Source organism: Crinia signifera, chromosome 6, assembly GCF_055691185.1.
Source record: "Crinia signifera chromosome 6, ASM5569118v1, whole genome shotgun sequence".
Lineage (NCBI taxonomy): Eukaryota > Metazoa > Chordata > Amphibia > Anura > Myobatrachidae > Crinia > Crinia signifera.
The window spans coordinates 225065966-225210144 of NC_139222.1; the positions used below are offsets into that span (position 1 = coordinate 225065966).

General features: G+C 45.2%; 1 protein-coding gene across 1 annotated transcript; it reads left to right on the forward strand.

Annotated features, from left to right (window-relative positions):
* The first annotated feature begins 104350 nt into the window (after positions 1-104350).
* FGFBP3 (fibroblast growth factor binding protein 3) lies at positions 104351-106728 on the forward strand. Its single transcript, XM_083149016.1, has 2 exons — positions 104351-104506; positions 105135-106728. Exon 2 carries the CDS (start codon positions 105238-105240, stop codon positions 105976-105978), a length of 741 nt encoding a protein of 246 aa, XP_083005142.1. The 5' UTR covers positions 104351-104506; positions 105135-105237; the 3' UTR covers positions 105979-106728.
* The last annotated feature ends 37451 nt before the right edge of the window (positions 106729-144179 follow it).

Sequence of the window (144179 nt, forward strand, 5' to 3'; positions counted from 1 at the left end):
TTGTTCTTTATATCTGACGAGAACTGTAGTTTAAAACAGATACATGCTTCATTGCTATTTACAGAGCACAAATCACAGAGCTAGACTACAACTCCCAGCAGCTCCCGCAGTACTAAGCAACGCACATCCAAGCTGTGTTAGCAGCTATGCTGTGTTAGAAGCGAAGTCATTGTGGTGTTATTGGTGACAAGCTCTAACCAGTGCCAGATTAAGGTCTAAATGGGCCTGGAGATGAAAATTATCAAGGGCCTATTATGAGCAATAATAGGGGTTGTGGCCAACACTTAATAATGTGGGAGGCGTGACCAGTGTTCTGTTTGGGTGGTCTGCTCATGGGTGTGTCTATATTTGTGTAAATACTTTCAACTAATTATATATGCCTGGAAAAGGCAGGGAGACATATTGCCAGGTGCCCTCCAAAGGTGCACCCGCAGGATGCCGATGTCCTAAGATACTTGCGGGGTGAGGAGGCACTCCAGTCATAAAAAAAAATACTGAAAGCTGAAACTTGGTAGACAACATTTCAACACCTTTTATGTGGTCACCTAAGTTTACCACACCATATACCCCTTATACAAATCATGCAACACAATAGTAACCCCCTTATACTGTACTTGCCTCTTACACATTATGGAATGAGCCAAAATTCACACCGACTGATCCAAAATTCACATTATGGCACACAGTTTGAGTCAAAATTCACGTTATGCCACACAGATTAAGGCCAAATTCACATTTTGCCACATGGATTGAGCCAAAATACACACTATACCAAACGGATTGAGCAATAATGCACAATATGCTTCATAAACAGGAGCATTGCACATTACAAATTTACACATAATGCCCATTACATGTTAAACCACACACCATAATGTCCATTATGTATTATGTCAAACACCATAATGCCTATTAAAATGATGCTACATAAGTGCTGCTTACCTACATGCTCATTGCCAGGGGTTCCATGCTCATTGCCAGGGGTTCCATGTTCATTGCCATGTGGGATTACATGCTCATTGCCAAGGGGGAATACATGCTTCATGGTAACTGAGGGACAGCCGCCGCCGGGCAGAAATTACAGCCATTGACAGCCGGGGAGAGAGCAGGGGGCTGCCCTGCGGTATTCAGAGCACTGCAGGTCCCGGCTATTTGAAATAATACCCCTTTCACACCAGAAAATGCAGAGACTTACCCGGGAATATGGTCCCAAGATCATGCAGCGACATTCCAGATCTGGCCCGTTTTACAACAGCCTAGTCCCTGCATTTTTTGGTGTGAGGGGGAGAGAACCCCCCCCCCCTTTTAAACAACCAGCTATCAACTGACCCATTTACATGTGGACTTCGAATGATTTTGGTCACGTGAAACTGGGCCATTTGGTTCCATAGAAATCTGTCCTCAAACAACATGAACAGCCATGAAATTACATTTCAGAATTGAAAAAAATCGGCAATATCTCTAGAACCAATGAACTCATATGGACCAGCCTGTTATCAGATTGAAGGCCCAGTGATTTGGGTTTGACGGAGATCTTCTGTGATGCCGGAGGGGGAACTGGCAGCCATTGGAACCGGGTGGGGGTCAGAATTAGCAGGTCCCATGTTAACCTATGTGGAAAACGTTCCAGCTTCGCCTGGTGGTATTACTGGTTCCCAGGGGGCTAGCGACGTGGGGCCGGGCTCGTTGGAAAGCCCTGGCCCTCAGCTACAAAATGGACCTATTTGGAGAGTGGGCCTGAAGCTGTAGCTCCACCAAACCCATTGTTAATCTGGCCCTGACGGTCCGTAACCGTGCTTTCCAACATCTACAACCAATCTACAGTCTTCTTCTGCTTTGTGGTCTTTTTTTTCCATGCCTTTAAGTTTCTAATTTCTCTTCCAACCTAACCCCCCTCCACCTTATCTCTGTTCTATTTCTCATTTATCTTTGTCGGTTCATTCATATCTATAATCTGATGTTATATTCTAATATTGTTATTTTCTTTTCATTTTACTTACTATTGAAAATATAACGCCAGATTCAATCTCCTATTCTCATCCATACCTCTGTTTATTTTTTTTATGACATACTGTATTCTAAAAACTCAATTAAAAAATACTACAATTACAAAAAATAAGGTTCTGTCTAAAGTTTGGAATTTTATTAAAGAAACATATTGTTGTATTTATTGTTTTACTCTAAGCATAACTTATTTTTGCCCAGCTTGCTTGTTACTTGATCCGTCTCTCTTGCTCAATATTAAATATTCCTACATCTCAGGTCAATTTTCTATTTGATGTCTTATGAAGGGATTATACTTTTATGGAGCTCTTGCTTTTCTTCCTCTGGATCAATAAAAGATCATCATAAATAATGAATGATTCTCTGAGGGGAATAATTTCACCAAAAGCTTGGATCTGTGGACATCAACATTTTTGTCACCATTTATATTTTTTCATTATTCTTTTTAGCAAGTTCTCGTAAGCTATTTATGAGCTATTTTAGAGGGGAATTGAATTTAGAATAAATAAGGACAAAGGAACAAAAAATATAAAAAATTGCTACATTCACATAATAGTAAAAGAGTTCAGTAGCAATAAAACTAATGTAATTCAGAAGCAGAACACATGTACTGTAACTTATTCACAAAGAATTCCATTACCCAGGTAGAAATATTCTTACATGGGAGTTCTATATGGAAAAAGTTGTGGAAGAGATTATTAAAAACAATAGTGGAAATTAGATAAAAGGGGAGCAGTTAAGTTGTTAACTTTTATAAACGTCTTTGGAGTGGGAGGCGGTTATTAGGTCCACAGTGTCTTGGTCAACAGTCAAAAGGTCAACCACTATTGGCCAACAGTAAAAAGGTTGAGATGCATTAGGTTGACACGGTCAAAAGGTTGACAGAAGCAAAAGGTCGATATGAAAAAAAAGAGGTACGTGATATTTTCAAGTTTATTTTTTCATACTTTACCATCCCTGTGGATATGGAACATAATAGTGTGGCGAGCACAGCAAGGGGATGCAGGACATTTATACGGTGTCTATGTCGATCTACTTAAACAAAGACACCATTTTTAAACCAAAGATCATGTTGACCTTTGACCATGTTGACCTAATGCATGTTGACCTTTTTCATGTGCCCCTTGGAATCTGGTTTGTTATGTATTGTGAAATTTATTTACAGCCAGTGTAGGACTGGGGCATAAAGGGCCCCCTGGGGAACTAAGTTAAGGGGCCTGCCATGGAATTATTTTATAGTGGCCCACATTAGGGGTGTGGCAAGTCTCCAGAGAGGGTGTGGCCAGCTGCCACAGAAGTTTGGCTAACCAGTAGACAAAACCAAAAAAAGTATAGTAGTATAGTGAATACTGTTAGTGCATGCATGATAATGCACCGCATGAATATAGTCAATTCACTGTAGAATATACTGTACACCATAGTCCTGTGTAGTATAATGTACAATGTTATAAATAAAATTCATGTGTACAGTATGGGACCTGAGCCCTATAATTGAAGGTGGGCCCCCAGGCTATGGGGCCCATCGGGAGTTGCCCCTGTGGGTCATTCCAACACTGTATATGGAATAAATTAAGTACTAATTCATTGTGGCTTCCTAATAATTAGTATTTAATTTTACAGTACAATCATAAAGACTGCTAGCCAAACCATTTATTATTTACATGGCCGTGGAGAACAATGCCAGGACCGGGTGATGGGGGAGGCATGACCAAATACTGGGGGCATTGCCATACTTAAGAAAACAGCCATGTGTTTTGCCTCGTAGTGACTTTCCGCACCTCGAAGGGGGATTCTCCCCACTTTACAGCTGGCCCTTTAGACAAGCCTGAATCCAAGTAATTATTACATCCACCCCCCCCCCCCCCCCCCCTACATTCCTGGTGCCCCTGATCATTTGAGTACAGTTGGGCGGATGTATTGAGTCTTAAAAGAGATAAATGCAAGGGTGATAAAGAGAGATAAACGTCCAGCCAATCAGCTCCTTACTGGCTTTTTTCAAACACAGCCTGTAACATGGCAGTGAGCAGGTGATTGGCTGGACGTTTATCTCTCCTTATCACCCTTGCATTTATCGCTTGTTAAGGCTTAATACATCTGCCCAGTGTTTCATATCCTTAGTTACAATATAAGATAATCAGATATTCAAATCTAAATAAATTGCATAAGAAATGCTGTTAGAGCCACTATATTATTGCATTATCCCTGTGTCATATTAGTTAAAGGAATTGCACACTTAGTAAACATAAAAAGAATCATTTGCAAAATGCTATAATGTATATGGTGCAGAACTCAGATGTGGTTCTGTAATTCATGCCCTTAAGGGAACTTTTCTTTAACTATTTGCAAATGATACGATCAAAATGTTTTAACATTGCAGCTGTGCTGTGGCGGGATATAGAGAAGATGCAGTTCTGAAGAGCTCCCGAGAGAGCTGCTGCCCCCTGAGAATAAACTGAGAGACCAACATCTGGCATTCTTAGTTATTTGCATATGTTTCATTTCAATCTCCCAGGAAATAAAATCACGGCAATAACCCAAAATGGCCGTCTTAGAGAATAATCAGAAATACGTTTGGTGCAGAGAGAATATTTTGCACACAGAGACAGATGAGATTATTAATGTATTTATTTAAGTTATTTATACTTTACACTGTAGAGAGAATATTCGGTAATTTCCATCATTCTCTACCCCAGTATCCTTCCTATCTATGTCCCCTAGCCATCACACACTAGGAGGTAAATTCAGGTAAGATGGGATGTTGCTCATGGAAACCAATCAGATTCTACTTCTTATTTATTTATCACCTTCTAGAAGATAATAGATAGAATCTGATTGGTTTCTATGGGAAACATCCTATCTTCTAACGAGCTAGCACATACCCCTTTTACACCGCCGCAAAAACCTGGGTTTTTTCCTCGTGGACCTGGGTCAGCAGCGGTTTAAAAGGGGTTAACCCATGTCCCTTTACACTGGACTTCTACCCAGGCCCTGACCACAGGTGATGACAATCATACATTACCAGGGAAGTCCAGGAACAGAGCATTGTGTACCGAATGCAATGGGTAATTTTGGAGGGTATGCTATGGGGGTTATTCTGGTTCATTCGCAAAGGCACAATCACTCTCTAATGGACAAAACCATATGCACCACAGGTGTAACATGTGCAGAGAGAGAGTTAGATTTGGGTGGGGTTTGTACTTCAAACTGATATCTATATTGCAGTGTAAAAATAATGCAGCCAGTATTTACCCTGCACAGAAACAATAAAACACCCAAATCTAACTCTCTCTGCACATGTTACATCAGCCCCACCTGCAGTGCATATGGATTTGTCCATTAGAGAGTGATTGTGCCTTTGCGAATGAACTAGAATGTATGTATGAATTATGGTATTATTTAAATTTGTTACTTATTTGACAGATACAGACTGACTAAATGACTAATTAATTAATCTTATTAAATAATATTTTATACTGTAAGGTGAGGTGCACACTTGGATGACAGAATCACCAGCCGATGGACTCAGCTACCGTGCGACCAATTTGTATAAGCATGCACACTTATCAATCAGCCATACAATGGGCCTTATTCTAGTTCACTCTTAGATGCAAATTCCTTCTTAGCTGGACAAAACCATGTGCACTGCAGGTGGGGTAGATGTAACATGTGCAGATAGAATTAGATTTGGGTGGGGTTTTTCTTCAAAGTGAGATCAATATTGCAGTGTAGAAATAAAGCAGTCAGTATTTTCCCTGCACAGAAACAAAATAACTCATCCAAATCTAATTCTCTCTGCACAAATTACATTTGCCCCACCGGCAGTGCACATGGTTTTGTCCATTTGAGAAGGAATTTGCGGTACTTGTTTCCTAGCACGGCCACACCGATTTAGATCGGGGTGGTCGTGTCGGAAAAATCGGGTCGATCGCATCGCATGCGATTTGGTCGCATGCGATGCGATCGACGCGACCGACCGATTTTGGACCCGATTTTTTTCATTGAATCCAATGTAAATTGGGTCCCTGGGACCCAATCTTACATTGGATTCAATTAAAAAAATTCCCAACCCCCCCAAATGTAAGCGCGTAAACTCCAGCCCACGATAGACGACAACCCGAAGCGTGGCGAGCGCAGCGAGCCCGCGAGGGGCGGCGGTACGCGTCCTCCGACCTTTTCATGCCCTACTATCCACTAGGGCGTGGAGTGAGAATAGAATAGTGTGGCGAGCGCAGCGAGCCACCGAGCCCGAAGCGTGGCGAGCGCAGCGAGCCCCGCGAGGGGACGCGGATACCTTCACAGGTAAACGCGTCCCTTCGCGGGCTTCACAGGTGTCCGCGTCGCCACGGACACCTGTGAAGCCCGCAAGGGGACGCGTATAACTGTGAAGGTATCCGCGTCCCCTCGCGGGGCTCGCTGCGCTCGCCACGCTTCGGGCTCGGTGGCTCGCTGCGCTCGCCACACTATTATATTCTCACTCCACGCCCTAGTGGATAGTAGGGCATGAAAAGGTCGGAGGACGCGTACCGCCGCCCCTCGCGGGCTCGCTGCGCTCGCCACGCTTCGGGTTGGCGTCTATCGTGGGGTGACGACGGGGACATCTATAATGTGAAATGGGTCATATTGGCCCATTTCACATTTTTTCACATTTTTTCACCATTTCAATGTTAAAAAATATTTTAACATTGAAGCCTATGCAAAAATCGGGGGCATCGCGTCGGGACCAATGTTAATGGTCCCGACCGACGCGATGCCCCCGATATTTTAACTTTCCCGACAAGATTTCAATGTTAAAATATTTTTTAACATTGAAGCCTATGGAAATATCGGGGGCATCGCGTCGGTCGCGTCGGGACCAATGTTAATGGTCCCGACCGACGCGATGCCCCCGATATTGTATCCTAGCCGGCAAAATGGACCTGATTTCAAAAGAAATCGGGTCCATCGGGGGTAATCGTGTCCCTTAAGTAAGGGACACGATTACTCCAGATTGTGGCCGTGCTAGGAAACAAGTACCGAATTTGCCTCTGAGAGTGAACCAGAATAAGGGCCAATATGTGAGGCCAGATTTCACAACTGGGTGGGCATATGGTTCTCTGACTTGGTTGGTACATTGGCCATGTGTAGGCACATGCAGATGTGAATGATATGTGTTTCAGATATAATGTATCTCTTCCTTCCATATGGCCGAAAAGATACATCTGTGAAAAACGTCATTCAAAGATGTTTCGTGTCTACAAATGAACTGATGCATGTAATGATATCCTGCTAATGCAGTGAAGAATTTCTATAATGCATAGTGTGTTCCCACCAAAAGCCATAGGTATTGTGTTAAAAAAAGGGGGCAGTGTTTTATCAATTGGCACTAATGTTTTTGTTATTGACATTTACTTGAGCTGCAATATATTTTGACTATCTATCTATCTATCTATCTATCTATCTATCTATCTATCTATCTATCTATGGCCCTTATTCTGGTTGGTGCGGTCGAGCCGCATATGCGGCTCCGACCGCACCAGACGAATCCCCGCCCACCCTACGGATCGCCACGGCCGTCCGTACACGGACGGCTGGCGAACCGCATAAAAATGGTGGAGGCTACGCCTCCACCATGGTGGGAGCTGCCCCCTGCATTCGATGGTCGTCGACCATCGAAGGCAGGTCCGCACGCCGCGGCAGCTCCCGCAAGCTGAGACCACACGGACAATCGTCCGTGTGGTAGCTTGTATGGGGGCTGAAAGCTGACATCCGGCGACGTCAGCTTTCCGCCCCCATGAGTTGCGTCATGGCCTCATTACCATGCGTACGCCCCGCGTTTGCATGGGAACGCCCATGAAACGCGGGGCGTACACATAGGGAAATGAGGGCATGATGCCTCTCACGCCCCTATACGCCCCCTTTGCGGCGGACGAAATACGTCTGCGGCGAAGGGGGCTGCACATGCGCAGATTCACCTCTGCGCATGTGCAGAGTAAAAACATCGGCGGTACGGCCGCACGCGGGCCGTACCGATCCGATTAGAATAAGGGCCAATGTGAGGCTCCATTATTTCATGTAATACAATACCCTAGATTTTATTATGGAGAGTAGACCATGAATTATTTTCAAATGAAATAATTTGAATTGATTTCATGAGCTTTATCTCCAGATACAAGACACAACCATGGGGACAAATTTTACCCCAAGTTGTAATTATTTGTTCATTGGAAATGTAATGACCTTTTTTTTGTTATGTGTTTTTAAAGCTGTTTTGAACCCCTTCAGTGGCACTCCCGATTGTTTCCCAGGTTATGCTCCAGTGCACAGACTGGCAAACCCGGAAAATTCTCGAGAGTGCCACTGCCTGCGCTCCCTCCCGCCAGGCAGCGCCACTGAACTGATCGCTGAGATTTGCGCCGCGCTCAGTTTCAGTGGCTACCCGGCTCCTGCTGCCTGGCCCTGCCTTCTTCCCCGGCTGTGTGCGGCGTGACCTTGCAACGTCATGTCACACACAGCCGGGTTGCCGGAGGAAGGGCCAGGCAGCGCCTGATAGACTGTTCAGCGGCGCTGCCGAACCCAAAGTTGCAGTGGTGGGGGTTTTAAGGGAGCGCTCCCCAGAAAAAACTGTCCCAGTGGGGAGTGGTCCCTAAAAAAAAACCCACCACTGAAGGGGTTAAAGGAAATGAAAAACATTTATACAATTCAAAGCTTTGCATATACCTCAAGCCAAGAAAGAATGATATGCTTGTATCTAGAAATATAGAAAAAATGACATAATTAAAAAAAGTAAATGCCAAATCTAACCATTTACAGTAACTTCCCTGCATGCATTTTATGCAATTCAAACCACACAACTAGAGAGCTAGATTGTGGGAGGGCTGATACATTCTTTTTTAGCCAACGTTCAATAAGGGCATGTTCATGCAAATAAAGTCATAAGCCTGTTGGAAGGCAGGTGTTTTTGCACCCAATGATTTGCCATAAACACATCCTACTAGTGCCGTGTTCTCACTGCGGGAGAGAAAGACACGGCTTTTACCCGGCATTAAAATGAAGGGGACTGCCGTGCTGGACCCCCCTTCTCACTGCAAGGCAAATTCCGGGGTGAAGAAGTTCTACCCGGGAATTTGCCTTTAAACGTGGTTTTTCGGCAGTGTGAACGGGTCAACCCGTGTCTGCATACCCGGATCTCAAACACAGGTAAAAAGAAGGGTTTTACCCGTCTATGAGATCCGGATATGTGACCCGTTCACACTGCCAAAAATCCTGTGTTAAAAGGCAAATTCCCGGGTCCACATGCTAGACCCGGGAATTTGGCTGCAGTGAGAATGGGGTATAATGCACAGGCTCATATCTATACAAGATACCTATAGGTGTACATGGGTGGAAATATGCTGTTTTTGCGTGCTCATTTATTTCTAGCACACTACAATAGGTTTACATCTATAAGGAATTAAAGGTGAGCAGTGCGCACAGACGCCTGGTTCTAACAGGCCTTACATTGCACACCCGGCAGAGTCTTGTGCTGGCTGGCACTGCAGTCAGGAGTCAAAGGGAAAATGTCCCCGAAATGTCCCCAGGAACAATGCGTGGGCACCCTGGGCCTTATTCTAGTTCACTCTTTCTGACAAAATCCTTCTTAGATGGACAAAACCATGTGCACTGCAGGGGGCAGATGTAAAATGTGCAGAGAGAATTAGATTTGGGTGAGTTATTTTTTTTCTTTGCAGGGTAAATACTGGCTGCTTTATTTTTACACTGCAACATAGATCTCACTTTGAAGTAAAACCCCACCCAAATCTAATTCTCTCTGCACAAGTAACATCTGCCCCCCTGCAGTGCACATGGTTTTGTCCATCTAAGAAGGATTTTGTCAGATAGAGTGAACTAGACTAAGGCCCTATGTTCCCGGAGACTTGTCTTATGTTCTTGTCAGGTGCTGCGGCAGAGGCGGAACTACCATTGGTGCAACAGGTGTATTGCACCGGGGCCTCTGAGGACTATGGGGCCCATTGCTGCCCAGACAAGCAGCTTGTACCCCTGTCACCCACTGGTGCGGGGCCTAAATTATACTTTTGCACCTGGGCCCACCACTCACAAGTTCCGCCACTGTGCTGCGGAACCCTTCTGGTGCCATATAAATAAATAATAATAATAACTCTATCATTCTGAATTGAATGCATTTTTCTGCAGATTTTAAGAAAATAAACCTTTCGCAGTTAAAATTTTTCTTTAGAAGAAAAACGTGCAATTCTATTTTATATTTTTAAGACAGTAAAAAAAATCTAAAAGATTTGCTGTTAAAATTGTTAAATATTCTGCCTATAGACTTACAGCACACATGTAGGTTTAAATACAAATATACTATATACTCCTGCAATGGTGTGTAGACATATGGGTAATTCTCTTTGCATGGAAATCATTTCTAGGGCTTGTGTGACCCTTACAGCCAGATGGATCAAGCTTCAAAAAGTGATAAAATGGAAAGGGATAAACAGCCAGCCAATCAGCTCCTCACTACCATGTTAAAAGCTGGGTTTAAAAAATGACAGTTAGGAGATGATTGGCTGGTTATTATCACTCTCCAGTTGATTACTTTTTGAAGCTCAAGCTTCATCTGGCCATTAATAATTAATGAGACACCTCATTGGGCATACTGAATATTTGCCGTTACCCAGAAGCTTATAATGTACATATGTGTAGAACAGGCTTATTTGCTTTATGTCCTCAGGCTGAAGTTTTATTGACATTAGTATAAACTTTTGTGTCATTTCTCAATGCTGCCTTGTCATGACTGCCTACATACCTGTATTACAGATATTATATTTGACATTTATTTTTTCAGCATAGATGTCTGTGAGTGAGCAATATTTAATGGTGATCTGTCATTAAATTGTTTTTATGGAGAAATCTATTTCAAATATTATGTAGACTACAGTTTACAATACTGCACATCTGAATAGTTTATGGCACCAGAAATGAAAAAAAAAAAGATTCATTATCATTATGTAAAGTTTGTTTAGAGAAGACACGAGCAATGTATTCTGCTGTGACGTCTTGTTGGATGCTTTTTTCCAGATCAGTTGGAGGCAATTATCAGATTCCAGATGTACATCGGTATATCAAAGTTGCCTGCATCAAATTAACATTAGCCCAGAAGGCAGAAAGTAGGGATTTAGGGTAATAGAAATAAAATGTGATCTGCTATCACTGCACCAAACTAACAACTATATCACATTTACACAGATTAAAAGCCACTACATCAGCATTCTCTGCCATTGCCATTTGTTTTCCAATAAAGTATATAAAGTCACCAGATGTTACTGATTAACAGGCATCTCTTCAGCATAATTTACTAGCATAGAATAAACATTTCTAATACAAAGAAAATACATTTTCCTACATATGCCAGTTGGGGGAGAGCAAAAGAAAAACACAATTAAATAAATTTTCAGGCCGAGATTTATCAGAGCTTGGAGATAAAGATAAAGTACTAACCAATCAGCTCCTAAAAGTCATTTTTCGAACACTGTTTGGCCAGATGTACTGTACGAAGCCTTGAAAAGTGATACAGTAGAGCGTGATAAAGTTCCAGACAATCAGCTCCTGCCATGTTACAGGCTGTGCTTAAAAATGACAAGAGCTGTTTGGTTTGTAGTTTATCATTCTCTGTATTATAAATTATCACTTTCACGGCTTAGTACATCTGCCCTTCAGACTGTAAAATTATAGGAGCTGATTGGTTGGTCCTGTACTTCATACTTATCAACACTAAAAGTTTCCATGATGGAAGAAGCTTGGAAAGGAGAAGCAGGTGGGCAGTGATGGGGACAAAAGTAGTGGATCATTTTGCACTTCTGGGGGTCCCGAGTATCGATGGCCATCCACCATCGATGATTTTAAATCATCAATGGTTTATGGCCGGTGTTGAATACTTTTGCCATCGATGTGGGAGAACCAGTTGGTTTCCCTACATTGATGGAGAACCGATGTTTCCCTTTTTTCTTCCAAGGTGCCAGGACACGGAGCATAGCTCTGCCCCCGACACCCGGAAGTCCCGCACCTGAGTTCTGATTGGCCCACGGGCCATTCAGTCAAAGATAATGGATGACCATCGATAGCTAAAACTATCAATGGTTATCCATCGAATAGTTTATGACTATCGATGGCTGGGTGCAGAATTGCCATCGATGGTGTCTGCAGCGATGGCCATTCAAAGTCCCAAGGCTATCCCACAGGTTCTTGAGAGATTAGGCAAGTGTACTGTACTTTATTTCTCTCCAAATTTTATAAACCCCCTTGAGTACACACTATGCTGCTATAAAAATATACAAATGTATATCTATATATAAAAAGCTAACTACTCCTCACCTCTATGAGGTCAAGTACTGCCACTGACCACTAGAGGCCATTTAACAGACCAAAGTGAAAGCAATTTTTGCTGGGACACTGATCTGTTACAAATCTGCTGGATATGGAGAGAGGGAGCTTTGAAGACAGAGATTGGAGGTAGGAACTGGAGGTAGGTGGGCTTAAAACTGTCACAGTATGAAGTGAAATTAAAAACCGTCACAGCTCGAAGTGAAAGTACATTGCAGAAGCTGTCAATCTGATGAGCTTTTAACTAGTTTTGTATAATTATTCCTAAGAAAAAAATGTCACTTGTGTAATAGCACGGCGCCCGTTACGTAGTTAGCGTAGCGTCCCTGTCAGAATCAGCGTAGTGTTCGCGCGGCTAGCGTAGTCAGCCAGAAGTAGCATAGTGTTCTCGCAGCCGCTTAGCGTCCCTGTCAGAAGTAGCGTAGTGTTCCCTCATCCAGCGTAGTCAGCGTCCCTGTCAGATTCAGCGTAGTCCGCCAGCGTTACACAGTTACCGTAGTCATTTAGAGGTGAAGGTGAAGTGACTGCGGCTCTATTATTTCTGACGCTCGTATAAGCTACTTGTTAATTAGGAATTGCTGCAGAACCTTTCACGATGTTTAACCTGCCGCAGACAGAGGAGGAGTCGGTGGCATTTTTCCAACAGCACCATTTGCTGCCACTGACACAAACCTGTCTTAATGGCCACCCAAAGCGCTTAAGTCTGAAGGAGTTAATGTGGCGCTGCCGCATTAAAACGTGCCGAAAGTCTCCGTGCGGCACATTGGTTTCTGGGCTGTCGTATCCCATTTCTTACCCTCATTCGTTTTATATTTTCATGGGCAGAGGAGCTCACAAGCATATAGTTTTGGGAGCGACAACTAAAGTTGTCGAACAAAACCACCATGCTGTATAAAAACTTTATGCGGGAGCCGGAGGCCTGCACCGTGGATTTAATGTCGCAGCCCTAACGCCAGATTGGCAGTCCAGAAAAATAGTTGAGGTGGATGAGAGTCTCTTTGTACAGAGAAAAAGTCATGTTGGATGCGTGCTGACTCAACAGTGGTTGTTTGGAGGCATATCCAGAGACACCGGTGAGTGTTTTGTAATGCCTGTGGACAGACGTGATGCCAGCACCCTGAGGGCCGCCATCAACAAATATATACAACCGGGGACGACTATATATTCTGATTGCTGGTGTGCACCTAACACTCAACAGCTGGAGCAGGCAGGGTACCACCATGCACGGGTAAACCACCGCTATAATTTTGTTGATCCGGAGACAGGGGTTCATACCAAAAACATTGAATGCCTTTGGGGATCTTGTAAGTGGCGTAACAAAAGGCAAAGGGGCATAGCGCGACAAAATCTGGACTCCTATCTTCAGGAATTTATATTAGCGAAAAACTGTTGGCGCAGAAAACGCTTTCCAGCACATTCTATATGCCCTAACTCTGCTCCAAAAGGCTGACAAAGCAGACGACACGAAGCGTGGCAAGCCCCGCGAGGGGACGCATTACGCTTCCCCCCGACCTGTATATGCCACCACTATCCACATCAGCGTGGAGTTGATTTTATAAAGTGTCTCAAAATCATGAAACATGCACCTAAAAAACATATTCAAAATTCACCCTTACCTTACACAAGACACTGCAAAAACTCTAATCCATGTTCTCATCATCTAACGCATTGATTATTGCAATAGTATCCTTATAGGCCTTCCCCAATACAGACTCTCACCACTACAGACCATCATGAATGCAGCTGCGAGGCTAATCTTCCTAGCCAGACTGTCATCGTCTGCAAAGCTACTCTGTCAGTCACTTCATTGGTTACCTGTATTCTACCATATTCAATACAAAATCATTTTACTCACACATAGCCATAAACCAAACTACACCAGCATACATCTCTTCTCTTATCTGAAAACAAGATCTAAGTCTCTCATCCACACTCATTACTCTCATCCGTTTCCAACTGCAGGACTTTATTCCATGCACAATAAGACTCTCCTTCAGTCTCCAAACCTACAAGCGTTCCCTGAAAACTCACCTCTTCAGGCAGGCTTATAAAATTCCAGAACCAGTCACTTAACCTTCAGGTGACAAATATGTCTAGATTATTTTTATAGGTACAATCGTAGGAATCAGTGGCTGATGCTGACTGTAACTGTCACAAACTTCAGTTACTGTATTGTTTGGTTCTTACCTGGTTTGTGGCTTCTCCTGTCAGTTCAGCTCTGCTCCATGCTGCAAGGAAGTTCTGTGTGGTCTGAGCTTTGCTAATTGATCACAGATGAATGATCACTGGATGAATCCATGCTGCCAGGCAGTTCTGGGTAACCTGACCATGGCTTATTGATTAAAGCACCTGAGTGAGAGACATGCTTAGTCCTCATTGATTGAGGCACCTTTGATTATCCAGTTCCTTGTGCTTCCTATAAAAGGCAGCCTCTGGCAGTCAGACTTTGCCAGAGTATAGGCTCACAACCTGCTCCAGCGTCCCTTGTACTTTTACTGTGTTCCTGATCACCAGATACTGACTTTGGCTTGTTTCCTGACTATCCTTCGGATTAATCCCTGTGTACCGTGAACGTGGGTTACCTGTTTATGACCTCAGCCTGCCTTTTAACCACTCTCCTGCCTGATCCTCGTGTACTGTACCCAGTGATTACCAGTGGATGACCTTGGCTTGCCTTCTGACTACTCTCCTGTCTGATCCTTGTGTACTGTGCCCCGTGACTACCAGTGTACGACCCGGCTAAGATGACTATGTGTAATCCTGAATCCACGCTACCTGTTTCCAAGCGGTTACCAGTGCCACATGTGGAACCTGCTCAGGGGACCGTGACCGTCATGTCCATAGCAGCGAAGCCCAAATCCCAACTGGAGGGGTCACTGGTGAACACCTATGGCGTGGTAAGACTGAGCACCCCTGTATCAGGTCTAGCCAATCCCCGGCCTGGTGACCAGCGTAATGTACCTGAGATCGTGACAGAATACTCTGGCCCAAAAAAAGGAGCTATGGGAGCAACTGTCTGCTAGGGTTTGTAAGCAAGAGCAGAATCAAGCTTTGATCATACAAAGCATACAGACTCTGCTACAATGGATGGACTTCGCTTCATCTCCTCCAATATCCAGTGTCAGAGGCATTAAAGGTTCTTCACCTTTTAATGCAGCAGTTGCAGGAGCTACTGACTAAGGTGTTTTCAGTGATTACCGTCTTACTAGGCAGTCCTTCTAGTGGCACGGTACCTTCCACTCTAGGTTCAGTGTCTGTGAAACCCTCTGATACAATTCTGGGCACTCCAGTGGCATCTGCATCTGTGCCCTGTAAGGACAGGTACCTGAGTCATCCTCGTCCCCAGTTGTCTGATGAGGAGCGCCAGCCGCATAGATCCCTCAGCCTATGCTTTTATTGTGGAGCCCTGGATAATTTCATCTGGTATTGTTCTTTACGTGGGACCCGAAATAGAGCAGTAGATTCCGTTCTAACCTAGAGGAAATCATATGGTTACAACTGGGACCAAAATTTCTTTGATGAAGAACTGTATAGCCCAGGTCCAGCCCCAGGAAGGTGTTCATGGTCGCAAGCCCCAAAAGGAGGTCCTGTCCGTCCAAGCCCAAGAGAGGGCCCAGTCAGTCTCACTCCAAGAGGGGGCTCTGTCAGTCCAACCCCAGGAGTGGTTCCTGTTCGTTCAACACCAGGAAGGGGTTCTTCCAAGTATCTCGTCCCAGGATGGGCTTCCTAGTGTTCTTCCCCAGCTATTGACAGCCGAAACGCGTTGGACCTCTAAACAGCACCACCCGCACAAGAGGGTACATCACCATCTACAGGACAAGTCTCCTCCGTCGGGAGTCGAGCGCACCATTCTGAAGGTGACGTCACCCGGGAATCGCCGCTGGTCTCGCGAGACCCGATACCCGGAAGTGACGCCGCTGACAGAGTGAGTGGAACCGTCCGCACAGACCCGGCACCGGGAGAAGCACGCTGCGGCTGCAGCGTCACCCGGACAGCATCACACAAACACACCAACCTACAAGGGAGGAGGAACGACCGGCTTCCCAGGACTGGGAAAGCCGCATCACCCGCACTGGTGGTCCACCCAAGGGAGGATCCAAGTGCTTGTGCACCGTGAACTACCGCACAACCCCGCAACGCTGACAGGGTAAGAAGCAGGCCAGCGGGACGCCGCTCCCTGCTTATCCCCAGCACGCACCCAGACTATAACCAAGCCCCGCTTAAGGTTACACCTGCTGAGAGACATAAGCCCTTTTTGGGCTTATGGTACAAAGGGATCTGTTGATACCCCAATACCCTCAGGGGCTCTCAGTAGTGGTACTCAACGGGCCACCCAACCCATTATCCCCACGAAACATCATTGCACCCCTTGCAACAGTTTATATCTATTGTATTCATTATTATCATTGCACTATTTGTTATTTACTTAAATAAACATTTTATGCACCAAACACACCCTTTCTCTTCTTTCTTCTATTCACTGTATATAGCATACCCAGGCAGCGCTTCAGCCCAACCCAATTTCTATTGCATGACCCATAGGGGGCACGGGACACCCCTTAGGCTAAGCAGCGCCAAAACCACTTCCCACAGGGGAGCGCAGTATACCCACCTCGAACACTTCTTAGTGACTTGCCCCATGAGGGGCTTCCAAGTGTTGTACTCCAGGAGGAGCTTCTTAGTGACTTGCTTCAGGAGGGGCTTCCAAGTATTATGCCTCAGGATTGGAGTCAAAGTGCTAAACAGACCGATCACTGATTGGCTGATGCAGTGAAAATACAAGCTGGTCACTGGTTGGATGCTAATAATAATTTTCAGAGTCTGTACTTTATATTTTTGTGTTATGTGTCCTTTGATCTGGAATTTCGTATACAGAATTTTTTTAATCTAGTCATTAAAAGTTATATTTTAGCAAAAGAGTGCCCCCACAAAAAGAAAGTGCTTGTCTTTCCTAAAGCTATACTTTTGGGGTGTTGCCTAGCGACATGATGTGTGGCCTACAAACTGCATCACTCCAACAAGGCCACGCCCCCATGTCAGCCTCTGTGGGGCATGGCCAGAGGCTCTGTGAACTGTTGGCCATGCCCTAGCCCCTCTGTCTCAGGGAATAGATGCTGTGCGCATGCATACAGAGTCTATTCACCACTGGAGTGTTGGGCAGGGGGAACTCCTAACTACCCCCACTGTGGGACACTGCCAGCTCCTGGCAGGACGTAGGACCATCCCCCAAAAATGTGATGGAACATTGGGAGTAGGGTGGCCAATCCCGGGATCGGGATCGGCGGGATCCCGGGATTTGGCCTCAAAAAGTCCGGGATTTCAATCCCGGGATTGGTGTATCCAATTCCGGGATTTCGGGATTATACTGCGCACGTGCAGTCTAATCCCGGGCAGCGTCTGAGCACTTGCTCAGACGCTGCCAAGCTGTTCCTGAATCCTGACCCCTGTGCGGCCTGCGTAGCGTGACAGTAGAGGCCACACCGCCCACTCTGACGCAGCCTTGTCCTATGCTGCCGCCCCCTTCCACTCTCCTCCACACGCCCGCCCGCCTCTGCTCCTCTGCCCTCCCGCCTGCCTCCTTTCCGGCCTGACTCTTCATTCTCCGGCTGCTGTGCATTCTGCTAAGAAGGAGGTGCACGAGCCTGGAGGCACCGTGCACCTCCGAATCCACTCCCGGCCGTGTGCCCGCTAATGTAAGTAGATATGCGGGTTGGCCGGTGTGGGGGTGGTATATGAGACACGCATGACACAACTAGATGAAAGAATGCCCCGGGATTGGCATCCCTAATTGGGAGGTATGGTGTGTTGGATTATGCAAAAACAGCAGCATAACATGCCTCCAAATAGTCCTGTTGTCCGCCTTAAACATAGAAAGACTAGTTTAAAAGGCTAGTTAAATATAATTTAGACATATCAGGCAAATAAGTAAGGATAAGTAAAATAAAAATTCACAAATATAAAGTTTTAGGGAACTGAACCCTTTGCAGTCCAATTTTTATTTTTTTTACAATTCAAACACTCTGGTTTAAATGTTTAAATTAATTGTAATTTTTTTTTAAATAAAAAAATGGTCTACGTTGAATGTTGAACGATGTTAATGTTCTTATTTTAAAGTGGCTCACCACTGGATTTGCTACTAGTGATAGAGCTGTTGAGCCTGACTAGACTTTGGACCTGAGAGGGTTAACAAAAAATAATATTTTTAAAGTTGCAATCATAAGTGTAGATATTTTCTGTACATGGTAGGTATCCTATTAGTGATACCATAAGGGTACTGCCTCAGATGGCCACAGGTCATGGAGAAAGGTGTTTTATATTCAGCTGAACAGCAAATGGAAATTTAATGTCATATCGCAAGTTCTGTCAACCCTGAAATATTCTGGAATTTTTTAGTAGCTATATTTGACTCGAGTCTTAGGTTTATTGGGGTTATAAGAAGCAGTATGTGTGTGACAGGTGTATTAAAACCTTTACATTAGAATAAAAATAAAGTGAAATTTACCCTGGGAAATAAGAACAGTTATGTACCCTAACATAAAAATTATATATATATATATATATATATATATATATATATATATATATATATATATATATATGTACTTGTGTAATAGCATGGCGCCCATTACGTAGTTAACGTAGCGTCCCTGTCAGAATCAGCGTAGTGTTCGCGTGGCCAGCGTAATTAGCGTAGTCAGTCAGAAGTAGCATAGTGTTCCCGTGGACGCTTAGCGTAGTTAGCGTAGTCAGCATCCCTGTCAGAAGTAGCGTAGTGTTTCTGCGGCCAGCGTAGTCAGCGTCCCTGTCACAGATGCATCAACTTCAGCTGCAGTTTCTGTGACTGCAGTATCAGAAGAATAACTGTTTAATGGTACTTGTGTATTAGCAGGGCGCTCACTAAGCTAATTGCTTAGTGGGCTGTTCTGCGTAGTGAAATCGCATTTTTCTGTGCAATGCGTTGCGATTTTTCATTGTATAAGCACCCATACCATGAAATGTGATGGTACTTCATTTTAAATGCACCCATGCACACCTTCACTATCCACATCACCCCGAACAGAGCCAGATTAAGGTCTAAATGGGCCTGGAGCTGAAAATGATCAAGGGCCTATTATGCGCAATGATAGGGGTTGTGGCCAGCACCTAATAATGTGGGGGGCGTGACCAGTGTTCTGGTTGGGTGGTCTGCTCATGGGTGTGTCTGTATTTGTGTAAATACTTTCAACTAATTATATATGCCTGGAAAAGGCAGGGAGCTGGCATAAGAAAAATGCAGGGAGATATATTGGCGGGTGCCCTCCAAAGGTGCAGCCGCAGGATGCCGATGTCCTAAGATACTTGTGGGGTGAGGCGGCACTCCAGTCATAAAAAAAACATGGTAGACAACATTTCAGCACCTTTTATGTGGTCACCTAAATTTACCACACCATATACCACTTATACAAATCATGCAACATAATAGTAACCCCCTTATACTGTACTTGCCTCTTACACATTATGCCACATGGAATGAGCCAAAATTCACACTGATTGAGCCAAAATTCACACTATGGCACACAGATTGAGTCAAAATTCACGTTATGCAACACAGATTAAGGCAAAATTCACATTTTGCCACATGGATTGAGGCAAAATACACACTATACCAGGCATGTCTAAACAGTGGACCTCCAGCTGTTGTAAAACTACACGTCCCTGTATGCCTTGACATAGTTTTTGCATTCCCTAATAGCAAAACTGTGGCAATGCATGATGGGACTTGTAGTTTCACAACAGGTGGAGGGACATAGTTTGGACATGCCTGTACTATACCAAACAGATTGAGCAATAATGCACAATATGCTTCATAAATAGGGGCATTGCATGCCAAAGGCGCACATTCAAAATTTACACCATAATGCCAATAACATTTTAAGCCACACACCATAATATCCATTACGTATTATGCCAAACACCATAATGCCTATTAAAAATTATGCTACATAAGTGTTGCTTACCTACATGTGTGGTGGCCGGTGCACGAAGGGAACGAGTTCCCCTTACCTTGCTGCTTCTGGTGTGGATCAGGTTCGTCGACTTCTCTACCATCCGGTGGGCAGGAGATGAACACTTCAATGAAGGGAACAATGGTCTGCGGTACAACTCAGGTTTATTGAAAGTTGGGTGCAACCCGTGCCCACTGACCCCCCCTGACCGAGCAGTGGATAAGGGTGAAAACACTTTGTTAAGCAACACAATCGCAAACAGGTGTCCTGAGGACTAGTAATTATCACGTACAACAATAAGAGCAAATAACACTCTGCTAAGGTATACAATTATCGATCATACCCAGTAACATCGAACACAGATAACCTCTGCACTTACAAACGAGCCCACTAGGGCTTAGGAGATTCGCGTGTTCAAGGTACCGTCGCGGCATTCCGGGTCAAACACCCCCGCTTTTATCTTACTACTAGATTCAACTGAAGCAACCCCGGTACCTTTAACACTGAAATATATTTCCTAACTCTTCACGAATCAAACCTTACATAAAACATATCACTATTACATAGTCAAGACAGTAAACAACCATAAGCAACTGGTGCACCAGTATAGCCTGCTGACACTTAACCTGAGGTGACGTCACCTTAATAGTCACTTAGCCTCGGACAACCTGTATACAGGATTTCACTAGACGGTAGGGCTCTGAGAGGTTAATGACCCTGATGCGGTTTCAGTCCCTCCTAGCAGACCACAAGATGGCGCTGTTCCCTTGTACACTGGAAGTCCCTGTTAGCGTGGAAACCTGGCAGTTAGTGGGTCCTGTCGACTTAAGGTAGCAGGGTATAACTGGGAATGGAGGCAGTGCAGCATGGCTGTATATTCAGGGCAGCAATCCTAGATGGGGTCCCGATACTCTACAAGCCCCAGCTTGGGCAGTATTGCCTCACTCCTCCTGGGATGGGTAGCGTGGCTGGGAATAGGGCCCAGGAAATGGGTGCTCCAGATTTAGTGGGGCCACTGCGTGGGTACAGGTGGGCAGGGGGCAGTATGTGGGTTGCCGGCCAGGGGAACAGTACCTGCATTACTCAGTCACAGTTGCAGGCTCCTGCCCGTCACGAATCGCCGCTCCTGCAGTCCGGTCCTCGACTGGAGTGCCCCTGCCGACTCTCCTCTTCAGACCGGGATGCACTAGTGTGGGCGCTGCAGCCGCAGCGTTGCCACACTCAGTGCCTTCCCGATCCCGGGCCTGGGGTAAGCTGGGCGCTCTCCGGCTTCTCTGGTCGCCGCCGCATCCTCTCCCCGTCTCCCTGGCGGATCTGGATGACGCGTCACTCGGCGTCCCTCCACTCGGCTGCTGTTGCGTATAGGACGGCCGTCTGTCACGCGGCTCCTGCTCTCCTGCTCACTGCCGCCCGGATCTTCCTCCGGACAACACCCACGCCGTCCTCTGCTTCCACGCTGCCTCTTCTCCTTCCCAGCCCACGCGCTGGACTCTTCCTCCGTCCTGAACCTCCACGTGCCCCGCACTTCCTTCCTCTCTCTCTCAGCCAATCCGCACCCTCCTCAGGCTGTCACTCAGGATTGCTGCTGCGGCAGCAGTCCATTAACCCCGCATGTCCCAGCCTGCTATACTATTGGGGGAAAGTATTTTAGGAGCTGTCAGGGCACCACATTCACCCCCGCTTTTCAAATGCGTGTCCTCGCGCATGAAGACATAGTGGAGCATTGTCCTTTATCGCACCAATCACATTTACAATGGCAGTATTTTACAATTGACAATATATGTATACAATAGACTATAGATAGATATCTAATCTTGGTACCGCCGTGGAAGTATACCCCGAGTACTCCTTTCAGAGCGCCTTAGCTCGGACCCGGGGGCCACCTCCACGGACGCGCGAGGCGCGAATAACTCGACTGGCGGCCTAGGTCGGGCCAGCTGTGGCATGGTGGACCAGCCCACCGCCATCAATAGCTCGAGAGGGTCAGTGAGCAGTGGAGGCAAGAGGATCGCTTCACCATCCGGCTCTTCATTCCCCTCATCCTTTGATGCTTCTTCTAGCTTTTGATCCGATTCTGGGCGGACGCTGCCGAGCTTCGAGGTCTGGCTACCCGCCATTGTCAACATGGGTTCGACTGCGTGCAAGTTCAGCCCCCGCTTGGGGTTCACTTCGTTATGTGACCGCTTCTTCCTATTCGGCTCACTCTGTACTCGAACCGGAGAGCTCTGTTGGCCACATCCGTACACTTTCCCATTACTCCTTCTTACCCCATCTTCTGGTTCTTCGGGGTACCCACCACTCCGTTGGGGTGGATCTTTCGGGGGGTAGTACCGTGGATGACTTCTGTGGCTTGGGTAATTCCAACGGCGCACTCTTCTTGCGGCATATTGAGTGCCTCTGACTGGAACGCCACCAGGGCCAGTAACGTTGGCTGCCCGGAGGCCCTTTCTTCCCCTGATGACGTCGAATTCCACCGGCTCCCCGGCCCCAAGACTTCTATAAAAATCCCTTGCATTCTTCTTCGGGATAGCTGTGAAATGGACGAAGATATCCTTTTCTGTATCGGCACAATTGATAAAACCGTATCCCCGTTGTACATGGAACCAGACCACCCTTCCCTGGTTCTTTACGCGGGCTGAAGGGTAACGATCCGATGTGGCAGGTAATTTGCTTGCACTGATATAGCATTGTCTGCCATAGCAAGCCTGCCCATCTTCTGGAGCTGGACCTAAGCTTCCCGTCCTCCCCGAGGTTTGGCCCTCGACCTCGGGGCGTTGGGGTTTAAATCTCCGTCCTGGTTGCCGTCTCTCTCTGTGCTTCCGACCTCCTGGCTTCGGTAGTACGTTGGACATCCCTGCCCATCCAACCGGTCGGGAGGCTGCCATCCATACTCTCGGGGCGGTTCCCACCTTCTTCGGGCCGGACTTTGTCTTTCGGTTCTCCATCTCGGTCCTGCATAGCTCGGTGTCGGTGCACTTGCCATCCGACGCATTTCTCTCTGCATCTCCGCCATCCCAACGGCCAGTTCCTCCATTTGTTTCTGGAGCGTCTGCATCGCGTCTCTGTCGGGCTGTTGGCCACCTTGTACCACCAAGTCTTGGGTCCGTTTTGAGTTCGCTCCTTCTTTGAAGCCGATCAGTTCTGGATACTCCTCTTCCCTATTTTTAGGGTTACCAATGATAGCGAGGGCAGCCGTCTTGAAGTCCCGGAAGGTCTTGCCAGGTATCTGCGACCTCAGCAGCCGTAACTGGACCTTGACGTTTTCTTGGGCCACCCCTTCGACAAATTGGACTGTTAAGGCCTCGTCGGCGTTTCGCACCTCCTCCGGGTCCACTGCTTGTATAGCCTTCAACGTCTCCTGTAGGCTCAGGGCGTAGTCCCGTAGGGACTCATTTGGCTGTTGTTTGCGAGCATACAATTTCATCTTCAGCTCAGGGATGGTCTTCGTTTCAAATGTCGTGAAGATTTTCTTTAGCATGTCTGTCGCACTTTTTCTATCTTCCATTGACCATGAGGCCACTTCTCTGCGCGCCGATCCAGTCAGCTGCCCCATCAGCATTTCCACCTTCTGTTGTTCGCTAGGCTTGTACATCCGGAACGTGGATTCTATGTTGTTCCTGAAGTCCGCAAATGGGGTTTTCTGTAGCTGGTCATCGTCTCCGCTATAGGTCAGGAGCCACGGAGCTCCGAAATAGTACGGCAGGGTGATGGCCGCGGCCGGTGTTGCATCTTCTGCGTCCTGTTCTTGATTCTGTGGGCTTGGCGGCTGTGCCGCCCCTCCGTCTTGTTGCTGCTCCATCCTTCACCGAGTTGTCGCTCTCCTGATGCACCCGGATCCTGTTCGGTGTGACGCCAAAAGAGATGTGGTGGCCGGAGCACGAAGGGAACGAGTTCTCCTTACCTTGCTGCTTCTGGTGTGGATCAGGTTCGTCGACTTCTCTACCATCCGGTGGGCAGGAGATGAACACTTCAATGAAGGGAACAATGGTCTGCGGTACAACTCAGGTTTATTGAAAGTTGGGTGCAACCCGTGCCCACTGACCCCCCCTGACCGAGCAGTGGATAAGGGTGAAAACACTTTGTTAAGCAACACAATCGCAAACAGGTGTCCTGAGGACTAGTAATTATCACGTACAACAATAAGAGCAAATAACACTCTGCTAAGGTATACAATTATCGATCATACCCAGTAACATCGAACACAGATAACCTCTGCACTTACAAACGAGCCCACTAGGGCTTAGGAGATTCGCGTGTTCAAGGTACCGTCGCGGCATTCCGGGTCAAACACCCCCGCTTTTATCTTACTACTAGATTCAACTGAAGCAACCCCGGTACCTTTAACACTGAAATATATTTCCTAACTCTTCACGAATCAAACCTTACATAAAACATATCACTATTACATAGTCAAGACAGTAAACAACCATAAGCAACTGGTGCACCAGTATAGCCTGCTGACACTTAACCTGAGGTGACGTCACCTTAATAGTCACTTAGCCTCGGACAACCTGTATACAGGATTTCACTAGATGGTAGGGCTCTGAGAGGTTAATGACCCTGATGCGGTTTCAGTCCCTCCTAGCAGACCACAAGATGGCGCTGTTCCCTTGTACACTGGAAGTCCCTGTTAGCGTGGAAACCTGGCAGTTAGTGGGTCCTGTCGACTTAAGGTAGCAGGGTATAACTGGGAATGGAGGCAGTGCAGCATGGCTGTATATTCAGGGCAGCAATCCTAGATGGGGTCCCGATACTCTACAAGCCCCAGCTTGGGCAGTATTGCCTCACTCCTCCTGGGATGGGTAACGTGGCTGGGAATAGGGCCCAGGAAATGGGTGCTCCAGATTTAGTGGGGCCACTGCGTGGGTACAGGTGGGCAGGGGGCAGTATGTGGGTTGCCGGCCAGGGGAACAGTACCTGCATTACTCAGTCACAGTTGCAGGCTCCTGCCCGTCACGAATCGCCGCTCCTGCAGTCCGGTCCTCGACTGGAGTGCCCCTGCCGACTCTCCTCTTCAGACCGGGATGCACTAGTGTGGGCGCTGCAGCCGCAGCGTTGCCACACTCAGTGCCTTCCCGATCCCGGGCCTGGGGTAAGCTGGGCGCTCTCCGGCTTCTCTGGTCGCCGCCGCATCCTCTCCCCGTCTCCCTGGCGGATCTGGATGACGCGTCACTCGGCGTCCCTCCACTCGGCTGCTGTTGCGTATAGGACGGCCGTCTGTCACGCGGCTCCTGCTCTCCTGCTCACTGCCGCCCGGATCTTCCTCCGGACAACACCCACGCCGTCCTCTGCTTCCACGCTGCCTCTTCTCCTTCCCAGCCCACGCGCTGGACTCTTCCTCCGTCCTGAACCTCCACGTGCCCCGCACTTCCTTCCTCTCTCTCTCAGCCAATCCGCACCCTCCTCAGGCTGTCACTCAGGATTGCTGCTGCGGCAGCAGTCCATTAACCCCGCATGTCCCAGCCTGCTATACTATTGGGGGAAAGTATTTTAGGAGCTGTCAGGGCACCACATTTGTTCATTGCCAGGGGTTCCATGTTCATTGCCAGGGGTTCCATGCTCGTTGCCATGTGGAATTACATGATCATTGCTAAGGGGGAATACATGCTCGTGGTAACTGGGGTACAGCCGCCACCGGGCATTAATGACAGCCATTGACAGCCGGGCAGAGAGCAGGGGGCTGCCTGGCTGTATTAAGAGCACTGCATGTCCCAGCTATTTGAAATAATACCCCTTTCACCCCAGAAAATGCAGGGATTTACCCGGAAATATGGTCCCAGGATCATGCAGGGACATTCCCGGACTGGCCCCGTTTACACCAGCCTAGTCCCTGCATTTTCTGGTGTGAGGGGGAGAGAAAAAACCCACGTCCCCCTTTAAACAACCATCTATATCTTCAGAACCAACTGACCCATTTACATGTAGGCTTCAAATGATTTTAGTCCCATGAAATTGGGCCGTTTGGTTCCAGAGAAATCTGCCCTCAAACAACATGAACAGCCATGAAATTACATTTCAGAAATGAAGAAAAATTGGATTACCTGCAATATCTCTAGAACCAATGAATCCATATGGACCAGGTATCAGATTGAAGGCCCAGCGATTTGGATTCGACTGAGATCAACCTCGAGCTTCTGTAATTCCGGAGGGGGAACTGGCAGCCGTTGGAACCGGGTGGAGGTTGGGAATTAGCAGGTCCCATGTTATCCTATAGGGAAAACGTTCCAGGTTTGTCTGGCGGTATCTCCGGTTCCCAGGGGGCTAGTGACGCAGGGCTGGGCTCGTTGGAAAGCCCTGGCCATCAGCTACACTTTGGAGAGTGGGCCTGGAGCTGTAGCTCCATCAGGTCCATTGTTAATCCGGCCCTGACCCTGAAGCGTGGCGAGCTGACGCGATTACGCGTCCTCCTGACCTTTCCATACCTGCTGGTGAGTGCAGCGAGCCACCGAGCCCGAAGCGTGGCGAGGGGACACGTAATACATGTAAAGTAATCCGCGTCCCCTGCGCGTGCCACGATTCGGGCTCGGTGGCTCTCTGCGCTCACCACACTTTATAACATCAACTCCACGCCAACATGGATAGTGGGGGTATGAAAAGGTTGGGAGGACACATAACCGCATGTGCTCGCCACGCTTCGGGGTGGCATGGATAGTGGGGGTGTGCATGGGTGCTTTTAAAATGAAGTACCATCACATCTCATGGTATGGGTGCTTATACAATGAAAAATCACATTGCATCGCATTGCACAGAAAAATTGTATGCAATGCGATGCGATTTTCCTACGGTGCCGTTCATATGCAATTTGGGCGCCCTGCAAATACACAAGTACCGTTTAATTATTTTCTTTGGTCTTAATAATTTGTTAAGTTGCTTATTTCTTCTTTATTATTAACTAAAATCCAATTAACAGTTAACACATGTCAGCATTACTGTCTCAGATGTATGATATGGCAGGTGTGAATGTGTTCCTGAAGCACCCCCACTATCCACACCAGCCGAAGCGCGGAGAGCGGAGCGTGCCCCGCATGGGGATGCATTACGCGTCCCCCCGACCTGTTCATACCCCCACTATCCACGTCAGCGTGGAGTTGATTTTATAAACTGTAGCGAGCCATCGAGCCCGAAGCGTGGCGAGCGCACGCGAATGACTTTACATGTATTCCGCGTCCGCTCGCCAGTCTTCGGGATCGGTGGCTCGCTGCGCTGGCCACACTTTATAATATCAACTCAATGCCGAAGTGGATAGTGGGGGTACGAACATGTCGAGGGGACGCGTAACGCGTGCGCTCGCCACGCTTCGGGCTGGCGTGGATAGTGGGGGTTTCAAAAGGAGGTGTTTGAACCAGTATGTAACATGGAGCACTGGCAAATGCCTCCTTTATTGTGAATAAGATGCACTTGCGCCCGCATATCCCCCTTTGTGCACGAGACGCACGTGCTACCGAAGCCCTAACCCCGTCTCCCTGAAGCGGACACAGGCAGTGTTGCCATACCCTGCCGCAATAATTACTGAGACGCAGGAGCATCTGAGATGCACCTGCATCTCAGACAGCTGGAGCGCCTCACCACCGGTGCCCGCATGATCCCCCCTCGGCCAGCATCCGCTAGCACAGGGGATCTGGCGATTAACGGAGATATGTGAGAGGCGCTCACTAGGCTTGCCATGGATGCAGGGGACAGAGCTATGGACACCGGGGACAGAGTCATGGATGCCGGGGACAGAGCCATGGACACCAGGTACAGAGCCGGGCTGCCGCAAAGTCACTACGCTAAGTTCGCTAAGTACGCTAGGCAGCCGATGGCCTGCCACGGAGTCACTGCAGTAACTACGCTAGGCAGCCGTTGGGCTACGTTGACAGCGTAGCATAGCCAACGCTGAAAACATAGCGTAGCAGGGCGCCGTGCTATTACACAAGTACCTACTGTATATATATGTCAGGCTGGGGTCTGGCACTCCAATAAGCATAATACAACAACCGCGGTGCCCTCCTGGTTCAATGTAATATACAGGTAAGTATCCACAGTTACAATGGGGCGGCACTCAGACCGGATTTGCAGCACAATAAATAAATGCAGACTGACAACTGCTTCAGGTCTGACATTTCGGGGATGTGGGCATGGAGATGCCAGAGGTCAGCACATGTGGCTTCTGAGTGCCGGTCTGAGTGCCGCCCCATTGTATCTGTGGAGAATATATATATATATATATATATATATATATATATATATATATATACACTCTTATTACACAAAATGATGGAAAATACATAAATGGTAAAAGATAGACCAATATGTAAGGAGACCTGTGTTTCATCAATACAAAGTAATGTACATACGGATTATGCCTGAGTACAATCAGTACTGACTGCTAATAGGGCTATGTACTCTGTAATACCATTAATGCTAGTTATTCCATTTCACATAAAAGTAATGATTATGTTCCAGCTTTTAATGTAAGACTAAATTCACTATTAGAAGGATGAATGTATTGTGAATGATACTGTTACAAAATTGTGAAATCATTTGAAAAGCACAGAAAATTCTGAAACAGGACATTTTATTGATAAGATCTGAATGGTATTCTGATCAATAAGAAGCTTGTCATCAACTACGAAATACAGACAAGCAAAACAGTCACGTGGAGCGTACACACTATTCCCAACCTTCATGGTAGCATTAATTAGTATAGGAAATAATCATTAAGAGTTCTGTTTAATTAGAACAATGTTAATTACAGCTATTGCCTTATATAATATAGTAATATTACTGTAAGTATTGCAGTTTACCTATTATTGGAAGGCTAGTAGACAAAGAACCACAGTGACAGTCAGAGGTGTAGCTAGGTGCCGTGATGCCATGGTGGCCGGAGCAAGGGTATGATTTTGCGCCCCTCTACCTGTACTAAATTGGGGGTGTGGCCATGATACATTTGAAAAGAGTAACACCATGCATGCATGTCACACCCATGGCGAAACTGAGCCACGAAGAGCATTGCAACATCTGTCTGTGTGTCAGGGTTTATCAGAAATATGAAAACTAGTGAATATGCCCCTATGTGTTCCTACTCTGGCTGCCTCCGTCCTAACGTGGAAATCTGTGCCAATGTGTGCTGTGATAGCATGTAGAAAATATATTCTTATGCATCTCTCTGACCCCAAAATAATAAATACAGGGTAGCAAAGACCTGCATTTGTAATTCATGCCAAAAGCATGCATATAGATCACTCTTGGTCACAATGGGTGTCATAAAGGTAAGTGACACCCATGCCATTAAGTGTTATAAAGACGATGGTTTGCTTGCTTTTTAGTAAAAAAAAAAAAAAATCTTTGTGGAATAGGAAACAACACTTATTTTTATAATAGCTAATTCCAGTGGCTTAACAATAGCACCTGCAGACCCCGCAGTGACTTGTGGGTACTGGGGGTCTGCAGGAGCTATTGATACACCCCAGCCTCACCTGCAGATCCTTGTCTGCGGTCCCATTGTGTCTGCCCCCATTGAAAATGTGTCTCCTAAAATGACTATCACCTCCTTTAGCATTGTTAGTAACTGTAGATTTATTAAGCTCAATGAAGTGATAAACTGTCTGGTTTTTATCACCGACCAATCAGCTCCTACCTCACATTTTTCAAACCAAGCCTGTAACTTCACAGGTAGGAGCTGATTGGCCGGTGATAAAAACCAGACAGTTTATCTCTTCACCAAGCTTAATAAATCTGCCCCTGACTCCTGTCAGAGCCGAATTTCCCATTAGGCACGTGAGGCACCGGCCTAGGGGCGGCACATGTTTGGGGGCGGCACTTGGATGCCTGTGATAGTACTGTCAGCCCAAAATGTACCAATAACTGCAAAATATCCACTGTACTGTACTATATTCCATCTTAAATAGAGTGTAAATGGATAGGACATGCAGATACTGCCCCTATAAACTGTCCTACTTAGTAAACATTATTGTTGTGCCTAGGGGCGCCCTCATCCCTAAATCCGCCCCTGACTCCTGTGAGACATTTTTACTGGAAGCAGGACCAACAGACCTGACAGTGGTGGATGGAGTTGGGAGGGGATCCCCTGACAACCAACAGAACCCCTCTGACAACGAGCAGGACATATGGCAGTGGCAGTGGCCTGACAACGAGGAGTTACCATGAGGAGATGCATGTGGAGTGATGCCAGGTTTATAGTTACGCCACTAGGAAAGACGTACTAAGCTTGAAAAGTGATAAAATGGAGAGTGATAAACAGCCAGCCAATCAGCTTCTACCTGCCCTGTCACAGACGGGGTTTGAAAAATGTCAGGCAGGAGCTGATTGGTTGGTTGTTTATCACTTTTCATTTTATGACTTTTGAAGCTTAGTACATCTGGCCCATTGTTTCTGAATCAGACTAAAGGTGAGAGCTGAAAGGAAGCAGCAGAGATGTGCAGATATGTTAATGTAGCAGGAGGCATCTGATATCAGGCCAGCACGTATGGTGTAATGGTTAGCATTACTGCCAACACTGAGATCATGAGTTCAATTCCCACCATGGCTCTAACTGTGCGGAGTTTGTATATTCTCCCTGTGCTTGCTTGGGTTTCCTCCGGGTACTCCAGTTTCCTCCCACAATCCAAAAATATATAGTTACAGCAGGTTAATTGGCTCCCAACAAAATTAACCCCAGCATGAATGTATGTGCTTGTACATGTGGTAGGGAGTATAGATTGTAAGCTCCACTGGGGCAGGGACTGATGTGAGTGTACAAATATTCTCCATAAAGCGCTGCAGAACATAACTGGCAATAAATAAAGGTAGATACCTTGGGTGACATTCTATGGGATGAGATAAATGTGCATTTTTTTTATCGCACCACTTCGCACTTTTTCAAATCGCAAGATTGCCCCGTTTTTCGCATATTTAATGAGATGCGAAAAACGGGCCAAATAGTGCGAATAGGTGCGAGGTGGTGCGATGTCTTTAGTCCTGAAAATGTGCGATTTTCATGTCTGAAAATCGCACGTTTGTAGGAAGGCGCAAATAAAATTTAAAAAAACGAGCGCGGGGTCCCCCGCCAGAGCATAACCAGCCCCGGGCTCATTGAGCCGGTGCTGGTGACATAAAATCAGGGTCCCCGACAAATAGGGGTCCCCTTGATTTCATGAAACCAGCACCAGGCTCAAGGTCCGGCGCTGGTTCCCAAAATACGGGGGACAAAATGACTAGGGGTCCCCCGTATTTTAAGAACCAGCACCGGACCCAACCAGCCAGCGGGGTAATGCCACAGCCGGGGGACACTTATTATATAAGGTCCCGCGGCCAAAGCATTATCCCCGTGGCTGGTCAGCATGGGCAGGGGTCCTGGGGAAGTGGGGACCCCCCCAATGAAGGGGTCCTCCCCTCCAGGACTTACCAGCCCATGCTGAAAGTCCGGGGCTGTCCCCGATGCCCCTGGGCGGTGGGCATCGGGCTGATGGATTGTGTAAAAAAATGCAGAAAAACTATTGTTTTCTACTGGCGAACTATGAGTCCCAGCAAGCCTCCCCCGCATGCTGGGACTTGGAGAACCACAAGTCCCAGCATGCGGGGCATTAAAGGGCCCGCTGGCACTTGTAGTTCTACAGTACAAAAAATAGTTAAATAAAACACACTGACACCCTGAAAAATAAAAGTTTAATACACACATAACACACACACTGATACTTACCTACCTTGAGCCCATCGGTCGGTCCCTGGATCCTGGGTCCGGGCTCCGGGGCTCCAGGGCAGAAGAGTCCGGTTCCGGGGCCTTGGTCCTGGTTCCGGGGCTGGTCCTGGGGTTCCGGGGCTCCAGGGCTAAAGAGTCCATTTCCGGGGCGTTGGTCCTGGTTCCGGGGCTGGTCCTGGGGTTCCGGGGCTCCAGGGCTGAAGAGTCCGGTTCCGGGGCCTTGGTCCTGGTTCCGGGGCTGGTCCTGGGGTTCCGGGGCTGGTCCGGGGTCCAGGATCCGATGAAGTCCACAGGGGTACCTGAGGAAGGAAATCCTACTCACCTGGTCCCCGGCGACGTTATCGGCATCCTCTCCGGCAGACGCGCTGCTCCCGGCTGCTGTGGTACCCGCTCTCGGACTGAAGAGGCGAAGAGATTTTCATCTTCCGCGCCTCTTCTCAGAATGATTCCATTGGCCGCCTAGCGGCCAATCAGGAGCCGAGAAAGTCGGCTCCTGATTGGCCGCTAGGCGGCCAATAGAATCATCCGGAGAAGAGGCGCGGAAGATGAAAATCTCTTCGCCTCTTCAGCAGCTCAATGAGCCCGGGGCTGGCTATGCTCGGGCGGGGGACCCCGCGCTCGTTTTTATTTTATTTTAACTGTTTATTTTATTTTTTCACCAGAAACCTGCACAGAACATTGCGATCTGTGCAGGTTTCTGGCTAATTAGCCCATCAGAACCTGGTCTGATTTTTGGGCGAATTATAGTCACACTTTATACAAATCGCATACCATTAAATATGCGATTTGTATACTTTGCCATGTGAAAACATCTGGATGCAATGTGCTGCGAAAAGCAGCCATCGCATTTCCAGTGTGTCCAACTTGTTGGCAAAAATCGCATTTTTTTCACATTTTCGGAGCTCATTAAATATGCGAAAATGGAAAAAAATGCGATTTCGGCCGTTTTTTCGAGAAAATTCGCAAAAGTCTAATTATCTCATCCCATAGAATGTCACCCCTTATGCTTGCATTTGTAATTCAGTGCTGCAAATTTGTTAATGTAAGTGTGGAAACTAAATTGAATTGAGGAACAGTCTTATTTTAAATAAAATAAACTGTATTGTTTTTTGAATACCTTTGTGTATAAAAAAAAAACCTTCTTACCTCTCTGGGTAAACAAGAGAAACAGGCAACCTGTCGTGTTATAAAATAATAATACTCACATCTAATTTACAAAGCAGCGGCTATCAGCGGTTATTCAGACTTGATCGCATGGCTGCAAGTTCACTGAGCAGGCAATTACCAATAGCCAGCGCATGCGAACTGAACGTAGCACCCATGTATGAGGCCGTACTGCAATAAAATCCTGCTCATTTTTTTTAACGCTGGCCATATGCAAGTTGATTGACAGAAAGCCGGCGTTTGTGGGTGGTAACGGATGTTTTCTGAGAGTTCCATGGAAAATGCAGGTGTGCCTAAGTGTTTGAAGGGAAGTCATGTGACCTCAGCTCTGACCCCAATCCGACTGATCCTATCGAAGCCGCCAAGTAAGTCCTGGGCTACGCACAGACTGCACACAGTAAAAAAAATTATTTGATGTTGAGCAGCTTGCACAGGGTGGCGTTTATCTGGTCGCCAGGCTCTGCAGTGTAGCAGAGCTGCGGGGAGGTCTGAATAAGCCCCATCAGCTGAAAAATTAAAATGCCACTAACATTAACATTTAAGTAAAACGTTTCCCTCAATGTTAGCGCCAATTTAAATTGTCATCTAAACCCACTAGAAGCTGCTGCTTTGTAATTATAAAGAGACACTTTGTAAATAAAATAAATATATATATGCTCCTTTTTACCCGAGAACCCTTTGCATTTAACCCTTTGAGTGCCAAGGGAATTTGTCAAAATATCCATGAAAACAGCCAAGCAAACCTTTTTATTAAAGCAGCTATGGAGAGAATGAATGAAAGGTATGTTTCAGATGTTGCCTATTATGCACTTTTTTCATCTCATCTCCATAAGTAATATTTATTCTATTGTACATCCACAGAAAGGCCAATTTATAATGGACAAAAATAAAGTACCTTTTGCTTAGTTAGGCTGCAGAAGAAAAAAAATGAGTTCTATTGAAAAGAGAACATCACCAATAAAAATGCAAAACTTATTTAGGTAATTACATGGCTGTCATTATGGAGTGGAATCATGAATATGTACGCTGAATGGAAATAATATACAGGGAAAACATTATTATTGCAATTTACAAGGCTGTAAGAATAGCTTTGGCTTAGAACATCCTAAAAATAACTTGTTCTGATAGACAGAAATGCCAAGTACAGTGTATATTGGAAAAGAACACATTTGCAGCTGAAAGACTCCTGGCTTAAAAGCACACTTATCCTCTAATAACGAATGTGCTACATACTATACTGTAGATATGGTGGCATTAGTTATTTTTTGTATTATTATTATTATTATTATTAAAAGTTATTTATATAGTGCACACATATTCCGCAGCACTTTACAGGGTATATTTGAACAGTAATATAGCCCATACACTTCTGAGATATTCAATATGAAGAGATAAGAAAGAAAATCAGTTTGTTTAGACGCACTCCACATCCACACAGTCTAATGCGACCTAAAAACACAATTTAGGTGTATGAAGTGTATGTCAGATCTAGTCCCAGATTACTGCGGACCTTTCAGTGTGTTTATCCTTTCTTCACACTGAAAGGTCCGCAGTAATCTGGGACTAGATCTGACATACACTTCTTTCTCTATAAAGCAGCATAGCGTGTATAAATGAACATACATTTGGCACATCTAATGGGATAAGGCATCATTAAAGTCTTCCTTCTAATATTGGAACCAACTGAGTACAGAGACCTTAATTTTAATCTTTTCTAATTTTCTTTTTCCTATATCTATTATCTTTTTTCCATAAATTTTCGCCATATCAATCCCTGTTACAGGAAATTATACTATCAGGTCCAACATAATTAATAAAATTGTAGAATATACATTATATTTGATGGCCTGTTAGCTATAGAAGTGAAATATAACTATCTATAAAATTAAAATATACACCTCTAAGGTATCACACCATTGTGTTTTTAGGTCGCATTAGACTGTGTGGATGTGGAGTGCGTCTAAACAAACTGATTTTCTTTCTTATCTCTTCATATTGTATACCTTAAATTCTAATCAGTAGGCAGCACCCTAAGCCAGGGAGGGAATATATATGCTCCAAATTCCCCCTGACTGACAGTTTCGCCATCCACAAATTGTTAAAAAATTACAAAAATTTTTTTGGGTGCGGGTCCCCCCTTTCCCCTCTTTCTTGTGTCCAAAACTTCTGAGATATTGCATACAATCATTCGATTTCGTCCACATCTGTTCGATAAATTAAATGATTGTTTGCACATGTTGTGTACCATGTGACTTACGGATCTCCTTCCAACGGAGCTGCCCGTCGATACCCGCTGCCTCCCCGCCACCTCACCCTGCCCATCTCCCTGAAGTAGAGACGGCATGGTTCGCGTCCCCCGCTGCCCAAAAACTGGGACACGCGTGCGTGTGAGACGCTCGCGTGTCCCAGTCAGATGGAGCGCCTCTCTGTCGGCAATCGCCAGCGGAGGCATTCTGGCAAGCCCCGGTGCTCCATCTGTAAATGAAGTGGGCAAATATGAAGATTTATAACTGGTACAAAGTGGATCATCACATAGCTAGAAATAAGTATTATAAAATATAACCAATGATAATAAAGTCATAAAAAATGAAAACAAAATTAATATGAAATAAATATAGATTTAAATATTGTAGAGTTGAGAGGTATGATATTCTGGGGTGAATTTATGAAGCTTGGAGAAGTGTTATCTATCCCCATAAAGAACGTTATGAGCAAGGTGATAATGGTTCAGCCAATCAGCTACAATATGTAAATTGACAGGTAAGAGCTGATTGGCTGAACCATTATCACCTTGCTCATAACGTTCTTTATGTGGATAGATAACACTTCTCCAAGCTTCATAAATTCACCCCTCAGTCTTTTTAGAACTTGATGACACAATCTCCATCCCTTTCCTAAAGTATAGGGACTGTGGAAGATGTAACCAGGGCACAGATTACACTGGTGATGAATGGCCCTGAACCTTCATTTCTATAAAAGTAGGTGAAAATTATACTTTTCATCTACTTTTGTAGAAATGAACAGATGATGAATACACCCCTATTATAGTATGTTTTACTTTAGTTGCATACATTTGAAAGTAAAAGGAGGTCACATCTATAGCCCCGATCCATGTTAGAATTATTTTTGGTACTTATGTACTATCTGGGCTCCCATGTTAAATGCACCCCATTTTTTCATACCCCTACTATCCAACTACGCATGGAGTTAATTTTATATAGTGTGGCGAGTGCAGCGAGCCACCGTGCCCGAAGCGTGGCGAGTGCAGCGTGCCCCGCAAGGGCACGCGGTCTCATAAGAAAAACGGGAGCCCAGATATTACATAAGTACCTTATTTTTTCCTTTTTTTATATAGTGCAATTAGATGTTCTCTACCGATCTAACACAGACAAAAGAATAAGGACAAACCTGTCATTTCATCTATTACAGTATGATCCAATCAGGGTGATCAGGATTTACAATCAGGACCCTTTGCCCATACAGTCATTATTATTATTATTTTAAAAATAACACATTTTTGACTCAAAGCAATCTTCTATTATTTATGGCTACTTTAGATGTCTCCAAAGCTGGTACTCTGTTTAGAGTAATAAATAGCATTGGTTGGATAATCAGTTGGACCCAAATGGAGGAATCACCCTCAGAACATTTCTGTTGTTGCACAAAACAAATTTCTCAGAAAACTAACCTTAACCCTTCTTGTTCCCTATGTCTCCCTGCTTTCCATTCGCTACCAGCTGCAACCAGTTTGCCCATACCTTGTGTATCTCGCTCCCCCTTTCCTTTTGTAATATAATATTACAAGAGGAGAAGAAGAAGAAGATTGTATACATATTTTGGAACACCTTTCTGGCTCATTGGGAGCATAGTATTTTTTCCTTTTAAAATATGCTGTAATTAAAAACAATAGAAAATCTTTATATTACAAACAGAATACTTGCTGTACACCAGTGGCAAATTGGCCCACTGGGGCACAGAGCCAGGATCCAGTGGGCTAGTCCCATAATCCCTTCGGCTGGGGCGTGTAACCTAGCTACATCGGCTGGCTAATGCTTCTGGCCACTGCAGTTCATTTTAAACAAAAAGTTGAAGTAGTATGCTTAGGCAAGCTGGCACTTCCGGGTGGGTACTAGGAAGGAGCTGCTCCAGGTCTGGAGAGGTGCCATCCCCTGATCCTGTGCACTGGCCTCATACTGTGCCGACAGACCTGTAAGCTATATGTGACAGGAGCAGCATCAGACCTGGGTCATTGGACTAAAGAGAAACTACAAAAAAAAAAAAAAAAACAACAAGGGATGCGTGGGAATTGGAAGTATGAAGACCTACTGCTGACTGTACTACAGAGACGTGGAGCATGTCCAGCTGCAGCCAGGGCTGAATTAAGTGAGTGCATTACCCCATCCTTCATTAAATGCCTCACTAGGTGATGGGAGTGTTCAGGTAAGGCTCAGTATGTGTAAGGAGCACCACAGGAGTCATTATGTGCAAGTATTACCACTGGGGGCACTAGGTGTAAGGAGCACCACTGTGGGCATTAAGAGTAAGGACCACCACTGTGGGCATTAGGTGTAAGGATCACCATAGGGGTCATTATGTGCAAGTATTACAATCGGGAGCACCACTGTGGGCATTATGGGTAAGGAGCACCACTGTGGGCATTTGGAGTAAGGAGCACCATGGGGGGCATTATGTGTGAAGAGCTCCACTGGGACATTAGGTGTAAGGAGCACCAGGGCAGGTATTATGTGCAAGGAGCGCCACTGCGGGCATTAAGTGTAAGCAGCACAACTGGGGGTATTATTTGCAAGCAACATGTCTGCAGCCATAGGTATGAGAAGTACCACTGTAGACATTAGGATCAAGGGGTACCACTGTGTGCATTAGGTGAATGGTGCACTAATGTGGGCAATTTTGTGTAGCAGTAGTCAGTACAGTGGGCATTATGTGTGTAATGTGCACTTCTGCTATTGGCAAAATGTGTGTAAGGGTGCTCAGTGTAATGTAATGTGTATAAGGTGTACTACTGTGTGTCATTAAGTAAATTAGGGGCACCACATGTGGTGTAATATCTCAACTGCAGTTATTAACCCACTTAAGATAGTAGAGTGTTGGTGATGAACTGGGCATTTGTTACATTTTCATATGCGTAGTGTGCTGCGTGTAATTCTTGCTGCCACGTGTGTACTGTGTTGAGTGTGGAGGTAGACAGTAGATCAATGTAAAAATACTTGGGGTAGGCATAAGGTCTTGTGGCACCCCGCTCCACCCCTTTTATTCCTGTGCCCCCAGGGAGTTAACATTGCAGCCAATGCTGCAATAGGTCCTTTCCCCTGTCAGCACGGTTGTGAGGGGTTTACAGACCTAAGCTAGTGTCCCAGCTCCCCTGCACATGTGACAGGAAGCTGGGAGGTCAGAGGTGATCCCAGCAGCAGTGTGTGAGAGAGGACATGTGGAGAGAGGAAAAAAGCTTTGTGAAGAAGAGCTGCTACAACTTCAGTGTCAGAGAGAAAAGGAGAGTGCTGCCTAAAGACAGAGGGAATAAGTGCACTGAGGCATGTGAAAGGAAGATAAAGGAGGTTGCTGTCCCAAGTATGAGCAGAAGGAAGAGAGAGAGAGAGCACACTGCAGCACCCAGCAGAGGGGCCAGACAGCATGCAGCAGTATAGCCAGAGATTCATGTGGCAGAAGCCAGCAACACCCAAGGTACTGATTCAGTCCCCCTGAGACAGCATCTGCACTATTGTAAGGGGATATCAGGAAATAGAGCCACCTCATAGACTCCCACTACAAAGGCTAGTACCCTACTGAGCCCTTCAGACAGGACAAGGTCTGCCTAACCCCAGTAAAAGGAGATAGAAGCAGGGAGGAGAAGTGCCTGCTAGATTCACTCTGTCCCGGACAGCTCTATATTGAGGCTATCCCTGCAGCCTGTTTTACAGTTAAAAACAGGAGGTTACCCCTGAGCCGGGAATCTGCCTGCCCCTCAGTGAGGATTGTTGTTGTCATTCACCCTTCCCTAGGAATCATAAATAAGTGTGCACACTATCATAGGGACATACACTAATATGTTTGAGGACCTGTCGACGAGGGACCATTGGTTTGAGCCAGAGACTGGTATTCTGTGGCAGTGTATGTTAAATGATTTGTTGTTAGGGTATATTGAGATTTTTGAATCATTTAAATTGATTGCTGAAGTAGAGAGTAATTATTGTTTGATTTTATGCTTTACTATAAATGCCTGTTTATTGAGTATTTGTTACATCATTTGCAACTTATTGAAATATTGCAGCGGCCAGTCAGTGTAGTGGTAAATAAAATTACTGTCGCTGCTAATTGTGGTACTGTTGCTTTTGTGGGTCCTCCTTGGGTTGTGCCATTCCCTGCCACAGGTTCATCCAAGAAGAGGCCGTGAAGATCTGAAGCCAGCAAGTCCAGAGTCCAGGTACTCATCACACCACACCGTGTCAGTGAGCCTGTCACAGTCTTCCTTACAAACAACTAAGGATCAAGTATGATTAAAGTTATCAAAAGGTAAAAAAGGATCAGACTAGGTAGACCAAGTGGCTCTTATCTGCTGTCAAATTTTCTGTTAGTATTTGGGGGCAGTACCAGGTGTAGTTCACTCTCATTAGCATTGTCCAGCTGTGTAAGTAAGTAAGTTTTTTTTATATATAGAACGCTTTCTCCAACAGGGCTCAAGGTGCTTTACAGACATCAAAACAATGCACATAATACAGTGGTTCCCAAACTGCGTGCCGTGGCACTCTGAGGTGCCTTGGGATACTTGCAGGGGTGCCCTGGATTGGTGGTCCATGTCCATGGATAACTTTATTTATGGCCAATGTAACAGGCAAAAATTGTAATACTCAAGGGTGCCGTGATTCAAAAATGTTTGGGAGCCACTGACATAATACATAGGGTTTGGGTAGTACAGCAATAGATAATTCACACAGACATAAAATAAAGCCTCGAGAGCACAGTAGGCACAATACAGTGTTGGTGCAGGCATTTTGGATAATAACTTCCATGAGCAGTGCATTCCACCCTAACAAGGCACCAAGTGAGGCAGCCATCCTAGGTGCGCGGCGTAGGATTTTCCACGTTTGGTGAGCGGCGTAATCTCATTTCCACGTGTGCCAGATGAGGCAGCCATGTTAGGCGCACTACAAAGGTTACACTATGGGAGGTGAGCCATATAAGGACCAAATGTAGATATGGGAAAGAGGATGCTTGTGTAGTAGTATGATATTACAGTTGCAGAAGCAATTGCAGCAAAAGAAGAAAAGAAGTCCACAATGGCATCCAGAATCAGGCTCTATGAGGAGTGATCCTGCCCTCATGACAAACTCCACCCATTCACAGACTCCACCCCCTCAACAGACCCCATCCCCATTAAACATGCTATCATAAATTTCCAACTTTTCAATCCTCTCCTGACCCACGCATTTTCATTCTTTAATGTTTTGGCCTGGAAATATTTCTATTCCAGGCACATTCTCAACTAAGTTATCATCCTAATCCTTTTGAATACTATTATCAAGGTCATACTTTTCCTATATACTTTCTATTTTCTGCATAATCTAGACATTATCCGGAGAGGACCATATTTCATCACTTTTACAAATAATTTACCATCAATTATTTATGTCAGAGATTCCCAAATGTGATCCTGAATGTACTCTACCGGGCCAAGTTTTAATAATATCCATGGCTCAGCACAGATGGTTACATCAAAATGACGGAGGTACTAATTAAGGGCTTTATTTACTAAGCCTTGGAGAGAGATAAAGTGGATGGAGATAAAGTACCAACCAGTCAGCTCCTAACTGTAATTTCTTAACCCTTTAAGTGCCAAGTGAATTTGTCAAAATAATTTAAAAATTGCCAAGCAAACATTTTTATTCATCATAATGACCTGTAATATTTACCTTATATAGGAACTATAATCTTTTTTTACACAACATTTATTATTTGAATTCATATACCAAGTATGAGCGATGCTGGCATTTTTAGTGGATATTTTGAACATCTCTTAAGGCCCCCATACATTAGTCAGACTTGTCCTAGGGACAAGTCGGAGTTGATTTCCCCTGCAGCCCCCCGGGAGGGGAACACACGATTAGGCACTTGATGTGCCAAGTTTTGCATATGATAAATCGCATGGATTTATCATATGCAGTCCCCGGGGAGCTGCAGGGGGAGAGCCGGGTGGGGGACGCTGGGGAGCTGCAGGGAACAGCCAGGCAGGGTGAGCTGACAAATAGTCAGCAGGCGGGGGACGCCGGTGAGCCGGGCATGGGCAGAGGCTGGCAGGGGCAGTGGGGCAGCAGACACATAGGCAGCGGTCGGGGGGATGCCGGTGAACCGGCGAGGGCAGGAGGACCAGGCAGCCGCAGCTTTAAGGAAGAAAAACCCAATACAAACGAATGGGGAGCCAGTGATTGGCTGAGAGCTGACCCTGCCCGGAAACTGCACATAAGATTTAGGAAATCTTATTTGCAGCCGGTCTGACTGCTCGACTCTGAGCAAGGGACCGCGCATTGGGTCGGACAGGGTGTCAAAACATGCGATTTGGGACAATTTCAAAGACCGATTCTTCCGAATCGGGTGATATCGGCCCAAATCGCATGATGTATGGGGCCTTTACAGAGATGTCGGCACCCAAACACAGCCTGTAACATGGCTAGCTTATTACCTTTACCTCCACCCACTTTATCTCTATTCAAGGCAGGGCCGATGCAAGGCACCGGAGCGCCCCAGGCGAGTCGGGGTGGGGGCGCCCCGGTGCCGGGGGGAGGGGGGGTGGTACCTGTTGAAAAAACTTGCGTCCCTGCAGTGCTGCTGGACCGGTCAGGGGTGTCCGTGCCGCAGGGGTACCTGCGGCGCCGTCATGTGTATAAAGCTGGCTGCGGCCGGCGGGGTCCCTGTAGTGAATAGAAAATAACTAGCACTTCCCACGCCGCCGCGCGCATAGCGCTAGTTATTTTCTATTCACTACAGGGACCCCGCCGGCCGCAGCCAGCTTTATACACATGATGGCGCCGCAGGTACCCCTGCTGCACGGACACCCCTGACCGGTCCAGCAGCACTGCAGGGACGCCGGGGCGCAAGTTTTTTCCACAGTTCGCTGGGTGTGAGGGGCGAACAGCCGCCCTCCAGGTGCCGGCGCCCTAGGCAAATGCCTAGAGCTGCCTAGTGGTGGCGCCGGCCCTGATTCAAGGCTTAGTAAATAGAACCCTCAGTCAACTGTGGCCAAGCACGAGTATACTTAAAACCTGGGCTTTTTTTACTGTCACTTGAGAAATTCTCAGCTACAGTATGTATTCAGAACTATTTATATAGAAATACAGTATTATACTACTAAAATACTAGTGTGGAGAGTTTTATATTGGTATCCATATTTATTTGTTTTCCGCTGTGGTATACTGTATGATATGTTTGTAGAACATTTATATGTTTACAAAAATAAATTCATATCCAAAAATTTGGGTGTGTCCCACAGCTTCCAGGCAAGTATGATATAAGTGTAAGTACTTGTACTTGGGTATATAGACTTCATCATTGCCTTTTTCATGTACTCATGTACATTTCACAGTCGAAACAGACACAGGGCCAGATGTATTAAGCTTAAAAAGTGATAAAATGGAGAGTGATAAACCACCAGCCAATCAGCTCTTAACTGTAATGTTACAGATTGTGTTTGAAAAATGACATACAGGAGCTGATTGGTTGGTCGTTTATCACTCTCCAAGGACACATAAGTTAAATACAAAAATCTTAAACACACAAAGGGCCTGATTCAGACCTGTCTGCTAGGCTGCGTATACTCGCAGCCTCGAGAACAGGTCAGCGCCACCCACCGCCCCACCAGACATAGCGTGGTAGACTGAAAGGGGATATGTACGCGAACACATCCCCTCGCATTCAGACGAAGTTAATAGAAATCATTCTATGGTCGTCGGCTATAAAGTCAGGGAAAACTGACTTTTATTTCAGCCGGAGATGGGCAAAAAGGGGGCGGATGCTGACGTCGGCTTCCCACCCCGAGCAGGTATCGGCTTGTCTACGTTCCCCAGGGAACGCCCAGCATTTTCATGGGGATGCCCATAAAAAGCTGGGCGTTCCCCTACATCTGCCCTCTGCCCGCCCCCGGCCCTCACCTGCCCGTGTGAACACCTCAGCGTGATTATACTAAAAGGAAATTTCAAATCACAAAGGGACAGGAGGGTCTGGGAATACAAATTAATGACAACGTTTGACACCCTTAACACAGGACTGAATCTATCCGAGGGATTTATGGCCCACTACAACATCTGAGGAATCTGGCCCAGAGAGAGTGAGGGCATCGGAGCTCTAACTCTGGTCTGTCATCAACTTAGAGACAATAAAACTTTCACACTACTTATCTACAAACTAATTAAGGACTCAATTTACAAGCCCATTCTGTTATTTTGTTTTGATCTTAAGAATGTCCATCTATCACATCTTGTTCCTACTCTGCTGTGTATATATATGTGGTTCTTCACACACCTTGTTATACCATGCCTGAGGAAGAGACCTAAGTAGTCTCGAAAGCTTGCATTTTAACAACATTTATTTTTGTTAGCCATTAAAAGGTATCATATTTGCTAGATTGCTATTTTGTTTTTCTCATGGGGGAACAATAAAACTTTTCTTATCAACTGGCTAACACGGTACCAAACTTTTTTCTTTCGCCGAAGGCATTCGCACAGGGGGTCTTCACGTGTAATCGTGCATGCGCATGCACAGACCCACACCATTGAAAACAGGCCAAAATTCGGACCTGTATGAACAGTTCTGAATCAGCCCCAAAGTTATGTCTGGTCTAAGACCTACTTCCATTAATCCTTATTAAATGATTATCTCTATGTCATTTTTTCATTGATTAGCTATTAGATAACGAGGCCTTCTTTGCAATAGTCCATCAGGTATGTAGGATTGTGTGTGGTGCAGAGGTGGAACTACCAATTCTGTAGCAGGTGCATTGCACCGGAGACCCTGAGGACTACATGGCCTATTCCTGCCACCCTCTGCTGTGCGGCATATTGTGAACTTGGATTGGGGTGGAGGAGGGGGGACAAATTATAGTTTTGCACCTGAGCCAACCGCTCACAAGTTCCGCCACTGATGTCTTGTGTATCTGGACAAATCTGTAAGATGTTCAGTGCAATATGGGGTGTATAGGAGATTTGCTCTGTGAAATATGACGGCCATTGAGATGTGATATTGCCCTTTACTGTTGAGCCTTTATTCACCATCCAAATATCCACCTTGATTTTGCCCCAGTACTTATGTTGTCTTGAACATCATCGAACGAGAAGTGGTCTTCAGAAGTCTAAAGAACATTAGGCAGTTCCAGGCCCGGACCAAGAGCAATCTCGGGCCTGCTGCAGGCAGCCATGGAGGGACAGAGACGCAGTGTTATTATAAATTTAGTATAAGCTATGAGCTAATTGGAGCTTGCAGACTGTCAGCCAATCAGTCCCAGGCCTCACATTTTTTGACGGCAGCCCTTCCATACAGTATGTGACAGTCAATAGCTTTGATAAGTAATGGTGAAACTCTGAGAGGGAGGAAAATGGAATTGCTGAAACAGATTAAGCCTCACAATAGAATGTAACCTTCTCTATAGATATAAAGACTTGTGGATATTGCAGAAGCATAAATGTTTGACATTTATAAATGCTGATGGCACTGGCAGGAGCAGATGAGTCATACAGCAGAACTTCCATTTTGCAATCATAAGAATATTATCTGGGCCCCCATTATTTTATCCTTTGAAGAGTACTACAATCACGCATAATGACCACAAGTGCAGCCTCCCGTCAAATTGAAACGGATACAATCTCCATATAAAGTCTTAAATAAGTTGTTGGAAATTGTTTCTTATTCACACAAGTGGTCTATTTTGAGAACTTCAATCATCACCAAGATAATGGCTCTGCCATATTGTAACCTCTATACGCCTTATTACAACGGCTGTTTTGATAGGGAAAGAAAGCAAGTTATGAAAACCAACATTCCAGTGTGATAGAAATGGTCTCCCTGATAATATATTTAGGTATTTAAATGTGTGACTAGGGCAGTTTGTCTCTTCAATGGGTATTTATTTCCCCTTTCTGTTTCATTAATGCACTGGCATAGGTACAGTGGGTGCAAGAGGCGCTATTGATATGGAACCCGTAGGCTAAGTGGCCCCTGATCCAGGTTATATACGTATACAACTTTTCTGGATTTGGGTCTGATCCAGTGCTCAACTTAAATGGGGAGATATTCCATTTTCATTGAGAGGTATGTAGTGAACATTTTAATGGTAAGGAAGAATTTAAATGTGGCATAACCTGAACCGGGTACTGTACTATGGCATCATCTTAACTAGAAGGCTCTGTAATAAGGCCTAATCCTACCTATGCATAACAATGTGATAGATTATGAACTGGAGGGCTCTATGATATCAACTTGGACACTGTATCGTGACACAATATGAACTGTACACGTTGTGGGCTAAATGTAATAGACTCAGAGTTCCTGAGGTGTGGGAGAATGCCCATTTATTTTAGAGCAGCAATCAATTACAAGGTAAATCCAGGTTGGTCCTGCGCCTCCAGAACTCGGGGCATATTACATTTATCCATGTAGGTCATCAGCTCTACATTGTGACATAATGTGAACTAGGACAATACTAGAGTACATACAATTAACTAGTAACAACTGCTGGAGATGTGTCTCTGTGAAAGCATTGAGACAGGGGAACTTTCAAATTGTTGCTATGAGGCTCAGAATGTTCTGGCTATACCCCTGGTGTAATACTTTTCAGTGGTATGTTGTGCACACCAATCAAAAAATCACCAATCAACAGCCAACTGCAAATCAATTCACAACACTCCATTTTTCCAGTCTGTGCAACTGGAGTAACTCTGACCCTTCCACAACTCTGCGACACAGACATGCTGATTGAGCCTGGAGCTGACATCACATGCCCTCCCTGAAAACGCCTGGGCATGTCTGCATTTTTCCTGACACTCCTAGAGCAGGTTACCACTCACCCAAAGGTATGTGCGACCATTCAACAATCGAATGCCTTGCAATTTGCCACAACAGTACCTGGCGTTCTGCTCAGCTGACTCCTGTTGCTGGTACAGCATGCCAGGGCATGAAGGCAATGGTGTAATTCTACAAGCAGCAGTTTGGTGTGGCGGTCATGGCACTTTTAGGAATACAGGAACTAATCTAGTCTAGACGTTTAGGCCTGCCAGGACACGATGGACCATTAGCGCAATATGATACCTAACTTTAAATATTTCAGTATGATAAGATTCACTAGCAAGGGATGGACAGTTTTTTTTCTTGCGTTGACCAAGCTAGGGAAGAATGAGATTATAAGGGAACCCCATGGCGCAAATACGTTTTTATGGTGAACATAAAATACATCTCCATTTTTTTTAAGCCAATGCAACAACTTTGCATCAGGCCCAACGTTTATGCTGTTTTATGTTATTATAGGGTATTCGTTATAATCACCACCTGTGGTATAGACTGCTTTAGAACTTGCTGAAGCTCCCTGCTGTTTGCTTCCTATGTCTTTGAAACATACACACCAATGACATTAAAAATGAAATGCAACCAGAACATTGTTCTTAAAGAATATTGGAACACTATGAACTACTTGTGCTTTTGTGATGAAAAGTATTGGGATTCTATGTTTAATATATCATGTTGCATGTTAAATTGAGAATGTTATTTATCTCAGAGAATGCACAGCTGTCAATATGCACAACTGTCTATAGCCCCCATACACACTAAAGGATATTGTGGAAGATATCACTGAGAAAGGGCCTGCAGAACGACATCTTTAACAATACCGTCTAGTGTGTAAACTCTCTGGGCGAAATGTAATAGGGTGTGATTTTTTAGACATGTGCGATTTTTGGTCAAAAACGGCCGAAATCGCACATTTTCCGAAAATCGCACATTTAATAGGTTGAAAATCGCGGTAAAAAAATCGCACTTTTTACCGCGAAATCGCACTTTTAGAAGTGCGATTTTTAGTCACATTTCAATTCGCATCCAGATGTTTTCCCATTATAAAGTATACAACTCGCAAATGTAATAGGGTGCGATTTTTGGTCAATGTTACCAAAAATCGCAAAAAAAATAGACCAGGTTCTGACAGGCGAATTTGACAGAACCATGCACAGATCATTGAGATCTGTGCATGGTTCTGTTAATAAAAATGTGTAAAAGTGTTTTTATAAAAAAAAAAAACGGCGTGGGGTCCCCCCTCCTAAGCATAACCAGCCCCGGGCTCATTGAGCCGGACCTGGTTCCAAAAATACAGGGGAACAAAAAGCATAGGGGTCCCCCGTATTTCTGAAACCAGCCCCGGACTCTTGGACCGGTCCTGGTTCCAAAAATACGGGGGACAAAAAATCTGGGGGTCCCCCCTAGGAGGGGGGACCCCACGCCGTTTTTTTTTTAACTTTTTTTTTTTTGCACAAAAGCGCATTTATAAAAATGCGCACATTTTCATGACTGAAAATGCGCACATTTTCATGACTAAAAATCGCGGCAAATCGCATTTTTTGGCCGCTAATTCGCATCTCATTGCATATGCGAATTCGCGGCAAAAAATGCGATTTTTAAAGGTGCGATTTGGTGCGATTTTTTTTTAGTCTAAAAATCGCACCCTATTACATTTCGCCCAATATCTTTAACGATGCGTGCTCCCACGCATTGTTAATGATGATTGATGTCTGCTAAAACAGGCAGGTCAATTTAGCTACTGTATATAACCAAATGTCCTGCATATTCAGCCGGTCCCGGTGATGTCCCTGAAGGATATTGTATAACGATATTGTTCAGTGTGTATGCACAATTTTGAGACCCATGGGCAATATTGTTAATTGGCCTTGGCCACTATCATCTAGTGCTGGGGTAGCCAACTCCAGTCCTCAAGAGCTACCAACAGTTAATGTTTTCCAGAGCTCCTCACAGAATCACAAGTGGAGTAATTAGCTCCACCTGTGGATCTTTTAAAATGTGTCAGTCAGCATTGCAATGAGTTCACCTGTGCAGCAACTAGTTGTCTGAAAAATGTGAACTGTTGGTAGCTCTCGAGGACTGGAGTTGGCTACCACTGATCTTGTGTGCATGTGCCTTATAAGTCACAGTTGCTGAGAACAGGATAACTATGCAGTTGGGCTTTTTAGAGCCAACAAATATTAATAACAGACAGTGGGGCAGATGTATCATAGCGGCGCGATAAGCGCCGCTATAATACTTCCTGCTTCGCCTCAATAGCGAGGCGAAGCAGGAAGGGACATCGACAAGATGTATTAACATTTTGTCTGCCGAAGCGGGGGAGCGTTAACTCCCCCCTCCGGCGATGTCCCTTTCTTGAGATAATACTGATGCGCTATCTCCTGTCCCCCGCCGGCCGCACTGGGCATGCGCGGGATCTCGCTGTTCACGCGAGATCCCCAGCGCAGCCCAGACCTAACAGCAGGGACAGCGCTGTCCCTGCTGTTTAGATAGGGCTTTATCTCTTGTTAAGGCTTAATACATCTGCCCCAATATCAGCTACATAAACTGAATTGAGGATGGCCATTGAGGATTCAAAACTTTGGATATTCAATGTTGAATACTTTTACAATTAATGGCGTATAACTAGGTGGTTTCCCGCCATCGGTTGTAGCTGGGTGCATAATGATTATTTTCTCCTTATGTTTTAAATGCTGCAGCACAGAGATAAGGGAAAATGGGGCTTTTGCTGAGCTTTATAGGTTGTTCTCCTGACTCGCCCCATTACAGCTGCTGAAAGCGCATCTCCTTAGCACTGCACTGCTATGTTCCCCAGCTGGCGGATCCTCAGTCAGTTCCGTCACAGCGCAGCCTGCGGAGCCGAGCAACAAGTCTAGGACACAGTGGGGAGAGACAATCAGCATCAGCGTAGCACTCTCCCTCAACTGTGGATGTGCTAACAGTGCAGATGTGCTGTGGGCAAGGCACTGCTGGCACACAACTACAGTAGTTATGCCACTCTGCTCTCTTCATGCAGCGTGCATGTGCAGGATCTACTATAGAGTAACTGGAGTACCAAATATAGTATGTTGGCATGTTCTATTGCCCTCAGAAGAGCAAAGGTAATTATATAGGTATAAGTATTGTATTCAGAGATATTGCACTGGTAGCACCCACACGCAGCATAGAAGCCGGCAAGCACTTCGCAATGTCTATTTTTTTTCCCAATTTGCCCCTGGCTCTGAATATCCCAGTACCCTACCAGGGCCACCTTAACAGCAGTGTAGGCCCCTGAGCAAAGCAATGCACTGGGGCCCTTACCAATTCTCCCCTCCTAGGGGTGGGGGGTGCTATCAGGGTGGCAGGGTGCTCTATCTTCCACTCAACATGCAGGACCTGGAGCAGTAATTTCTGCTAATTACTCCTTTACTGCACAGGTGGTGGGAGAGTGAACACTAACGTGTGGAAGGGGGCACTGAGCTGAATGAAGGTTCCCTTGTAAATGACATCCAGGGAGGTAGAGGGTGTTTTTTGCGCTGGGGAGGGTTGGATAATGGAGTGGGCTTAATATTCGTCATTTTCCGGTGGAAGGGCAGCTTGTTTGACTGCAGATATCGCCATTATCTGGAAATAGATTTCTTAGCCTTCAATAGTATAAAAACTTAGAGTCCCAACTTTCAGGAGGTGCTGGGGACTTGGGGATCAGAGATCAGGAGCCAGAGCAATCCATTAACAAAAATATAAAACTGTACACCAGACGTTTGGAGCTAGAGCAGGAATCGGCGGCTGGAAGGTTGATATCTCTGGTTCTGGGCAAGATAGAGACAATCGGCTAGTGTTTTCAGAAAGGGAAGAGTCCCAGCTTTTGGCAAATATTCTCAGAAAAACTCTATGTCAGACAGAACCTGAGAAATCTGACTGGGAATTAACAGGTCAGATCTGGACTGCTGCTTTTAAGTTGGATATCTCCATTTCCCCAGGGCCAATTTTCAAAATTCTGGTATCCATGGAAAAAGGGGATCCTCGGCTATCAGGATAGCACCCTTATACACCTGGGGCCCCTGGGCAAGTGCCCATTAAGCCCATACAACTAGACGGCCCTGTACCGTACTTTAATGGAGATTACGTAAAATGTATTCCTATGGATCTACAATTAGCTGTTTCATAACTATAAACAGTATCAAAGTGATCAAACTGAAAGTTCTTACAAATTGTAACCTTTTTGCAACCACCATGGCATTCACTTCCAGGGCAGCTTTTTTGCCCATTCCGCCCAAATGCTAGTTCTGCGCCGCAGCTTAATAACAATCTATAGCAAATGAAGTTTTAGAGAAGGTTGGACAATTCAACAGATACCTTGATTGCTTTGAAGTTCACAGAAAAAATATATATTCGAAATGTTATTTATCCTGAGAACGTGATAACTTTGACTGGGCTATTGTAGTTTTTCCTATTAATATGTGGCAAACATATAGATAGCTATGCTGGTGCATTAGCTCCTGCTACATAGCCTGGGATGCACTACGATGAGTTATAATAAAAGGCTACTGCCTTATGTGGATGCATCCCTCCTTAGTGGCAGCATAGAGAGATGTGAGCTTCTACTGTAAATCAGACTGTCAGCGCAGGCGGGTTCTGTGTTCCCGGCTGTGACCGTGGTGGACCAGTGGAGGGCGCTGGAGAGCCAAAGGCAGAAGGTTTGATGTAGGACATACACGGGGAGATCAGGGCACAGCGAACCAGAGATTTGACGGAGACCAGGAACAGGGGCGCGGAGTCTAACCTGCCAGCGGTATTCACCAGGGAGCCCCGCAAGAAACTTTGGACTTAGCTGCGTCTGACAGGCAGGTCGCGGCCCCCTGCCCTGGTCCTCTGGACGCAGGCAAGGGAGATGATACTGGAGGTAATAATGAAGAAGGAAAGGCAATCTGGAAACTGCGGAGGATTGCACAGGATGTCGACAACTGAGGTAGACTGTGGTGCCGACAATGGTGCCGACGGCTGGTGGGTGGCTCAGGTATATGCTGGAGCAATAGGACATAGTTGGTAAAGTCTCTATAGAGCACAGCAGCTGAATGTCGACGCTGGTGTCGACGGAGCCAGTCGCTAGTTCAGGACAAGATGGAGAATGTCGCTGAAGGGCTTGGAAGCCAATGGTGGTAATGGCAAGGCACCTGTACTCGACTGCAGAGGTGGAAAGGCAGGAGTCTTCTGGAGATGGATAACCCAGGTAGGTATAGCGGGTGCAGATAACGCTGGAGAGAAACACAGGGGAGCCTGGAGATCTCGGAGTCTTGGGAACTTCTCTGTCACAGGAGAATACTGAGAGCAGGTAAGCAATTGTTCAAGACAAGGAAGGAAGGCCGCAGGCCGGCTTTATCCCCCTTGCTTGTCTGTGATTGGCTGCCGGCTGCAGCACCAATCAATGCTGGAGAAAGGAGCACACACCTTGATCCAGGTACAGGTGTGTGGGTCAGAGGTGACGTGGATGCGCAGCGGGGATTGGTCTGGGGAATCAGCTGACCTGAGAGTGTCATGGCGGCACCCATGCTGCCCGGGAACGGCGTGCGCTTGGCAGGGAACCATGGCAACGAGCCGCGGGGACACAGGGGACATCGCGCCACACATCAGAGACCATGCGGATGACAGGCCTCTCACGCAGTACGGACCATCGAGATGGTAATCAGCGATGTTTCCGATGGTGGGATCTGCGGTTTGTGACAGTACCCCCTCCTTTTAGGGTGGGCACCGAACACCCTTTGGGCTTGGAAGGATGTTCCTGATGGAACTTTTCCCTTAGACGAGGAGCATGAACGTCTTCAGCATTAGTCCAACTTCTCTCCTCAGGACCATATCCCTTCCAGTCAATGAGATACTGAAGGCGTCCATAACGATGGCGAGAGTCCACGATCTTTTTTATCTCAAATTCAACTCCTCGCTCAGTTCTGACTTGTGGTGATACCGGGGACGAAGACTGGAAGCGATTAAGAATTAGAGGTCGTAGCAAAGAGATATGAAAGGAGTTGGGAATGCGCAAAGACTTAGGTAATTTTATTTTGTATGCTACCGGGTTGATCTTCTGTTCGACAATATATGGACCTATGAATCGGGGTGCAAATTTCATCGAGGGGACCCTCAGTCTTAGGTTTCGGGTAGAAAGCCATACTTTGTCACCAGGACGGAATTCTGGTACTGCACGCCTCTTACGATCTGCAAAGAACTTGTAACGAACCGAAGCTTTTTTCAGATTGAAGTGCACTTTTTTCCAAATCTGTGAAAAGTGTCTCAGGGCTGCGGTAGCTGCTGGCACTTCGATGGTTGCTAATGCCTCGAAGGTGGGTGGCCTGGGATGTTGGCCATAAACAATGAAGAAGGGGGAGTGACCTGTGGATGAATGGTACCTGTAGTTATGGGCAAACTCAGCCCAATGGAGTAGCTTGGACCAATCATCCTGGGAAGATGAGATGTACAGCCGTAGGAATGTCTCGAGGTCCTGATTGACTCTTTCTGTCTGGCCATTGGACTGCGGATGATAAGCAGATGAAAACTTCAATTTAATTTGAAGGGCTGAAGACAGGGCTCTCCAAAAGCGTGCCACAAATTGCACTCCTCGGTCAGAGACGATTTCTGTAGGCAGGCCATGGCTTTTGAAGATGTGCTGCACGAATAACTGCGCCAAACTAGGAGCGGAGGGTAACCCGGAGAGAGGTATGAATCGGGCCATCTTCGAAAAACGGTCAACTACCACCCAGACGGTGTTGTATTCTTGGGACTTGGGTAACTCTGTGATGAAGTCCATTGAAATGTGCGTCCATGGACGCGTTGGGATAGATAAGGGGCAAAGTTTTCCAGCAGGAATTTGACGAGGGGTTTTATGCTGGGTACAGACAGTACACGATGCCACAAAGTCTTTGATGTCTTTTCTCATCTGGGGCCATCAGTAAGAACGTTGGAGGATTTCAAAAGTGCCCTGAACGCCAGGGTGTCCGGAGAATAAGGACTTGTGAGCCCAGGACAGCAGTCTTTGGCGGAGCTCAGGGGGTACAAGAGTTTTGCCAGGAGGAGGTACCGGAGAAAGTTGCGTGGGAGCAAATGCGATGGGGTCAATAATGGGATGATTCTCGGGTACTAGAGGATCCTCTTCCATGGAGCGAGATAAGGCATTGGCCTTTACATTTTGAGAACCAGGACGGTACAAGATCTTGAAAGAAAATCTGGAAAAGAATAAAGACCACCGGGCCTGACGAGGATTCATACACTGAGCCGACTGCAAGTACAGGAGATTTTTATGATCAGTGTATATGATGACTGGAAACTTGGCGCCTTCCAGGAGATACCTCCATTCTTCGAGTGCTAATTTAATAGCCAGTAACTCCTGGTCGCCTATGGAATAATTTCTCTCTGCTGGTAAGAATTTGCGTGAGAAAAAACCACAGGGATGCTGTTTCCCATCCTCGGATGTCTGAGACAGTACTGCACCTACCCCTATGTTGGAGGCATCGACTTCTAGGGAAAAAGGTCGTTCCATATCAGGCTGGGACAGGATGGGTGCAGAGATGAATGACTGTTTCAGCAACTGGAATGCCGACAAGGCCTCTGGGGACCAGACAGACGGGTTGCTACCCTTGCGGGTGAGAGCTGTAATAGGAGCAATCAGAGTGGAGAAACCCCGGATGAATTTTCGGTAATAGTTGGCGAAGCCAATAAAGCATTGTACGGCTTTCAATGTAGTGGGTTGAGACCACCCAGTGATGGCTTCCAATTTCTCGGGGTCCATGCTCAATTGTGACCCGGAAATTAGATATCCTAGAAATGGGACTGAGGGTACCTCAAATGTGCATTTGGAGATCTTGCCGTAGAGTCGATTTTTTCTGAGACGGAGGAGGACCTCTTTGACTTGGGAACGGTGTGAATGTAAGTCTCTGGAGAATATTAGAATGTCATCCAAATAGACCACAAGACAGACGTACAGCATGTCCCGGAAGACCTCATTAACGAATTGTTGAAAGACAGCTGGGGCATTGCAGAGGCCGAAGGGCATCACTAAATACTCGTAGTGACCATCCCTCGTATTGAATGCAGTCTTCCACTCATCACCCTTGCGGATACGTATCAAGTTGTATGCCCCACGGAGGTCCAGCTTGGTGAAGACGGTGGCACCTTTCACTCGATCGAATAATTCTGTGATCAAGGGGAGCGGATAGCTGTTTTTGACTGTGATGTTATTTAACCCTCTGTAATCAATACAAGGTCGCAGACCACCATCTTTTTTTTTTACAAAAAAGAATCCTGCGCCCGCTGGGGACTTTGAGGGCCTGATGAAGCCTTTCTGTAAGTTCTCACGAATATATGTAGACATGGCTTGAGTCTCAGGGACCGATAGGGGGTATGTACGTCCCTTGGGAGGAGTCTTTCCAGGGAGGAGGTCAATTGGACAATCCCACTGACGGTGGGGCGGCAGTGTGTCGGCTGATTGTTCACAGAACACATCAGCAAAGTCTCTGTAAACTTCGGGAGACCAGGCACAGAGGTGGCCACGGCAGAGCGCACAGGTATCACAGGGTTAATGCAATGCTGATGACAATGATGACTCCATTGCTCTAATTGTAAAAGCGACCAGTTGATGGTGGGGTTGTGGAGCCTGAGCCAGGGAAGGCCCAATACAATATCATAAGACGCTTTAGGAATGACAAAAAATGTAATGTGCTCTTGATGTAATGTGCCCACTTTCAGCAGAACCGGTTCGGTACTGGCACGTACCTCACTGCCCGGAATTTTACTGCCATCCACTGCTGTGACAATGAGATGAGGATGTAGAGGCATCACGGGAATTTGTAACTTGGTAACAAGATGCTGAGAAATGAAATTTCCTGCCGACCCGGAGTCGACCAAAGCGGAGCTTGATCTGAGTCCAGCAGGGGTCTCTAAGGACACTGGAAGGGTAAAGTCAGTACAGGGAGGAGACTTTGAGACATGACCTAACCTAACTCCTCCGTTACAGGTTAGGCCCTGGAGTTTCCCGACCGCTCGGGACAATCATTGATGAAGTGACTGGGAGCAGCACAGTAAATGCAGAGTTTGTTGCACTGTCGACGGGAACGCTCCTCAGGAGTCAGGCGTGATCTACCTATTTGCATTGGTTCTTCACTCGCAGGGGACTCTGAGCGTACTCGAGGAGTAAACTTGGGAATTAACTTCTTTTGTTTCTCTAGACCTCTTTCTGAGGCGGAGATCAATCTTTACACACAGGGAGATTAAGTCTTCCAAGGAATCAGGAAGATCGCGGGTGGCCAGTTCGTCTTTAATGCGGTCTGATACCCCTAGCCAGAACGCGGCTGTCAGGGCTTCGTTATTCCATTGTAACTCAGAGGCCAAAGTCTGGAACTGGATCACATATTGTCCCATGGATCGGGACCCTTGTTTGACCCGTAGTAAATCTGTGGATGCTGAAGTAGAGCGTCCAGGTACATCAAATATACGGCGGAAAGTCTGTAAGAATTTGCCATAGTCTGACAACAGGGGATCAGATCTCTCCCATAACGGTGATACCCAATTGAGGGCGGAGCCAGTTAGCAAAGAAACCATGTAAGCTATCTTAATTCTGGCGGTAGGGAAATTGTGTGGAAGAAGTTCAAACTGGATCTGACACTGGTTGATAAACCCCCGGCAGAGTTTTGGATCGCCGTCATATTTGCTGGGAACAGGTAGCAGGAGACGGGAAGGTAAAGCAGCGGGTGGAGATAGATTCCCCTGGGCAGTTGACACAGGAGTCGGCAATGACTGCTGCAATGTGTCCAAGCGATTGGATACTTCTTGAAGGAATTTTATCACTCGCTGCTGCGTGGCTTCTTGAGTCTCTATTCGGGCGGTAACATTTTGAATGACCGCTGGTCCCACACTGGGGTCTTGAGCCGAGTCCATCGGTCTTGAACAAACTGTCAGCGCAGGCGGGTTCTGTGTTCCCGGCTGTGACCGTGGTGGACCAGTGGAGGGCGCTGGAGAGCCAAAGGCAGAAGGTTTGATGTAGGACATACACGGGGAGATCAGGGCACAGCGAACCAGAGATTTGACGGAGACCAGGAACAGGGGCGCGGAGTCTAACCTGCCAGCGGTATTCACCAGGGAGCCCCGCAAGGAACTTTGGACTTAGCTGCGTCTGACAGGCAGGTCGCGGCCCCCTGCCCTGGTCCTCTGGACGCAGGCAAGGGAGATGATACTGGAGGTAATAATGAAGAAGGAAAGGCAATCTGGAAACTGCGGAGGATTGCACAGGATGTCGACAACTGAGGTAGACTGTGGTGCCGACAATGGTGCCGACGGCTGGTGGGTGGCTCAGGTATATGCTGGAGCAATAGGACGTAGTTGGTAAAGTCTCTATAGAGCACAGCAGCTGAATGTCGACGCTGGTGTCGACGGAGCCAGTCGCTAGTTCAGGACAAGATGGAGAATGTCGCTGAAGGGCTTGGAAGCCAATGGTGGTAATGGCGAGGCACCTGTACTCGACTGCAGAGGTGGAAAGGCAGGAGTCTTCTGGAGATGGATAACCCAGGTAGGTATAGCGGGTGCAGATAATGCTGGAGAGAAACACAGGGGAGCCTGGAGATCTCGGAGTCTTGGGAACTTCTCTGTCACAGGAGAATACTGAGAGCAGGTAAGCAATTGTTCAAGACAAGGAAGGAAGGCCGCAGGCCGGCTTTATCTCCCTTGCTTGTCTGTGATTGGCTGCCGGCTGCAGCACCAATCAATGCTGGAGAAAGGAGCACACACCTTGATCCAGGTACAGGTGTGTGGGTCAGAGGTGACGTGGATGCGCAGCGGGGATTGGTCTGGGGAATCAGCTGACCTGAGAGTGTCATGGCGGCACCCATGCTGCCCGGGAACGGCGTGCGCTTGGCAGGGAACCATGGCAACGAGCCGCGGGGACACAGGGGACATCGCGCCACACATCAGAGACCATGCGGATGACAGGCCTCTCACGCAGTACGGACCATCGAGATGGTAATGAGCGATGTTTCTGATGGTGGGATCTTCGGTTTGTGACACAGACATTTCAGAAATCAAAGCATGTTCCAAACAAATGAAGCGAGTCAGAACAACTCACAACGCATACAGTGGTTTTACTTTATGGCGGACAGTTTTTTCCATTGATTCTTGACATGTCTCATCATTCAGCGGGGATCCTAAGCTGAGAAAGGCACTCTGCTTTATTTCATATACTGAACTTGGGCTACATTTTAATGAAGTAAATAAATTAAAGTTACACAACCAATCTGCAGACCAACCACCAAAGGTTATTACAAAATGAGGTACTTATGTAGTATCTGGGCTGCCGATTTCTAAATCGGGTCGGATCGGGCACATCGCATCGCATGCGACCATCGGATGCGATGCGATGCGATGACCCGATTTTTCCATAGGAATCAATGTTAAAATGGACTGAGTCCATTTTAACATGGAATTCAATGGGAAAAAGGGGTCCTTTTCATACCCCTACTATCCAAGTGGGCATGGAGTTGGATATAAACCTGTGGCGAGCGTAGCGAGCCACCGAGCCCGAAGCGTGGCGAGCATAGCGAGCCCCGCGAGGGGACACAGAATACCGTCCCCTCGCGGGGCTCGCTTCGCTCGCCACGCTTCGGGCTCGGTGGCTCGCTACGCTCGCCACAGGTTTATATCCAACTCCATGCCCACTTGGATAGTAGGGGTATGAAAAGGACCCCTTTTTCCCATTGAATTCCATGTTAAAATGGACTCAGTCCATTTTAACATTGATTCCTATGGAAAAATCGGGTCATCGCATGCGATGCAATGCGATATCGCATCGCATCTGATTGTATGCCTTAACTTAAGGCATACAATCAAAAAATCGGCAGCCCAGATACTACATAAGTACCCAAAATGACCATGCTTGGTGGACTGCCAAGCACATGTCGAAACAAAGAAACAGAATATGACGTGAGATAAGAACCACTAGGCCCATCTAGTCTGCCCTAAACACACGCATGCCAACTAGGGGTCATTTTTGTGAGGGGCCAAATAACTTTTTTGTTTTTGGTTTTGTAGGAGATTAATGATTTCTCCTGGCTTCATGAATACAATTTATTTGTGGGCAATGGTTACAGGACGAAGACAGGGCAGGTGGCTTACCTCATGTGATGCTGCAAACAGAACCGGAAGTGACGCAGTCTGATTTGCCCCCATGACATTAAGAGACTTTTACGCCATTGGGAGACTTGATCTTTTTCTTACCGTCATTACCAATATTTTTTTTAAGTACCCCCAAATGGTCTGGAGTGTATCACAAGCGTTACAACTACCCCAGGCTGGGAACTGCTGTTCTAGAAGGTGCCCAGAGGATGCATCTGGTCCCAAAGTGAAATCTGAGAGTACGGCCAGTGCAGTGAGTTTGTAGTCCATGGTCAGGAGTGCAATCTACAGTAGTGGTCAAAATTGTGGAATCCTTTTTGAAAAGGTGTACTTTTGAGGTTTGAGGGCTCATAACACCACTTTTTGTAAAGTTATTCGCAGTTCTCAGCATTGCATGTGGATTTAATGCCACCCGCCGCTTGCACGGCTGCCCACCCTCCCTTCGCAAGCTGAATTTACCCACATGGCTGCAGCCTAGGGGGCAAGGGCGATATCATTCGATGTTCGCCGACCATCGAATAATGTAGAACGAGCATGCAAAACTAAGACTCTCAGGTGTCTTACCTTTGCGCTTGCCCTGTACGAGGACAGGACGGGCAGCTGACATCCGGTGATGTCAGCTGCCCACCCCCGGCAGCCATGTCACTTCGTCATTACCATGGGAACATCCAGTGTTTTCATGGGAACACCCACCACCCCATGCCCCCCGCCCACACTGGTGTAGTTTGCCGTGCCCATGCGCACCCAGCGCATGCACAGAAGGGGAGCGAAGGGACCTGAATGAGGTCCTAAGTGTGTTATGAACCATCAAACTTCAAAAATTCACCTTTTCAGAAAGGTTTCCACAATTTTGGCCACTACTGCATACTGTATGTAATAGTGGCTAGTTGCAGATGGAGTTTCAGGGTTCAACTTCACATGATGGGGGAAATTTACTAAAGGAAATTTGTTAAAAATAGGTGTATTTGTATCCAGAAATACACTTATTTTTGACATTTACTATCCCGAAAATACGGCAATTCGTGTTCGTATTGATGTGCTATCAATACGAATAGGCATATTTTCGGGATAGTAAATGTCAAAAATAAGTGTATTTCTGGATACAAATACACCTACTTTTAACAAATTTCCTTTTGTAAATTTCCCCCGATATATCAGACAAGCCAGGGATGCAGTTTTAAGTAACTGAAAGGAATCAGCTACTAATATTACAGAACAGCAGCCTTCAGATACTGGGCCAGATGCACTAAGCTTCAAAAAATGATAAAATGGAGAGTGATAAACAGCCAGCCAATCAGTTCCTACCTGACAGTTTTCAAACACAGCCTGTGATATGACAGGTAGGACCTGATTGGCTGGCTGTTTATCACTCTCCATTTTGTTACTTTTGAAGCTTAGTACATCTCGCCCAAAGTGTACATCAGGTAGGCAATATCAAGGTACATTGTGTGAGCAGCAACGCTCCGTACATGAGTGGACTGGACCAATTACAAATGCCTTTAGTTACAGTATATATTAGAGAATCCTTTACAGTGCCAGTGACTTCATATGCTATTTGTCTGGTTTCCTGATTCTGGCTGGTGACATCAGGCAGGGAGACAGCCTACCACCTCCTTTTGCAGAGTAATGTGTTCAAAATACCGTGTCTGAGGCTTTCACACTGCAAATGGCTTTGAAATGCATAGGATCCTTCTTTTAACATGGTTACAAATACTGGGTTTTTGTAACCATAAATTCACTCTGACCCTTTCACACTGCAGCTAGAACTGTTTTAAAACATTAAAAAACTGCAATATACCGTGTTATAGCAGCAGTGTGAAAGGGGTATAAGAGACCCCAAACATACGTTATCTACATGTTTGGTAAGGTGATAAATGTATCCACCCCAAAGACACAGACTGTGACAGCACATTGGTATTTCATACACGGAAATGATGAATTAGTAAAGGATGGCCTCATTTTTGCAGAAATTAATGCCCACACTCTGCTTCCTGTGTCCCCAGCTGTGCTCCCTGTGTCCCCCACTCTCCCCCCTGTGGCCTCCCCTTTGTGGCTCCACTGTGTACCCTACTCTTCCCTCTGTGATCTCACTGTCCACCCTGTGCCCCCACTTTTCCCACTGTGGTCTCGCTCTCCTCCCTGTGCACCCACTCTCCCAACTGTGTACCCTACTCTCCCCTCTGTGACTGATACACCCCTATTTTCCATGGCCATGCCCCTTCTTCCATGTCACCACACCCACTTTTCAGTGTGCGCCTTTTTCCTACTTGCATCACTGCACCTACCTAAATTAAATTAATTCTTTGTAAAACTGAGTTTTAATTGGTTATGTAAAAAGTATGTGTACTCATGCGCACAACCAGATAGACAAAAACATATATAGAGTACCAATTGGACCACAATTGCTGAAAAATATGCATGAATGGGTTAATAATATTCCAAACCATAAAACTCTGTAAAATAATAAGTGAGGTTTGTAAAAACACGCTTTGACACAGTAATCATAACAGATGGTTTCTATTTTCCCATAAATATAATTTCTTGCAACAAGATCACTTATCATGCATATTGTGTCACATAATAAAAAATATAAGGGTATTTCCATATGCAAAATGGCCAGACTGCAGATCCAGGCCCTTATTCTGATTGACGCGTACTTTTCCGCATACTTTCGGATCGCGTCTTTACGGCGTCTGCGCATGCGTGGAGAACGCAACGCGCATGTGCCACGCCTTGACTCCGTACCTGTTCGGGCAAATCCCGTACAAAACTGTTCACCGCAATCAGTCGGGAAATAAGGGCGTATTATGGGCGTCATGCGGAATGACACATGGGCGTAGTTTCAAAGTGGGCAAAACGGGGCGGAAACATGGGCGGACACGGGGGAGTACACTTATGTTGGGGGGCGTGCATTCGGATACCACTCCGAATGCACGCGAACAAAAAGGGAAGAAATGTGCGGTGTCCAAAAGGCTAGTATTGCTTAGCGGACACCACTCGTTCCTGCGGTAGGCGAACGGACCGCCTAATGACTACAAGCATTAACACCTGAACCCAATAGAATCGACTCCTTTACTCATTACTCACTAATAGGACGCTTGTCAGTGCTTTAATTGAAACCATTGCTGCTTCAAGGAAACCTTACTAATCACCCACATATGCTGTACTTGTCACACACTTAAAACCTGCTAACAATGGACATGACTGAATATTAATACTATCAATACACATGTGTATTCGACATGTACTAATGAAACCACACAATTTTTGTAAAGTAAAGACATTTATTTATATACATTTCACAGTCAATGCCACTGTGATGCAATGACCAAAAAATAAAACAACCAAAAAAAAAAAAAACCAGGGCAGGAATGTACCAAAAGAAATTATAATACAAAACAAATATAATTGCACACAGATGGACTCCAGCACCTCCTATGTGCCACTGCACATGCGGCCAGTGGGAAATGAGGAGGCTGCTGGCCCTTCTACAGCAGGGCAACCTGCACCTGACCATTCTACAGCAGGGCAACCTGCACCTGACCATTCTACAGCAGGGCAGCCTGCACCTGGCCCTTCTGCAGCAGGGCAACCTGCAGCTGCCTCATATGCACCATCAGCAGAATCATTTGGAACACAACCGGGGACTTAGCAACATCACTTCAAGTACAGCTGACAGTAATGGCAGGCAAAAGAGGGCAACAGGGGAACCAAAAAGGACATTTGAAGCAAGGGCTCATCTGGTTACCCTCAGCACGTGATTGGACACAAGAAGCTGACACACACAGCACAATGGAAGAGTTGGGATGACATAACGGTGGAGATTAATGCAGCCACAAGTTCATTTGCGACCACGTTTGGCCTTGGTAGGCTCCTTGGCCTGTGCAGCAGCTCTTCGGCCACGGCCAGATGCTGGGGCAGGTGGAGCAGATGCTGGTGAGGGGTTGGCTGGTCTACCCCTCCTGCCAGCAGGGAGTGTTGCTGGTGGTAATGCACCAGAAACGGATGACATTAGGACCCTGTTGCTGTTAACTAGCTCCACCATAAGCTCATTATGGTGGAGGAGGAGATCATTTTGGCGGGTGGCTTGCTCGGCCAGCACCTGAGCACTTGCAGCCATGGCCTGATGCGCCTCAGCCATGGCCTGCATGCTCCCAGCGATGGCCTGCTGGGTGCTGACCAAGCTCGCTATGATCTCCTCGGTCCTACGCATCCGTTCTGATGCCAACTCTCCCTGCTGGTTTATGTCCCCAAGCATCTGGGCCAAGGTGGCAAAATCGGCTTGGGCCGATGGCTGCTGCTGCACAGGCCTACCACTGGGGCCAGGTGGCACGGACTCCTCCACCTCCTGAGCAGAGTCGTCACCAAGCAGTGGGGTGTCTGTGGAAAATGATAAACACAATTAGGACACATTCTAAGATAATTACTTGCACAAGCTTATGGCATGACAAATATTTACCTTCAATAAAAGACGCAAACACTTCAGCTGGGGCCTCGCTATCCATCGTGCTCACCCCCCTGATCTCCTCAACTGATACACAGCTCTCGGCCATCAACTCCAGGGGGGTGAACTCTAGCCCTGATGGCATGGGCCCGGCCCCAGATCTCTGGCTGTGTTCCCACCGCTTGGTCATCTTCCTCTTCAGGTTGGTTTTGAAGTCCTGCCACCTGCAATGTAAGTTGACATATTAATACATGTCACTCCAGATGTTTGCTGTTGCAGCCATTGCTCTGTGCTCCATATTACGACATGTGCTTAATGTCAAAAAGATAACATTACATGCAACTATGATATCAACCGTTACAATACACATTCACAATCACCCTACTCTAACTCTCAACTAAATAACATGTCAATAATGTCTGTGTATCGTAACAACCTCACCGTCCATTTGCAAAATCCATCTAAGCATGAATTCAATCATTACTTGTCTATTACTGGGCACATGTATCACAAAACAACTTGCCTCTTCTTGACATGGTCCGCCTCACGAACTTGTGGCGCAACTTCATTAATCTCTGCCGTTATGTCTTCCCAAATCTTCCATCTGCGTGTGTGTGTCAGCCTCTCCGATGGACACTCAATCCAATCACGTGCTCGGGGAACCAGGATGGCAAGCTCCTGTGCTTCATATGCCTTATTTCTTGTACTTGGTTCCTCTGTTGCCCTCGTTCTCCCCTTGCCACGCCCACGCCTACTGGCACGTGTCGCTGTACTTGAAGTGCTGGCCATGGTACTATCTTGTGAAGTCCCCGGTTGTGTTCCAAATGATTCTGCTGATGGTGCATATGAGCCAGCTGCAGGTTGCCCTGCTGCAGAAGGGCCAGGTGCAGGTTGCCCTGCTGCAGAAGGGCCAGGTGCAGGTTGCCCTGCTGTAGAATGGTCAGGTGCAGGTTGCCCTGCTGTAGAAGGGCCAGCAGCCTCCTCATTTCCCACTGGCTGCATGTGCAGTGGCACATAGGAGGTGCTGGAGTCCATCTGGTCAAATAGTTGCTGCAGCTCCTGGTCCACCTCTGATTGTGATCCAGACATGTTAGCAACAACATTGTCACATTCTAATACACCTTTATATACTGTTTGTGTATCCTGTTTGGCGGACATCAGCGGCAGCTGCGTTCCGTGCGCGAGCGTACGTCGCTGTTTTTTCGCGCCGCATACGTGGCGGAAATTCCATTGTGTAAAACCTGGCGAAACTTCGACATGAAATACTGGTCACCAATTCTAACATTGCATAGAATCTTCTGATACACCTGTGCATAGAATCTTCTGATACACCTGTGACTATCGCACAATACACATGCTATTTGCTAGCATGACATGACATTTGGTTCATGACTACTGTGGTAATGTGGAGTTTGATTGCAAGCTAAAAGTAGCCCAATCCCTTAGAAAATCCAGGCCACAAGTCATGCAATACTCATCACTACTGTTATAGACCACACATGTGAGAGGCCCTCTAAATAGTGAGTTGCTGATAGAATCATTTGTCTCCAGATCTGGACTTGTCAGGGTCTAAGGTAAGCTCTTCCATGGTCCTTGTAGATATGATATCCATTAACAATGTAAGTGTATGAATGTATGCACCATTGCCTCACTGACTACAGATTTTTGGGCCAGCAAAGTGCTTGTAGCATTATTGCAACATGTCACATGTTCACTATTTCACTCACAGGTCTTAAACCTGTGTGTGTTCATCTATTGCAGGACAACATGTCCCAGCAATAGCTGAAATGTCTCATAGTACATGATGTCGGCAACAAATGCAGACACCTTTGATACTCAAGTAGTGTTTAGTAGTTCGATGTTGTAAGCATCTGTGTGTTTAGGACGGTGTGTATTGAGTTCATATTATTGTTACATCATTATAGAGTCAAATGGATCTTCGCGATTTGACGGGGCGGCCATCTATTGTACGTATTGAAGCCTACAAATCTATTTGTAGTCGGATATGGCCATTATGTGCATAGGTGCATCAGTATTTATGTTCATTTCTTTATAGGTAGCTGAAGCAATGATGGCGTACATGGAAAGGAGGCTAAGGGCACTTGCGGCTCTCCCCACTCGTCGCCCAAGGAGGCCAGGACGTGCTAGAATCTATCGCACACGGGTGACTCTGTTTGCTATGCCCGATGATGAGGTACTTACTAGGTACCGGTTACCGCCACATGTAATTCTGGATCTGCTCTCGTTAATTGAGAGTGATCTGGAACCTCTACACGGGATCATGACAGCAATTCCGCCTCACACACAGCTGCTGGCGGTGTTGCATTTCTGCGCCTCAGGATCATTCCAACAAGTAGTGGCAGTACTTGCTGGAATATCTCAGCCGGCCTTCTGCCGAATCCTGAGGCGTGTGACGTCGGCCATGTTCAGGTGCAAGGGGCACTTCATGGCCATGACATTTGCCACCGAGACCCTGCGCAGAAGCCAGCAGGCCTTCCATCAAATTGCTGGCTTCCCTAATGTGATAGGGGCTGTGGATGGCACCCATGTACCATTTGTGCCTCCATCTCGAAGTGAGAAGATATATAGGAACCGCAAATTGTTCCACTCACTGAACGTGATGGTGGTATGTGGCCCATCCATGGAAATTCTCGCCTTCAACTCGAAGTTTCCCGGAAGTGCCCATGACTCTCATGTCATCCGACAAACCGGGATATGGCAAAGACTACAAGAGCTGGAAGGCCGTGATGCGTGGGTTCTGGGTGACTCCGGTTACCCATGTACGCCCTGGCTACTTACGCCGTACAGCTACCCAGCACCGGGCCCACAGGAGGCATTCAATCGGGCGCATGTTGCCACCAGGCAAGTGGTGGAGCGCTCAATTGGCCTTTTAAAGGGTCGATTTAGAGTGCTCCACCGCACTGGTGGTGACTTACAGTATGCGCCGGAAATGGTGTCGAGGATCGTGGGCCTGTGTATATTTTTCCATAACATTGCTGTGCGGCGTGAGATACCCTTTGATGAGTGGGAGGTTCCATCTGAGCCGCAAGATCCGCCCATGCGCCCATCCCGCGCCCCAGAATGCCGGAGGGGATACCAGCTGCGGGACTCTGTGGCGCAAAGATTCTTCAGGTACATTTTATCTAGTTGACCAGAACACACCAATTGTTGTAAAAATCACCCCTTCAAATAAGTACAGTGTGGTAGTTGTCAGTGTTACAAAACGACAATTAGCCAGCCTGCCCTCCTAATGGCAAAGAAATAGTAGATATTTATCATATGTGCTTAGTTTTGGGGGAAGTACAATATAGGTGCTCATTACTATACCTTGTACAAGGGATCTTATGTGTTTGTTATATCTTCATTATTGTAGTTGATACTATCCCTGATGTCTGGTGAGTACATTGATTTATTCTCTAATGTGGTGGGGACTTTTGTCTGTGTTGATGTATGATTTGTTTGCAGATAGATATATATATATATATATATATATATATATATATATATATATATATATATATATATATATATATATATATATATATATATATATGATATTGGAATTTATTAACATGTTTAAACATTTCAAGGAGCAGGCAGGCAGGCAGGCAGGCAGCCAGCGCTGCTGTATAATGCTGGACTCAGGATACCTGCAAGTATGTGTATGTGTCTTTTAAACATAAATGTACGCATACACATAGATGCATAGAGTAAGTAATGCTAAGTACAGCTATGCGTTGCTAAGCTATAGCACGCGTTGCTTGGCGGAGCGCGGCGTTATTGGATTTGCTAAGTGCATACACACTGTGTTTTATATATATCAGATTTGTTCATTGCCATACATCAGCCCTACTGTTTTTAAGGCATGCGAATTTGTCACCATTTGTGTTGGCGCAGAGACGCTGTTCATGTAAAGATGGACAATAAAGTTATTAACACAAATAACTGTGATAAACCAATGCCACCACATGATTGGTTGATTGATGCCATTGTTAACATGGCGGAGACACGCAGGGCAGAGCCGTTTTCGCCTGCGGAACTGAGGGCTCTGGTCTCCGTCATGGAGACAAGGCTGGGCCGTGCTGGGCCCTTTAAAACTAATGGCCAGAAGCGGCGGGCCTATGCTGCGGCAGGGCGCCGGATTTTCGCCCGCACTCGGGTGCGGAGGACCATCGGACAGCTAGAGAGGCGGTGGTCGGACCTCCGCAGGCGCCAGCCCCAGCTTCTACAGCAGATTAGGAGCGAGATAGCTGATTGTGAGTATTTTAGCTATGAAATTTCGCACTTACATCATAGCATATAAAAACAATAAAATGTGTCTCATGATAAGTGGGTGTCCATGTGTTTAAAAGTCCATAGACTGTTATGTGTGCTTCTTCCTGGTTAACATGCAGTCATGTGGCTTTTATATGTAATGACATAGCATTCATGATTCTGATGCATACAATGTGCCAGATCTAATATGTGTTAAACATTGATAAATGCCAGGGTTGTAATGATTGAACAAATTACTAACAATCACATAATAACTTAAATGTCACACTTTGGAGTCCATTAACAGTAAGGAGCTACTTTCAAACATCGTTTGCCAACATTATCACCCTTCCATGTATGTCTTGTTATGGATTAATACATGTGCCCCAATGACCCTACATTGACCATGATTTTGGTTTCTTCCACACAGCACGAGCCAGAGCACGACAGGCACGTGAACAGGCCGAGGCAGGCCAGGCCGAGGAGGAGGGGCAAGAGCCTGATGAGGAGGTGCCGCCGATGGTGGAGGAGGAGCAAGTGGAGGAGGAGGAGGAGCAGATGGTGGAGGAGGTGGAGGAGATGGTGGAGGAGGTGGAGGAGATGGTGGAGGAGGAGGATGTGGTGGAGGAGGTGGTGGAGGAGGAGGAGGTGCCTGAGGAGGTGGTGGTGGAGGAGGAGGTGGAAGAGGAGTTGGTGGCGGAGGAGGAGGTGGAGGAGGTGTTGGTGGCGGAGGAGGAGGTGGAGGAGGTGGAGGAGGTGGTGGTGGTGGAGGAGGTGGTGGTGGCGGAGGAGGAGGAGCTGATGGTGGCGGAGGAGGTGGCGGAGGAGGGGGCTGAGGAGGCCACGGTTGCCCCGGAGTTGGCCGAATCCGAGGGGGAGGAGGCGTGTGAGGCGCCGGAGGCCCAAGAAATCGGTATGTATACATAATGCATCATTCATGAAGTAGTTGTACTGGTATTTGTTATGTAGCACTGGTGATGATAAATTTTGTTAGAATACTATTAATACAGAACCCAAAGTGGGTAGCTACAGATACAGGTACGGGTTAGATGGGGTGTCCAAGGCATCCCTTTCATCCAGGACACCTCTGAATTACACAGGTTTGTGGGATGGCTTGGAGCTCCATTTTGACTGCCACATAACCGTTGTAGTTAAACAGGATCCTGGAGTAAAAGGATGAGTGGATCATTTGTGGATTAAATTCACCTGCTGCAAGCGTCGATTCTGACCCATCATATAGTGGAATCTATCTTTTTGTTGAATGTTATTTATAAACTATAGGATGTATGCTATAAATGGAGTATGGGCCGGCCTACCTTGGAATGGAGTCACAAATTGCCAGTGTCCCTGGAGCCTCCTCTACCTAAACACCCTGTAAGGATTCTGGGAGTATCCCCGGTACCCTAACTCCGTTGCCTCTGACTGGAATCGACGGACGTGTGCGGTGCTAGGCTTCACCTGGGCCCGTCTCGGCTGAAGGGCGAATTAAGTCCGCCCCACTCCGCTACAGGCAGGTCTTAGGAAATGACAACACGTCCGCCGAGACCAGGAGAGAGCGAGGGGGAAAAGCTAACTAAATCCCTATACCGGGGAACTCCCAGAAGCCCAAAGAAGTAATAAGGCTGAGCAGGTGACACTGACTGGTAACAATGCAAGTGAGATGATACACAATGAAATGGCAACAATGCTAATGAGATGTTATATAATGAAATGGCAACAATGCTAATGAGATGTTATATAATGAAATGGCAACAATGCTAATGAGATGTTATATAATGAAATGGCAATAATGCCCAGTGACACAGTGTGCCAAAACTGCGTAAGAAGAAACACAGGGTAACCCCTGACTTATCTGGGAAGATGACGGAGTCCCAGACAAGCACTGCAGATCTCTTTGGCAGATGAGTGTACAGCGGGGCAAACAAGCTGAATCCCAGGCACGGCAGGACCAAACCAGGCAGGGCAGGACAGGCGTGGAACAACAGGAAGGCTCCCGACAGGAACCAGGACCAGGAACACACTCTGACATAGGCTGACAAAACACTGACTGAAGCTGGACAGAGTGGACTACAACGAACTGAACACTGCAACTGAATACTATAACTGGCACCGGAGTGTGTGAGCAGAGACTCTTTATAGTGAGCACAATGTGGTGCTGATTACACATTGCCTAAAGGTGTGCACTGCAGGCTAGGAGCCTAATCAAGACACCTGAGTCCAGAACACACAGCACTGAAAGTGAGCTGCAATGGCCCAGGCTGACCACTGGATGCCACCAGCGAGTAAACACACACACACAGGCTGGGATAAACCCAGGGAGCCGAATCCAGGGAGAACATGAAACTACACACAGAATATGTGAATCTGCGCATAACACAGATCCGCTGGAGGCGGATCCTAACACACCCCCTGTAGTTCAGATTGTTTTTTTGCCCTCACAGAATTGTAGGTTGGTTTAGACTGAATTATGATTTTGAGGATGTGTACTGTGCATTCCTGACATTTGCATAACTCCCATGCCACGAACCATCACTGAACTTAGACTGAGGAGATTGTGACAAGTTCTTATTGACGGAGGCCATGACATGCTTGTCATTGGTTAGTCATGGGTGGGTTGTGAATGAGAAGAAACACTATGACTGTTATGTCTTCTGCAGAGTAAAGGGTAGAGGGAAAAAAACACAGTATGTAGTAAATAAGTTTGCATGTATGTCTATATGTATGTGTCATATCTATTTATCTATGTGTGTCTCTATCTCTCTACATATATATATATATATATATATATATATATATATATATATATATACACACATGTCACCTAGCATTTCTGCAATTTATGTAGCAGTATGTGAAATGTATGCATGAATATCATGACTAATTTTTGCCCCTTTGACATGCCCACAGATGCCACAACACCGGCAGATGAGGGGGTTCGTGGGGCCCTCCTGCGGATGGGCCACCATTTGCGGCTCCTAATAGCCGATCTCCAGGACCTGCGAGATTTGCTTCTCTAATTTTTGATTTTATCGTTTTATATTTAAATGTTAAATTATTGTTAAAATAAATGGTTTATGCAAGTTCAAAGTTGTTGGTTTTATTTGCACATTAAACAGTATATGTGTAGATTGTTTATAATATTTTACACAGGGTCTAATACAAACCATTGCACTTCAATTGCTGTAAGGGTTAATGTGTGCAATGCATGTGTTAGGCATGCTTGTAAGGATATATTGGCATCTAATTGATTCCAATTCCAAATAAGCATTTTTGTATGAGGATAGGTAATTGAATAAGTGGGTCATGTGATGTATTGCAGAATAGACATAATAGTGGGTTGTTTGGCGTAAATACACCGCTTACGTGCGGAAGCACCGCTTGCCTCCCGTTCGGATGCGGTATTCCCGTGCATACTCTGTAATACTCTGTAATACCGTGCAGAATCGGAGTGATTCTCCCGCACACGTATGGTTTGTATGTCGTCCGTAAACACGCCCTGTTCTTAAAGAGTGAGTCCGTCCGAATGCGGAGGACACGTGGGCGTTTCTACGGACGATGGCCGCACGCGGCAGCACACCGTGGCGTGCGGACCGCACCGTAAGAATTCGGGAATATCCGCACCGATCAGAATAAGGGCCCCAGTTCTTTCACCTACAGATTGCTGAGGGGGATAGGGGAATTCTCTGTTTATGTGTTCCAGAAAAATACTCTAGTGGCTCTGGATAATCACATCCTATAGCCTCTAAGCAAAAGAGTCCTTTGCATAGATGGAATAATAGTAATATATTATTTACCAGTTATGGTAAGTGCAGCGTGGCGAGTGCAGTGAGCCCGCAAGGGGCTTTGTTGCGCTCGCCATGCTGTCTGGGTCTGGCCAGTCGGGATAATGCCTGTCGGACCCCTATACCACACCTCTGACTGTCTCCTTTAGGGAGAAAATGCTCTGTCCCTGGACTTCCCTGGTAATATATGATTGCCATCACCTGTGGTGAATCACCTTTCTTATAAATTACCTAGCTCACCACAGGTGATGGCAACCATACATTGGGCGGTATTCAATGAGCCTGATTCGCCATGTTTTTATGGCGAATTTGTGCTGTTTGGCGAATTTCTGACTAAAACAGTGAATCACCCTATTCAATGACCATGATTCACCGAGTAGCAATCGCTATCTTTTTATGGTGAAGTGGAATGTGAACTTTTAAAATAAAGTGTTTTGTTTTTTACATTTGGTGTAAAAAAATCAGGAATTTTATTCTGAGGAGGGGCATGCTATTTTTATTCATGTGCTGTAAGCACATGAATATATATTTAATTAAAAAAAAATCTTTTTTACACAGCAGCCAGCAGGGGGCGCCGGAGCCGAGCCGCTCATTACATATTCATATATTCACTGCACCCGATCGTTACGATCGGGTATAGTGAATATACGGTCCCCTGCTGGCACCCCCGGGGGGCAGCCTGTGCTGCCTGGCACCGGGGGAGCCCACCTACCCCCCACAAAGTTCTGGGGCAGGCAGAGAGACTTCCATCTCTTTGCCTGACACCGTCCTCAGGCTCCCTGCGGCAATCGCCGCAGGAGCTCATATCCGCCAGTCAGGGGCAGCGAGCCCCTGACACGTTGAATACCGGAGCCCGCCGGCTCCGGAACGTGGCGAATGTGCAGCGAATCCTAAAAAGGATTCGCTGCACCTCGCAGGTATTCTCATTGAATACCGCCCTTTACCAGGGAAGTCCAGGAACAGAACATTTTCTCCCTGAAGGAGAGGGTCAGGTTACGGTAGGCAACCCTGATATAAATCCCTCAGCACATCCAGAATCAAGCCAGTAGTAAATTCTGAGTCAGCGTAAAAAAAAATTCAATTTGCAGCACTAATAAATTATAATTCCTTTAGTGAGCAGAACCATGACACTATAAGTTAAAGACTGATGGTGATGACCAACCTGAATTCAGCAGAGTAATAACTAGGTGACACAATCCCCAGAGCAAGGGAATGTTTTTTTCATCCCCATCCTTCAGCCTCTCACACAAACCGGAATTCCATTCCACATTATGCCACACACCGCAATGCCCATTCCACATTATGCCACATACTGTAATGCCCATTCCACACACACCATAATGCCCGTTACACGTTATGCCACACAACAAAATTATGTGATAGTAATCTACTTGTGATCCAGGTCCTTTCCGTTCCACCAGCCATCTCCACGGGTATATCAATGCAAAGGGAACTCCACTGACGTGTTTCGAACCCCAGTGGTTCTTTATCAAGGTGTATCTGCTCCCTTTGCCGTCCAGGTCTTCATAGTCTTCTAATTGGTGTCCCATGTGTTTCTTCCTTCAGCCTAATTTTAGTGCTGTATATTGTATAGCAGTCTATAGAAGATCCTCAGCATGTTCTGTACTATACAGGTTACTGTTCCTTCCTAGCCACGTGGTGCCTCTGACCACATGACTTCCGGCGGCGGCTCCCGTCCCCCACGTCACTTCCGGGTGTTTGTTCCGGTCCCACATGGCCGCATGTCTTCCGGCTGTGTTTCCCGTCACTTCCGGTCATGTCGTTTCCGGATATAGATTCCAGTTTATGCCTTCCATGCACAACATCAGTTCCGGTTGCGGGAAAGATTTAATTATTATGAGTTTTTCCACTTGAAGATTTTTTTTACCTAAAAATATTAAAATTAATTAAGCAGCACGTTTCGACTTTCTGTGCACCATTCTAAATTAAAATAGGTAAATCATTTTAAAGCACCAGTGTAAAAACACACATACATATATATATATATAGTAATATGGGATCCGGCACTCCCTTCAATCAGTAATAAATGCTGTGGTGCCTTCCAAAACCCTTTGTGGGGGCAACATACCAGTGAGGTGGGCGGCACTCAATCAGTCTCAGACTCCAACTTGTAATAAAATAGCCTTTATTCATCCAACGGCGTTTCGAGGTAACAACCCCCGTTTTCAAGGACAGACAATCAAAATACATCAAAGAAACATATATATACATAAAATTCCCGCCACCAACCCCCAGAACTAACGTGGACCCGCCCCGCTCACCTGTCCAGACAATCACCACGGCGTCTGTCATTGCTGTCAACCATCGTGCAGAGGTGCAGCACCACAAAGCCTCCCCACGGAACCTGAATACTGCATAATGGTTCCGGGTCCTGCGCTGTCCAGTGCACACTTCCGGGGTTTCAGCCACATGATACAGACCAGCCAATGGCTATGTACTTACAGGGAGCTTGTAGCGTTGCCAGGCGATCTAAAGCAAAATATATACAAAGAAAAAACGTCAAAACATTTAAACCAATGATCAATCTAAAATATATAAAAAGACATGATAAGCGCTGCTGTGAACCACTGTTATCATAAATGTGTGCTGTAATACAAAACTTTCAGCATATAAATACCATCAAAAACGGACCTCTATTTAAACTGCTGACATAATTAAATTTCATAATAATAATGTTATTAGTTGCAATATCACAGCTACATGGGTCAAAGACCACATATGAACAAGGGAACAAAGTCACATAATGGTATAACGAATACCTAGCATGAATAAATATGAATAATCTCGTGAAAAAATCACACGAAAAAATCATGAAAAACTCATGCACACAAAAATCTTAACAAAGTTACAGCTGCTAAGGCACAGCTGATTCATAGTGAAAACACATTAAGATAGTTCAACAAAGGTAATGAATGAAACACAGGTCTATACCACAATTGCTCATAGGAAACACTGTAGTCCCAAATTCTCATTTAAGCCATTGGGGGCCACTGTCCCCAAATAATGGATCCAGCGGCTTTCTTTCATCAACAGTACCTTGTTCCTATCGCCACCTCTGAGATTGGCAGGGACGTGGTCTATTATGATAGATTTTATACTGGCTACACTGTGTCGCATCTTTAAACAGTGTCGGGGGACTGGTTGTTCTGCACACCCCTGTTCTAAAGCAATGCGTATACTTGATCTATGTGCAGCCATTCGTTCTTTAAAGGTCCGTTGGGTTTTTCCCACATAACTTAAGCCACAAGGGCAAGTTAAAAGATATACAATATAAGATGAACTACAAGTTAGTGGGAAATTGATAGGGACCCTTTTTCCTGACTGAGGATGACTGAATGAACCTCCCGTGCTCATGGCACTACAAGTAGTGCACCCTAAGCACCGGTAACATCCATTCTTCCTAGTCAGGAAATGACTCCTTTCTTTCTTGTCCCAACCTGTGATGTCATATTTCACTACTGTATCTTTAATATTACGTCCTCGTGTGAAACTAGGCATGATCTTAGATTTAAACAATAAAGGGAGATCTGTATCAGAAGATATTATTGGCCAGTACCCCTTTACTTGTTTAGTGTTACGTATAGAATGAGTGGAGTACCTATTGACCCATGGGATGACTTTATTCCCCAATGGTTCTTTAGGTTTGTAACTAAGTAGTTTCTCACGTGGAATCGACAGTGCCTTTTCTTTTGCTGACAATAACTCAGTCAGAGGATATCCCCTCTGTTGGAATTTAGTGACTATAGAATTAAGAGTAGAGTCAACCTGATTGGGGTCTGAAGTGATTCTTCTAGCCCTTATCAACTGAGAATAGGGCAAACCCCTACGCAAAGGGGCTGAATGGTGGCTCTCATTGCGCAGGAGTGTGTTCCTATCAGTTTTCTTAGTGAACAAAGATGTAATAAAATGTCCATCATTGGTTGACAGCAATGACAGACGCCGTGGTGATTGTCTGGACAGGTGAGCGGGGCGGGTCCACGTTAGTTCTGGGGGTTGGTGGCGGGAATTTTATGTATATATATGTTTCTTTGATGTATTTTGATTGTCTGTCCTTGAAAACGGGGGTTGTTACCTCGAAACGCCGTTGGATGAATAAAGGCTATTTTATTACAAGTTGGAGTCTGAGACTGATTGAGTGCCGCCCACCTCACTGGTATATATATATATATATATATATATATATATATATATATATATATATATATATATATATATGTATATAAAAACTTTGTTACTTTAGCAGCATATATATATTTAATGATATAAAACTTGGATACTAAAGCATGGAGTTAAAATAACATAATGAGAGGGGACAAGAATAGTTGTGTGGATACTATGATCAAGATAGGAAAAAAAAAAAAATTTCATAAGAACCACTTAAGTTCAAAGTCTTAATTTAATCCTTTGGGTGCCAGTGTTTTGCAGTTATAGATTAGTTTCATTTCAGTTTGGGCTAACATTTTTGATATTTTTTTGCTTTTCAGTGGTTTTTACTATTTGTTTCCCCCAGAAACCTGTGTGGTGTTTTTTGAAATGTGAGGACAGGGAATGTGTCTCCATACCCTTCCTTACGTTCCTCAGATGTTCTCCAATTCTTGTTTTCAACGGTCTCGATGTCCGTCCGATGTAGAACTTGTTGCATGAATATCTTATGGCATAAATTACATTTGCAGTATTGCAATAAACCATCTGATCTTGAAGTTTTGTCCATTGATCTGGATCGCCTCAAATTTGGATTGATTTTGGTTGGAGATATTACGACATCCAAGGCACAGTCCACATCTATAAAAGCCAATAAAACGATTATAGCTTTGCCGAGCCATATCTGTTGGGCAGAGGCTTTGTACCACTTTATTTTTTATATTGACTGATTTCCAATACACTTGGACTGGTTTATCTGGTAAATGTTGACCTAAAACTGGATTCTGTTTTAAAATACACCAGTTCTTCTTGAAGGCTTTTTCTATCTCTTGATGCTGAGCACTATATTGTGTGATAAAAGCTAATTTCCTTCTATCACTATTTTTTGTCTTGTTTTGTGGCTGAAGTAGAGTTTCCCTTTCTATAGTTCTGGCTTGAGTCAAGCCTGATTCGATGTTTTTATCTTTATAGCCACATGATTTGAATGCCTCCTTCATTTTACTCGATTGTTCTTCAAATATATTATTCTCTGTGCAATTTCTCCTCATCCGCTTGAACTGGCCTCCTGGGATCCCATTGAGCCAGTTCCTGTGATGGCAACTGTCCGCCTGAATGTATGCCATAGAATCTGTGGGTTTTCGATATGTATATATTCTCATCCTTGATATAAATGGTGAGTATTGCGATCTATGTTAAAAATAAGTTTTGGGATTTGGGTGCCTACAACTGCTAGGATTTGGGTGTATGCAGCTGCTGGGATTTGGGTGTCTACAACTGCTAGGATTTGAGTGCCTAAAACTGCTAGGATTTGGGTGTCTACAACTGCTAGGATTTGGGTATATGCAGCTTCTGGGATTTGGGTGTATGCAGCTGCTGGGATTTGGGTATATGTAGCTGCAAAGATTTGGGTGTATCATGTATGTAGTGAATGTGAGCAGAAAGTGGGGGCACTAACAACTACTTTAACGTTGGGCTCCTGGTATAAACTTATGCCCCTAGTCACTAGTATACATTGGTTATTATTAATGGGATATATATTTCTTATGTTTTATGTAGGAAATAACCAAAAGATTCACTCTTACTGTTCTGTACGAATACAGATTCCATTTAGGAATACCTAATTATGAAAATAGTGATTAAACAGAAGAAAAAACATAAAAATAATCTTTCTAAAAGAAGCAAGATTAACCTATAACACAGAACATATTATAATACAATCATCTGCATAAATATAATTATCTGCAAGCGCACGTTTCCTTAAGAGACAATGAAGTTATTAGAATTCTAGTCGCCATATCTTTTTGATGTTATAACACTAAACAGACATCATTTTTTATATTAATTGCAAATTAGAAAAGCATTAATATTATTTCAGTGTTAACTATCACAGTGCAGCATCGTAATTCCTAAATAATAATTTAATAAAAACATTTGTGTCATAATTTAGTAGGCTATTAAAAAAATTTCCAGCTGTGGCTATAATGGAATAATGTGGCTGCAATACATTCACATGCTATGAATTGTGCATGGATCTATAATATATCTAGGAACACATGGAGCTAATATTTAGCTGTTAATCTATTTAGCTAACACAGTCGATCTGTCAATACTTTAAGTTATACTATAGATGGCATTAAAGCAAGTGGCACTCTGCTGGAAAGAGGTTGTTGCTTAGTTACAGTACATTTCAGTGTCATAACGTCATCCCAGTTGCCCAGGGGAAAGATAATTATATACACAAATATACATATATAGTCTTAGTATGCCGGCACACATATAATGAACACAACCTGGTCCGGTGCACTTCAGGTAAATAGGCAATTTTCCAATGAAGAAGGCACACAGACACTTTGAAATGCTTTAAAGATGAATTTGTATTGGGCATGTCTGAAACAGCTCAATCTAGCGATTTTGGGGTTACCACACCGCCATCAGGATAACAGCCCGTCAGCAGAAAAAAATGGACAAATGGTCACGTGTCCGCGGGCGCCACTGCTCACAACACCGGAAGATATGGACCCCACACTTTTCTGATGTCTGCCGGAAGTCAGATCCTGAATGCCAGGCTTGCGTTCCACCCCCCCCCCCGACTTCCGCGTGTCACTGGACAGATAGAAGGTGCATCTAACGGTCTATTGGATGCGGGATTCACTGGCACAATCTAGACAGGGACAGGTGAAAAAGCTCATTAATAGCATAACAAACGTGTAATAATAACCATACCTTAACCAAAAATCACAATAAATGAAAAAAAAAAAAAGCACAGAAAAATGGATTCCAACTGTAATAAAGTGGTTCCTATGGCACAAGATCCACCATACAGACCCGGCTAGGAATATCCCAATAAAGGTCTTTTGTCGTTGAGCCCATCCAATTTTTTTGCCCAGTCTCCACATTGTAGATTTTGGGGGACCTGGTCTATAATGAAGTATTTAAGATACTCCAAAGAGTGACCTGCCTGTTTAAAATGTCGGGGGACCAGTTGGTCCACCTCCTTCGCTTTTAGAGAAAGATGGATGGGTGATCGATGTGCAGCCATACTTTCTTTAAACTTACGTGTGGTTTAACCCAAGTAACGTAAGGCACATAGGCACAGAATGATATAGACCATGTGTGTAGAAGAACATGTAAGTACTGATCTAATGTCGTATTTTTTTTTTTTTTGAGATGTGCGGTTCAGATTTGGCTCAGAATTACTCAGATTTCAAATCCGTATCTTATTCGCTATCGGCTTTCACATGTTGTGGATAGTCAATAAAATATCGCTTTAAAATCCGAGTAAATCCGAGCAAATCCGAACTGCACATCTCTAAATTTTTTGCACAACGAGGGTTTTGCAACTCTCTACAGGTAACCATGAATTTGCAAGTTGCATGGTTCCCACAGCTGTAGCAACCTGGAGGTTTAACATATACATACAGATAGTGGTAGATGCTCAAATTAGTTCAGTAAAACTTTTCAGGTGCATGCAAGGGAGGGGTTAATACTAGTAAGTAACAAGACATTGGTTCCCTCGGCACACTGAATAGTTTTAGCAACCAATTTTGAACACTACATGATAATAGAATTCAGAGATATTGGTTACATATACCTGCGCAGGTGTATGATATGCCCCCAAGCCGCGTCAAGGCTTCTCTGTATATTGGGGGTCCCTAGCGCTATATCTAGGTGCAGGGTGTGGAACCCCAAAAACTATCATAAGCTAGGAGGCCCAGTGCGGCATGCCAGTGAGATACTAAGTGTTAATAATTAGTGATAGGAAGCCGAAGCTATACATAAAGAGAGATAAATGAAATATAATTAAAATAAGAGAGAGAGAGTGTTAGTGAGGGAAAAGTGTTAATAGAATGTAAGGGCATGCCGCACTAAAGCCACCCAGCCCAACCAGTCCAGGGGCACCACACCCCACACCACTGTTACCCTAAATTGGGTTTACAATTAGTCAGCAAGGAGCCACATGATAATGGCTCCTTACTTGGTATATCTGAACTAAAAGCTACCTACCTTGGAGCAACCCCAGACTACTCCATGTGGCATATCAGGACCTGCATCTCCGCCTAATGCAAGCTCCTCTCTACCTCTCACAACATACATACAGATAGTGGTAGATGCTCAAATTAGTTCAGTAAAACTTTTCAGGTGCATGCAAGGGAGGGGTTAATACTAGTAGGTAACAAGACATTGGTTCCCTCGGCACACTGAATAGTTTTAGCAACCAATCTTGAACACTACATGATAATAGAATTCAGAGATATTGGTTACATATACCTGTATCTGACACTTCGCCGCGCGAGTGTCCCTATTTCTTCAGCACACAAGTTGGGAGGTATGTATGCTGCTAGGGGCTGGTGGCCAAAGATGGAGATAAATATGTGGACGAAGATGGTCGCTGAGCATGGGAGAGCTGTGAGTGAATTGTGAAGAGAACAGGGCTTTGTCAACAGAAGGGAGAGAGCCCTGCTCTGAGGAGCTTACAATCTAGTAGGAGACAGATTAGATGAGGTGCAAGCAAGTGGGAGGTGACTTGATAGCAGGATGTAAGCAGGCAGAGATGGTCAAGGCATGAGGAAGGGGGTCAGAGGACCAGCCTCAGGACTAGGTTATGCAGCGGAATGTGATTTTCTTTTTACCAATCAGACTGTGTTGGGGATTTTGCTGCTTTTTGCCGACTTGTGATGCAAATTAAAGTGTGGTTTGTTGTGAGAGTTGAAATTCGACTTATGGTGCAAATTGAAGCATGATTTGCTTTGTGTTGACATACGACTTCTGAAGCATTCTACTACAAATTATAGGGCATTTAAATGTGACTTCTGAAGCAAATTTCCCAAAATATCACAAATTTAACACAAACTGCACATGGCAAAAATAGACACTATACAACATCGAAAGACAAAGAAGCAAGTAAAAATGCTTGGTTGTAAAGGTGCAATTATTGTACCAGTGATAAGGGCCAATTCTAGGTGATCTCTCATACAAATGATTCTTAGTCATTTGCACCCCTGGTGTTATGATCCTGGGTGGTCTGTACAGCTAGTTTTTATTCTGCATACAAAAAATTGAATTCCTTCTCACCAACATCGGACTATCAAATGACTTCTCACTCCTTCGGTAATAAAAGTCAGTCTGTACTGTGATGCCAGCTGCCAACCCCCAGCAGGCATCGCCAGATCTGCTTCTACAGGGAAACAGCCAGCGTTTTTATGGGGACGCCCATAAATCGCTGGGTGTTTCCCTGCTGCCACCCCATGCACGCCCCCGGCTCTCCCTCTCCGCAGTGAATCTCACCAATGCTGTCCGCTGCCAGGGTTTGCACATGAGCAGTAATGTGCATACACAAACCGCAACCTCCGGGGCTGGGGACGAATTCGGAGCACAGCGAGCGATTCCGAATCGGCACCTATGTGTCCCTGTGATGGTTTATTTTGGAAGCAGCTACCTGCCAGCCCATCCTTTTGTCCATATGGGAATAGGATCTGCCCCCTGTGATAGTATTGCCTTGTGTATATTCTATGATATCCAGCCTGTGTTTTTGTTATCCTACCATTGGATTTCCCTGTGTTCCTGCCATCCGTTCCCATTGATATTAGTATTGCTGTACTTTATATAATCCTGCATCATGTACATTGTGCTTCAGCTCCTGTTAGTGAATGTTTGCATCCACTGCAAGCTGTATTTGCTGCTTAGACACATATACTTTGCACAGCCTGCTGCCATGTCTGTGCTTACTGGACTCTAGTTTGTGTCTAATCCGGATCTCCTAGAGACTACTTATTTCTCCAAGCCTGACATTTATTAATGGCAAACACTAGAATTTACTGTAGCTGCATCACTTTCTCTGTCTGTGCTGTCAGCCTACCAGTTATTATTTGCTTTATTGCTTCTGTTCTTACTGTTATGGGGCATACACAAACCTAAGCGATATGACTTTAGGTTATGTTTTTGCAGTTCCTATGCCTTTATTTATTTAATATACCTCATACATTTCTTATGTGCTATTGTCACGTTACTTTAATAAATATCTTTTGCTTTAATATACATCACAATTGTCAGTAATATAACAGTCTGTGTCAGTGTCTGCTTATTTAAACTACCTTCTGTCTCAGGGCTACAGTTTCACTGCAGTTGCCCCAAGGGTTGACATGTACTGTAATAGGATGAGATATTTCGACTTTTGCGATTTTTAGTCAAGAAACATCCGAAACTCGCACATGTAATAGGATTCTAATAGATTTTTTCTCACACTTCAATTTGCATCCAGATGTTTTACCATTATATAGTATACAACAAATGTAATCGTGTGCAATTTTTGTAAAACGTTACCAAAAATCGAAAAATGTATTTATTATTTATTTATTTACAGTTTCTTACATAGCGCAGCAGATTCTGTTGCGCTTTACAAAAGTAGACAGTGATAAAACAAACTGGGTAACAGACAGACAGACTTGGAGGTAGGAGAGCCGAGCTTACAATCTACAGCAGGGGTGGGGAACCTCATGCACGGGGGCCATATGCGGCCCTGTAGCCGGTCTGAGTGGCCCGTCCACCCGTCCGGCGGCTTTGCCGGGAGTCAAGTACAGGGGAATTCTCGCGAGAGGTCGGTAGTTCTTGCAAGATTCCTCTTAATCAACAGCAGCCGGAGACTGTCAGTCCTAACAACCGCCGAGCGTGGGACGGCTGCAGCAGGACAATTTGTAAGAGACATTTTTACATATGGCCCCCAAAGGATCTTTTCCACATACAAACGGCCCTTGGCACAAAAAAGGTTCCCCACTCCTGATCTACAGGGATATAGGAGGGAAACACAAGGACTGGCACCAGTAATAGCATAGCTTGTAGGGATTCAGTATTGAATCCCGGCGGTCGGAATCCCGGCGTTCAGAATCCCGACGCCGGAATCCCGACAGCCGAAATGCCGACAAGGGGGGGACGTGGATCGCCCCCCCCTTGCGGGCTTGCTGCGCTCGCCACGCAGCGGGCCCGGTGCCTCGCTACGCTCGGCACACTAATTTATTCTCTCTCCAGGGGTGTCGTGGACACCCCAGGAGGGAGAATGTGTCGGCATTTCGGCGGTCGGGATTCCGGCGTCGGGATTCTGAACGCTGGGATCCCGACCGCCGGGATTTTAACTGCATCCCGCTTGTAGATCCAGAAGGGAAGCCATATAATACATAAGTGCCTCAGAGGGTTATGTGTGTGGTACTTAAATATGATAGGCTTTCCTGAAGAGGTGAGTTTTCAGGGAACACTTGAAAGTTTGGAGGCTAGTGGAGAGTCTTATTGTGCGTGGAAGGGCATTCCATAGGATGGGAGCAGCCCGATGGCAGTCCTGTAATAGTGAATGGGAGCTAGTAATCCGTGCAGAAGAGAGATGCAGATATTGTACAGAGCGGTGTGGTCGAGATGGGAGATATTTTGTGATAAGTAAGGAGATATATGCTGGTGCAGTATGGATAATAGCTTTATATGCGAGTAGAAGTGTTTTATATTGAATACAGTAAGATACAGGCAACCAATGAAGGGATTGGCAGAGCGGATCAGCAGACAATGAGCGTCTTGCAAGGAAGATCAGCCTAGCAGCAGCATTTAAAATGGATTGCAGTGGCGAAAATAAATAGACATGGTGAGTTTGACAGAACCATGCACAGATCAGTGAGATTTAAAGTCAGGGGAACGCCCAACTACCCCCCCCCCCCCCCTTCACACACACACAGAGATAGCTGCATGTGGGATGTGAGTCAGTCCCAAGTACTGGCACTGTCCCAAGAAGATTGGGACAGTTAGGAGGTATGGAAATGCTGTAAGGTGTCACAAAAATATCTGTTTCAATTTGAAATAGACCTTATGGTTTGGTAAATATACTGTATATGCCTGGCTGTATGGTAGAACGTATACTATTTTACAGCTTTTTTCAATGAAGTCACAGAACAAAATTTCAATGATAAAACTACAGTAATGCCTGCTTCACAGCCACCATCTGTACACTACCATGCCAGTGGAGCTTATACAATCTTCATGTTGATTAAGTTCATTTCCAGAATAATAATTTTTTCAGGATTAAGTTTTAGTCTTGTTTCCCTTGAGTTTAATCATTGTGAGGCAGAATGGTGATGTGAGTTACAGTAATCTTGTTTTGTGTAGGAAACCAAGGCAGAACAGCAGAGGTGGGTGTAGGCTGTGATTATTGAGCCCATTCTGCTGTTAAGGAATATTTAAAGTTCAATTCATTTGTAATATGTTAATGGCTATAAGGTTTAATCCGCAATATACATATAATCCGCCCCTGAATGTTTACAATAATAAATCACACTGTATGCACTATGCTATGGCCATTGTCATCAGGGTCATCTTTATTTATTAAAATAAATAAATCACTAAAGCTGAATTTTTGTTTAATGTTCTGCAAATAGCAGAGATCATATTTGATGTACCGTATTGGTTTAAAATAAAGGATTACCTATGATATCAATAGAAGACATGTCTTACAGTACTAGTAATGCAGGCAGTGGTGGATTGGGAACTAAGGGGGTAATACAGGACGGCTCCATAAGCAGTGGTCGTTTGCTGCTTATCCCCTCAGTAACATGCGAATTGATGTATGCGAACACATCCCCTCGCATGTAGCCATAGGTGAGAGAAATCATTCGAAGGTCGCCGACCGGTAAATGATTACTCTCCCCTAAACTGACTTTTATTTCCGTCAGAGTCTGCCGAAGATGTCATGTGATGTCAGCGCCCAATCACGGCATGCATCTGCCTGCCCGTACCTTCAGGGGCACGCCCAGCGTAAAACACTGGGCGTTCCTCTGCTGCCACTCCATGCACACCCCCTCCCTCCCCTACCCTTGCGAACGCCTTGGCATGTGTGATACACTGATGGCGTTCATACAGGGGAGCTGAAGATGCGCATAGTCTTGCATACGCATTCACAGTCCTGCTTGCGCAGTTGCAGTTATCCTGAATCACCCCCTAAAAGTGACCCTGGAAAATATTCTAGTAGTGGCACCAAATCACATGTAGGCGTAATTAAGAGTGAAATAGGTGGGATTAATACATCACTGCAGTGCACCTGTATGGAAGCCATTGGTTTCAGTATGCTTAGCAGTCTACTGGCCCCAGACCTTTAGGCTGTTGTGACAAACCGCAAACCTGCACATTTCAAATAATGCCCATTATACTGGGGGTTCACTGTGGGCTGCGGTGCTAGCGGTGGGGCTGTCTGGCTGCCCCTTACAAAAATGGAGACTGGTCGTTGAGGAGGACTGCCAAGCATGCCCAGCAGCAGCAGCTCTTCTTATGTGCCTTTGTAGAGACAGTCTGACTCCAGGCACTGAGTGGCAGCCACCATTCTCCTACCCCCAGGCAATGGTGTAAGTAAAGGTGTACGGCGCAGTACATGTACCTTTAAGAAATATGCTGCGCCATGCCACTAACTGACCCACGCTGTCATGGCCGCACGGCACCATCTGCACTCTCCTGCAGCTTCTCCTCGTCAGAGGAGTGCAGGCTTCCCCCAGCCCACAGCCAACCCCCAGAGTTTTAGTGGCGTGCCCATAGAAACGCTGGGCATAACCCTGCGAACACAGGCGTGTTGATGCCCGCTTGAGGGCCTTCCCTGAATTTGTCCATCTTCGTCCTGGATAAACGTCTGCATGAGAGCTGATGTGTATGCAAACGCACTGCTCGCATGCTAGAGAGCAGATTCTGGGAGGCGGAAGCTCGTTTAGCGGGGTAGCGTTTACCTGCTCACTATGCTGCGAATATACACAACCTAGCAAACAGGTCTGAATCAGGACCCAGGTTTCTATACAATACATTACTGGGAGCTGCCTCCCCCGGTATGTTGTCACTATATTTTATTAAATGACCTGGCTCCGATTACCGATGGGTTTATCCATCTCCATGCCACACATTGACAATTATTTACATATTATTCCTTCATTGATTTTACTATTGTGAGAATCTTGCCCTGATGTATCTATAGTTAGACTTAAGGTGGCCATACATCAGAAAGATATTGTACCCAATCATACAATCTCAATTGATTGTAAGATGGATTGTATGCAGATTGTGCGCACATCTTGTGTACACAAATCATACAATCAATCATCAGATGGATTGTATGACTGATTGTAAGATGGATTGTATGCAGATTGTGTGCACATCTTGTATACACAATCATAGAGCAGATGGATTGTATGACTGATTGTAAGATGGATTGTGTGTAGATTGTGTGTCCAAAAACCACCAAGGACTGCCGGGGATTTCAAGGGAAATTGTACACAATCATGAGCGCAATCGATCTTAAGATCGATCTTTCTGATGTATGGCCAGCTACACTACCTGCCGCTGCTAAAAAGGTCAACATAAGTCTTTCACTATTTTCTTTTACCTTTTCATACTTTACTCTCCACGCAGTCTATGATTGGGAATGGACAAGTGTGCTGAGAGCAGCAGTAGAGAAGGCACCTGTTCCGAAGCATGGCCAGTTAATTGGGGGTCCACATGGGCACTAAAACATAGCACCATCATCAATGGCTGCCAGGCTGTGTGTGGTATAGCCATTGATAGTGTGACATCCAGGCAACTATTAGTGTCGGTATTTCAAGATGATATAATGACAGTCTGTGCAAATGTTTTTCCCTAGACTAGAGATGGGTATACCTTGACAGGAGCTTATAAACTCACGCCGCAGTGGCAATACAGACTGCGTGCTGCCGAGACGGTACAGCAGCTAGATGTCTCTACTGAAGAAGCGGGCGGACTTGGAGGCGGGCCTGGGGCATCATGCAGGGAAGCGTGTTATACACAAGGGCCTGATGCACTGCACTGTGTCAGGTCCTTGTACACTACAGTACTGCAACACACACAGCCGGGCATGCAGATATAATCTATATAGAGAGATTCTATATGCAATAAAATTAAATTCCTGGGGGTAATGAACGGTCGCGCTGCCGAGACACAGCTGGGCATGCATATAGATTCATATGCATGCCCGTCTGTGTCTCGGCAGTGCGACTGTCCATTACCCCCAGGAATTTCAGTTTTACCCCATTTGGGGTAATTTACCCCTGTTCCCTGACCATTGACCTAGACATTGTCAACCTTATGAACCATAGCCCTTGTATTAAACTGCCCTTTTGTTGTGCAGCTTGCTGCAGCCTTAGGTCATTGGTCAATATTATGTGGAAATAGTGACATTTGTCAGGTGGCCATCATCTATATATGTCTAAAGTTCGTGAGTCTCCGAAACACTGCTGGCAGAGGGTGAAACTACATCTATTTCTCACACATGCACAGAGACAAAAGGTAGCAGACTATCGTTCGAAGCTTTTGCTTTCAGCGGGTTTACTAGTTAGAACATATATAGCTAACAAATTAATTTTACTTATATAAATACTAATATTTAAAGAACAACAAACAAACAAACAAAGATGTGCAGTGCATGATTTTACCTCATTTTGACCATTTTCATTGAAATGAAATTAAAACAAATCAAAACATGAACATTTGTGCAAATCTCTATGTAGAACATTATTTAAACTCTGCAAATTATACATAACTAGAAATAAGAAATAAGTAGCTTGGATTCTATAAACAATATGCGTAGGAAACTTGAGAAGATACATACACCTGTTATACCATCAATTATTTCAAAAACAAGCTGCATAAATACAGTTAGTGGGCACAATAAAACCCTGAAAACAGACAGAACACATTTTCACCATCTGCCAAAGAATTTCCAAGATACATCAATATGTTTCATTTTTTAATTCACTCAGCAATTGTAGCAATCTTCTCAAATAATGAGTCAGTTATGTGTCCTACTGGGCAATAATTCAGAACCAAAAGCATATTTTAATGGATATTTAACAGTTCAGGCCTGTGTGAATGTGTTTATATCAGTGGCGGAACTCCCGGAGGCAATGGAGTCATCTGCCGCCGGGCGCCAGGCTTAAAGGGGGCAGTGGCTCCACTGCCTCCGATGTTCTGCCCTGATTACATTGGGGGGCACTGCGCACAAGGCTACAGGGAGGGGGGCCCGCGCTGTGTTGCATAACTGCCGCCTGTCGCACTTATTTTATTCAGCGACATGCAGCTATATTATGCATATGCAGCACCCCCTCCTCCGTAGCCTTGTGCGCAGTGGTGCTGACGTGCGGCCCCCTCCCCGTAACCTTGTGTGGTGTGGGTGGGCGATGCGATCCCCCCCTGCTCCCGCACTCTTGTGTGCAGTGCAGTGGTAGCGGTGCGTGTGTGCTGGCGGCCCCGCCCCCTCCCCTGTACCATTGCGTGTATGCGGCCGCGGCCGCGGCAACGTCACCACTCCACTTGTCACCTGGGGCGGAAGTCGGCCTGCCTGAGGCTGAGCAAGCCAGCCAGCCAGCCTGCCAACAATGTCACTGTGGGACAGTGATGAAGAGCTGGGAGTCCACGAAACTGAGTGGGAGGCGCTGCAGCGGCAGACGGTGAGTCTGTGACATCCCCTCTCTCCCTAACATTCTTTCTTTCTCTGACACTTCTTTCTCTATTTCTCCTTCATTCATTCTCTCTCTCTCTCTCTCTCTCTCTCTCTTGGGGGGGGGGGGCACTAACTTTTATCTTGCCTCCGGGCTGCATGGGGTAACTTACGCCACTGGTTTATATAAAAGCAAAGAATACGTATATGTAACATGCAGCATGTAATCCCTGGACTGATATTTATTATGTCGCTAACCTGATGGGAAAGATGGGAAGGTACTTGTTTCCTATCTGGGCGCCCGCTAAGTTAATTGCGCACCATGCTATTCTCCGTAGAGAAATCTGATCGCATCGCATCGTACACATACACGATATTGAACGATGCGATGTGATGCGATCCGATTCGATTTCCCATAGGAAACAATGTTAAATGGCTCAATTTAGCCAAATTATCATAGGAACAATAGTAAATGGGCCAAAAACACCCCTGAACATTGAAATGTCCCCCCAAAAGTAGTTGACGCCACCCCGCCATCAACGTGAACCCGAAGCGTGGCGAGCGCAGCGAGCCCGCGAGGGGCGGCGGTACGCGTCCTCCGACCTTTTCATGCCCTACTATCCACTAGGGCGTGGAGTGAGAATAGAATAGTGTGGCGAGCGCAGCGAGCCACCGAGCCCGAAGCGTGGCGAGCGCAGCGAGCCCCGCGAGGGGACGCGGATACCTTCACAGGTAAACGCGTCCCTTCGCGGGCTTCCCAGGTGTCCGCGTCGCCATGGACACCTGGGAAGCCCGCGAGGGGACGCGTATAACTGTGAAGGTATCCGCGTCCCCTCGCCACGCTTCGGGCTCGGTGGCTCGCTGCGCTCGCCACACTATTCTATTCTCACTCCACGCCCTAGTGGATAGTAGGGCATGAAAAGGTCGGAGGACGCGTACCGCCGCCCCTCGCGGGCTCGCTGCGCTCGCCACGCTTCGGGTTCACGTTGATGGCGGGGTGGCGTCAACTACTTTTGGGGGGACATTTCAATGTTCAGGGGTGTTTTTGGCCCATTTACTATTGTTCCTATGATAATTTGGCTAAATTGAGCCATTTAACATTGTTTCCTATGGGAAATCGAATCGGATCGCATCGCATCGCATCGCATCGTTCAATATCGTGTATGTGTACGATGCGATGCGATCCGATTTCATTACGGTGCCGTACGTAGAAAACCTGGGCGCCCAGATAGGAAACAAGTACCGATGGGAAAATATGTATTATTATTTTTATTATTATTATTATTATTATTATTATTAATGATTGCATTTATAGACAATCCTGTTAAAATACAATTTAGATACTTTTAAATGCCAAAACTGCTTCTTCCACTTACCGGACACAATGCTGGATAGGTGCTGCCACTGTGCCCATTCTCAGGGTCAGATTAAGGGAGAGGCGATAGGGCAACACTCCCAAGCCTCCCCTTACATTAGGGGCCCCACATACCAGTGACAGATTTGCATGCTGCCACGAAAGTCGCATAACTGCCCCCCCCCCCAATATCAAGATTATGTTACATTTGTTGCGACTGTTATATTGTGATTGTATCGGATTTTATAGATTTGTAATTTATCTTTTTTAATTATCCATTTGCTCTTTTTTATTTATTAAAGATTATAGACAGTATAAAGGATATAAGAATTTTTTTTGGAAACATCTAAAAAACAAGTTCCTACCACTACCATGTTTGTGCTTTGTATTTTGGACTGGAGGATTTAATCAGTTTGCATGGTGGAAGTGGCTGCAGGGAGGAGCGCACAGACACATTTTTTTCACATTTTTGATCCCTTGGGAACACAGATTACCTCAGCGCTGACAGGGGGTTTGTGACACTTCCAGATCTTTTTGTAGGAGTCAACTAGCAACAGGGCCGTCTATTCGTATGGGCTTAATGGGCACTTGCCCAGGGACCCCAGGTGTATAATGGCCCTGAGGATCCCCTTTTTCCAGGGATACCAGAATTTTTAAAATCGGCCCTGGGGAAATGGATATATCCAACTTCAAAGCAGCAGTCCACATCCAACCTGTTAATTGCAATTCCCAGTCATATTTCTCAGGTTCTCTCTCACTTAAGAGGTTTTTTTGAGAGTATATTCCAAAAGCTAGGACTCTCCCCTTTCTGTGGACACTAGCAGCTTGTCTGGCCCATAACCAGAGATATCAGCCTTCCAGCAGCCGGTCCCTGCTCCAGCTCCAAACGTCTGGTGTACAGTTTTATATTTTTTTGTCAATGGATTGCTCTGGCTCCTGATCTCTTATCCCCAAGTTCCCAGCACCTCCTGAAAGTTGGGACTCTAGGTTTTTATACTATTGAAGGCTACGAAATATATTTCCAGATAATGGCGATATCTGCAGTTAAACAAGCTGCACTTCCACCGGAAAATGATGAATATTAAGCCCACTCCATTATCCAACCCTCCCCTGCGTATAAAACACCCCCTACCTCCCTGGAAGTCATTTACAAGGGACCCTTCATTCAGCTCAGTGCCCCCTTCTACACGTTAGTGTTCAACCTGCCACCACCTGTGCAGTAAAGGAGTAATTAGTAGAAGTTACTGCTCCAGGTCCTACATGTTAAATGGAAGATAGAGCACCCCCTGCCACCCATGGGACATCAAAGCTGCTGCTGATAGCACCCCCCACCCCTAGGAGGGGAGAATGGGTAAGGGCCCCAGTGCATTTCTTTGCCCAGGGGCCCACACTGCTGTTAAGACGGCACTGACTAGCAAAACTAGTTCTTGACTCTGACTTGTTCCAAACCTTGTATCCTGGTTTGTATAGTTAATATATAGAGGGCATGTAAAGTTAATATACATTAACTATACATGCCCACTATCTTTCAGTACAATTAGCATTCAGCAGACTGCAGCAGCTCTCAGTTTTTTGAGCCGTCCACAGCGCTTGCACAGAGAAGTCCGGGTGTGGGACGGCAGGCCGGGGAATTCACCCATGGGAACACCCAGATTTCAGACAGGGGGCGGGATGTACATCGCCGCCCTTCGACTGACAGCCACCGCGATGCTGCTGCATATGTACTAACATATGCGGCTAGCATCGGGTTGTGGTGACGGAGACCCCCGCGATACCTGTGATGTGGTCTGCGGGGGTCTCCTCCTCCCCACTGCGTCTCCTCCGCCCCTCCTCCTCCCGGCTGTGACACCTGCTGGGGGAGGAGGAGATCAAAGGAGGGCGGGAGGGGGGCACGCGGACGGCGGGCGGCGATAGAAGCCCATAGGCTATAGGGTATCGTCACCCTCTGGGCGAAGACGGAGCAGACGGGTGATGGTAAATAGGAAAATGCGGTAAAACCCCCGTTTTACCGCATTTTCCCTTTAATACATCCCGCCCAGGGTGTTCTGAGGTCTGAGACACCGGGATACGGTCATTTGGTCTACAGCATTATGGTAGTCATTAGGTCGACACCATTAGGTCGGCATGGAAAAAGGTCGACATGGGTCTAGGTCAACATAGGAAAAGCTAGACATGGTTCTAGGTCGAAAGGTCGTTAGTTCGACTTGTCATTAGTTCGACAGTCAAAAGGTCGACATGGGGTTTTTCACTGTTTTTTGAGCCGACATGTGCCGACGGGCGTTATTTCATGCCCTATCATGCACCAGGGCGTGGTGGGAGAACAAAATAGTGTGCCGAGCGTAGCGAGGCACCGTGACCGACGCATTACGAGCGCAGCGAGTGATGCGAGGGGATGTGATGCACTTTAAACTGTGTCCATGTTGACTGTGTTGACATTCAGGTAAAAAAACTGTGAAAACCCCAATGTCGACCTTTTCACTGTCAACCTAGACATTGTCAAACTAATGACCTGTCAAACTAATGACCTGTCGAACTAATGACCTTTCGACCTAGAACCATGTCGACATTTTCCCATGTCGACCTAGACCCATGTCAACATTTTTCATGTCGACCTAATGGTGTCGACCTAATGACTGTCGACCATCATGCTGTAGACCAAATTATCCCAACCCAAGACACCACAGAGGTATTGGCAGAGTGTCTATAAATACGTGCAGTGTGGTTGTTAGACGACACACTTAGAAGATATAACAAACTTGAGGTTTATTCAAGTGACAGGCTTGCAAGGTATAACAGTACTTTGGTAGTTAACTTGGTACTTATGTAGTATCTGGGCTGCCGATTTTTTGATTGTATGCCTTAAGTTAAGGCATACAATCAGATGCGATGCGATGCGATATCGCATCGCATCGCATACGATGCGATGCGATGCGATGCGATGACCCGATTTTTCCATAGGATTCAATGTTAAAATGGACTGAGTCCATTTTAACATGGAATTCAATGGGAAAAAGGGGTCCTTTTCATACCCCTACTATCCAAGTGGGCATGGAGTTGGATATAAACCTGTGGCGAGCGTAGCGAGCCACCGAGCCCGAAGCGTGGCGAGCGAAGCGAGCCCCGCGAGGGGACGGTATTCTGTGTCCCCTCGCGGGGCTCGCTGCGCTCGCCACGCTTCGGGCTCGGTGGCTCGCTACGCTCGCCACAGGTTTATATCCAACTCCATGCCCACTTGGATAGTAGGGGTATGAAAAGGACCCCTTTTTCCCATTGAATTCCATGTTAAAATGGACTCAGTCCATTTTAACATTGAATCCTATGGAAAAATCGGGTCCATCGCATCGCATCGCATGCGATTTGGTCGGGTGCGATGCGATGCGATGGACCCGATTTCAAAATCGGCAGCCCAGTTACTACATAAGTACCGTTAACTTCAGGCAGTATACAACTGATTGCATGGGAATCACAGTTTCTAGTGTTACTTAGCTGTAGCGTTTAGCCTGTGCAGGGTTGATGGCAATTAGCTGGTTTACGCTGCGGTATCTCTCCCAGTCGTCGCTGCTGCCAATGATGATGGATGTCCCTGTGCAAAGGTTACGCTTGTAACGGGATTACAGCGGGGCTCTGTCTTGTGCGCTCCGGTGCACGTGGAGCTACAAACAGCATGGAGGATGTCACACACGCTCTCTGAGGCACACTCTATCACGCGGGGACTTCCTTACAGGAAAAGAAACGCTGCCAGCAGGGTCAGGGGTCTCTGCCCTGCTATACGCTTAAGCGAGCTGTCACTCAGGGTGACGTCTAACTACAGTGTCTGCAAGGGGACAAAGCAGTCTGTTAGGCTGCACACTAAACCAGTGTATGGAGACAGACGCCGGGCGCTGCATTCTAACACTCCCCCTCGCTCAAGGCTGTCTTCGGCTACATAAAAGAACTCAATACAATACTTTGTCCTTTTGTAATACCTGTAACCGAAAATATGGTTAGAGAGAAAAGACATTCAGAACATCAAAACTTCAAATCAACATTTTGAACTTAGACAAGTCCACAGTCCTTCACGAACTTAATAAGCAAGTTTGTCGACAGTCCTTTTGTAAGCATGTCAGCGACATTCTGTTCACTTGCAATGTATTCAACATCGATGGACTTGTTCTCCACTAGTTCTCTGATGAAGTGGTGTCTGATCGCGATGTGTTTCGACCTTCCATGGTGCTTGGTAGTACAGGAAAGATCTATTGCTCCCCTGTTGTCACATGCGATGCTGATAGTCTCTTCTTCAAAAAGTAGACCTAACTCACACAAAGTCTCTTTGATCCAGAGTGCTTCCTTTGATGTCTCTGTAAGAGCCATGTATTCGGCCTCGGTTGTCGAGAGAGCAACGGTTGGTTGTTTTCTGCTCGCCCAACTAACTGCGGCCCCGGCCAGTGTGAACAGGTAACCGGTGTGGGAACGACGATCATCTTCATCTGCTCCCCAGTCGGCATCGCAGAAGACTTCCAAATTTGAATTGCTTGTCTTGGCGAATTTTAATTTCAAGGAACTTGTACCTTTTAGGTATCTCAGAATCCTCTTCACTGCGATCCAGTGTTGTCTTTCAGGATTTATTGCAAATTGGCTCACCCGACTGACTGCATGAGTGATGTCTGGACGGGTTCCAATACTTGCATACATAAGACTTCCAACCACGTTCTTGTAAGGAACATCTTGCATTTCCTCTACTTCTTCTCGTGTGGTTGGTGACATGCCTTTTGTAATCTTGATGCTTTTGTCAATTGGTGTATTTACTGACTTGGAGTCCGCCATCCCATACTTCAAGATTGTTGCCTCGATGTACATTTGTTGGTCGACTGTGACTGTTCCCTTTTGCAAGTTTTGAACAATTCTTATTCCCAACAAATGATTGGCTGGACCTAAGTCTTTCAACTTGAATCTCTGTTTTAGTTGATCTCTCACACTTGTGATGTGATCTTCGTGACCTGCTATAAGTATATCATCCACATAGACTGCTATGATGAACAACTTTTCTCCCAGAGTTTTGTGATAAAGGCAGTGGTCAGTCTCTGATCTAATAAAATTCATTTCAAGTAGTACTGCGTCCAATTTTATGTACCAGCAACGACCACTCTGTTTTAGGCCGTATATGGATTTCTTCAGAAGACACACCTTCTCTGTCTGAAGTTCATCCTCATTATAGTGATCTGGTGTTTCCGTATAGATTTCTTCAAGTAACTCTCCATTTAGGAATGCTGAGTCGAAGTCTAGTTGATATAGCAGTAAGTCTTGTAAGGTGGCGACTGCAATTACTAATCTTAGAGTGTTGTATCTCGCAACAGGTGAGTATATCTCCCCATAGTCAATTCCGGATCTCTGTGTGTATCTCTTAGCAACAAGACGGGCTTTGTAACGGGCAACTTCTCCGTCTGAATTTAACTTCTTGCAGAAGACCCACTTGTTCTTGACTGTCTTGCGGTTGCTTGGCCTATCTACTATGGTCCAAGTATCATTCTCTTTCAGTGCTGATAGCTCTGTATCTATTGCAGATTTCCATTTCGCCCAATCACTGCACGCTTTCGCTTCTCGAATACTCTGAGGTTCACTGAAGGCAATATTCGCATATTCTTCCTCATATCTTCTGGCTGGTATGCCCTTGTTCCTTCTTACGGAAGCTCTGTTCGTTGATTCGCTTCCCTCTTCAGTATTTTCTGTTTCAGGTATGCTTTCTATTTCACACACCTCTACTAGTGCTTGCTTTTCTTGCTCTTTAGCTTTTGTGGGTGATGCTGTTTCTTGAAATATCACATCTCTTGATTTTAGAAGACGTCTGTTCTCTGCATCCCAGAGTCTGTACCCTTTACTCTCCTCACAATAGCCTAGCAATATGCACTGTCTTGATTTCGGGTCAAGTTTCTTTCTCTTCTCCTTTGGTATATGTGCATAAGCTCTGCTCCCAAAGACACGGAGATGACTGATGTCTGGCTTCTTCCCAGACCAGGCCTCTAAGGGGGTTTTTCCCTTCACGGCCACTGTGGGTGTTCTGTTTTTCAGGTATACTGCGGTAGATACAGCTTCTGCCCAAAAACTCTTCTCCAGGCCAGCATCGTTCACCATCGCTCGTGCTCTTTCAACGATTGTTCGATTCGCCCTTTCACTTACGCCATTCTGTTCAGGCGTATAGGCCATCGTCAGCTGATGCTTTATGCCATGCCTTTTGAGAAAGTCGGTTAGCTCTTCATTTTCGTACTCTCCCCCATTGTCGGATCTCAGGACCTTTAGCTTTAGGCCCGTCTGAGTTTCCACTAGGTTCTTGTACTCCACAATTTTCTTGACCACCTCACTTTTCTTCCTTATGAAGTATACGTGTGTCATTCTTGCGGCGTCATCAATGAGAGTCATGAAGTACTTGTAACCACTGGTTGACTCCTCTTCCATTGGTCCGCACACATCTGTGTGCACCAGAGCTAACTGTGTTTCTGCTCTGCTCGCTGACTTGGGAAATGGGTTGCGGGTCTGCTTGCCTTTTATGCAACTCTCGCACACAGGTCTTCCGGTGTTTTTCACTGTGATCCCTGTTGCCATCCCATCAGCTAATTTCTGGACATTATCATATCCTAAGTGTCCCAAACGTCTGTGCCAGAGTTCCATCGACTCATTTTCAGCAGAGGCTGCCAAAGCTACATATTCATCTGTGTCTAGGACGTATAGTTGGTTGCATCGGGTTGCTGAAGCAATTACAGTCCCTCTTTCATTATGCACCATACACCTGCCCTTTGCAAACTGAACTCTGTAGCCTTTTGCCTCGAGTACACTGATAGCGATGAGGTTACTTCCCAATTCTGGTACATATAGGACGTCTTGGATATCTGTGACTACTGTCTGTCCCTCAATTCTTAGTCTCACTGTGATTGTCCCAACATTTGAAGCAGTAAGGACCTTTTCACCAATCCCGGTAACTGTTGTGGGTGTACACTGTGTTAAAGAATTGAACCACTCCTTGTTGCAGCTGAAGTGTCTAGAGGCTCCCGAGTCCATGTACCAGAGATCCCTCCTTGGCTTGTCTGTTACATTTAGTGCTGACTCGTTCTTCTTGTCATGCCGCTTGTGCATGCCACTAGTGTTCTTCATCCTGCATTCTGAAGCCTTGTGCCCTACTTTGTGGCACACATAACATTTGAATGTGCATTTCTTGGGTTTTGCACCCTTTGCTACTAAGGCAGAACCCTCAGCTATGGCATCCTTGTGGATTCTCTCTTGGAACTGTAGTAGCTTGGCTCTCACAACTTCAATTGTAAGCTTGGTTTCATTTGACTCTAGTGCGACAACTAGGAAGTCAAATTCTTCTGTCAAGTTCTGCAGCATTACCATCGCCACTTCTTCCTCATCCACTTTTGCTTCTACACATGCCAATTGCTGAGCTATCGATAGTATCTTATCAATGTAATCGTTCATGTCCTTGCATGCATTCAACTTTGTTCCATACAGTGTGCGTCTCAGACTTATCCTTCTCATTAAGCCTTTATTCTCATAAGCACCTTGTAGAGTTGTCCACATGTCCTTAGCGGACTCTTTCCCACAGATTGTAGAATAAACATGCTGCTCCACAGCCAGGCCTATTGTGCCAATGGCCTTGTCTACCTCTTCTGGGTTTGGACTATCTCCTGGGGCTATTGTGACTTTCCATAGCTTCTCCCTTTTAAGCTGCATTTCCATAGCGAACTTCCATGTAGTATAATTCTCTGAGCCTTTAAGTTTTGGAAAGTTCATGCTATGCCCTGTACTGTGCATTCTCGTTAACTCTTCCACAAATGACAATTTAGAAATAATTCCTTTGTGTTCTTTTATGTACTGCGCTAGCACTTGGTCTTTAGGGGGTTAATCTTCGCGCACGTGGCGTGCTGGGCCCATAACCTATTGGCAGAGTGTCTATAAATACGTGCAGTGTGGTTGTTAGACGACACACTTAGAAGATATAACCAACTTGAGGTTTATTCAAGTGACAGGCTTGCAAGGTATAACAGTACTTTGGTAGTTAACTTCAGGCAGTATACAACTGATTGCATGGGAATCACAGTTTCTAGTGTTACTTAGCTGTAGCGTTTAGCCTGTGCAGGGTTGATGGCAATTAGCTGGTTTACGCTGCGGTATCTCTCCCAGTCGTCGCTGCTGCCAATGATGATGGATGTCCCTGTGCAAAGGTTACGCTTGTAACGGGATTACAGCGGGGCTCTGTCTTGTGCGCTCCGGTGCACGTGGAGCTACAAACAGCATGGAGGATGTCACACACGCTCTCTGAGGCACACTCTATCACGCGGGGACTTCCTTACAGGAAAAGAAACGCTGCCAGCAGGGTCAGGGGTCTCTGCCCTGCTATACGCTTAAGCGAGCTGTCACTCAGGGTGACGTCTAACTACAGTGTCTGCAAGGGGACAAAGCAGTCTGTTAGGCTGCACACTAAACCAGTGTATGGAGACAGACGCCGGGCGCTGCATTCTAACAAGAGGTGTCTCAGATCTACGAGCGGTGGAGAAATCATTCTATGATCGCCTCAGTGGGCGAGGGGGGTGCACGGACGGCTGTGCGGGAGGCATCTGGGGGACTCCAAAGGCTGCAAAATTTGCAGCCTTGAGAGCCTACTAGAATAAGGGCCTTGGCGCAAAGGGAATATAAGTAAGAGAAAAAAAGGCACCTGAGGGAAGTGTATCGCTCTTTCTCCAGGACTAAAGGCTCTTAACAAATAGAATGAACATAATGCAGTACAGATACAAGGAAGTACAGAAAAGCTTTTCATAAAATACAGTTTGGTGATACTAAAGGGACATTAAGGAAATGCTGAGGACAGCCTTGAGTCTGCTTTTGAAGGATTCTAGAACCACTTAAGATGTTATACAACAAAGCTTGTATTTCACCTTCTTGTAGGGTTACCCAACATGTGTATTTTTGTATTTTCCACATGTGTTTTATCAATAAATAGGATTTACAGACATAAACGTGTACACTCTTTTGGGGTATATTTATTAAAGATCAGTAATAACTGATTTCCATCATTTAAAGATTTACTAAAATCGGTCTTAAACTAGATAATTCGATGCATGAGTGATGTCGTTAACAATTTCCCTTAAACTCATAGTCTAACAATAGTGCATATACAACATCGTTAATAATATTGGGGGTTATTCAGAACTGATCGCACAGCTGCAAATTCACAGGCTGAGCCATAATCCATAGACAGCACAAGCATAACGCTCAATGTACACTGTATGAGCTGCAAAGGATTAGAGTCTGAGTATTAGAGGGCTCAGATTGTACTGTGCATGTGCGGAACTCCCAAAAATGGCACCGCGGCCATTTATCTGCGATTCCGGCAGCGCTGCTGCCTTCATCATGGGACTCCTAAGGGTTAAGGATTAACCAATGGGTGCAGTGTGGGCCACCTGGGATTTAGGCGCCCTTGTGCACTGCGCACATTGTACCCATTATAAATACGCCACTAGCTCTAGAGCTACTGCAGACAGAAAACAATAAGCAGTGCATCAATAATTTATCATGGTGCATTAAGCATTAGCTTATGATCTGCAGGGACACTGTTATATAAAGTGGGACATTATCTGACCTAATGACTGTTGACCATCTTTAGGTCGACCATACAATCCATACTCGATAGATTGATGTGTATTACTCCATTCACCTTATACATTTCATTTTAATAAAAGTCTATATTTATGATATCTATGGCAACAATAAAACTGTAATTTATACCAAACCATCAGCTAAGTTATTGTTACGTTCATGCCCCTGTTGCCTGTAGATACCATGGGCCAAATGTAATAGGGTGTGAGAATCAGAAAGTGAGAGATTTTTTTAAAGCAGCAATCATTTACATTGCTAAAACCAGGCCGATTTTGCCATGTAAATGATTGGCGCTTTAAAAAAATGGAAAAACTCTTCCAAAATCTCTTACTTTCTGATTCACACGCCCTATTACATTTGGCCCTATATCTTCTTTTGGTCTTATGTTTGATTTGGCCATTTGTAAATTTGAATGTGTCTAAAATACATAGAAATCATAAAATTGGTATTTCTTGACCCCACTTAAGTTCCTGTCTTAAACTGTGTTTATTTGATCACATTACTTGTTGGAGGAAGTGCGCTATATGCGCTATATAAATTAAACTTACTTAGCATTTTCTTTGTTGTTTCCAGAAAATATTTGTATATTGCATATTGAAACACAAGGGGGTAGCAAAGAGCAAGCAGATAACTAAACAGGCATACAGTATACTGTAAAGAGGGTAAAACTCAACAAGCACTGCACAACTAACCAGAAGAAAAGCTGCATAAAGGATTTTATCAATACACTGGATTTGTAACATTGGGGCAGATGTATTAAGCCTTAACAAGAGATAAATGCAAGGGTGATAAGGAGAGATAAACGTCCAGCCAATCAGCTCCTTACTTTTTTCAAACACAGCCTGTAACATGGCAGTTAGCAGGTGGCTGGATGTTTCTCTCTCCTTATCACGCTTGGATTTATCTCTTGTTAAAGCTTAATACATCTGCCCCAATGTACAGTATTGGGTTTACTTAACAAAACAACATAACATGTATAAGAAGTTATAGCACAAATCCAAACTAATGTAAGCCAGTCTACAATTATGTTATGGGTACCAGAGGATGTCCCAACTGTCAAGAGTCCGACTGTCAGTACACCGACATCGGAATCCAGACTTTTGGAGCTGCATACCATACCCAATATTAAACTATATAGAATGGTTCTACAGGGTGGCAGTGTTCACTGAATTTACATTTATAAAGATGGAGAGGAAAGATGCAGCATATACGCATCTACCAACACATCATTGTGACATGTCTGACAAGACTATTTTGGCATAAAAGCAAAGCAGACCTGATACAAATGTATTAAAGCTTTCAGTACAATTATGCTGCGATCATGTAGAATTACGTAATGGCTACTTGGATTATTACAGTATGGAGTCTTGTCTTCATGCCCTTGACTGCTGTCAGTTCTTAAAAACTTGTGGTAGTCATCACCTGTGATATTTCAGCATCTCATACAGTGATGGGGCCTACACATGGGGCAATTTCAGGGCATTTTCTAATAGATCTCACTAGATCTACATCTACTAGACTACATCGCTACTTGCCAATTAATCACCCAGCGATTAATATCCAGCATGATGGATAAATCTAGAGAGCTCGCTGGTCAGGGCCAATGTTCTCACCGGAACACTGGTCCTGACAGATCACTAAGCATACAGTGATGACCTGTGATGATGGGACTTTTTCCTTAAAAGCACTCCTCTATAAGGTAAGATTACCTTGAAGTTTAATACTTCATGGCAATGTTTTTCCCTGATGGCAGTGGTCTCTTTCATCAAGATAATGCATCCTGCATAACTGCAAACATTTTTCAGGAATAGTCTGAGGAACATGACAAAAAATTCCCAGATTTCAATCTGGTCGTGCATGCTGTGGGATGTGCTGCCAAAACAAGTCTGAGCAATGGTGGTCCCACTTCACAACTTGTAGGACCTACTGCTAAGATCTTGGTGCCAGATACCACATCTTCAGAGTTCTTGTGGAGTCAATGCCTCATTGGGCCAAAGTTGTGTTGGTGCAAGTTTTAGGCAGCTGTGAAAATGCTGCAAAGTAAGAATGCTTTCAAAAATAGAAGTTTGTTTTTGGTAATTAACAAAGTGAATGAACAGAAGAGAAATCTAAATCAAATCAATATTTGGCATAACTACCCTTTGCCTTCAATACACCTGCACAAAGTCAGGGATGTTTTAGGATTATAGTCAGATTTATGAATAACTTATCATACCAAGCAGGTGATAATAATCATCATTTCCATATGTAGGTTGAAACACATTTAACTAAAACATGAACAGATGTGTAGGAGGCTTAAACATGGGTGAAAAATAGCCAATAGCTGTTACAAAGGTAAGGTTGTGGAAGACATCTTGTCACAAGTCATACACCATATTAAGACAGAGCACAGCAGCAAGAAACATGGTAATTATACTGCAACAGCAAGGTCTTTCCAAGACAAAGATTTCAAAGCAGACTGGGGTTGCAATATGTGAAGTTAAAGCTCTTTTGAATAAGCACAAACAGGCAACTTTGAGGATTGTACAGTAGATGCAGTGGCCAGCTAAGGAAACTTAATGCATTAGATAAAAGATATAGGAAATAGTAAGATGTCCAGCAGGGGTGCCGGACCGGGTCCCGACAGTTGGGATCCCAACAGTCCTTTACCCAATGTTGGGATCCCGACTGTTAAAACACCGACAGACTGGTTCCCGACAGCCACCGGCTGTTCTCCCTCGTGAAGGCCCACGACCCCATAGAGGGAGAATAGAATACCGGTAGGTGGTGAGCGTAGCGGGCCACCATGCCCGCAGCGTGGCGAGTGCAATAAGCCCGCAAGGGGCTTTGTTGCACTCGCCATGCTGTCTGAGTCCGGCCAGTTGTGATCCCGATGTCGGGCTAATGACTGTCGGGATCCCGACTGTCGGAACCCTATACCACACCCGTCCAGCAGCTCATAACTGGAAAAAACAGTGGGACCCAAGTACACTCATCTATCATATAGAGAAGCCTGGCCAGAAGTGTTCTTCATGGAAAAATTGCAGCCCAAAAAAATTCTGTATTTTTGACGCGGAAACAAGGCCAAGTGACTCAACTATGCATGAAAACGATTTCAGTTTTGTTGAAAGAACGATTTGAGTGCCTGCAGGCAACAATGAAGCATGGTGGAGGCTCATTTTAAGTTTGGGACTACATTTCAGCAAATGGAGTTGGGGATTAGGTCAGGATTAATGGTGTCCTCAATCCTGAGAAATACTGGCAGGTATCCATCCATCCATCATCCAATACTATCAGGAAGGTGTCTCATTGGCTTCAAATGTATTCTGCAGCAAGACAATTTTTGCAATCATACAGTCAATGCCTATCGGTAGCATAAAGGAGTCCTGATCTCAACATCATCAAATCAGTCTGGGATTACATGAAGAGACAGAAGGATTTGAGCAAGCCTACATTCACAGGAGGTCTGTAGTTAGTTCTCCAATATGTTTGGAACAACCTCTCTGCTGAGTTCCTTCAAAAACTGTGTACAAAACACCAAATATTAATTTAATTTAGATTTTTCTTCTGTTCATGCATTTTGTTATTTGATAAAAAATAAAACTTGTAATAATTTGCAGCATTTTTTCCACACCTGATTAACAATTTTTCTCTCTACTTTTGAAAAAGCATTTCATGTGACATCAGCCATGCCTGCGTTCCCAGGGGAAGTCCCAGTATTTTAATGGGGACACCCATAAAATGCTGAGTATTCCCGTGATGCTGCCCCCCATCCCCCTTTGCACAGGTGCAAATACGCGCATGTGCAGACCTCCACCATCTGAACAATGCTGAATTGGACCCCTGCCAATCAGACTTGAATCAGGCCCTTAGTAAGATCTACTGTACTTGTTGAAGGAATGTCACTGATACATTTCAGGGCTTGTTCATGTATTGTGTTTATAAGTGGTTCCATATAAGTGGCCACGAGAAACCACGATAGATAGATAGATAGATAGATAGATAGATAGATAGATAGATAGATAGATAGATAGATAGATAGATAGATAGATAGATAGGAAGACACAAGCAGTGTACTCTGTAGATGCCTCTCCAATTGGGCTGCTTAAATGTGCCTGTGTCGGTTGCTCTCCATAGTAGTGTCAATTAGGGTTACCACCCATCCGGGATTACTCCAGACAGTTTGTTAATTAAGCCGGATGCCCGGAGTCTGGATGGGGGGCGTTCCCTGACTATACATTGTCCGGGAACAAAGCAGGGAGGGAGAGATGGGCAGCATTGCCGCTGGCAGAGATAATACCCGCTGGCCCAACAAAGATAGAAGAGCAGATCTGTGGCTAATTTAAATCTCAAGCTGGCTGCCGGGCCGTACGAGCTGGCGCAAGATTCAAATAGCACAGTTCTCTGCCCAGCTACCTGCTGCATGGCTCACCATGCCTGCTGCACCACTCACCCTGCCTGGCTTCACCTCTCACTCCCCCCTTGGCAACAAGCATGTAACCCCTGGCAGAGCATACAGTATAACCCCTGGCATAGAGCATATAACTCATTGCATAGAGTTTGTACCCCCTGGCACAGAGCATGCAACCCCTGGCAGACAATGTAACCTCTGGCAGAGAGCAGGCAATCCCTGATAAAGAGCATGAAATATTGAAATCCTTGGCATCAAGAATAAAACCTGTAGCATTGACCATGTAGGTAAGCAGCACTTATATGTAATAGGCTTTATGGCGTGTGGAATTCTATAATATTATGGGCATTACAGTGTGTGGCATAATGTGTAATGGGCATTCCGGTGTTTGGTACAACGTGTAATGGGCATTATGGTGTATAATATAACGTGTAATGGTCATTCTGGTGTTTGGCGTAGCGTGTAATGGGCATAACGGTGTTGGGTATAACGTGGAATGAGCATTATGGCATTTGGTATAACATGTAATGGGCATTACACTGTTTGGTATAATGTGTAATGGGCATTATGGTGTGTGGCATAATGTGAAATAAATGTGTGACGTATCCCTATCTCTTCGGTGTGCTTTATCCCTATTTTTAGTTTGTCTGGCTCCTACATTTTAAAAACATTTGCCAAGCCCTTGCATAATGTGTAATGGGCATGTGTGGCAAAACATGTAATAGGCATCACGGTGTATGGCATAATGTGTAATAGGCATCGCAGTGTATGGCAAAATGTGTAATGGGCATCGCAGTGTGTGGCAAAATGTGTAATGGTATCGCTGTGTGTGGCAAAATGTGTAATGGGTATCGCGGTGTGTGGCAAAATGTGTAAGTGGTATTACGGTGTGCAAAATTAGAAAAACACAGTAAAGCGGGTCATGGGGTGGGGCTGGGGCGGGTCAGTGGGTGGGCTGTGGGTGGATCAAGGGGCGGGCTACTGCCCAGGAATCTCTAAAAAAAAAAGGTGATAACCGTAGTATCAATTGTTGACAAACTTAATTATGCAGCCATACTCAGTTACAGTTGTGTTTTTTTTTTTTTTTTTTACATGAAACTACTGTATGATATGGTTGTACTGCATGTGTTTGTGTGCGTGTGTATTATCTGCATTTTGGCAAGTGTATCGTACCTTCTGCGTGAGACATAGTCATGAGCCAGCATGTTGAGATACTTAGGACAGTGAAGCTAGTGAGAAATATGTCACAGCTTTCGTCTGTCTTTCATGTGTGCTATAATTATAGGCTAAGATTGATGTACAAATGTGTGTCTGCTATAGTGCTGATTGCTTAATTATTCCACTTCTGCAACTAAAATCCGTTAGTACAGATTATCTCTCTGATGTACTGCAGTGATTTGTTGTCATATTACAGTCAGTCAAATATAATCATCTATATTTTCAGTGAGAAGAGAATAAGCACGTGTAGACAGCTCCTATGCCACCCCACACATAACTTTGTTTTCACAGTTCACTCCTTTGCAGAAGTGTTTTGGTGCATGGGGAATTACAGGGAGGGACAAGGAGTGGTCATGGCCCCTCCTGTCCCATTCATAACACACACTCTTAATGCACCCTTCTATAGAGTCCCCAGAGGTGCCTTCCAACGTGTCATCAGTATCTGGTAAGGCTGACTGCATTGCTTTTTATGCTGTTTATATGTTACTTGTGTTTTGGTTGTTAGTTTTATGTCTTATATATAATTTTGTTTATTTTCAATTGTATCTGTGTTATGTAATGTAGATGTTTAAATACTGGCTAGAACTATACTGTTGAATATAGGTGATATTTTTAATGGTATTCATCAATTTGTAAAAAACAAAAAATAGAATAATACATTACTGCTCAGGTCATAACCATTGTAAACGGCAGGGGGATTCATTTGTTTTTGCATAAACAATGTCCTTGCACGCTTCGCCCTGTCATTCATTTGATATGGAATTGTTGCTTCCAGTAAGAACGTCAGTTAGTGCCCTCTTTGCGCTACACTGAATAGGAAAGTGTGATTTGTAACTGAATACTTTTCCTTTAGATCTAACTTTGCTAGCCATTTTGCAAGAGCTTGTGAAACCTTTAAAGCCTTCCTTTGTTCTCACAAGCTTTTGCATTAAGTTTCAACATTTATTTCAGCCCCCTGGGATGATTGGTGAGATTTTCCATCATTCATTTCTTTATTCCAAGTTTTACAGCCAACGTCTCTGTAATTATCTACATTTTCACTCTATTTTTTTTTCTGCCTCTGTCCCTTTCAGGAATCTTGCAATGCCAAATAGTTTGTTCTCCAAGTACAGAGCTGATTACTAATGCTTCGGTGCCCTTGAATCACAGACCAACCAACTACACTGATCTAATGAAATGAAGCACTCCAGTGTTATTTCATTCATCTTTCTGCTTAACTGCCTGAGCGCTATTCAGGGAGTGCTTGGCAAAAATGACAAAAAAGCCAGCAGGAAGGGTGATCCTGAAACCTTCATACGATCTGGGCAGTTTGCAACCAAGCACAAACATAAGTGCACTTGGGAAATCATTGGGAATACCACAGTAAGTCTATCACTAAGGTGCAACGAGCTAGACGGCAGCACCTACAACTGCACGTATGAAGGAGAGCCCCACCACTGCCCGTTGTACGTCATGAAAGCCAAACAGTACTGGAAACAGATCCTTGGCAAATTTAAGAAAATGAAAAATGTCTGCGAGGACAAGAGCTTGAGGTCACGGCTGTGTAAAAAAGCAGAAGCTGCAAAGTCCCAGCTGACAAAGATAGGTGAAGAGGCTGCGGCAGATATAGAGAAAGAGAAAACCAAAGGCAAGGGTCATATTAAGGAACCTGGAAAGGGTCCAGAGGGAAGACCAAGCGATCCAGAAGCCAACAACAATGGAGGTGCTGAGAAGAAATCTGGATCCCGCAAAAAGAAACCGGACACAAAATCCAACGAGAAGCCGCGTCCATCCAATTCTCCAGCTGCTCCAGACCTCACCACTGCCAGAGAAGTTAATGATGATATTGTAGAGTTGAATGAGGATTTGGCTGAAGCCTACTGTGATGAAAAGTGGCACTCAATGTGTTCTTTCTTTGTTAATTTCTGGAATGGCTGAATCAAAGCTCAACATGGGGTTGAAATGTGATAATGTAGAGCTATTTAAATCAAGACCCCAAGACAGGAATTCATAGCTAATTCCTTTGGACTGCTTGTAACCTAACGTGACTTACAAATCGCTCAATACTTAAAGAATAAAGTAACAATAAAATACAGTACATGTGTAGACTTGTCTGCATTCACATAGATTACAGACATACAGGGCGAAATTTACTAAGATGTGAAATAAACTTCACATGTTATGTTGCTATGGGCAACCAATCACATCCTGTCTACTATCTTCTAGAGCAGGCATGTCCAACGTTGGCCCTCCAGATGTTGTGAAACTACACATCCCAGCATGCTTTGCAATAGTTTTAGCATTCTCTAATAGCAAAACTGTGGCAAAGCATGCTGGGATGTGTAGTTTCACAACATCTGGAGGGTCAATGTTGGACATGCCTGTTCTAGAGGGAGGTAAATAAATAAGAAGTAGCCTCTGATTGGTTGCCCATAGCATCATGACCTGTGAAGTGTATTTCATATTTAGTCATTTCACCCAAAGTATCTTATTTAGAGAAAATTTTAACTCAATAACTATTAATTGACTCTAACTAGAACTGTACAGTATATTTTATTTTTTTTTTATTTTACAGTAAATACAGTAGCATGTCAATGCATTGTATTTCATTGTCTATAAATATTTATCTTTATTTAGACCTGTGCTATAGTGTTGGGATGTACAAAATAAAAGCAACTTGTATACAGAGCTGTCATTGCAATCATTTAGTAACAATCGCAAATTTCCAATTCACTTTTTAGTAAGGAGATTTTTGTTAAGCAAAAAAAAAAAGACTTTCAATAATAGGTGGGTATTACAGGAATGAGAGTGAAGTAGATCGCTTAGATCACTTTTTAAAATACGGGTGCTTTGCCTATACACTGAGCAATTTGTTATTTATTTCTAAAGGTGCCCATACACTGTACAATTATTGTATACAATATCGCATCTCATCTCATTGCGTTGTACAGGTTTTGCAATGCAATGAGATGAGATGAGATCTAGTACAAAAAGTATGTGCTGCGCATTTTATGATTGGCAGCCACCAGCACTGGTTTTGCTCATAAATAATTAACTATTAATGATTTGAGTTGGTCCTGGACCACGAACCCAGGGCACCCCTGCATGTGTCCCGAGGCACCCCAGGGAGCCACGGCAAACAGTTTGGGAACCACTGGCTTAGAAGTAAAGCAGAATCTTCCCATGTGTATGCCTAATATCTACATACAAATAAAACCATACAATTATTCCCAGATTTTGTTTAAAAACACATTGATATAATATTATGTATTTATTACTTATTAAGTTATATATATAGCACACATATTACACAACACTATACAGAAAGAATGTATTCGTTCACACTAGTTCCTGCCCCAATGGAGCTTACAATTTATATTTTCTTATTAAGAAACCAATTCACCTAACAATACGTTCTTGCATTGTAGGAGCAGTAAACCGTGGTGCCCAAAGAAAACCTATAATGTAGGACCTTATTCAGATCCATTCGGTCCTCCATGCGTTCGCACAGAGGGCCGATGTTGAGCGTCTGCGCATGCACGTTTCTGCGCATGTGCAGACGCAGGGTGCGTGCACCCACGGCAAACATTTGGTTCGCCGGGTGCACGCACCCTACAAGGCGGGCGGGGGCCGGAGATGGGCGGGGGGGCACCGGCCAACCCCATTAGCACATGGGAATGCCCAGCGTTCTCAGGCTAATGAGGCCGTGATGGACATGCACGGGGTGGGCAGCTGACCACCAGATGTCAGCTGTCTGCCCTGTCCTCGCACAGGGTGGCCACAGTTTAGAGTCACTATATAGGTGTCTCTGCACTGCGAGCGCTGGAGAAATCATTCGATGGTTGGCGATTATGTAAATCATCCATTCGCAGCAATGCGGGGGTCCTGCGTGCGAGTGGGGGTGGGCGTCATTGCGGGCGGCATCTGATGGACTCGCAAGGCTGCAAAGGCTGCAAACTTTATATAAATCTTGTCCCGGCTATTTTAAAACAGTATATTGCCGTTTTTTTCCCATTTTAAAACGTTTAAGGCTGCAATGTGAAAGTGCCAGAGTTGATTTACCGGTTAAAGATAACCGGTATTTCAACGCGGTTAAAAAGCAGAGTCCTACACGTTTTAAAGCCGTTTTTTTTGGCAGTTTGAACAGCTCTATTTCAATGGCTTGAAACATGTCCCTTGGGGGTTAAACGGGTTGAATGTTTGAATGGTATTAAATAATTTTTAAAACGGTTTTCATCTGCAATGTGAAAGGTCTCAAGGCTCAGACCCGTTTTAAAGTCCCATTTAAGAATACCGTGTCATTACCCATTTCTGCAATGTGAAAGCAGTATTAGTATAGTAAGACAGCAATGCTAATTTATTAAAAATGTGATATAGGCGATCATTAAGCACAGAATTCTTAGGTTCTAACCAATTCTATTAATTTCCCATTACACTCAAAATGTCAGTGTCCTTTTATGTACCAAGGAATAACATACTTAAGGGTGAATCCTGTTAGCCGCAATCAGAGGTGTAAGTTCATCCTAATCACCAAGAGGTAAGTTGGACTTCGGTAACCCTTGCCCCCTCAAGCAAATAAAGGGCTCCAGCTATGCTATGCGAGAATGGCTGGTGGGTCAGAGTCAGACTAAGGAACATTCAGAATAAGCTGTCATGGATGCATCCTACAGTATCTCACCGTCCTGCAGCAGCAGCTCCAGGTGCATGTCACTTGCTACAGTACAGCCGAGTGGTACCAGGCTGAGCTATTACAAGTGTTAGCAGCAGGGCTCCTGGGATAGACCAAAATGACTATGCAGGTGTGCCACAGAGCTCTGATGGAAAAGCAGCAGTTATATTTGGATCCCACTGGGCTTAAAGCCCATAGGCTGGCACCTCCATTGCCTCTGGTAGTTACACCCCTGACCGCAATGATATCATATAATACAGCAGTGGGTGGTGTTAATCTGAATATATGCAGCCTAGCGAGCAGGCCTGAATGAGGCCCTTAATTCTGTTGCATAAGTTGTACCTATATAAACTGACTATGGAAATGTGTGGAATGAAAAATGTTCAGAATACATTCATATATTCAGATATGTCTTGTATAAGCCTTGCTGTGTAGCCTATGCAGCGAGACTGCTGGCTCCTGACATTTGCAGGTGTGAGCGTACAAACTACCCAGCACACTAACTGAACAGTAAATCAGTGCAATTTACCAATTAGATGCCAGCAATAAGTGGCAGATGTCTTTTTATGTAGCAGGAGAATATACTGTATGTAATGTTGTAGGTTCCAGATGATGTGAAGCAGCACAATACCAGCGATCTCAGCTGTTGCTTTACAGATGCAATCATTTACAGTGGCAAAACAAATTGGTTTTGCAATTTAATTAATTGCTGCTGTAATGTACAGCTGAGATGACTGAAATAATACTTCCCAGAACCAGTAGCGGATTTAAAGATGTGCGACCAAAGCAGTGGCTTAGGGCCCGGCGGGTCCCAGGGAACAAGCCAACAGCTCTAAATCTATTATGTAGGGGCCACTGTTAAGGCATGGGCTCCATACTATAGTGCTCAAACTTTAAATAAACTACAGCTCCCAGCAGCAACGGCTATTGAGAGTAGGGAAGCCAATCCCGGGGCATTTTTTCAATCCCGGCATTCGGGATTGAAAAATGCTCAATCCCGGGATTCCCGGGATCCCGGGATTGGCTTTTCTAATAAAAAAAACGCCCTGGCCGCCCCGCATTTATTTACTTTTGCGGCCGGGTTGCTGGGTGGGTGGGCAGCTTCATACTGCAGGGACCCCGGTTGCAGCTTGCTGGCTAGGTGGGCGGCTGCTGGCTACCAATCCCGGGATTGAAATTGGGGGCCAAATCCCGGGATCCCGCCGATCCCGATCCCGGGATTGGCCACCCTAATTGAGAGCTGTAGTTTATTTTAAATTTGTACAGTGTGGTGCTGGATTTTTCGATGATGTCACCTTCAGAGGCAGCACCCTGTCCTTTTCTGGCACCTCCTATCCCACTTCTTGACCCTGGTGCCTCCTGTTCCAATGGCAGGCGGTGGTGGTGAACATTAAAAGACTGTAGCAGCAGTCTAAATCCCCTCCAGGCTCCTTTCCTGTGCAGTACATAGGGGGAGGGGCCCTAAACTGCACACCCTGGACATATGAGGTGCTACCTGCTGAGACTTGTAGTGCAGCAAGCAGGAGGAGGAGTTTGCAGGTGCACACTAAATATATATGCTAGACCTTTTAATATCTTGCTATATTGCATTTGAGGTTATTAGCATAGTAATGGCCATTAGTATGGGCTTGTCCACCGCATCCAGGTTACCTCAATAGGACAAGTCCCTAACACTACTCTGGGACAGGTCCAGGGCACAGGGCCCCCCAGGCCAGCCCAGCAGAACCACCCCATGGCATCACATTAGTGTGAAATTAAAGTGATAGTAAAAGGGATAGGGGAAATTATATGTGATAGGACTTACCTGGGTAAGAAGTAATAATAAATGTGAAGGGTGCTACATATATATTAAACAAACTAAAGGGGTGATTGAAAGTATACGATATGATGCCATGGAGCAGCCAAGCAACAGCAGCCCAAAGAGCCCAGCGCATCCTTTCCTGTGCAGCCAGGATCCAGTCTCCAGGCTGCAGCATCTTGGTACTGTATGGTTATATTGGAAATGTTGGCAAGATGGAAAACTACTGTGGGCATTAACCCCTTCAGTGGCACTTTTCCGGGGTTTGCTCCAGTGGGCAGACTGGCAAATACCCCCCTATGTTTGTAAGTCGCACATCTACTGTAGGTATTGTGTGTGTAAGCAGCACAGCTACTGTGGATACTATGAGGGTGATTCTAACTGACTCGGTAAACTGCGGAGTTCGCAGCTTACCAAGTCCTTGTGACGCTGCCCCACCACCCTGCTGAATACATGCCCCCCACCGCTGTTTTCCCTCACAACCATGCAAGGGGATGTGTTACAAAGACACATCCCATCGCATGTACCTGCAGCAGGATAAATCCATGATTGCTGACCATTGAATGATTTCCCCTGCCTTCGCAAGGAGACTGACTTATATTTGTGGGCACCGGGATGAAGACAGGGCTGGCAGCTGGTGTCATGTGTCATCAGCCGCCCGCCCCCAGCAGACTTCGTCCCACCCGCACTGCCATATCGGCCCCTATATGTGTAAATGTTCTCATTTTGTGTGTAAGTAGCAAAATTTCTTAGGACATTGTCTGTTACTGTGGGCATTATGTGCATAAGGAGCACAACTAATGTGGGCATTATGTGCATAACTGTAACTGTGGGCATTATATGCATAAGTGGCACAACTAATGTGGGCATTATATGCATAAGGAGCACAACTACTCTGGGCATTATGCATGTAAGCAGCACAGCTACTGTGGGCATTATGTGTTTAAGTGGCACAGCTACTTTGGCATTATGGGCCTTATTCTAGTTCACTCTTTCTGACAAAATCCTTCTTAAGGAGCCCATACACGGTCCGTTGTGTAGGGCTCCGTTCTGTACTATGCGATCACATAGTACGGTACAAAAAGTATGTGCTGCACATACTTTTTGTACTAGGTACACATCGGAACGGATCGCAGTGCATGCACACTGCATGCACTAGGGATGCGATCCGATCCGATGTGTACTTTAAAACGGACCGTGTATGGGGGGCATTAGATGTTACTTGTGCAGAGAGAAATAGATTTGGGTGGGGTTTTACTTCAAAGTGAGATCTATATTGCAGTGTAAAAATAAAGCAGCCAGTATTTACCCTGCACAGAAACAAAATAACTCACCCAAATCTAATTCTCTCGGGACATTTTACATCTGCCCCCCTGCAGTGCACATGGTTTTGTCCATCTAAGAAGGATTTTGTCAGAAAGAGTGAACTAGAATAAGGCCCTATATGTTTAAGGAAGGCTACTACTGTGGGCATTAGCTGTATATAGGGCAATGCTACGGGGGGCATTATATGTATAAGGGACACTAATACTGTGGGCATTATGTGAGTAATGAAAGCTACTACTGTGAGCATTTTGTATAGGCACTACTACTTTGTGCATCATGTGTGTATGGGGCACTACTACTGTGGTCATTGTGCATAAGGGGAACTACTGTGTTGCATAACGTGTATAAGAGGTACTCCTTTCTATTGTAACTTGAATAAGAGGCACTACTGTGTTGTGCAATATGAATCAGGGACACTATATGCAGTATAATTTTAAAAAGATTGTGCTATTGTGTGGCGCAATTTGAATTGGGGTACTATTGTTTAACCATGCTCTTCTGGATAAGATCACACCCCTTTTTGCAGCATGCACTGTCCCTTTTAGAAGATATGGGAAGGATAAATATAAGGGTTTATCCCATCAAGGGGTGACAAAATCTGTATTCGGTTCCAAAAAAAATAAAATCCTTTCTGCACCTGAGGAGCATTAATAATTTGATTGAGCAGCTTCCAGTATATGTTTTATGTTGTAATCTGATTTATACCAGAATTGATAGTCCCAAAATCTGCCTATAACAAACCAGCCTCCTGCTCAGCCTGTCTGTTAGCAGCTACCTTGGAAACCACTGCCTGCCAGTTACTGCAGTGATCCCTGGTGCAAACCAATGTAATAATGATGTGCCTGATTCAGACCTGTTCGCTAGGCTGTGTGTGTTCACCGCCCAAATCTGTGTGTTCACCGCCCAAATCCCCTCGCCAGCATGCCAGGGGATGTGCACGCAAACACATGCCTTCGCATGCGGCCGCCCGGACGAAAAATCATTCAATGGTAGCTGAGACCACCGAATGGTTTTTCCTCCGTTCGTGGATAAAAGTAAGTCTATACTTACTTTTATCCTAGACGGATATGGCTGAAAAGGGGGCAGTCGCTGACGTCATGTGACATCACCCGCCAATCCCAAGCAGGCATTGACCCGCCTGCGTTCCCAGGTGAACGCCCATCATTGTCATGGAGACACCCATAAAATGCTGGCCCTTGCCCACTTCTCACTGTGTGAACGCTGCGGCCCTGTCTGATCGGGTCTGAATTAGGCTCTATGTTCCAAACCCTGACTAGCACTAATTCCCATTTGGCAGTAATATACTAAGTTTATATGTTGCACTTTTTCATGACACTTTGATCTACCATGTAGATCCTAATTTATAACGGTATTTCTATATAGTGCTGATGCTCTCACTTAAGCTATAGCAATGTGTAGCATAGGCAAACGCCTCTTGCCAAGTGCCTTAAATAATGACAATAGCACCGGTATATAATATGATCAATAGAGCTGCCGCCACATCCTGCAGTGTAAGGGACAGAGCAGAGCTGCTGCACATGCCCAGTGTACCAGCTTCTTCTACCGCATTTACTGTATGTGCGGATCTAAACCCTTAAGTATCGCACTGGACCAAAGAGCAGCTGCCAGGAGGAAGAGACAGGAGCTTTACCATGAAGTGGGAGATTGTGAGCTTAGAAAGTGCAGTACCGTTTCTTTTATGTTTGTGTATTTATTTTTTATGTGATGTTTAACCTTTTTCCTGACCACTTATCTTATTTTAATGTTTGACACAGCCTATACTACAGATCATCTGTACTGTTAAATATTAATATAATATAATATTCCATACGGTATTCATATTCAGTGTATAAAAAGACCAATTTTCAGGGCTGTTACCACTCCCCCCAGACTCCAGTACTTACTCCAATGCACTGCAGAGTGGGAGATTATGGGTTACATTTAGAAACCCCCCCTCTAAAAAACCTGAGTTTGACACTGGGTAGCATTGATATGTATATATAGTGGTACATTCACCTCAGATTTTCATATTCTACAAAAAGAAATTGATTGGATGGAGCTTCTGAAGCATGCCTCTCTAATCGTGCTTGGGGCTGGCAATTTTGAACACATTGGACTTCAGAGAATTCAGATATCTCACTTGGAAGCAGACATTTTGCAAAACCCCTTATCTGTGTTGTCTTATTCACAGACACCACATAATAAAATACAGTGCTCATAGGCATTCTCAGTTCTGGCTAAGATGGGTCTACAACATTGCTTAGTGTTTTGCAGACCAAATTCCTCAGCAATTTATGCAGTGGCTTTGCAATGCATTGTACAGAATAAAAATGTGAGAATTGTACAAAATAATAAAAGGATGAACATACAGTAAATGTCACAACTAGAGATGTGCACCAAACCATTTCTGCTGGATTTGGATTTGTTTCAGATCTGTTGTCTGGTTTAGGATTTGAAATTGCCAAACACCGTGGATTTGTGTTTGGATTTGAATAATTTTTAGTTCCTAGAAAAATTACTAACCTCAATACCATTAATTTCCTGCCAATTTTGACCACAGCATTGCTCACAATATTGTTCACAAACATAGACCAAAGACTGGCTGGCTAAACTAAGCAATAGCAAAGCGGTATAAACCCCCCTGTTATTTCTGTTTACAAATGTTTTTGCAAATTAGTAATGTGCCAGCATTTACCAATCAAACCAATTCAATTACTTTTAGTAGGAAACAGTAGAACACAGAAATTTGGGTTGGACACAGTGAATGATACAGTGCGGGTTGGATACAGGACCTTATTCAGGTCCCTTTGCTCCCAGGGAGCATGTTTTGCATCTGCGCATGTGCAGACGCAGGGGGTGTGCGGCCACGGCAAACAGGGTGTTCGCTGGGCACACACACAGGATTGTGGGCAGGGGGCGTGGGTGGGCGTGTGTGCGTGCAACTGGCCTGTTGATTTCACCATGGGAAGGCCCAGCGTCAGATGGAGCACCTCTCCGCTGGCGAACACCAGCTAAGGGAATCTGGCAATTCCAAGCGCTGACTGAGAGGTGCTCCATCTGTATAAGGGAGGATGTTTCTGAGTGGATAGCATCCTTACCCCTAATTATTATGCATTTGGAAAGACTACATGTGGTGAGACAGTTGTTGTCTGGATTTGGATAGAAAGAATTCCAGACCAAAGAGGTGGATTTTTTGGTCTTTTCCCCAGGCATGATAAGGGGCTTTTTTTTTTCATCACACAGCCAACAACTGTCTCCACTGGTGCCTGATTCAAACAAAACACTCCAGAAGCCTCGTCATCAACTTCCTCAGCTCCGCATACCCCAATATTCTTCTCATCCTGGTGTACTTCTACAGTGACATCCTCAATCTCAATGTCAGCAACTGGACTGGTGGTGCTCCTCCCAGCACTTGCAGAGGGTTTTTTTAATGGTAGAAGGAGCCTCTTCTTCCTGTATTCCCGTACAGTGTTGTGATGGTCATTTCTAGACATCGCAACCGAAGACATACTTGGACTCTCCTTGGGGATTTGTGATATCTGTGCTCTAACCAGTTTTATTTTTTGAGAGAGAGGAGGGCTTCTATCTTCATGAGAAACTTAACCACCAATCATTAACATAGTTCAATTCCTTAGCCTTTCCTTGCCACTTCATGTCATAAATGGCATATTGTCAATTTTTATTTTTTCGTTAAAGGACTTTCCTTTTTTTTATTAGCGTTGAAATTTTTAATTTTTGTTTTTATTTAGGTCCTCTATGACATTGGGCATTGGCCTTAGCAGATGAGGTTGATGGACTTGCATAGTCAATGTCATGACCAGTGGAAGCAGCTTTAGAACTATAAAAGTGGTTCCTGATCTTTAAATTGTGTGTCCTCCTCCTCCATTTCTGTATCAACACGCACCATCACTGCACTTATACGGCAGCATAGGGCAGCACCACTGGACTTATATACAGCACCCCCAACAGCACAGGACTTCAGCGCCTCTTATAGCGCAGGACCGCATGATAGGATAGGACACCAGGACAGCAGCTCTGTACACCCCTGCACAGAACAGCAGCGCCCTGAACAGCACAGGACAGCAGCACCCATAAGAGCACAGGACAGCGCCCCAGATCAGCACCCCAGGACAGCTGCTCTGTACACCCCTGTACAGCACAGTATAGCAGTACCCCTAAAAGCATAGGACAGCAGCACCCCTAACAGCACAGGACACTGCCACTGGACTTATACAGCAGCACCACTGCAGGTATATGGCAGAACCGCTGGACTTATACCGCAGCACTGCTGGACTTATACGGAAGTGGTTCCCGATCTTTAAATGGTGTGTCCTTCTCCTCCTCCATTTCTGTATCAACACACACCACCACTGCACTTATATGGCAGCACAGGGCAGCACACCTGAACTTACAGTATACACAGCACTCCCAACAGCACAGAACAGCAGCACCCCTAACAGCACAGGACAGCATGACAGGACAGTATCCCTGGACAGCAGCTCTGCACACTTCTGTACAGCGAAGGACAGCAGCACCCCTAACAGCACCGGACAGCAGCATCACTGGCGTAACTATAGCACCGCAGCCCCCGCCACCGCGGGGGGGCGCTGTGCATATGGGGGCGCCGGGGGCTGCAGTGCTATAGTTACACCTCCCCCCAATCTCCCGCAGGCTTACCTATTTCGCTGGTCCCGGCGGCTCCATTCTTCTGCTGAGGACCACCACAAAATGGCCGCCCCATATAGCACACAGTTCTCTGAAACTGTCTGCTGTATGGGGGCGGCCATTTTGTGGTGGTCCTCAGCAGAAGAACGGAGCTGCCGGGACCAGCGCGAAAGGTAAGGCTGCGGGGGATTGGGGGGGTTTGAATGGGCGGCGGGGGGCGCCCCCCCTAACGGCGGGGGGGCACCCAAAACGTAGCTACGCCGCTGAGCAGCATCCCTAAGATCACAGGTCAGAAACACAGGACAGTGCCCCAGAACAGCACCTCAGGACAGCAGCTCTGTACACCCCCAAAAAAACAGCATAAGCTGGAAAGCACAGAGCGGCACACCAGTGAAAATACTAGCCAAAGCTATAACTAGAAAGTTAAAAAGATAATGAATGTAATTAAAATATTAAAGAAATAGAGGGGAAAAAAATAGTAAGTGCTTAGTGTTAATAGAATGTAATGGTGTGCCACACTAGAGCCATTCAGCTCAACCCGTCCAGTGGCACCGCACCCCACACCTCCATTACCCTCAATTGGGTCTACAATTAATCAGCAAGGAGCCACATGATAATGGCTCCTTACTTAAATATATCCGAACTAAAAGCTGCCTACCTTGGAGCAACCCAATTATACTCCATGCTTATAAGGACCTGCACCTCCTCCTAATACAGGCTCCTTCTGCCTCTCACAACAGACATATACAGTATATAGTCGCAGATTTTCAATTAGTTTAGTAATACCACTCAGATGCATGAAAGGGAGGGGAAATATGGTATTTTCACTGGTGTTCTGCTGTGGACTTTCCTGCTTATGCTGTTTTTTTGGGGTGCTACTCCCTGCACCTAGATTTAGTGCTAGGGACCCCCAATATACAGAGAAGCCTTGGCAGCGGCTTGGTGGCTTAAATCATACGTTTGCACAAATATATGTAACCGATATCTCTGAATTCTGTTATCATGTAGTGTTACTAATACCATTCAGTGAGCTGGAGGGAACAATGTATTGTTTACTTATTAGGCCTACTTCCAAAAGATCTAGAACCTGGTTCAGATTTGTAGGCATTGCCGATATTCATGCAGCTGAGCATTTAATTACTGGTAAACTGTGCACAGGCCAGGGTACTCTATTGATGCCAGCTGCAATCGGCAGTAAAAATAAAGTGCTATGTATTGTTGGAGGACCCAACACCGGTATCTTGCCTAGGGCCCCATGAGCTCCTAATCCGCCTCGCTGTCCACCATACTTAGGATCGGGATGCTGACAGTCAGGATTCCGGCAGCGGCATTGTCAGCAATGTCAGGTTCCCGATGCAGGTCTTCTGATGAGTGCTGGGATTCTGGCATCAGTATTCTGACTGCTTGCATTTCAACATGCCTGTACTACTTGGATCCGGTACTACTGTGTAGAAATTAGTAGAAATTGTTATCTAAATGCCCCCCCAGCCAATACATTATCTCCATGCAATGAGTTTTTTGATACTTCAATGCTCAGATTCAGAGGTGGATTCTGAAGTCACTGCAGCTGCTCTTTATACAAATATTCAAATGCCTGAGTAGGCGTCTTTTTTTAAATGGCGCCCAGTTCCAATTTTTATGATTCATTGGCTGCTTATGAAGATGAAAATTTGGTTCAACATTGCCACCATCAGTCGAAGGATCAGAAATCTGCTTAACATTTTTGTCTATTATTTATTTGTTTATTTATTAACAGTTTCTTATATAGCACATACATATTCCGCAGAGCTTTACAGAGAATATTTGAACATTCACATCAGTCCCTGCCCCAGTGGAGCTTACAATCTATATTCCCTACCACATGTACACACACACAGACATTCTAGGGTTAATTTTGTTGGGATCCAAATAGCCTATCAGTATATTTTGGATTGTGGGAGGAAACCGGAGTACCCTGAGGAAACCCATGCAAGTACGGGGAGAATATACAAACTCTGCACAGTTAGAGCCATGGTGGGAATCGAACCCATGACCTCAGCGCTGTGAGGCAGTAATGCTAATCATTACACCATCCGTACTGTCTATTACATCTAAGTTGCGGATGACAGTAAATCTGCATCGGAAGACACAACATAGGATCAGCATCGCCACCATCAGTTGGAACTAGAGATGTGCAGGTTCGGATTTACTCAGATTTACCCAGATTTTCTTATTGGCTATCGGCTGTCACATGTTTTGACTCCAAATCATGTGACAGCCGATAGCCAATAAGATCCCGTTTTGACTTCCAGTTAAATCCGGGTAAATCCAAGTAAATCCGAACCTGCACATCTCTAGTTGGAACATCAGTAATCCCTGGGTGCGCACTTTGCATTACAACCCCGCCTCTACATGCCGGAGGCGTGGTTACCCAAAATAGTTATGTAGCTTAGTGTGGCATGATGGATATCTTGGTCCCATCACTCCGGGGTGTGTGCAACATCCATTGAGATGCTGGCTGTCTGTGGAGATGAGGGTGAGTGAAGTGCCAGCTCTTCTGCAGTGACAAGAGCCTAGTGCTCCAAGAGACTGCAGCATCTGGCTCCTGTCACTGCAGAAGAGCTGGCCCATTGGTGTCACCCTTTCTGATGGTGAAATATGAGTTCATCTCATCTAAGTTGCTGTGGACAGTGAATCTGAATTGATAGAGGCAGTGGGCTATGGCACTCCTACAATGGCACATCTCTATTTTGTAATGCTCCCCGTCTCCACCTAAAAGGACCAATGCCATGGCTTTATGTTGACCAACATGGCAGCTGTAATGAGAAACATGCTTACTGCATTTCTGACACAAGCACACGTCTTAGAACATTGGCCATCAACGTAAAATTTGTACAGCGTCCATCTCTGAACCAGCCTCACAGTACAATCTGAATACATATGTAATTTAATAGTGTTCTATCTTCTAATTGTACATAATCAGACCTGAATGATAATGGGATACAGATTCGTCTGAGACATTACCACACATGCATGGAGACTGCTGAGATGAGAGATTAAACAACAAAAATTCAGATCAATATGGAGCCTAAGGCAAGAACAGACCTCCGGGTATAACCAGAACAAAAGCACAGCTTCTGCCTTACATCTGTGATCTTCTGCAGACCTGCCAGATGACACATCTACTAAAACAAGTCTTCGCATAGTATCTCACGAGTGCCATTTGTTCTCAGACGTGAGAACAAATACATAAGCATTGCTATTCCTTGAGATACGCACATACCCAATCCTGTGACATCGGTACAGTATATCATATCCAGATAAAGTGTAGGTGTCAGGTACAGCTGTAATATATACTCTGTATTTTATTGGGACACATTGTGTTGCCTTAGAGGAGCACCCCCTCAATTTTCAAAAGCTGGCCGTGAGTGCAGAATCTACAAAGATTTATATATATATATATCTTTATGAACGCACTCAAAAACAGACAGATGGACAATTGGGCGGTGCTCCACTAGAGGATTGTTGATCCCATAATATAATGGCAGTTTGTAGAAAGCAGGTACTCACCAGCAGAAATTGCAAAGATTAAAGACAAAGTTTTATTCCATAATTGCAAAGTTCAGGTCGACGTTTTGATCATCTAAAGAGATCTCTTTCAAGACAGAATCAAGGTAAAGCAGGAACCATGGCACCAGACAGCCTGGTGCCATGGGTCCTGCTTTACCTCGATTCTGTCTTTTAACCCCTTACCGCCGCAGCCTGTTTTTGCCTTCCTGACAGAGCCCTTTTTTTCAAATCTGACATGTATCACTTAAGTGGGGATAATTTTTTTTTGCTTTTACTTATCCCAGTGATTTTGAGTTTGTTTTCTCGTGACACATTGTACTTCAAGTTAGTGGTAAATTTTGGTCGATACAGTCTGTGTTTTTTTGTGAAAAATACCAAAATGTCGTAAAAAAATTGAAAATTTAGCAATTTTCAAAATGTTAAATTTTCTGCTTGTGAGACAAATAATCATACCACTCAAAATAGTTAATAACTAACATAGACCATATGTCTACTTTATGTTTCCATCATTATTTCAACCTCCTTTTAATTTTTTTGGACACTAGGAGGCTTAAAATATGAATAGCAAATTCTCAAATTTTCAAGAAAATTTCAAACACTGATTTTTTTAGGGACCAGTTCAGTTCTGATGTGACTTTGAGGGACTTGTATGTGAGACACCCCCATAAATGATGCCATTTAAATAACTGCACCCCTCACAGTATTCAAAACAGCATTTTGGAAGTTTGTTAACCCTTTAGGTGTTTCACAGGAACTAAAACAAAGTGTAGGTGAAATTTCAAAATTTCATTTTTTTAGCAGATTTTCAATTTTAATACATTTTTCTTAGGAACACAGTAGATTTTACTAGAGAAATGTGACTAAAAATTGATTCCCCCAATTCTTTTGTTTTCATAAATATCCTATATGTGGCCCTAGTGTGCACGTTGACCAAACCACAGGCTTCATAATAGAAGGAGCACCTACTTGATTTTGGAGCCTCCTTTTTATGAGATTATTTTTTAGGCACCATGTAGGTTTCTAGGCACCATAAGATGCTAAAAGTTAGGAACCCCCCCACAAGTGACCCCATTTTGCAAACTACACCCCTCAGGGAATTCATCTAGGGGTATAGTGTACATTTCAAACCCCCAGGGGTTTCACCAATTGTGGTACAACTGGGCTGTGAAAATGAAAAATTACATTTTTTTACACAAAAATGCAGTTCTGGCTCAAAATTTTTCATTTTCACAAGGAATGAAGGAGACAAAGCACCCCAAAATCTGTGCCCCAATTTCTCCCGAGTACGGCAATGCCTCATATGTGACCAAAAAATACCATTTGGGTGCATGGCAGGACTCAGAAGGGAAGGAGTGATTTTTGGATTTTGCAGCACAGATTCTGGTGGAATGAATGGTGGGTGCTATGTCGCATTAGCAAGACCCCCGAAGCACCAATACAGTGGAACCCCCCCACAAGTGACCCCATTTTGCAAACTACACCCCTCAGGGAATTCATCTAGGGGTATAGTGTACATTTCTAACCCCCAGGGGTTTCACCAATTGTGGTACAACTGGGCTGTGAAAATGAAAAATTACATTTTTTTACACAAAAATGCAGTTCTGGCTCAAAATTTTTCATTTTCACAAGGAATGAAGGAGACAAAGCACCCCAAAATCTGTGCCCCAATTTCTCCCGAGTACGGCAATGCCTCATATGTGACCAAAAATGGCAGGACTCAGAAGGGAAGGAGTGATATTTGGATTTTGCAGCACACATTCTGGTGGAATGAATGGTGGGTGCTATGTTGCATTAGCAAGACCCCCGAAGCACCAATACAGTGGAACCCCCCCACAAGTGACCCCATTTTGCAAACTACACCCCTCAGGGAATTCATCTAGGGGTATAGTTTACATTTAAAACCCCCAGGGGTTTCACTAATTGTGGTACAACTGGGCTGTGAAAATGAAAAATTACATTTTTTTACACAAAAATGCAGTTCTGGCTCAAAATTTTTCATTTTCACAAGGAATGAAGGAGACAAATCACCCCAAAATCTGTGCCCCAATTTCTCCCGAGTACGGCAATGCCTCATATGTGACCAAAAAATACCATTTGGGTGCATGGCAGGACTCAGAAGGGAAGGAGTGATATTTGGATTTTGCAGCATAGATTCTGGTGGAATGAATGGTGGGTGCTATATCGCATTAGCAAGACCCCCGAAGCACGGTGAAATGATGAACCTAATAATCCATAGATGTGTGGTATATTTTAAAGCAATCCTTCATACATAGGCCGGGTTTGTCGGGGCAAGTTTCACAGTGGAAAATAGTTTGCTTTCGTATTCCCTTTTTATAGCAAACTTTGCACCTTTTTTGTGTCCTGCCCTTTTTTCCAGTGGAGGGGATTTCGTTTGGAAAATGCTGCCCTGATACAATATGGGGGCCAGTACTAGAAGTACTGGGGCCAGTACTAGAAGTACTGGGGCCCTCTGCCTGCTGGTTCCCAAATATTAGGCCCTTTATGACTTCCTCTTGAAAGTGCATAAATGTCCCCGTCTGGCTTACGTACGGAATAGTACGTAAGCATTATACAGTGCCATCTGGATGATATACACGGCCAGCTTCTTGTACCATATTTTTGTTTTCCGCAGGGCACTGTATGGCTTCAGTACCTGATCTGAAAGATCCACTCCGCCCATGTACTTATTGTAATCTAGGATACAAATAGGTTTTGAGGTGTGGGTACTGGTACCTCGTACAGGGACGGAGGTGGTACTGTCTCCGTGAATTGTTGTCAGTATAAGGACATCCCTCTTGTCCTTATATTTGACCAACAACATATTTTCGGTGCATATTCCCCTGCTTTCACCCTTTCTCAGTAATTGGGCAACGTGCGTTTTTGGGAGGCCTCTTTGGTTCTTGCGCACAGTACCGCAAGCTGCTGTACCTCTTGAACCAAGGGCCTTAAACAGGGGGATGCTGGTGTAAAAGTTATCCACATAGAGGTGATAACCTTTATCCAGGAAGGGGTGCACTAAATCCCAGACAATCTTTCCACTAACACCTACGAGGGAGGGGGGGCATTCTGGCGGTTCAATTCTTGTGTCCTTCCCTTCATATACCCTAAACCTGTGGGTGTACCCTGAGGTACTTTCGCACAGCTTATACATTTTTATGCCATACCTTGCCCTCTTATTGGGAAGGTACTGGCGGAATTTAACCCTTCCTTTAAAATGTATAAGTGACTCGTCCACACAAATGAATTTTTGGGGGATGTACATCTCAGCAAATTTGGCGCTGAAATGATCAATGACCGGCCTGACTTTGAATAGCCGGTCAAAGGTGGGATCATCTCTGGGTGGGCACTGTGCATTATCGTTGTAATGTAAAAATTTAAGGATCGTCTCAAAACGAGACCGGGTCATGGCCATACGATGAAGTGGGGTGCTGTACAGAACATCTGTACTCCAATATTGCCTAATTTCTGGCTTTTTTTTTTTTTAAATTGTGTAATTTTTTATTGCGTATCAAAATGTACATAAAGCACAGGTATACACTTTTGACAATGATACATTGACATCTGTTTAGATCCATAATAATAAACAACTTATTTTCCATAAACAGTATTTGCGTATTTCTTGCATAGTTGTTTCAACACAATACAATACATTTGTACTCCTAGTGCTTTTCACATGAGAACAGGTATTACTTATTTTTCAACTTTTACATCTAGATAACTAAACTGCTTTAAGAGCTTACTACCTCCCTTAAGGAGGAGAAAGAAAAAAGAGAGAGAGAGAGAGAAAAAAAAAAAAAAAAAGGATTAAGTGATAATCAAAAGTAAATAGCATGCATTTGGTAATTGTGTACTGCCATGATTAAGATATGTGCACTAACGAGAAAATATGGGTAGGTTAAGTCGCCATTTTACGTAGTGCGTTAGTGGCCTTTTTTTGTCAGTTACTTCAACCGTTGTTGAGATTGTGTTGGATGTCAATGGCTGTGGCGAATCTAGAGGAGGTCCATCTACTCCACTTGTTCATATATGGGGTGAGCGAACCTCTGGATCTATAAGTGTATCTCTCATGTCCAGACACCTCATTCACCAGGGCTCTCCAGTTATAGATATTTGGGTAGGTAACATCAAACCACTTCCTGGCAATAAGAACCTTAGCCAGGGTTGTTAGGCAAAGGACATATTTATATATCGCGGGCGAGAGATTTTCTTCAAGATCAAGGGCAAACATACAATATTTGGGATCGATGGGAGGGATAGAGGGCTCAGTAATAATTATATCCGCCCAAACCGCTTCCCAAAATGCGTGAATCTGTGGGCAAGACCAAAGCATGTGCCAGAAATCAGCAGCTGGTGAGGCACATCTAGGGCACACGTCATCTGGTCTAAGCCCTGCCCTAAACATGGACGCGGGGGAGCGGTAGGCTCTATGCAGAACATAAAATGAGATTTGTTGATATCTCATACATGGGGTAGTGTATTTGACTGAGCTGAGGATCTGCAGCCATTGTTCATCTTCTAAGATCCCTATATTAGGTTCCCACTTAGCTTTCAGGGAATCCAGACTGCCAGAATCTATTTGACCAATGAGGTAGCTATATATAGTAGACACCTGGCCCTTTGTAGACAAGTTATTGAGGAGGGTTTTAATTGGGGATGTGGAGGTAGGGGGGGGAAGGTTATTAAACTGAGCCCGAGCGGCATGTCGCAGTTGTAGGTATCGGAAGAAGAGCCTGTTTGACAGCTGGAATTCTTCAGACAACTGTTGAAATGTTTTAATAGATCCTTCCAGGAATAGCTGGGAAACGGATTTTAGGCCCACCCCCATCCAAAAGCCATCAGATGAGAGTCGTCTAAACTGAGGGTAAGTTCTATTATACCATAGAGGGGTCTCTACCTCAACACCACCCCAGCCACACATCTTATGTGCCTGACGCCATACCATTACCGCCTGTCGAAAGAGAGGAGAGCCAGTAGGAGTGAAGGGGAAGGAGAGAAGAAATTGAATTGGAGAGAGACGGGGCCCCACACACTCGGCATAGGCGCTCTCAAAGGTGGACCCACATCGTCCCAGAATCCAGTCCGAGATATGCGCTAATTGGGCTGCTATGTAGTAGGCTTGAATATTTGGGAGACCCAGGCCCCCATCCACTCTCGATTTGGTTAGTGTTCTGAATGCGATTCTTGGTGGCCTATTCCCCCAGATGAAGGATGAAATTAAGCTATTTATACTCATAAAGGTGTGCTTGGGTATATAGACTGGGGAATGTTGTAGCAAATATAAATATTTGGGGAGTATTGTCATTTTGATAAGATTGACTCGGCCCGTCACTATGAGGGGGAGCTTCTTCCATTGGTGAATACGCCTCTTTAGCTCAGTAGTAACCGGGTCGATATTAAGCGATCTGAACTCAGTCACCTTGGGGGTGATCCAGACTCCCAGATATTTGAATTTTAGGACCCATTGGAGAGGTGAGGAGGGAATCAATTCATTTGGGATTATTCCTGAGAGGGGGAGGATGCTAGACTTCCCCCAGTTTACCAGGAGGCCCGAGAACGCCCCGAATGTCTCAACAATTTCCAGCATAGTCTGGAGGGAAGTCTCAGCATCGTTAAGAAAAAGGAGAGTATCGTCTGCATATAAGGCGACCACATCAGTTTGTCCTCCCAGGGGGATACCTCTTATTAGTGGGGATGTACGTAGCAGGATAGCCAGGGGCTCTATAGCTAGAGCAAAGAGGGTGGGGGACAGAGGGCATCCCTGTCTGGTCCCCCTATGAAGCGCAAATGTAGATGTCACGAACCCATTGACCAGCATACGGGCTCTCGGGGAGGAATAGAGGAGGCGAACCCAGTTAATAAATACAGGACCAAATGCAAAACAACGCAGCACCTCCCACAGGTAACCCCACTCAACGGAGTCGAAGGCTTTGGCAGCATCAAGTGACACCACCACCGCCCCCGACCCACCACTCGCACCGCCCTGTAGATGACAGAATAGCCGTCTAAGGTTTCGGGTTGTAGACCGCCCTGGCATAAAGCCCGATTGGTCTTCGTGTATCACCGTGGTGATCACCGCGTTTAGCCTAATTGCTAAAATTTTTGCTAATATCTTCACGTCTGTCTGGAGGAGTGAGATAGGACGGTAGGAGTCTGGGAGGGTAGGGTCTTTTCCAGGTTTTGGGATCACCACTATTATTGCCTCTGACATGGAAGGGGGAAGACCGCCATCCCGTATGAGATCGTTGTATAGCTGGAGGAGATAGGGGACAAAGTATTCCTTATGTGTTTTGTACACCTCTATCGGAATGCCATCACTACCAGGGGATTTCTTGTTTGGGAAAGAGGCAATAGCTGCCTCAATCTCCGAGGCTGTGATATCGGCCTCTAAGAGCTCAACGGAATTCTGGGTGAGGGTAGGGATTGGGATCCGTGAGAGGTATTGAGTCAATTGAGTCGGAGTGTATGTCGCCCGAGACGAGTACAAGGAAGAGTAGAATGATAAAAAGGTCTGAGCGATTTCAGGGGTAGTGAAGTATTCCATGCCCCTAGGGTCGCAGATTTTTTGAACGGAATTCATTGCCCTATCGTCTCTGGCGAGATACGCCAAGTAGGTGCCGCTTACATCTGACTGCGAGTATTTAGCATGTGAGGAGAATAGAAGCCCTCGTTTGGATTTGTCTAGTAAATAGTCAGTCCAGGCCTTGCGTGCCTCGTCCCACCTCTCTCTATCCCCAGGTAGCCCCGACTCCAAGTACTTGGCCTCTCTCTGGGAGCAAGTTTTCTCTAGTTTCAACTCCTCCACTCTACTAGCTTTTTTGATGGCTGCTATATTTTTTATAAGAGATCCTCGCATAAAGGCCTTAAACGTATCGTGTCGCAGGCCAGAGTTTGTGCAGGAGGCGTTATTTTCCTGGAAGTCCCTCCACTCCTCAACCACCCTCCCATCGTCGGCCATAAGGGTAAGCCAGAAGGGGTTCAGTCTCCAAGTGGCAGCTCCCCTGGGTGGCATGAGATCAAGGGTGATCACTATAGGGGAGTGGTCTGATATCCCCCTCTGTAGGTATTCAACTGCCACTGTTTTGTGCGTTAGGTCTGGGGAGACTAGTGCCAGGTCTATTCTGGAGAATGCCTGATGTCCCGTAGAATAACACGAGAACTGTATTTGTTTTGGGTGCCTGTATCTCCAAGCATCAACCAGATTAAGTTCATTAAGGAGTTTTGCAAATGGGGTAGGGGAAGGAGCAGAGGGGCGTGTAGGACGCTCTGAGCCTGACAATTTATCCAGGTGTTTATCTAAAATATTATTAAAGTCCCCTATGCAAACAATTGGTGCTGTTGGGAAAGAGGCCAGAAACGTTACCGCCTTCCTGAGAACCTCATTACTGTAGGGGGAGGGATATATATAGCTAGAATATTCATAAGGGTATGGTTGATGTGTGCCCTCAAGAAAATGTATCTACCGTATTGGTCTATTTGGTGGTGAGTGAGTGAGATGGAAATTAATGGTTTTCTTAACCAAAATAGATACGCCCCTAGCGTTGGGCGAGAAGGTAGAGTGGAACATGTGGCCCACCCAAGGTTTTTTAAGAGACATGGATTTAGTTCCTACCAAATGAGTCCTAATTTCTGGCTTTTTAACTATGTGTGTTAACTAACACCAGACCCCAAAACGTCATCATCTCTACTGCATCTACAGGGGTCCACCTAGCAAATGATGACGTGGGGTTTTGGGCAATAAACTGCTGGGCATATAAATTACTTTGGTCCACCATTAAATTTATAAAATCATCAGAGAAAAAGACTTTGAAAAAGTCAATTTCTTTGAGGCCTGTACTATCAAATTGGATTCCTGGGTTGGCCAAAAACTCAGGAACCTGGGGCTCAAAATTGTCTGGTGGTGGGGTCCATACGAGATCAATCATTGGGGGGGGGTCTCAGCTGCTCTACGGGGGCGTCTTTGAGGGGGTCCCTCATCACTAGAGGAGGAAGAGGAGCTTAAGACATCGCTTACTTCACTGGCTGTGTCAGTGTCAGAGGCAAGAAGGGCATATGCCTCCTCCGCTGAAAACAGTCTTTGCGATGATTGGGACATTTTTATTATTTTTAAGTGTAGTGTTTCAACACGTGTATAGTGTAGGGGGGGGTACAAACTTTATTTCAACACGGGGGTATGTAGTGCTTTAACACGTGTAAGTTTAAAAGAAAAAAAAAAAAGCTCCTGCGCCAAAAATTTAGCACAGATGTTGGTCAGTAACGTCCGTCACTGATCAGCGCTCAGCGGGCACAGGACACCCACAAAAGCACCGTGGGTGTAAAAACAATTAAAAAAAAAAAAAACCACAGCACTTTCCAAAAAAAACAATAAAAAAAAACTGCAGAAAAAAAATTATATCAACCCTGTGCCAAAAATGCTGTTCAGTGATGTACGTCACTGATCAGCGCTCAGCGGTCACAGGACACCCACAAAAGCAACGTGGGTGTAAAAACAATTAAAAAAAAAAAACCACAGCACTCTCCAAAAAAAAAACAATTAAAAAAAACTGCTGAAAAAAAATTATATCAACCCTGTGCCAAAAATGCTGTTCAGTGATGTACGTCACTGATCAGCGCTCAGCGGCCACAGGACACCCACAAAAGCACCGTGGGTGTAAAAACAATAAAAAAAAAAAAAAAACCACAGCACTCTCCAAAAAAAAAACAATTAAAAAAAACTGCTGAAAAAAAATTATATCAACCCTGTGCCAAAAATGCTGTTCAGTGATGTACGTCACTGATCAGCGCTCAGCGGCCACAGGACACCCACAAAAGCACCTTTGGTGTAAAAACAATAAAAAAAAAAAAAAAACCACAGCACTCTCCAAAAAAAAAAAATTAAAAAAAACTGCTGATGACTCAAAGGCAACAGAAATTTGATCAAAAAAAAAAAAATTAGATCAACCCTGTGCCAAAAATGCTGATCAGTGATGTACGTCACTGATCAGCGCTCAGCAGCCACAGGACACCCACAAAAGCACCGTGGGTGTAAAAACAAAACCCCACAGCACTCTCCAAAAAACAAAAACTGCTGTGATGCAACACAGTGATGCAACACTGATTAGCAGTGAGGGGCAGCAGGCACACAACTGTGGGTGCAACCTGACAGGGTATATATAAAAAAAAAAACCTGCACCCCAAAAAAAGGTGCTGATCACTTAGTTTATAGTGATCAGCACAAAAGGGGGGCAGCAGGGGGGAGCAGATACAAAATTATAGCACAAAATAATAGCACACAATTTAAATCTCAGCCACAATGACGCTGCTGCTGCAGCAGCAGCAGCAGCAACACAAGGAAGTCACAAGGAAGTCACACCAGGAGCTGGCAGCAACGATCAGGTCAGTATAGGGCACAGATGGGCACGGAGACCGCTCTGCACGCTGTTCCTGACCGAAATGGCGGCTGCAGGGCTGTCTCCGTTATTTCATCTGAGGTGAAATGGCTGTGATTGGTCCGTCGGTCCGACGGACCAATCACAGCCTTTTGGGGGCAGGTGGGGTGAGGTGGGGTGACACCAGTGTCACCCTTACACCCTGTGGTGATTGGTGTTGTACTTTACAGCACCAATCACCACCGATCCCTGTGTCACCGGCGAACATATTCGCCGGTACACAGAAAACGCTGTAATTGGCTGTTCACATTGAACAGCCAATCACAGCGATCGCCGAACAGGGGGGGGGTATCGCTGCCCCCCCTGGGCAATGAGGGAAGATGTCTGCTGTCAGGGACAGCAGACATCGTCCCTCTGTCACCGCGTCTCTAGACGCGGTGGCACTTTAAAGTCATGACGTACATTTACGCCATGTGTCGGGAAGTACATCCCGGCCATGACGTAAATGTACGTCAAATGTCGGGAAGGGGTTAAAAAGATCCCTTTAAAGCAGTGGTTCCCAAACTGTGTGCCTAGGCTCCCTGGGTTGCCTCGGAGCACTTTCAGGGGTGCCTCAGGTTGGTGGTCCCGAACCAATTAGAATTATTTATGGCCAATGAAAAGGCAAAATCAGTGTTTGTGGCTTCCAATTATAAAATATGTGGGTAAACAGAAGTGAATCATGTTCCTCACCATATAACTGGATCTAAGGATACAATTTAATCTAATATTGAATTTAATTTTTTTTTTCTGAAACTCTCAGTAACAAACTTTTGGCTTAGGGGTGCTTTGAAAAATATGATAAATTAGGGTGCTGTGATTCAAAAAATTTGGAAACCACTGCTTTAGACCTGAACGTCCACCTGAACTTTGCAATTATGGAATAAAACTTTGTCTTTGATCTTTGCAATTTCTGCAGGTGAGTCAACATACATTAGGTTGACCCCTAAAGGTCGACAGGGCTTACTTAGATTGACATATGAAATAGGCTGACATGGCTAAGGTTGACAGGGTCAGAAGGTCGACGCAAGCAGTAGGTCGATAATGGGAAGGTCAGCAGTCAAAAGGTGGACATGAGTTTTTCAAATTTTTTTTGTCCCAAATTTTACAGATTAATATCACTAATCCAGTGGTTCTCAACCTCGGTCCTCAAAGACCCCCAACAGTGCACGTTTTCCAGGTCACCCGGCAGGTGAACAGCTGCACTCATTATTCACTGACACATTTTAAGATCACAGGTGGAGCTAATTATTTCACCTTTGATTGTGTGTGGAGACCTACAAAACGTGCACTGTTGGGGTTCCTTGAGGACCAAGGTTGAGAACCACTGCACTAAACTACACATGAGAGCTGGTTCATTGTTCTGGGTCTTACAAAGCATCATCATGATGATAACTGTACTTGTTCCTAATGTGTTTAAGGTAAAGACACTTTCCAATGCACAGTAAGGCATTTTATGGTCAATATAGCTCAGGAGATGTGGCTCTTGTTGTTCGGACTTCCTCCCAATTAGAGCCTGGGGCACCAGTTCAAAGGTTCCTAGCAGGCTGGCATCATGCCTGTCCTCATTTAACTTGTGTCTTGTGTGCTGAATGGGAACTCGCAGCTTGCATGCCAATCTTTCAGCCGCTATTTGAAAAGTTATTTGACATTAAAACAAAAGTTATTTGACATTAAAACACAGAAATACAAGTCTGATTTACTAACAAGAGCCTGATGGCCAATTTGCAACATAACTAATGAATTTATTTAGTGGAGTACAGGAACAAAAAAATCAATCAAGGCAAGAGCAATGTTAGATACATCTCTCTGTGTGGAGAACATTTTGTAGCTGTTGTAGCGCGTAGTCCACATTTGACCTTGCTCGGTAAACAAAATTAAGCTAAAAAAAGTAGAAAGAACATATTCAGGAGTATAAGCTATTAGCTCCTGTGTGTGCATTATGTTGTTGGGGGGAAAGCCACTCTGATTAGCCATTCATGGACATTCGTACATTTGCATCACAGTTCGTGGTTTTTTTTAACCCTTGAAATACTTTTACAAGAAGATGCCTATGGATGACGAAGAGGAACAAAGAGAGCAAAAATGAATTGGATGGTTCTTTATTTATGATAAAAGACCTTGCTCTTCATTTGCTGTGATTTGTAGTTCTACACATGTAATTAAACAAAATTATATTTTACTTATTTATAATAATAATAATAATTATTATTATTTTTATCTTACACACCTTACCTCACATATCACTGTCAATGCTGAGACAAGGGAGGAGATGACCCCACTGCTGGTCTCAAACTTATAATGTGGCCGGACTAGAACACTAAAACAACTTGAGCTGATTATAGATGCCCTACAGCAGTTTTCACTTAGACATTATATTGTTTTAATTATATTATAAGATGAGGTTTTTTTTCACAACCTAGAAATAACAATACACTTGCATTTATTACCCTGCGCATTTAAGAAAATGGATGAATAATGGGTTAGTAATCTAACAACATGGTGCCCATGAGATTCAGTATATATATTTATTATAGTCATACTCTTTGGGGGAAATTTACTAAGCTTGGACATACTGTACGAATGTTATTTTTGGCCTAAGAACGTGACACATTTACCTAGCTTACCTTACCTTCCGATGATAAGGAATTTGTATTTGGCTGCCAAATTCTCAGGATCCGTATTTTCCGATGATGAAGGAATTCATTTTTGGCTGCTGAGTTTACTGGCAGCATAAGAGTCAATGTTATGAAAATAACATTGGCTCCTATGATGGGAACCGGCAAATCAGCCCAACTGCAAATCCAACTGACTGCAAATCCAACTGACGGTATGCCCGTGGGCGATCCCTATTAACCCTAAGGATACCTTCCATTGACTTTGACTCATGATATGCCGGTTCCCATTATAGGAGCCAATTTGAATTAATAACATTGACTTCTATGGGACGCGAACAGCCAATCAGTTGCAGCACTCCTCTGGTATTCGCAGCCCGGGTACAGGGTCTGAATAAGGCCCTATATTCTTATCTTTTTTTATAAATACCTAGGGCTACTGACTGTTTTCATGCTCTTTCATTTGTATTATACTGTACAACCTTTACTATGAGTCACACTTAGGGCCCAATTCAGAATGTATCGCTAATCAAAGAGTTTGCAACGATTATTGAAGACTGTGCATGTGTACCGTACACATTGCGCATACTCAAGGGGAGATAGAGACTGAAAATGCATATGAGTCAACGATGACTACTTCCATTCTGTCCCAGTCGCAGATTAGTGGAAGCCTCAGAGTTAAGGCCCATACACACTGGGTGACTTTCATGTGAAAGCTGCTCAGTTTTCTCATCCGAGGGGCTTTCATCATGAAAGCTGTCCAGTGTGTACAGGGCAGCGATGGGTGGTGAGCGCTGCTGCGTGCTCCCGCATCATCGTTGCCAACTGCCACTCATCTGCTGGTATTAACAGCAGATGAGCCACTTTGTGGACGGCTTTCCATAGCGCTGAGCCATGGAAAGCCGTGCGCTCCCCGCTGACTGCGCCAGGCAGGGGGAAAGCAGCTCAGTGTGTATGCACTGAGCGGCTTTCCCCACAGCGTTGATAAAGATCATTGCTGTCCATATACGCTGGGCAAAATCGCTCAGTGTGTATGGACCTTTACTCACAATTGCACAGATGGCAAAAACTCTTTGATGGTTTGGGAATTGTGTATTGATATCACTTAGCGATCCTTCCACAATTCTGTGGCAATATAGCAAGAGGGAGCTTTCGCCTCATAGTCTACTGAGATTTATAAAATTAAGGATTCATGCCGAATTAGGCCCCTGACTTCATTATCACTCCTGAGCCAATTCTGTTTTAGCTTTGCTACATTGAGAAGTAGTATTGTGCTAAGGGGATGCAGTGTAAATCCCGGCGGTCGGAATCCCGGCGTTCAAAATCCCGACGCCGGAATCCCGATCGCCGAAATCCCGACACTTTCTCCCTCCGGGGGTGTCCACGACACCCCCGGAGGGAGAATAAATTAGCGTGCCGAGCGTAGCGAGGCAACGGGCCCGCTGCGTGGCGAGTGCAGCGAGACCGCAAGGGGGGGGCGATCCACGTCCCCCCCTTGTCGGGATTTCGGCGGTCTGGATTCCGGCATCAGGATTTTGAACGCCGGGATCCCAACCGCCGGGATTTAATACTGAATCCGTGCTAAGAGCCCGTAGCCTGTAACCTTATTTGTATAAGCAAAGAAGATTCTTCAGTGCTAGACTGGTACTGCAGTGACCCATCAGACAGTGGTATACCCAGGGCTTGAAGTGGTCATGCAGAGGTGGGTGAACTCATTTTTCTATGCCACCTAATTACCCCCCCCCCCTCCCCCCCGTAGGGCAGAGACAGCACCAGTGGTAGATTTTTGGCATCTCCCTGCAAACTAGAATGCTTTTCTGTGAGAATTACTGTGCAGGGCCAATGTGGAGGTTAAAATGTTCTACCTCATGATTAGAGGTGGTGGAACTCAGTTCCACCCCATTCCCCCTCACTTTAACCCCTGAGTATACTTTGTTCAATGTTCTCAGAAGCTACAGTGCAAATTTATGTTCTTGAGATGGTCACCAATTCTTAGCAAAAACGCACCTCTAAATTAATGCTATATATAAAAAAAAATCATAAATGTTTGAACAAAAACTAACATATTTTGGGCTCCTTATTGATAGGTCATCTTGGGGCAACATGCTAAAATTGTATAATTGTGTCTTGTAATTAAAAATAAAAACCCAATATGTGTATGTGAAATGGAGACAAAATACATAGACCTTATGATATTAGCAGCATATGCTTTATGCAAGTGTCCTGCAGAGTTTTCAGCATCAATCCATCTAGATTCTCCCCATAAGCAACACGCCTTGTACCCTGCCCGCTGTAAGCTGAGGGCTGGGTGGTCACATATGAATTCTTCTACTTGGTGGGCCTCATATCTTTGATCAATAAGTTCTTTTGTTGTTTTGGACAATGCCTATAACAGAAATTAACTTCTCTAAGAGCTTGTACTTTGGAAAATGTCCTAGATGAAGGGGGAGGGAAGGGATTTGAATGCCTGGGCAGGATGCCATTGCTTCTTTGTAACAGCTCAAATATGTAACTTGGTTTCTTTTCTGTGAAATTCCTCCACAGAAGCTTCTCATGGTAATCTTCCCATGAATGTCGTATTTTGCTAAATGCATTTTTTCAGTGAGAGGGGCTGTTGCGTTATAATATTTGTCTTTACCATGGATCACCTCAGGAAGGGTAGTATCAGTTACACACTTGTATCTAGAAGCAGCATATTATTTAAAAAAGGCAATTGTGGAGTTAATGTTATTTCCTCCTATGCAACCCATACTAAGTAGCAAATTATAATGAATATACTTGTGGAGAGTATTAAATAATGATCTCCTGAGTTTTGGGTGAGGTTATATGAAGATTCAACTGAAAAAACAGGCTAAGCCTAAGGCCATATTATTAGCATCAAGTCACATGTAAATCAGGGTTGCCGACTTTAATATTCTCCTCTTAGGGAGAAGCCCGGAGAGGAAAGTTTCCGCAGCTGCTCGGGGGGTGGGGCTTGAGCGTGACGTCGCTAAGCCCCGTCTCCATGATGTTAAACAGGGGAATTTGCGAATCTCCGTGGAGGGGGCAGGGCTAAAATGACGTGATTTGGCCATTTTAGCTCCGCCCCTCCTCTGAGACCAGCGGTTTGCGGCATTTAAATGCCACGATCGGGGGCGCAGCGGGGGTCGCCCCTGAATTCGGGAGACTCCCGGCCATTCCGGGAGGGTAGGCAACCCTGATGTAAATAAAGCAATATTATTATATACAACATACTGTACACTATGGGGGTGATTCTGGTTGACTCGCTAAGCAGCGTAACTTCAGTGATTAGTAAGACAACGACTGCTGCCAGGGCCGGATTTAAGTCTCAGCCCGCCCTTAGGCACCACATTATTTGTGGGGGTAGAGAAAGCAGCGCATACGAAGTACCTTCAGCAGTGCAGGTACTGAAACTTCAACTGCATGAGGCTGCAAGTCTGGGTCTTTTCATTAGCAGTAAAACCCTAACACGGACACGCATCACAGGGCTGCCTCTCTCCGGGTGTTCAGCACCCGATCCCCGGAGCCGGCTCACAGATGGTGACAGGGGTGCACTTCCGGCCCAGCGCAACAGTATTTCTAAAAGAAAAAACATACACCGCTGCTTGCCGTTGCCACCCCTAGCAGGTGCTGCCCATAGGCCCGTGCCTCACGGGCCTAGTGGGAAATCCGGCCCTGACCGCCGCCCGCTGGAATGTCCACACATCCCCACTGCTTTGCGAATGGATGTTTTGCATAAACATCCATTAACAGGGTAGCGTACGGAGCCTAAATACTTTGATGGTCTCCAGCCATCAAAGGATTTCTACCCTGTTTGCAAATCTAAGTCAGTCTGGGCTTAGTCTTGTGGCGTCCGGTCCAAGAATGCTGGGCATCCCCATGCGCACGCCCCATACACAGCTCGATCCGCTTCCCCTGTGCAAACACGACTATGCAGGCCTCCAAAGGCACCCGCACAGCAGCAATGCACATGCGTATATGCGAATATGTGCATGCACAGAGGCAAATTCACCAGTGACCGAGCAAATTAGAATGACCCCCTATATGTGGATGTAGAAAAGATTGCCAAGAGTAACTCAGGCATTGCATACATCGTCCAGTACCTATATCCTACAATATACTACAAATAGTCCAGGGACTGTATCTGAAACTCTGAACCAGTACCTATATTCCATACTGCAAATTGACCAGTACCTGTATTCTATAATATACAGTAAATGATCTAATACCTTCATCCCAGATATAAAAATGGGGTAGGGGTACTGGGACAGTTTACCTATGCACTAATACCCACCGAACGTTGTTTATAGAATTGGTATCATTGATAAAGTATCCACAATAATGAAGATGATGTGCCTCGGCACAAAAATAGAATGTGTGGAGGTGCTCCCCCGAGAGTAAGATATAGTCGAAGCAGAGAAAGAGAAAGTACCCAAACAAAGAGAGTACTTTCTCTTTCTCTGCTTCGACCTTCATCCCAGAGGCTGGCTGGCAAAGTTTAGCCTGAGGGGCATGCACAAAGGACAGGCCCATGAGTGGCAGCCCATCCTCAAAATAAAAAACCTTGGGCAATACCTAGTTTTAAACGGTTAAGATGGTATTCTGTTTTCTTGTAATACCATCCCCAGATATACAATCAGAATTTAACACATACATACATACATACATACATGTTCACTCTAATACATACACCCTGCTGCTCTCATACATACTTCCTGCCGCTCTCCTACATACATACACCTGGTCCCTGCCACCCTCATACATACATACACCCGCTGCTCTCATACATACATACATACATACCTACATACACCTTCACTATAATACATACACACACCCTGCTGCTCTCATACATACATACATACATACATACATACATACATACATACATAATACATACACACACACACCCTGTCCCTCTCAAATACACCTTCACTATAATACAAACATACACCCTGCTGCTCTCATACATACATACATACATACTGTTGCTCTCATATATACATACACCTTCACTCTAATACATACATGCACCCTGCCGCTCTCATACATACACCTTCACTCTTATACATACATACATACATACACCCTGCCGCTCACACCACCACTTTTATACATACATACTACACTGCTGCTTTCATACATACGACACACCTCCTCCAGCTCCATACACATATACAACACCACCCCCCAACAATACAACAAAACCCCAGTGCAGCCCCATACAAAATTTCCAAACACCATCTCCCCCAATTACAAACTTAGTGCGGCTCCATTTGAATACAGCAATCCCCCCATTCACAGCCACAGTGACACCACCTCACCCGAGTGGTGTCTTCAATCAGCAACTACTCCGGGGCGGTTTGCAGAAAGGGCACCTTACCTCCCTGCTTATGATGCCGACGATGCCCTTCTTCCAATGGGGCACGGCTTCCAAGTCCTGCGTGCTCCCGGCTCTATAATCCCGCTACTCTGTTTGGGGAGTCGGCGGTCCTGCTCCGGGGGGCGGCAGTGGCACCTGCTGCTTTCTGTGTAGTGCACAGTGCACGCAGGAACCTCCTGCAGCATGGTCGCAATGTGCGCACAGGCGCACAGGGAAAAATTTGCAGAGGGTTGAACTCTCGCTTGCTAAATCGCGGCCCCCACAAAACGGCCGGTGCCAGGGGCCAGCCCAAATAGCTGGAAATGATACTGGCCCGGGGGGCAATTGTCACCCTGCCCCCGGCCCAGCCCGCCACTGCTTCATCCTAAACTCTGAATTGTTCAGTGCATATATTCCATATTAAAAATGGTTCAATACCTGTATCCAGGAGTGTAAAGGGTATTTTTCAGTACAATGCCCCTTAGGGTGTCAGGGGAAAAGAGAGGGAAAGAGAGAGGGGAGTGAATTAGAGAGGGAGAGAAAGAGAAATAGTATTCATGAAAAAATAGGGAATGAAAATAAGACAGACTGTGGGGTATATTCAATTGAAAACTGTTATATATCGGAATGTTCCGACCTGCCGAAAACCAGGTGGATTGACGGAATAGCCGCAAATCCACCTGCTTTTGATGGAAACGAAGCCAACACCGAATCTCAATCCAACATTGAAAGATCCCGGATTGAGGATGCCATCCTTTTGTCTGCCGCCTTCTGTACCTGTACTTTTTTATTTTTTTATTTCACCATTAATTAGTGCTGAGAGGAGGGAGGCTGGAGGTATTGGTACTTATGTATTATCTGGGCTCCCATGTTAAATGCACCCCATTTTTTCATACCCCTACTATCCAATTACGCATGGAGTTGGTTTTATATAGTGTGGCGAGCGCAGCGAGCCACCGTGCCCGAAGCGTGGCGAGCGCAGTGAGCCCCGCGAGGGGACGCGGTCTCATAAGAAAAGCGGGAGCCCAGATATTACATAAGTACCGGTATCTGCTGTACAGTACCTGCTGATGGCCTGTACAAGCACAATCAGTGCTTGTTTGTCAGATGCACACCAGCAGTGCCGCTACTAGCTTCTGGAATCTCTTTGCCTCCCTCCCTCTCTCCCAGTAAGTACACTGCCGGACTCTCAACCCAGCCTGCTGCAGCAATTAGAGATAAAAAAAAATTAAAAGAAAAATTATATTGTGGATGTAGTGGGATTGCCTTGGGTCCCCCCCCCCCCCCTTCCCAAGCCACCAAGCCCCATAGCAGCTGTATGTCCTGCACCCTCTATAGTTATGCCACTGCCTGTATCCTATATTATAAATGAGGAAATACCTGTATCCTAAACTCCAAATTGTATACTGCAAACTATCCAGTACCTGCAGCTGCAGTATACCCTAAGCCCAAAGTTATCTATAACCTGTATTATAAACTGCAACTGTCCATTATATGCATCATAAATCCATAATTCTCCATTACATGTCTTAAATTTTAAATATTCCAGTAACAAAAATTGTCCAACGATGGCATCATAAACCCCAACTGTTATTATTATTAACATGTATAACTGAGGCATCTCAAGGGTTACCCAGAGCCATACAAAGTATAACAGCTTTTTCCAACCACTGTGCCATGTACAGTTCTCAAGTGTGCCACCGGAGCCAGAGATGCATTTTTAACACTACACCCTGGAGTACTCCACATTGATAACAGTTGTGATGTCAGCTGCCTGCCACGAGCAGGCAATGCCATGCCTGCGTTCCCAGGGAAACACCAAGCATTTCATGGGGACAACCATAAAATGCGCAGACCCGCCGACCTTCGAAAAAGGGCCGAATTTGGACCCTTCCGAACGGGTCTGAAACGGCCCCAATGTTGGCACTTAGCTGCAGGGCCGCCAACGGGGGGTGCTGTGGGTACAGCTGTCCCGGGCCCTGGCCTCTGGAAGGGCCCAGCAGCTCATTTTGCACACTGCAATACCCCTGACTTCCTCCTCTGTGCTGCCTGCGCTGGGCTCTGTGCACTATACGAAGCAAAGGGTCCTTCAATGCAGGATGCCGGCAGCCAATTAAAATGCTGCATCGGCTTTTGAGCCAATCAGAGCTCGTGTACAGTTAACTATCAGAACGGCTGCCGGTACACGAGCTCTGATTGGCTCACCAGCCGGTGCTGCATTTTAATTGTCCGCCAGTATCCTGCATTGAAGAAGCCTGCACTTCGGGACCTGCAGGAGTCAGGCGGTAAGTTAAGGGAGTTGGGGGGAGCCCGGAGGGGCCTGGACTGGAAATCGGTCCCAGGCTCAAAAATTCCTAGTGGCAGCCCTGCCTAGCTGCGCTCTTAATGGTAAATTTACTAAAGCTTATCAAAATGAAATAGGTAATATTGCCCCTAGCAACTAATATCTATAATTTCTCTAATGCATCCTAGAAAATGATAGCAAAATCTGCCTCGTTGCTATAGGCAACAACACCTGTTTTAATTTTCAGAAGCTGTAGTACATTTACCATTTAGTGAAAGAGCCCTTGTGTATGTAGTGTTAGAACAAATGTGTGTTGTTGTTTTTTTTTCTTTTTTCTTGTACTGTATTAACTCTTTAGTAGACTTGATAGAGAAGACTCAATACCACTAATACAAATAAAAACTAACGCTCAAATACCAATTAGTAGTATTTCTTAAAATATTTAGCTACTGCTGCAATTCAATATAATGAAATTGTTTATGAAAGATCCATTTGTGTCTGCAATACGATATTCCTGTTGTTCTGTATAAGCCCTACTATTTCAGTGTTATTCCCCACAAAAGACCGTGGGAAATGTTATTTAATTGTCAGGCATTCTGATGGTTAATAATGCATGTGCCTTCCAGGATAAGGACAAGGGGGCTGTGCAGAGTCTCCATAACTCAACCCACCCCCTAATTCCATGAATAGACAAAATGGCCTGATTAGTGTGGTGTGATTTTACTCATCAATGGCCGTGCCTTTGGCAAGGAAGCTCCTCCCCTCACTTCACAACAAACCTTGTGCTGGGAACTCACACTGGCATTTCCAGGCCTCGCATATTTATCAGAGATTATATGGAAAAAAAGGACATTTCGAATTCTCATGAATAGTGACCCAATAGCAACATTTTTTTGTAAGAAAAGTTAACTGTTCAGTATGACAAAGGAATCCTCTGATCTTATTACAGCACATTTGTTTGTATTTTCATTTATGGCTGTTCATGATATACACAGATATGGAACACGCTTCTCAATTCCCTGAAGTATGTAGATGCCATATAAATAACTAATAGCTACATTGCTCATGTTTTTTGCTAGCAACGTCCACTACACATAATTAAATAGAACTAGCTGTGTGTTCCTGTTGTGCTCATAGTGGGGCTGCAGTACAGATGCCTCTAAAGCCCCATACACACTAGATTTTTAAAGCTTATTTTGGCCCTTCTGAGTGATATCTTTTACAAAAAAAAACATTTACACAGCTTTCAGACATCCAAAATCCCAGGTATAGGGGTGTGTCTAGTACCACCTATTGGGCGTGTCTAGCATTGCCCATTGGGTGTGTCTAACACTGCCAATCATGCATGTTTACCATCATCTATTGGTACTCGCTAATATATAAAATGTTTCTCAGCCAGTCCATAATCTCCGGCCTATTTCAGTTTTAATATTCTTATTACTCTGTATAACAGTACATGCATATAAAGTATATGGATGACGCAGGTATGTAGTGATATGACAACAGTCTAGTACAATTAACAGAGCAAAACACACAATCGATTGATGGGCACTAATTTTAATGGAATACAGGTCTAAAAAGCTAAAAGGTATTGCTGGTATTGGGTGGGCCCAGCATTTGGGGGTGCCTGTGCACCCCTAACACTCCATGTGCGCACACCTATGTCTGAAACTCTACTGTCTAGTCAGAGGGGGATTGTGGCTCTGAATTTTTGGCTAATCAGTGGAAACTCGCTCCCTGTCTATTCCTCACACACTCTCTCACTCCCTGTCTATTCCTCACACACTCTCTCACTCCTTGTCTCTTCTTCACACCCTCTCTCACTCCCTGTCTCTTCCTCAAAACCTCTCTCGCTCTCTGTCTCTTCTTCACACCCTCTCTCGCTCCCTGTCTCTTCCTCACACCCTCTCACACTCCCTGCCTCTTTCTCACACCCTCTCTTGCTCCGTTTCTTCCTCACACCCTCTCACACTCCCTGCCTCTGTCTCTTCCTCACACCTGCTCTCAATCCCTGTCTTTTTCTCACACCCTCTGTTGCTCCCTGTATCTTCCTCACACCCTCTCTTGCTCCCTGTCTCTTCCTCACACCCTCTCTCGCTCCATGTCTCTTCCTCACACCCTCTCTCACTCCCTGTCTCTTCCTCACACCCTCTGTTGCTCCCTGTCTCTCCCTTACACCATCTCTCACTCCATGCCTCTCCTTCACACCCCCTTTTACCTCCTGACAGTTTAAATGTAGGGTGGCTGTTGGAGCTGTGGGCTGAGCTGAGTTGTGCAAATGCAGAGATCTGTCTGTTTTCAGCACATCTCCTGCACTGACTGTAGATCTGGTGTAAGTCTGGTGTAAATCAAGGGTATAGACAGGCCAGTGTGGTCACATAGATGTGTGTAAATTGGCATACAGTAGGACAGAATACACACATTAAGGGGTAAGTTGGGAGATTTATTGAAGATAGGATGTTGCCCATAGCAACCAATTAGATTATATTGGTTATGTAGAAGGTGCTAAGTAAATAAGATGTTGCTATGGGCAACATCCCATTTAAAGAACTCCCATCTTAGTAAATGTACCCCTAAGAGTCTGATTTAGAGTGGAGATGTTGTACTTAGTGGAGTGACTTTTTGCCACTGTGCATTCACCCAAGTAACATTGCACATGTGCCACAATGTTCTTGTGATGGTGGTCACATTGATTGCCAGTCAGTGAGTATTTGTGGAACGGGGGAGTGGAAACTCAACTTCAATGCTGTAACTGTTTCGAGGGGTAGAAGGGTTGTCACAGCTTGCCACTGCTAATCCTATGCCCAGTGGCCATGATGTAGGGTTATTCAGAAGGCTGATGATCAACCGAAGTCCATCAGATGTACACAAGCATCAGATCTTAGCGGCACCCAATGATCATCTTCATAAAAATGCCCGCAGCTGTAACATTACCATACTTTCGCACACTTATGGGATCCCAGCTTCAAAGGAATTTTGCATCTATAACTGAATCAGGTCCATAGATAAGTGCTCTCAATGCTGATGTAAAAGCAGCTGGCTTGCATGCAACCCTGAATCGGCCTCTGCATTTTTAAACTAAGGGGTCGTTCCTATCAATTGGGAATAATTAGCCAATGCGAATCATCCCAGCAATGGTCGCACTTTATGGTGCCTTCACAATAGGCTCAACCTCTAAGCGGTGAAGTAACTTGTGTACTACAGTATATAAATATATATTGTTTCTTATTCAAAGGAGATATGAAAACACAACATATCTCTTATCAGTCTAATTCTGTCATATACTGTTATATTCCATCAAGCAACCTATGACCTTGATTATTTATCAGATTTCCAGGACTAAGGTACACTGCCAGGAAATGTTTTCTCTCTCTTTTTCTTTTTCCAACGATATAAATAAAAAAAATGTCCAACTCCTATTCATGGTCGGTGAACAAGATTTTATATTTTGTACTATGATCTTACAGACAGTGCAAGCATGATATTACACCAAGCACACTCTATACCAGGCATGTCCAAACTGTGGCCCTCCAGCTGCTGTAAAACTACACATCCCAGCATGCCTTGTCATAGTTTTAGCATTCCCTAATAGCAAAAGTGTGGCAAGGCATGCTGGGACTTGTAGATTCACAACCGCTGGAGGGCCACAGTTTGGATATGCCTGCTCTATGCAGTGTCTGGAAATATGTCAAGCACTAACCTAGTAATTGATTTCTAGTTTTAGCTCACACCTTGCACAAATAGCATGTTTTACATTTAGAATGCAAGCTCAGTGCCCTCTCTCCTCATGGGCTTTTTTCTCTCTTAGAATATATATATTTTTACTGTTACTCCTTTCAACGATATCATACCCTAGGTTTCTACCCCGGGTTGCCTACCCTCCCGGAATGGCCAGGAGGCTTTTGAAAATTGGGTCCCCATCCCAGCCACCCGAAAAAGTGGGCAACCCTCCCGAATACCGGAGGCACCCCCCATATGTCCCTGGCTGCAGCAGTAAATTACCGCAATTCTAAACTTTTCAGGGGGAGGGGCCGGGCTAAAGAAGCATATCAAGTCATTTAGCCCCGCCCCCTCCTAGAAGACCCGCAAATTGCAGCATTTGCAGTACTGGGGGTGGGGCTTGATGACATCTACATCAGCTCCCCCCCCTCCCCCCGAAGTGCTGCTGACAGTCTCCTCTCCGGGAGACTTTAAAAGTAGGCAACCCTCTCTCTACTAATAACTATTTCAGTATACTGTCCCCTGATGCAACTATCTTTATTTAACCTGTAGTTGTCCTTGTACTGCATACCTCCCAACTGTCTCGGTTTTAATGGGACAGCCATTTATTTTGGACTATCCTGCTGTCCCATCCACGGGCAGCAGTGTCCCATAGTGGGGGTAGGGGCAGTTGGGAGTCCCTATCCCTCAAACAATCAGACGTCTAATCACTGCAGACAGAGGGGCTGGGGCATGCAAACAGCAGCT

Bases quoted from the DNA above. Each gene is read 5' to 3' on its own strand.
- FGFBP3 (XM_083149016.1), top strand. From the start codon at position 105,238: ATGAAGCACTCCAGTGTTATTTCATTCATCTTTCTGCTTAACTGCCTG.